Consider the following 144179-nt stretch of genomic DNA (forward strand, 5'->3'; position numbering starts at 1 on the left):
ATTAATCAACATGAGACCACTGTTACTCTCCAAATATTTGGGTGAAATTCTTTTGAAGTGTTGAAAAGACTAACTTTGTGGTAGATTACCATTATGTTTCATCTTCTGAAATTTAAACTTAGTTAATATCTTCTTGTAGTTTCGAAAAAGTTCTTCATAATTTTAAGCTTGTGATTATAGTGGGGTGAGGCCTTGAATTTTTTTTATTTTTACAGTGGTCACTGGACGACTTAAAAATCAATAAACTTTTATCTATTTTGCGGCAGAAAATAAAGGAAGGTTTATAGATTAAACTAAATTTAATTTAAGAATGCATTTACATTAATTTATTTGGACCTGTCTGTTTCATATGAAAGTATTTATTTTGTTTTGTTTTACGGGAGGTGTAATAAAGTTTATAATGGAAATGCGAACAATTCGGGGTTGATTTGTGGGTGGGGTGTTGATCGGAACCGATGGGTTCATGGTTAGCAAATAAATAATGAAAGACGAAAGATTAGTGTTTACTAAAAATTGTACTTATGGTGGAAACAACCAAGGATCACTGGTCGTTTTAATTAGGCCTACCCCCTAAAATGTGGCCGATATTATTTCATTAACGTGTGGTTAAAGTAAAACGTACTTGTAAAGCAATGGCTGATGATTTTATGATTGTTTTGTTTCGCTAAACGAAACAAGGTAGTATGTTCGGCACTGAACCAATCGTCGTCACTGCCTAAGGAATAACGTAGGCTAAAACCCGCACAAAACCCGTGCCGGATTTCACGAAAGCAGTGCTTAACTTACTTGAGCCACTGTCATACAATCTCTGTCCGTTTTACTCTGTCGATAGGCCTATAACGCTACGTTAATGTTGCGCAGCTGCGCCACTTCCTTAAGTTGCATTTCACGATAAAACTTGTCTTAGCTACGCAACGTTTTAATTAATGACAAACACCGCGAAGGAGGCTTATATCATTATTTCAACGACTGTTGCCTGAAGCCGCTAGAAAAAACTTCACAGCGGCCATTTTAAAACACGATCTTTTTTACACGGAAAACAACATACAAATGTTACACACAGTGAAGTTTCAACGGACGAAGGAATTGTCGGAATAAAATGGCCACTGATCTACGATTTTGTATAGGTAAGTTTGTGATTAACAGTATCAGACACTCGCTTTTCAGGTTGTTTGGAACAGAAAAAAGGTATAAAGATGTACAAACACTGACGTCGAAAAGACGTGTGGATGTTCAACAGTTTCAAAACCTTGTTTTACTGTGACCTTCGCTGGAAGGTTACGGATGTAACGTGCATAAACGTACATATTTTTGGGATTACTGAGTAGAAGAAGTGTACAAAATAGTAACCATGGAGGTAGATGAAATAAGGGATTCCGAACTACGGTCGTAGTGTCGGTGGTCCACATAATTGATAATTATATCTAATAATTATTAGCTAGCTCAAAATGGTACATTTTTTAAATTCGGCAGCTTCGTCAACTTTCCATGGTGATGGTACATTGAGCACAATTATTTCGACCATGGTAGAGGTTTTTCAAATAGCTTAACTGATGCTGCTGTCACAATTTGATTTCCCCCCTTTTACAATTTTCTTGAAACATGGTATATAAATCTACTTATTTTTCATTTTTTGTGAAGATGCTATGTTATTGAAATGGGGCTTTATGAAAAAAAAACGCTCTTTATTACCTTTTCATTATACTAAAGATATTATATATAATCATATAATTTAATCTTTATGTACAGACATATAATATGACGGTAATAATCTCTAACTGTTTTTACGGGGCTGGTATAATAACTATTAAAATATCTTGACCTGAAGGAATGGGCAACAAGTTTTAGGAACCTCATCCCCTGAATGAAATACTTAAACAAACTCACTTCCTACCAATTTATATTGAGGCTCTATATGTAGGCATAGTCACAAAATTGATGGTATAGATTAATTTGAAAGATTAACGATTTATAATGTCGGACACATTCAACATAACTATTTAACGTACGTCAGATAACATTACCTGTTGTACCATAATAACATCTTAACTATTAACTACAATTTAAATTTATATTTTCCAAATCAAGCTGAATTTCTAAATAAAATGTTGCTGCAAGTACGAAATGGGTGCACTTTAAACGAGTATTTTTAACGGTTAAGTTTTAATTGATGCCTTTTTGTTAGCAAAACAATTTTTCGTGTGTTGTATTTATTTTACTGGCAATTTGTCAAGTTTTTGGTTATTTTTGTTCTTCAAATAATCAAAGAAAAGTACTGTCGTATATAATGTAGGCTATAGCGCCTGGCTATGCAGTTAACCAACCCTGAAAGCTTACAGTAAATTTATGTCCAATAAATATACCACAATTTCATCCAATTAATGTTTAACAAACATATGTAAATTGTGGGTGTTTTCTCCCTCGGCCCATTGATTTCAACCATTGCAATGACATCTTTGTGCAACCATGTAAATTATACCGATTTTCCCGGGTGTCCAGTAGCCGATGCTGATTTGATACGTGGCTGGTTCCTTTGAGCGGCGCTTACCACTTGGCGGAAGTCAAATCTGAAAATAAACAACAGATCTCGATTATTAATTATTGACGATTCTTGTTGGATAGCATAAAGTGGTAGTCAGTCACTGTGATATCTCCATTAAATACACTATATATTGTGATACGTTACGCCGACTCAGGACACGACTGCCCTTATCGTGAATCCTATTAATCCTATCTTGAAGCGGAATATGTAGGCAGGTATGACATGCATGGAAAACCAGCCGACTCATATAAAAAAACTTAATCGAACGAGGCTCAGTGTCGGGTAAATCTATTGGTGGCGCACTATATTTTTATTCACCCAAATGTACTTGCCACACATAAAAAAAACCCAACACATTAACATCGTGATATTGACGGATTACACTTGCAAATATGTTGTTAACTAGTCCAACACTGTGATATCCATGAGCTTGTGCTGACATTAACATTAATACTGGAACTACTTTACCAACAATGCGTTCCCAGTCCGTTGCAGGTTTTCAAAGCCAAATTATACAACAACAAACTTTCATTTTTAACACCACTGTCATTCCATTGCGTTTAAACCAGCATCAAAGAGTCAAAAGTAATTTCATTTCGCCTCGCCAGTTAAGCATTCACTGGTCACATCATTCGATTTCATTGGGGCGAAATATTCATTCAATTTCGCAAAAAGTCAGCAGCAAGAGCTGGTCAACCACTCAATTTCATCAAAGGTAAATAGTTTTAGTAGTAAAATTCAACCTAATAATGTTCAAAATATTAATTTGTATGACTATAAATTAAACAGAATGACTGAAACAAATCTGAATGGGGAAAAAGGGAAATCATATGTGCACGAAAACGAAATTAAGTGCATTAATAGCTATAAACAAGATCTTAGTTTGAGTGGATAAGGGGAAATGCGTGATGTTGAATGCGTGTGGTAAGAAAATTGAATGAATTTTTGTTGAAATTGGCCGGGAAAATCTACAATGATATTTTCAATCCCAGTAATAGAGCTAACCTTGGGTTTGCTACACCATCCGCTGAGGGCGATACACCCTCATCTTGGTCAGCTTCTGTGTTGATGTCCATCTTCTGCATAATCAGACGCAAGATGTCAGACTGCTTTTCCAGTTGACTTGACAATGACGTCATCCTGGAAACGTGTGAAACATACCGAGTTTTTAAGACTGGTGTCACATTGGCCGTCAAGTTTAAATATTAATTAGCTTTTGACGTTATCAAATTTATTTGATCGGCAACGGAAGCTTTTTGAAAATCCCAAAACTAATAGTGTCACGTCAGTCCATTATAAAATAGTTCAAGGTCACACCGATCTGTAACAGACTATTTTTTGTTAACTGTGTGTTTGCACGAAACAATCAAGCATGGACTTGTCTGTTATAGATTTGGTGGAGACTTTTTTGTAGCCACCCGGACCAAATTAGTTGGCGGTACTGGTTTGTTCCCCAAAAGAACAGTATTTTACCAGTAGTTTCCAATACTTTTCACAGAGTACCCGAGATCTACCCGGTAATTCTTCTGACACCATCGTCCCCCAAAGCTCTCAATGCTGTTCAATTTGACTTACTTCTTCGTGATTGAGGTCATTTCTGTGTTCTTATTGTTGTTGTCCTTCTTGATTGGTAGTCCCTTGACACACGACATCATATGATCACCTGACTTACTTGTCTTATCACACTTGCCGTTTCGAACCTCCTTCCAAAGTTTTCTTGCCTGGATAAAAATCACAACGTATAATGATTCAAAACAGAGTGCAATTATTGATCTCAATGAAAGAGTTGATAAGCTTCGACCATGCAGCTTCGGAGATAAGAACATTGAAGCCGAAGCTGGTGTCATTGACGTCTTTGTACGCGATCGTCTGTTAATCTAGATTTTGAAACATTAGATGCTTGAAAATGCTCTATGTTATGCAAAAAGACAGCACCTTTTAAAGAAGATGGCCATAGTCATAATCTAAACCAAAACTCAGCTGAGTGATTAAGAGACTACTTGTATTGGTTGCCAAAATTTGAGCTCACTCTGCATGAAATTTTTATACAATGAACGGGATATGACTTTGATATAATTTAACTATTGGTTCAATGATATTGATTCAATCAATAGATGAATTACCGCAAACCATTCATCCCCCTATTGAAAATATATTGAAAATGCTTCAATATTCTATAGAAATGTACATCTGTATTATAACTGATTCTACTGCGAAATTTATATATAAATTGGATACCTAAAATATTGTATAAAGTTTAGCTCTGTATTTTTTTCTGTATAGTTGTGAATTATTTATTAACTTCAATTTTTTTTTTTGCCATGGCTTTTCTGCCCTCTCAGTATTTCTGTACCTAAGTGAATAATTGTTACGGGTTTAAATGTAAAAATTCCTTCGAAAAAAAAAAAAAAAGTTTAATTACTAATAGGAAAGTCATTCTTATTACTTACTTTGGATCGTTTAAGTTTGCATCTGATGTTAGAAAAGTTAACCACGTAGTCTTTGTTGACGTACTCCAGAATTCTGGCGGGAATCTTGCCTTCCATTTCCGTATAGAGCTCAACCTGCTTAGCAAGATTCTTCAGCTTAGCGTCTTGCTGGACACTTGCAATATCACCAACTGCTAGACCAATCTGGCGGGGTGCAAGTTGTTAAGGGATCGGGTGAATGTATGGTAGGCCTACATGTTTTTGTTTGGATTAGTTTTTTCATTTCTTTAGTTCTCATTATTTCAACATCTTAAAAAAAAGAAAAACATCAATATCAACCACAAGGAAACTGACTGGGTAAAAAAAAACGATTTTGGGATTGAATGAAGACACATTGACTTGAGTCGGATTCGAACCAACTGAGCTATCTAGCCCTATATTGGCGTCGTCCCTACTTTGTCAATATCTTTGTTCGGGTGCCAGTCAGAAGCCATACAACCGTTAACTGCCGTGTAGCCAGGGATCACACCCAAATTACGATACAACCTGGGAAACGGCAGCCAGGGGAATCACCTTGAGGGGATGCGATATTTTGTTTCAGATTTCAGCCACAGGTCAGTTTCCCTGTTTGTTTTTTTGTTTTGTTTTGTGTTGTTTTTTAATCAGGAATGTTTGACTTTCAGGCTTGTAAATTTTCCGATTTGTAGACCTAGCCTAGGGAATGTCAATATGTTTAGAAACAAATACTCTATTAAAGAAAGAAAGATAGCTCGTACAGGGATGAATTGCTTACCATTAGATTCATCAGAATGATAGTCAGGAATATGAGGAGCAAAGCGAGAAAGAAGTAGGTTGTCTCAGGGTACGGCATGGTTTGATCATCAGAGTCCATTGCTGGATAAACAAAAGAATTGATGAAGTCTATCTCTGCCAACGTCATCGCAAACACACGGAAAATAGAGATCGGTACCGACTCAAACGCTTTGTTTTCCTGCAAACAAAAAATGTATACAATGGAGTTTAGTTACAACAGTTCGTCTAAGGTCAAATATCATCTTAGACAGCTCCAACCTTCCCAATGCAATTTGAAGAGTTTTCGTATTGCTGCTCCACTGTTTCTTTTCTAAAGAATTCTAAAGTCTATCACACTACAGTCACCCACACTGGGAGTTTTGGAAAACCCCAACTTTAAAGGTTCAAATGTTATTGTATTTGGAGATCTTAGAAAGATTGGTTTAATGTTTCAGGCCTTGCATTTAAATGACTTCCAACTTCAAGCATTTAGGGAATGCCTGGCCCAAACAAAAAACCTATGTTAAAAACAAAAATAATGTTTTTGTTTCTTAAGAACAATATCTTAACTATTTCTCAGCGTTAATTATTAAACGCTCTTTGGGGGTCTTAGATGGTCCAAATGTTGCATCTGAAGACAATTGTTAAAATATTTTTTAGCATTAATAGGTATCTTTATGTTTTTTTTTATTTAGTCTGGTTCCTCTGAAGGTCACAATCTTTAAAGGAAAACGTTGCCTTGGATCGGTCGAGTTGGTCTTTGAAAAGCATTTGTAACCGTTTTTTATAAAACGCATATGGGTAGAAAGATGTTGTAAAAGTAGAATACAATGATCCACACAAACATGCCTCGAAATTGCACGGTTTTCCTTTTACCTCGTCGACTAACGCGGTCGGCCATTTATGGGAGTCAAATTTTTGACTCCCATAAATGGCCGACCGTGTTAGTTCGCACAGTAAAAGAAAACCACGCAATTTCGAGTGATACTTGTGTGGATCATTGTACTTTTAAAACATCTTTCCAACCATATGCATTTTTTTAAATGGTTTCAAACGCTTTTTATACTGCCAACTCGTCCAATCCAAGGCAACGTTTCCTTTAATGGTGATTAATTCTTACCTCATCCTTCAGCAAGACGAAGAAAGCCATTGCAAAGGCAATGATGAGACCTAAGAACACTGCCAGAACTTGTACCAGAGTAGTGAGTATGACTTGAAACATCACAACGTAGATACCAATCACTTCGATCCTTTAAACAAAAATTAGCAAACAAAAACTACTTAACCATAATAATAAAATATTATAAATTTATAGTTCTTTTAAAGCGCATTTAAAGGCACCTGGAAGTAAGATTTTTGTCTGTTAAACATAAGAGTATATATTTATTAACAATTAAAAAAAATGTTGAGTAATTGTTTGTCACGATTTATATGTTAAAAAAATTAATTATGTGCTTGGGGGTTGACTCCGCCTACCCCTTTTGTGACGTAGGAAAAGGAAGACTTTGCCTCGATGCGTAGATAAACACACGTGCAAAAGTACATGTAATTCTAAGACGTGAGTTTGTACGCTGCGAAAAAGGTTTTTTTCTGGCATTTTTTCCGGCAATGCCGACCAGGTGTATTGCTGCTGGATGCAGCAAAACAACTAAAGATGGGGTCAGTCTTCATCTATTTCCTGCAGATCCCAAGTATAGGCGGTTGTGGGCTGCGAAAGTCAGATTAACTAGAGCAAAGTGGTCCGGTCCGACGTCTTTTTCAGCGCTATGCAGCGAACACTTCGAGCCGTCGTGCTTCGAATCCGGGATACACCACTCATTTGACATGACGAGAAGAGCCATTCTTAAACACGACGCCGTCCCAACAGTTTTTCCAGCTAGTGGGAAATCGAAGAAGGTATCTGAAAGACGTGACGAACCCAGAGGAGCATTTGCTAAACGTGAAAAAATTCGGGTAAGTTTGAACTTTGAGGGTATGTTTTTAGCTTTTGCCAAGTGACACGAGATTTTTTTGGTACCGCATGCGATTCACCGTGAGTCCAGGCCTATGTGACCCCATTTGGTCACTAAAAAGTCGCATAGTTAAATAAAAATAGCAGCAATAGCTTTTGTAAAAACCACTAGGCGTTCAACATGTTCAAGTTTCAATGTACGTATGTGTGTAAAATCGTGTCTAAATTTGTTTTGATGTGCCATGTTCCCAGACGTAATGTACGGGGGACTGACTACAAATTTTCTCTTCAAATATCGCGCCTTGAATAACGTCACGAACAGCGCCCTCTCGGGTCGGGGCCTAGTCGTAAATTTGTAAATACAATCAAAACTAATATTTTTAAACCTTTGTTAACTTTTTATTCACATTCCTCTTGTAAAAACACATATTTTAGTGACAAAAGCTTTATTTAAAAAAAAATACCACTTCCAGGTGACTTTAACAATAACGCCTAAATGCTCTTTACATTAATAGTGCCCTGGTCATTGGCAAAGAACATTCCTCGAGTTCAAACTTTTCTCCCCTTGAAATGTACTGCGTATTAGATGGAATCTAAGAACCAAACGATACCCTTTAATATAATTCGTAGAATCAAACAATACCCTTCGATATCAATCATAGAACCAAATGAAACCCTCTGATATCAATCGTAGAACCAAACGATACCCTCTAATATCAATCGTAGAACCAAACAGAAACGGTAATAAAGTTCTTAATAATCAAATTCATAAATAACAATGATAGGACGAACATTACCTTTGTTCTAAGAGGAGCATAACAAACCAGCCTAGGAATGCGGCGAAAGCTCCACTCTGCCGTTGCATGTCACTCATGTCATTGAAATCACTACCCAGTAAAAATGGAATAACAAACAACAGAGTGGACGTGTACAAACCCCACTCCAGATAGTTGTTCCAGTCTATAAAGTACCTAAATCGCTTTAACAACAAAAGAAAAATAGAAAGCAAATAAATCTATACCAATCGCAGTAACTTTGGTTTTGTTTCAGATTATATTTTCCCAATAATCGTAATAATAATAATAATAAAAGTGTTGATGTTTTTGACCGAAAAGGTATTTATGAATGGGAATCAAAGTGTGTTGAATCGGTTTCAACTAGTGGTTTAAACCCGCCGAAGCCTGGTTCTTGATCATTTACCTCGACTTCGTCCCGGTAAAATTATCAAGAACCATGCCTCGTTGGGTTTAAACCACTAGTTGAAAACCTCTTCACCACACATTGATTCTCTTATTTAGCGCCATCTATCAAAAAAAGAAAGAAAAAAGGGAAAAAACATTATACAAAGAAAACATTATACAAAGAGTGCCTTATTTGGAAACAAATAGGGCCCAGGATGAAGCTGTGCGACTGCCGATTGGTAACTATAGTAATAAAAGGGAGACAGTTTTTTCTTTATTCACCAAAAATTGTTAAGATTCAGATTCATTCATTCATTCATTTTTATAAAAAAAAAAAAATACTGGCAGCACGAAGCTGAATAATGTGGCATTACAAGGAAAAAATATTGATAAAAATTGCACAGATAAAAGACATAAAATTGCACCACCACGGGGTACATTATAAAAAAATAGACTATGTTGCGCCTTGATTGCCGATAAACACTTCACATTAAATAATTGTAGGGTGCCTATCACACAACGTCAACAAATAGAGAGGAGTAGTAAATAAACCACCGTGGATCTGATTGGAGATATTGTAAATGATTTGTGATTGAACAAAAGAATTGACTAGAGCCTGATATTAACCCACGACTTCCGGTTTAACGTGCCGGCACTCTGAGCTATCTACAACCATGTAGTTGGGGGTCTCTCTGTTTTGTAAATACCTTTGTTCTGGAGGTCGTTGGTTCAAATCTCGCGTAACTATTGTTTTCCTTTGTTCAACCCCAAATCAAAAACAAAAGGAATCTACATACAGAAATTTATATATACCTCATGGCACATCTGCGCAAACTCTTTCAGGACGCTCAAAACGCAAAAGCCAGTCGCAATGTACACAGAAATCGTCATCATCTGTAAGAATAGATAAGTTAATTGCAGAATGTTAAGATCGTGTAAAACACTCCCTCTGTTAGGTCTGTCACTCTGCTTCTCGGTCAGAAAATGACGCAAAAACCATACTTCAGACATGCGTACTTGTAGGCACTGGACATGTTTGGTAAATTGTCAACTAGTATTCTCAGTTGATGTATCACAACACATAATAATGGTTTGGACCATAATGGTCCCGGAAGTTTGAAATACGCAATACTTACACATTCCATTGTCGGGTTGGGTTCATCAGTCGCCTCCATGGTAACATTACTCGTAGTCTCATTAGCATGTGTATTAGAGGAGCAGTTGATTGCAAGGAAGGTCAGGCATGCAAGGAAAGCTAAGTAGATGGTCGTACCTGTAAAGTGGATGAGCAGTCCGTAGGACTTCCTAATCAAGATGGAATCAGATGGCAATTGTGAGACTTTAAAACCATTCAACTATGGTTAAATGAGTAAATAATAGCAGGGTAGCACCACCAGGGCCCAATTTTATAACATAATAACAGGCATTTGCAGAGCAGTCTTACACAGGGTACCAGGGCGCTTTCGTAGAGCTACTAAAAGACACTGGACACTATTGGTAAATGTAAAAAACCAGTCTTCTCACTTGGTGTATCTCAACATATGCATGAAATAACAAACCTGTGAAAATTTGAACTCAATTGGTCGTCGAAGTTGCGAGATAATAATGAAAGAAAAAATACCTTGTCACACGAAGTTGTGTGCTTTCAGATGCTTGATTTCGAGACCTCAAATTCAAAATATGAGATCTCGAAATCAAGTTCGCGGACAATTACTTCTTCCTCGAAAACTACGTCACTTCAGAGGGAGGCGTTTCTCACAATGTTTTATATTACAACACCCCTTACCAATATTCTGCCTTTTCATTGGTTTAGAGCGCGTCACATGATATGTCTTAGTTTTGCTAGACGACGGCCGTGTGATAGCGCATCGGTTTGCCGTGCGCTAGTCCGAAAGACTAGCACACGGCGTGCAGTACCCAGACGTCCGTTGCGTGTACGAGGATCATAAATTATTAGTCTGTAACCATTTCGGATTACATGACACTACATGCAGAGCACAGTGAAAAGTTTTCGCAATCTGTATTCGCTTCGTCCGTGGATTGTAGCATTCAGGTCTGTAAAGTTTGTACAGTATTTAGAAATGTTTGGGGTGTTATAAAACAAATATTTGGCTGCTTTTACTCGTGCGATGGTTTAAACTATAGTCAGGCAGCTTATGACCATATTTGAGATGGATGTGGACGTTCCGGACAAAAGCACCAAATTTTGTCTACGTGTTCCTTAATACCTAAGCTTTGCATTTTTGATAGGAACCACCTCACCAAGACGTATTATGGCGGCCATCTTGGATTTTCAAGATGGCCGCCATTTAAAAACCTGTTTTTGCCAGTATCTCACCTCCTGAGTCACATAGGATCACAATTATGGTGTCTAGATATACATTTCCATGGTCAAGGAATACATCTTCACCACTTAGAAAAGCAAAAGTGCTTTATTTCTTTGTTATGGCGGCCATCTTGGATTTTTAAGACGGTCACCATATGAACAACCCATATTTGCCGGTATCTCGCCTCCAAAGTCACATAGAATCACAAATAGTGTGATCAAATATATAGTTCCATGGTCAATGGATCCAACTGTACAACTCAGAAGAGCAGCAGTGCCTTCTTTCTTTTATATAGCGGCCATCTTAGGTTTTCAAGATGGCCGCCATTTGAAGAAAACACATGTTTATCAATATCTCACCGTCTAAATCATTTATAATAACAATTATGGTGACCAAATATACATTTTCATGGTCAAGGAATCTAATTGTACCACTCAGAAGAGCAGCAGCGTCTTCTTTGTTTTGGATAGCGGCCATCTTGGGTTTTCAAGATGACCGCCATATGAAGAAAACATATATTTTATCAATATCGTACCTTCTAAATCACTTATAATCACAATTACAATTATGGTGACAAAATAATATACATTTTCATGGTCAAGGAGTCCAACTGTACCATTTAGAAGAGCAGCAGTGCTTTCCTTCTTTTATGTAGAGGCCATCTTGGGTTTTCAAGATGGCCGCCATCAGAAGACAAAAATGTATTTGCCAATATCTCACCTTCCAAGTCACTTAGAGTCACAATAATGGCTTCTTATATTATTGTTCTTGTCAAGGAATGCAACTGTACCACTTGGAAAAGCAGGGGCGTTTTTCATTTTATTCTGAGGCCATCGATCACTTTCAAGATGGCTGCCAAGAATAAACCCATTTAATATCTCACCTTCTTCGTTCGTTGATCAGGATCACAAATTTGCTATTTGACAACTTGGGTCATACTCCACCTAGTACAACTGCACTGTAATCAGCATGTTTCAATTTATTTGAGAGAACAGCAAAATGAAATGAAACTGCCTGTGACTTAATTACACGAACATCACCAGTTGTCAGACATCTCTGACCTTGTGCCAGCTGGGGCTGTTAAAGACACTGGACACCATTGATAATTGTCAAAGACCAGTATTCTCTCTTCCCAGCAACCATGTTCGCTGGCCAGATCTGGTCCAGACGTGGCAGGTGATACGATGGCATTGTCTGGGTCAGATAATAGTAGATCTGGGCCAGGTCTGACCACACAAGGTTGGATGATGTTAGAACTTGGCCAGGTCTGGCCACAACCAGGTTAGATGATGTCTGATTTTGGCAAGGTCTGGCAACACAGGTTAGATGATGCTAGATCTTGGCCAAGTCTGGCCTCACTAGGTATGATGTTAGATCTTGGCTAGGTCTGGCAACACAAGGTGAGCTGTTGTCTGATCTGTGCCAGGTCTGGCCACACACTAGGTTAGATGATGCTAGATCTGGGCCAAGTCTGGCCACACCTGATTACTTGCCAAGAATGTGAACATTTAGGCTAAATGTGGGTTCTGGCAAAGGCTTTATACTTCATCACACTAGTGCCATCTGCAAAGGGCTATAAGTAGCACAAAATACTGCCTTCCATACAGTTTAATGGGATGTTTAAACACATCTGCATTCCATGCCAAAGGCAATATATCAGCATGGGACATGTGCCTTAACCCATCTTGTAACTCCATCCTGTCCCAGAAATATGGTTGAGGCTCAATATTTTGAACATACAACTACGCAGTAGTTGAGCAAGAGGCTGTCCTCAACCAACGCCTTCTCGATGACTCTCATGATCGCCTTCCACGCATCCCGGTCCAGCATCAGCGTCCTTAACTCAGATGTTCTTTGCTATGTCCTTCTCCAGCTGATCTACAAATTACGTTAGTCTCCTCTTCCGGCCCCTTTCTCCTGTTTCCATCGATGGGTTCCCAAAGAACTAGCTAGCTCTGGATGTCTGACACAGAGGCCAGCTAGCCTCATTACTTCGTTCCCTGATCTTGACAGATACCATTAATTGAGACCTCACTCGTCTCATGCCATAAAGTGCCTTCCATGCCAAAACTCTCCTCACACTTAAACTACTTATTGTACAGTATGATAAGTCTAGTGACCTTAAACATGTAAATGAAACAAAAAGGGGTTGAGTCAGAAGACAGGCAATGGAGATCCCCAAATTGTAAGTTGTTGCAGCATGCAACACGAGTTGCCTAAAAGATTGGAGTGACAGCAGAGTGAAAAAACGCACACATTCCAATGATATCAATATAAACCACATTCCAATGATTGAGGATGGACTCTCGTTCGAAATATTGGCTGGAGTTCTGCAAGGCGACATGCTGGATCCATCTTTATTTATTATTGTACGCCCTGAGACAAGCCCTTAAAGAACACGAGGATCTAGGCTTCGCCATCACCCCAAGAAAGTCTAGAAGAATCGGCCCAGTGACCCACTCTGACCTAGACTTCGCAGATGCTATAGCCCTACTGTCTGACAACATCATAGAGGCTAATCAAGAGCTACTCAGCAGATTTGATTCGGAGTGTGAGAAGGTTGGTCCCAATCTCAATGCCAAGAAGACGGAGTATATGTGTACAACATTGGGGATCATGCTCCGCTAATGACCTTCGGAGGTTCATCACTTAAGGTGGACGACTTCAAGTACCTCGGCTCCAGGATGCAGAGCACAGAGAAAGACATAAGGTCCATAAGGCGCTTTCATGGAAAGCCCTCCATGACATGAAGAAGATCTGGACATCTCAACTTCCCAAAGGTTTAAAGCTGAGATTATTTCATGCTGCAATAGAAACCATCCTGCTGTATGGGTGTGAGTCTTGGACTCTCAACAAGGCGATGACCAAATCCACCAATGGCTGCTACACCACGATGCTACGGATGGCACTGAATGTCTCATGGAGGGATCACATCACCAACCTGGAGCTGGTCACTGTCTACGGCACCCAAAGCTACCAGCCAATAAAGTCATCGTGTGGGAGCCCACTCACGGCAGGTGCGGCCCCGGAAGACCCAACAAGACCATCCTAAAGACCTTGATTGAAGACGCAGGAGTAGTCAACAAGGAGGAGCTAATCAGCTGTATGCAGGATAGAGTTGTGTGGCGTGTCAGACATAGAGCCTGCTTGCGACAACTTGGGTCGACTGAGTGAGTGAGTCTCGATGACGACAGTCAATTTTTCATTCCTGTGTGGACTTTCATTCAACCTTAAAACTCCAAGATGGCCGCCATAAAAAAGAAAACATTGCTTCTGTTCTATTTGTATGCATTAGCCATGCAAATGTATGTATCAGACGTGACTTACAAGGTTAGATCTTGAAAACCCAAGATGGTTACTATAAAACAAAGAAGGCACTGCTGCTCTTCTGAGTGGTTCAATTAGATTCCTTGACCGTGAAAACATATATTTGGTCACCATAATTGTGATTATAAGTGATTAAGAAGGTGAGATATTGATAAAATATGTGTTTCCTTCATACGGCGGCCATCTTGAAAACCCAAGATGGCCGTAATATAAAAGAAAGAAGGCACTGCTGCTCTTCTGAGTGGTACAGTTGGATCCATTGACCATGGAAATATATATTTGGACACAATATTTTTGATTCTATGTGACTTTGATTGAAGACGCAGGAGTAGTCAACAAGGAGGAGCTAATCAGCTGTATGCAGGATAGAGTTGTGTGGCGTGTCAGACATAGAGCCTGCTTGCGACAACTTGGGTCGACTGAGTGAGTGAGTCTCGATGACGACAGTCAATTTTTCATTCCTGTGTGGACTTTCATTCAACCTTAAAACTCCAAGATGGCCGCCATAAAAAAGAAAACATTGCTTCTGTTCTATTTGTATGCATTAGCCATGCAAATGTATGTATCAGACGTGACTTACAAGGTTAGATCTTGAAAACCCAAGATGGTTACTATAAAACAAAGAAGGCACTGCTGCTCTTCTGAGTGGTTCAATTAGATTCCTTGACCGTGAAAACATATATTTGGTCACCATAATTGTGATTATAAGTGATTAAGAAGGTGAGATATTGATAAAATATGTGTTTCCTTCATACGGCGGCCATCTTGAAAACCCAAGATGGCCGTAATATAAAAGAAAGAAGGCACTGCTGCTCTTCTGAGTGGTACAGTTGGATCCATTGACCATGGAAATATATATTTGGACACAATATTTTTGATTCTATGTGACTTTGGAGGCGAGATACCGGCAAATATGGGTTTTTCATATGGTGACCGTCTTAAAAATCCAAGATGGCCGCCATAACAAAGAAATAAAGCACTTTTGCTTTTCTAAGTGGTGAAGATGTATTCCTTGACCATGGAAATGTATATCTAGACACCATAATTGTGATCCTAGGTGACTCAGGAGGTGAGATACTGGCAAAAACAGGTTTTTAAATGGCGGCCATCTTGGAAATCCAAGATGGCCGCCATAATACGTCTTGGTGAGGTGGTTCCTATCAAAAATGCAAAGCTTAGGTAATAAGGACCACGTGGAAAAAATTTGGTGCTTTTGTCCGGAACGTCCACATCCATTCGCTAAGCTGCCTGACTACTATTTCCCCTCGGGAAAATAGAACGCTCCGGGGATCACCTCGGGAGTCATAGTTTTACCCTTAGCACTCGAAGCAGTCAATATTTGTATACTATCAACAGCTCCCTATTACTCGTTACCAAAAAAGATTTTATTTTAATAATTATTTTGAGTAATTACCAATAGTGTCCACTGCCTCTTATTTATAACTATATTTATTTACTTGTAATCAATTGTCCTGTAATTTTGTTGTTGTACAAATATAATGGAAATAAAACAAACAAACACGATGATTGGCGGCAAATGCAAAATTGCAATTCACAGCTTAACGTATCTTTAACACACGTTTGGCCTTCTTGTTTTTGCATTACTCTTAGTTATACAGTGAGTGGATGGCCACGTCGCGATAGTAGAGCGACGGAGAACAACAACTTACGAAGATATAACAAATGTTGCTAATAATATCTTGTGGTTTTAACTATTAATTACCATTTGTGGTTGAGATACTCTAAGCAGACTGGGTGGGACAGTATACCCATTTGATCATGCTCAACCGCCATCTGCGTGTAAGAGAAACATTTGTATTTTATATCTTGAAGATGGTAATTGGTTTTTTTTTTTTGTCAAATAAAAGGCGAGTAAAACAAGATGGCTTAACAAGATAAATTCCGCACAGACGTATATGCGAAAGAGTTGTTAATGGTAGTTGAAAGGTGCTCTTAATATTGTAGACATTATATTCTTCTCCAGAAGACGATCAGAGCATACTGATCGCAACGTCGAGTTGAACCAATTCAGAACCACCCCAACTCATTAGAGATAGTCATTATATGATGTTATCGCAAACATTTCTATATTATATTATTCTGACCAAGTAAACATCACATATACAGGTTAATGACTATGATACACTTAAAGGAACACGTTGCCTTGGATCGGACGAGTTGGTCTATATAAAGTCTTTTTAAATGCATATGGTTGGAAAGATGTTTTAAAAGTAGAATACAATGATCCACACAAGTTTTCCTCGAAATTGCGTGGTTTTCCTTTTACTGTGCAAACTAACACGGTCGGCCATGTTGTCTCCCATAAATGGCCGACCGTGTTAGTCGACGAGGTAAAAGGAAAACCGTGCGATTTTGAGGCATGTTTGTGTGGATCATTGTATTCTACTTTTACAACATCTTTCTACTCATATGCAATTTATAACAAACGGTTACAAACGCTTTTCAAAGACCAACTCGACCGATCCAAGGCAACGTGTTCCTTTAACATTTTCTATTTATATAGAATAAAGAAATTTGTATTAATTTTAGAGAAATTAAGCAAGAAATGCACTGCTTTGCACAGTTTTTTTCAGCCCATGGTGAAAAACGGCTAATACGTATGGAAATGATATGCATATGGCCCCCTGACGTCTGGTGGCTATAGTCCCCATAGACCTTTTCGCAAATACTGGGGCGCGCGCGTAAAGCTTGGAATTAGGTGCATTGTGGTCTAGCTGGTATCCAAATTTGATCCATATCTATCCCACAATGCACCTCATTCAACAGTCTGCGCTTACGCATTGGTATTTGCGATAAGTTCTATAGCTTGACACGAAACACAAAGTACACACACTGCAGCCTAACGAGACAAACATGTTAAATACAGGAAACTTACATTAAGTGCACACAGTGGGTTGGTAGGGAAACCATCTTTCTTATTCTTTATGCGCTCTTCAAGGGGCAACTGCAGAAACTTGAATTCATACAGAACCTGTAAATGAAGATATATAAGCAAGTAGTTTTCTTTATGTTAGATCATGTAATAATTTGTTATTGGCACTGGACAATTTGGGACCGTAATTACTCAAAATAACTTTTAGCATAAAAAACTCAGCTGATGTCTCGAATTAAAGGCATCTAAAGTCACAAGGGTTTTTTTCACTCGCAACTTCGACGACCGAGTTCAAATTTTCAAGGGCTTGTTATTTTATGCATATGTTGAGATACACCACGTGAGCCAGTGCCTTTAATAATAATAATAATAATAATAATAATAATAATAATAATAATAATAAGACATTTGTAAAGCGCCTAATGCAAAAGCCTCTAAGCGCATTAAAGAAACAATAAAATAAACAATTAGAGAAAGATACAAGATACAAATAGGCAAATTACAAAAAAGAAGCTTTAAACAACTGAGTTTTCAACAAGGACTTAAAACATTGTAAAGTATTAGCTTGGCGAATATGCACAGGAAGACTATTCCAAAGAAACGGTGCGGCGTAAGAAAAAGATCTGTGGCCATAAAAAATGGAAGAAGCTCTAGTAGCAGAAAGCAATGACTGTTGAGATGATCGTAAAGTCCGAGTAGGGGAATAATGATGAACAAGTTCAGATAAATAAGCAGGAGATTGACATGTTTGAGCCTTGAAAGTTAACAGAAGAATTTTGTAAACTGTTCGGAACTTAACTGGGAGCCAATGCAATTGCATTAGTACAGGTGTAATATGGTGAGAACGAGGCAGACAAGAAACGAGGCGAGCAGCAGTGTTCTGTACACGTTGAATTTTAGCAAGATCTTTATCGGGGAGTCCATACAGAAGTGAATTGCAGGAATCAAGTCTAGTAGTGACGAAGGCATGAACAAGACGAAGAGTAGTTGCTTCATCCAGGTAGCGGCGAATTTGTGATATTTTCCTAATAGCCATGAGAGCTCCTTTGCAAACATTATCACAATGTCTACTCATACACAATGATGAATCCATAATAACACCGAGGTTACGGGCAAATTCAGATGGTTCAATGACAGACTGGGCAATTGGTATTGTTGGCGGCGAAATCTTTTTTGCGAAATGAGATCTCAAAACTAAAATCTCAGTTTTTGAGTCATTCAAAGCAAGTTTATTTGACAACGCCCAAGATTTGACATCTTGAATGCACACTTCAACTTTTGCAATGGCAGAAGCGCGATCAGCTGGATCAAATGTAATGTAAAGCTGGGTGTCGTCAGCGTAAGCAACACTAGAAATACCATGGGCAGCAATGAGGTCTTGCAAGGGTGCACTGAACAATATAAATTCAAGTGGCCCAGCTACAGAACCTTGTGGAACACCACACCAGAGATGATGGCGATCTGATTTAACATTGTTGATGAGAACATGCTGGGTTCTGTTGTTCAGATAAGAAGAGAACCAGTTAAGGGCAGTTCCAGTAATTCCATAGCGTGAAGATAAACGTTGGCTGAGATGCTCATGGACTACACACGATATTTTAGGTAAACCATGATCAGGTTTACAGTAGAGTATTTATGGTAACAAGAACAAAATCACTGTTCATATGATGTAACAACAGCGGGGTTCACATAAATTGTAATCATTTAAACCTTGCCTCCTTGAAAGTTATGATTTAAGTTTTGGGGTTAGCAAAATACTTGGACGGGGTTTGAACGTGCAACCTCTGGCTTAACGTGCCGGTGTGCTAGGGAAATATATCCGCCATATTTTATAAGAATGAATCTTCTTACCCAGTAGTCCGGGCTGGTAGGGGTATCGGCCGATGTGGTCACACTGCGATCCAACATTTTCTGCAAAACAATGTAAAAACTAATAAGCATTTGTTTTTTACTTTTTGAAGAAATTACATACGCATAATATACACTTTATTGTTATAAAAATTTGCATAACTCATAACAAAACATAGCTTACTTCAATATACATTGCACAACTTGTCGAGTGTACATGCTACGATAGTTCCAACTCATAGGGCATTCTTTTACAATAAACGATTCATTTTATTTATTTCCCATTCAACTCATTTCGACTATATCGAAAAAGGAAGGACAATTTGTTCTCTCATAAATGTGAATTCAAACTGCCACCAATGACCAATTCAGGAACAGTTCAGCTTTGCATTGATATATACCATATAAAAAGAGAGTATTAAACAATAACAAATATACTGGATTGAAAAAAGTTTCCTTACTTTTTGTTTACATAAGATGTGATACACGAAGAGTGGGCCTTGGACAATACTGTATACTGAAAGTGTCCAATGGCTTTAAGGCTGCAAACAGGAAAGACATTGACTTACCTTATAAACAAGCGGCATTTTACCAATGAGTTTGCGAAGTGCCTCTCGGTCTGATCTTACAAACATAGCAAATGCTTCCTCTCCTCTGAAACCAATCGAATGGATAAAAAGAGAACCAACAACGGTAAACTTCAAAACCTGAACATTATGTTACTGCGCGTTTAAAGGCTTTGCTGTAGTTGGACCTTTCAGTCCAATTGGTTGGTAAGTTGCTTGCAACAGCTGTTTTAGCTTCTCACTTAAAGGCAGTGGACACTATTGGTAATTGTCAAAGACTAGCCTTCACAGTTGGTGTATCTCAACATATGCATAAAATAACTACCCTGTGAAAATTTGAGCTCAATCGGTCATCAAAGTTGCGAGATAATAATGAAAGAAGAAAACACCCTTGTCACACGAAGTTGTGTGCGTTTGGATGGTTGATTTCGAGACCTCAAGTTCTAAACCTGAGGTCTCGAAATCAAATTCGTGGAAAACTACTTCTTTCTCGAAAACTATGGCACTTCAGAGGGAGCTGTTTCTCACGATGTTTTATACCACCAACCTCTCCCCATTACTCGTCACCAAGAAATGTTTTATGCTAATAATTATTTTGAGTGTCCACTGCCTTTAAATATAAATACAATTTGTTCCATGAGAAAAACACATTGAAGAAAATGTGAGGCAGATATATAGATCAAATGCACCATACACTATTAATTACTGTGGTGGTATCTTATCAACTGTATTTTCCATTTCTGCAAGTATCCATGCAGTTGGTGAGTGCTGTTAAATGGTTGGCATGCGTAGATCTGTAAGTACACATATCTCAGTACAGAGTTACATATAAAGACGCACCTAAACTAAACATCGGTATAAATCCATCACAAATTCTTGCTTCAATCTGCAGAGCAGAAGTTATTGCAGGCAAAACTTTGTCATAGACTGCAGTTATCTGTGGTTTCATCATCATAGCTTTATTCAAGTTCAGTTACATTATTCCAGAAAGAAAAGGGATATCAGTCAAACTAATAATTGTGTCATTCATTTTGGTTGTTACCGATTTTTACCGATGTGTGTTAGAACTATACGTTCAGTACTTACTCAAATTCTGTGAAAAAAAATCACAGGTGGGAGTCGAACCCATGACCTTTGCAGTTCTAGAGCAGTGTCAAACCAACTAATATATTGTGTCATTTTATATTTTACAGTTTACTAATTACGGATTCCCAGGAATTGACGCTGTAGTAGAATTTGTCAATCTATAGTTCTGCTCCAGAATATTTTATTGAGTATTTTGTACATTGACTGTTGAATTCTTTTTTGTAATAGTGATTAGGTATTCTTTTATACTGAGATATTTATTACCAGGTGCTTGGGGATAATCACATCTGTTTGATAACATGGTGGTTTTTAGAGGGATTAGGGTTTGTTTTTACCTTTCTACTTCACTGGTCTACTCCTGGTGTAGATTTTTGTGTTGTCCGAAGATTCAAAATAAATAAATATATAAACAAACAAATCAATAAAGAAGTAAATCAACTCTGTGATGCATCACAATATCCAACCTGTCATGTGATATAATAGCCATGGCAACGTCTTCATTATTACACCCTATCACGACCGACATGAGTCCCAGTTTGTCATTATTCAGAATAAGATCTGCTCCCGCTGTCAGCAAGAAGTCCACGGAGGATGGCTGGTTCTCTTTAGCCGCTAACTGCATTGCAGTGTCCTGAGTTAAATATAAGAAGACACATTTACAGGATTTGCTTATATCCCAAAAAAAATTAGAATTCATCTCAACACCAATCTTTCAGAGAGCTGCTATTGCCTGCAAATTCCTTTTATGTTGTTAACAACAATTTTGTTTTTAATATGAATGTGCAAACAAACCCTGGAAATCATCATATGAACTGGGTTTTTGTTATTGTTTCCTACTTACCCCATTGTCGTCTACTTGATCCAGTAGATATCTATGTGTATTTAGCAATGTCTGAACAGAGTCCAAGTAACCACCCATTGCAGCTAGATGCAATGGAGTACGGCCTTTATAATCCCTAACATAGTCACAAAGACACAAACCGTATAACGGTAAGAAATTTCAATGGTAAACTTAATTTATCTTGAAATGTCCTGTGCGAAAAGTTCATAAAATGAAGTAAAAAGACAACATGATTTCAATACTTAGTGTAGCAATGACTGTCTACACTTCCATAGAGAATGTTATTCATTTTAACACATTGGATGTACACCCACTTTGAGGGTTTGATACCTTTCTATGTTTTTATAGCTTGGTGTTCAGTCAAAAACATCGCTCTGCTTTTGCGGTTTGTAAACGCACAATTAGTAGAATTCTCCAATATGATTTGAGGCATTGCTTGGTGAGGTGTCAATATAAATTTGGTTTGCGGTAACACAATGTGTATATTATATTTGGTTAGCGGTAACACCGTGTGTGTATTATATTTGGTTAGCGGTAACACCATGTGTGTATTATATTTGGTTAGCGGTAACACCATGTGTGTATTATATTTGGTTAGCGGTAACACCATATGTGTATTATATTTGGTTTGCGGTAACACCATGTGTATATTATATTTGGTTAGCGGTACACCATGTGTATATTATATTTGGTTAGCGGTAACACCATGTGTGTATTATATTTGGTTAGCAGTAACAACATGTGTGTATTATATTTGGTTAGCGGTAACACCATGTGTGTATTATATTTGGTTTGCGGTAACACCATGTGTGTATTATATTTGGTTAGCGGTAACACCATGTGTGTATTATATTTGGTTAGCGGTAACACCATGTGTGTATTATATTTGGTTTGCGGTAACACCATATGTGTATTATATTTAGTTTGCGGTAACACCATGTGTGTATTATATTTGGTTTGCGGTAACACCATGTGTGTATTATATTTGGTTAGCGGTAACACCATGTGTGTATTATATTTGGTTAGCGGTAACACCATGTGTGTATTATATTTGGTTAGCGGTAACACCATATGTGTATTATATTTGGTTAGCGGTAACACCATGTGTGTATTATATTTGGTTAGCGGTAACACCATGTGTGTATTATATTTGGTTTGCGGTGACACCATGTGTGTATTATATTTGGTTAGCGGTAACACCATGTGTGTATTATATTTGGTTTGCGGTAACACCAGGTGTGATTTTATATCTGGTTAGCGGTAACACCATGTGTGTATTATATTTGGTTAGCGGTAACACCATGTGTGTATTATATTTGGTTTGCGGTAACGCCATGTGTGTATTATATTTGGTTAGCGGTAACACCATGTGTGTATTATATTTGGTTAGCGGTAACACCATGTGTGTATTATATTTTGTTTGCGGTAACACCATATGTGTATTATATTTGGTTTGCGGTAACACCATGTGTGTATTATATTTTATTAGCGGTAACACCATGTGTGTATTATATTTGGTTTGCGGTAACACCATGTGTGTATTATATTTGGTTAGCGGTAACACCATGTGTGTATTATATTTGGTTTGCGGTACTGCAGTCCCAGTCTATCTCTCATATTATTGTGGAAGGAAAGTTAGGCTGTATCCGAATTGGCGTCTACATCTACGGCTACGGCTGTTGCTAAGTGTGTTGCTATGGACGTATTTACCTCAACGCATGGTGACGCGGACAGTAGCTCTAACACTAACATCAAACTTGTTTTTTCGTGACTTGGGTGTAAAGAGACAAATTCACCCAAACCAAATAGTGTCCTTAGTATTGTGTCCACCATACCTCATAATGATTTTTATGCATGATGGCTTTAAGTTCTGTAAACCTTCTTACCGGTGAAGTAGAGCTCCTCGCAGTATCAGCATTGAAATGACCTTGCTGTGGCCGCTCAATGATGCGATGTGTAGAGCAGTCATACCTGCCCCATCAACATCATTGATAATGTTGGGTCCAATGGCGCTATCAAGTAACCGTCTACAGGAGTTATAACGCCCATACCTGGTCCGGTAAACGGAGGAAAAGTCAATAAAAAAGACCAGAGTGAAATCGAGAAACAACGAACAAGAAAAGCACATAGAAAAACAAATAACATTCTTTTTCGTGTGAATGTACGAGATTATGAAACTCAAAGTGGTCAATCTCCCAAGCGCACAGGTACCCTATGCGGTTCAGTTCCCGAATGCTGGAGATTGTGGGTTCGATTCCTACTAATCACACTTTACAAGAGACTTAGTGCTCGCTTGATCTTGACCTTAGCTCATACAATAATATTAATAATTGGCACTTTTATAGCGCCGGTATCCGCCGCAAGCGGCGCTCATGGCGCTGCTCTACAAAAGAACAACCAGCAAGCAATGAAAGAAGCACCGGCTTAGCCAATGGGAACATTCAGAAGACGAATACGGTATTAGTGTCCCAACTTTTTCTCTTTAAAACAGACCATCTATATTTAAGTAAAGTATTATATGTTGTGCATATACAATTAAATTCGTTTCATTTACATGTCTGCTTGTTGATTCGTTGGTTATGTGGTTTGGTATTCCAAACTACCTGAAAACTAACATATCTTTGTAATGTAGGGACTTGAAACACTATGTTGAGTTACACACCTCCTTACATTTTTGGTAGAATAAGTTTTATATGTCCAGTAGAACAAATGAAATGACAGATCTGCGTGTTTTTGTAAGGGTATAGGTAAGATATAATAATAATAAAATAATATAATAATATCGAAGTCTTATATAGCGCACGTATCTGCCAAACAAGGTACTCAAGGCGCTGAGTATAGACAAACTTTCAGAAAGAAAATGGAATCAGTGTTATTTTGAACGGGAACGTCAGCTAGAATTGGCAACTGCCAAGAGAGTTAATTGTGAGAATTAATAATAATAATAATAATAATTTACACTTTTATATAGCGCATTATATGAATTAACATCTCTGTGCGCTTTACAATACAACAAATTACAAACTGACCTTGCGGCAAAGTGTAATGGTGATTGTTTCTGGTTGTTCTTGAGATTGACGGTTGCTCCAAGTTCGATCAGGCTCTGCAGAGACTGGATGTTACCGTCCCGTGTGGCGTAGTGAATGGGCGTACATCCTGAAGAGTCTACGTTGTTCAAGAGAACGTGTATAGCCTGCATTGAGAAGTAAACATCAAGTTAGTTTAGGAGGTACAGCCATAATCTTCTACCACATTCAAGTAAATAAAACAGAGGCAGAAAGTTGGGGTTTTATCCAAGGGGTAACATTGCAGACAGATTTGGCTTCTTGCAGATGCAAACCCCCAGGGACCTGGCAGCCGATTTCACGAAACGCTAGGATTAATCCTAACTCGAGTTAGGACGAGTAAATCGCCGTAACTTAGGATGGGTTCAATGCGTCCTACGTATTTAGATACGGAACTGAAAGTCCTCAGATTAATCCTAAGTTTGGAAGAGTTTGGTGAAATCGACGGCAGAGATGGTTTAATTTAAGTAATGAACACATTTGAAAACGTTCAAGATGCATGCAGCATGAACGTGAAAATTCAATGGGAAACTTTTGGGACGCTTGGTGGCGACAGACTTACCAGGTAAATTCCATTGTTTTCAGTACTGTGCGCGCGCTCAGCAGAACTACGTAAACAATGGAAGTTTACCTGGTAAGTCTGCTGCCACCTAGAGTTCCAAAGTCTCCCATTGGGTGGATATAGCCGCGCAGTGTCTTGTTAACATGCCTTTTGTTACTAATGTCTACTTCTTTTTATCTTTCTTTGTATTCTTAAAGACGTACCTTTTCACTTGCCACCAATCCATATGCCTTGAGGTTCTTTCCACTTTGCACAGCCAGATGAAGAATATTCCTATTAGAGCAATCTAGAAGGTTACAGTCGGCACCGTACTTGCCGATTAACAGCTTGGCAGTATTGATACTACCCCGGGAAACAGCGCGGAGAAGCGGGCTGCAACCTGTCTTATCCACGCTGTCAACGTCGGCTCCCTGCATATAATTGAAACATTTCAAAATTGATGACTGATATCTTGTAACTTTCATTGAAAAACTTCATCGTTTATATCTTTCGTCATCTTTGTTACGTTCCCTGAGCAATTATGTATTCAAAGTATTTCCTGATGTACTCAAAATAATGATGTATTCGAGATATAGGTGTAGGCCCACCACCCATCTCGACAACTGTTTCTCGCAAGGCGTAAGATTGGGCATATTTGGTACTTAAAACCGGTATTCTCACTTGGTGTGTCCCAAAATATGCACAAAATAACAAATCTGTGAAATTGGGTCATCGAAGTTACAACAGAAGAATGAAAGAAAGGCTTCGGCCTTTTAATATTACAGCGGGAAAAAAACATCCTTCTCAAAAAATATAGGCTACTTTTTTTACTTCGAAGGGAGCCGTTTCTCATCAACAGCTCTCCGTTGCTCGTTACCAACACGTTTTTATGCTAACAAGTATTTTGGAATAGTTACCAATATAGGGTTCAGTGCCTTGATGCTCTACCCTGTCTGGCAACCATGCCCAGTGAGAGGGAGGCGAACACCCACATATCATGAATCAATTTCAAGAGACTCCTCACTCAGTTTGAGAGACGTGACATAAGCCATCGTGTATTTGATCTCGACCGTAAGTCGGAGTATGATGATATCGATTTTTCAACTTTCATGCAGTTCAAGAAACTGCTCCCATTGCTTCAAACAACTTGAGAAAGGAATCGAATCGCCGACTTTTGCCGATTGCTCTTACCTTTTCAATTAGGAAATCAGCAACGTCAACATGATCAAACATGGCCGCCCTGCGGATGATAAACAAAACATCGCTTTACTTATTTCTGCATAATAAAATCAACATCCATGCTCTGTGACGAATGGTTATGCTGTTTTTGAGGGGACGTCTTTACATATGTTTATGATGTATTTGAACTTGGCCAATCATAACCATACTTGCCAGTTTTAAATAACATTATTTTGGTCAAAAACTAGCTTTTTCTATACTCAGCCTACTAAAGAAGTGGGCTTTCCGATTCCCGTCTTCATTCGGCAATCATCTGTTTTTGGAATCACTATGGACTGTGCATGTTTTACGTGTATTTTAATATCTTTTGGAGTAAATTGCTTTGTAATTAAATGAGAGGAAAACAAAACATGCTCATTGCGCACGGTCACAAAATGGTTTATCTACATTAGAGTCTTAATTTTAGTTTGACCTTACACCGATGTTTGTTGGCACTGTATACTCAGTACAAAATGGTTTATCTACATTAGAGTCTTAATTTTAGTTTGACCTTACACCGATGTTTGTTGGCACTGTATACTCAGTACAAAATGGTTTATCTACATTAGAGTCTTAATTTTAGTTTGACCTTACACCGATGTTTGTTGGCACTGTATACTCAGTACAAAATGGTTTATCTACATTAGAGTCTTAATTTTAGTTTGACCTTACACCGATGTTTGTTGGCACTGTATACTCAGTACAAAATGGTTTATCTACATTAGAGTCTTAATTTTAGTTTGACCTTACACCGATGTTTGTTGGCACTGTATACTCAGTACAAAATGGTTTATCTACATTAGAGTCTTAATTTTAGTTTGACCTTACACCGATGTTTGTTGGCACTGTATACTCAGTACAAAATGGTTTATCTACATTAGAGTCTTAATTTTAGTTTGACCTTACACCGATGTTTGTTGGCACTGTATACTCAGTACAAAATGGTTTATCTACATTAGAGTCTTAATTTTAGTTTTACCTTACACCGATGTTTGTTGGCACTGTATACTCAGTACAAAATGGTTTATCTACATTAGAGTCTTAATTTTAGTTTGACCTTACACCGATGTTTGTTGGCACTGTATACTCAGTACTTTCTCGAGTTAAGTGAAAACAATTCACATGACAGGCTTAATACAATAGAGTAACCGTCCAACCAAATTATTTGAGACATCGTAATTTATTCGGGTCATCATAATTAATTGCATCATAATTAATTGGTTGCCCAAATTACGCAACAGGCCCGTGCCCTTTTCCCATGTCCCTTCATCGATCGCCATGACGGAATGCTGCTGTCATGGTTAATAACACACTTACCTGTGTAATGGCGTCATTAGTTCTACGTCACAGTTACTGAGTGTTGTATCACTGGCCGGTGGACTAAGAAGAAGTTTAACCAACGGGAGCGATCCTTGAGAGGCGGCGAGATGAAGGGGAGTCGAATCATCTTCCTATTGTGGATATACAAAAGAGAAATGCAACAGTTATTTTTGACAAACAAAAATTATACTGCCCACTGTAATGTAATGTTATTTTTGCTTTACTACGTAGTAAATGTAATTGTCAACATTTTTCATGGAAGTATGAAAATAAATGTGTAAATATTTAAGCATGCAATTTTAATACCAAATTTAAATAATAATTGATGAAAATTAACATGGTTATGACATATTTTTACCAAAAGGGTGGTGTTTTACTCAAAAATATCTGACTTGTTGTAACTTCTGCCATGACCACATGATAAATCGGATCCGTGCTGAAACAAGTAGTGTGCAATCATTGCTAATATAGGATCTACACGCACAGCAATTGTTATCAAAATCGGAAAACATGAGATAAAAGGTGCGTTGGTATGACATGGAATGACCCACATGCATTGCTTCTATGATCTTGACTTGAGTTACGTCACTGATTCTACTCGAGTCACATTGACACGGTTTGTGTCAAACCCGTTTCAAACGTCGCGCTCTTGCCGTGTCCAATCCAAATAATCCGATTTTGTCAGAGATTCGACAGGACATAAAAGGAGCACGACGTTTGAAACCACTTTTTCGAGGCTCTATAACTCGACAGGCCCCCGGCCGTGCTATACATCAAAGTTCTGCAGAAGCACGCCTTGGCTTCATATGTCGCGCTTCAGAAGTGTCGAATCGAATGAAATTCCTATCTGGGGATTGCAAATTCAGAAAACACTTGAGGAATGAAATCCAAACAATTACATACCCTTTTTATTGGAGGAATGAAATTCAAACAAACGCACACAAGTGTAAATACGCCTGAAACCGGTGGGCCTCCTACTGTCCCTCTTTTGTTTATACTTTTTTTGCAACAGCTCCCATTGGTTTCGTACATATTTTCCAACTTTGGACCTTTCCTGAACCGTGGACCCTGTTGTTCTCTTTTGTCATCGTTCCCGGTTTGAATGTGTGTACCTACTCACTCACACACAAACACGACAGGAGTACGACGTTTGAAACCATTTGGCAAATCAGCACGATCGAGGGATTGTCTTTGTAATCTTGTTTGAACAGCCTATATTTTCTCCGTTTATTTCATCTCCTGTTTTAATTTTTATTTATTTTTACAGTTTTTAAATGTGTACATGTTCAAATGTTGTTATTCAGCCTCTGGCCGCAAATACATTTTTAATTGTGAATAAACCATTTCAAATTAAATTTAAGTTCAACATTCCGTGCACTGCCGCGCTATTGCCGAGTTCAAATTATTTGAATTGGACACGGCATGAGCACGACATTTGAAACGGGGCCCGGGCCTTACGTACCTGCAATACATCTATAGGTGATCCAAACTCGATGCAGACACGTACAGCCTCCTCGCTACCACTATTTACGGCAGAATGCAGTGCAGTGTTGTTTTCTTTATCTTTCATCTTCAGTACAATATCCCTGGTATAACCAGCAGCTTCAGCTGAATTAAAGACACAACAGACATTCAAATTATAGTAGAATTGCATCCGGAGAGATAACAAAAACAATTATGTCATAGGTTTTCCCTATCTCAATGTGTTGTACTCTTAAAAGAGAACTATTTTAGGGGTTGACGAAGAATTGACTAGAGTGGGATTCGAACCAACTACCTCCGGATTAACGTGCCGGCGCTCTACCAACTGAGCTATGTAGCACTATGTTGGCGACGTCCCTATTTTGTCAATATCTTTGTGCATGTTTGGGGTGCCTGTGTTGCTTTGGATTGGGGTGGGTGATAATAGTGTCCACAATGGTGTTAAAGGAACACGTTGCACTTTGGGGCGTACAAAGCGTTTGCTATCAAAATTAACATGGTCGGAATTGTTTTTCTTCAAAATTAGAACATACTAATTCGTACAAATGTCCCTCAAAATTGTGTGGTTTTGTTCCTACTTCGTGAACTAACACGTTCACTATTTCGTAGAACCAAACAATTGACTCCACAAAGGTCGTTAATAATTGTACGATATTTGCTTGTCTCTCTAGCACAGCTTTTGTTTTTGTTTCACATATTAAAGACACTGGACACTATTGGTAATTGTCAAAGACCAGTATTCTCACTCGGTGTATCTCAACTACGCACAAAATAACAAACCTGTGAAATGTTGAGCTCAATTGGTCGTCGAAGTTGTCTGCTTTCAGATGCTTGATTTCGAGACCTCAAAGTCTAATTTTGAGGTCACGAAATCAAATTCAAATATATTTTAGTGGAAAAACTCTTTCTTTCTCAAAAAATACGTTACTTCAGAGGGAGCTGTTTCTAACGATGTTTTATACTATCAACAACTCTCCATTGCTTGTTATCAAGAAAGTGTTTATGCTAACAATTATTTTGAATAGTTACCAATAGTGTCCAGTGCCTTTAAGTGAAATTTTCGCAGTCATGGCTTGTTATAGATATGTCCATCACTACAATAATTGTTTGTTTTTTTGTAGAAAGAAATAGCACAAACAATGACCAAACATGTCTACTTTATATAAGCCATCATTAGTTAATGCTAGGATAACTTAATGAACTTTTAGCATCATTAATGCAAGAAGTGGGAAGTGTGTCAACTTCGTCTATTATTCATAACCAAATCACATCCGTGGGGATCGATATTGCAAACTAAACATTTTTATTCTAACTTCACATTTTGTGTTTGCTCTTCTTTGCTAGTGAGTGATCTGTGTTTACACACTGCGCTGTAAACCAAACACATCCATTAGTACGTAAAACGAAGGGAGGTCATTTAACACTTGGTAAAAACATAGCAGAGTATATATTTTAATTGTTATCTCAGATTTACGTCGGGTCACTTGTTATACTCAATCAGTATAGTGAGAGTGCGATCAAATTCGATCATTATTAAATTCTGTCATTTTATTATTTTAAAGAGACGATTGATACAGTGATCAGAAGAAATGAATTGAAGGTTTTACAATCTGCTTCCATTTTTAAAATATATTAAATCGTGGCGGTATCCGTATAGTTCGAACTACCTCTAGCTACAAGGCAGTCTCGCTCGGTGGTCTACATGGCAATCTCGCTGGTCTAATTGTTAAGACATTTGCTCTAGAATTGCTAACAGTGCTAACATATATCTGTATCTTTGTCCTGATGCAAATTTAGGATCACTATATTCCATATTCTTTTGTTTGTTTGTTTGTTTGTTTGTTTGTTGGGTTGTTTGTTTGTCTGTTTGGTTGTTTGTTTGTTTGTTTGTTTGTTGGGTTGGTTGTTTGTTTTTTTGTTTGTTTGTTTGTTTGTTTTTTGTCTCCAAATATCACAATAAATAATCATAAAACATACAAGAAAAAAGAACAACGAGTGATAAGAGGAGGGCACCAGGAACAAGCCTGGGCTTATACAGAGCCTGGACCCTTTATAATATAAATTAATTGCTTTTACTTTATAACAACAGCAATGTTGATTGATAAAATAAAAGTACAGTGAAAGGTATAATGCATACAGCCAAAAAATAGCACAAAACAATGTTGTTTGTAATTAAACTGTTTTTAACAATTTGTTTGCTATGCAGCCTTAAATACATATTGACAGTTGTCAACAAAAAGGAAAATTAACAATACCCGACCACGGCCATATTTCATCGAACTTCTTAAAAGCACAAAATAAAGTATGAAACGACTGTGCTTACCACTTATTACAGGTTACCAGCCCCCCCCCAAAATGTCATATTTATTGTTGTACGGTTGGCTACCTGCTAATTTGTGTTTAATAGTCACAACTGCATCATTTTCTGCTAAGCAGCTGTAGGAGATTGGGCTCTGAATCAAACCGAAAAGTCTATCTTGGATGAGGTCATCTTACTGATTTGCTAAGCAACGTAAAGCCATGACAACCATTACATTGATTTAGTAAACCTTGATATTATAATAGGTTAAAAGCACGACTCTCTTAGAAGCGAACGCAATAAAATGTGTGGTAATAAATTACGGTTTGTGACTGAAGGTCTTATACTCTGCTCTGTTCTGGGAGGAGGTGAAGTGCTTTTTTAACGAAGGGGAGCGATTCAATAATCTATCATTGACAAGGGAACGAATTAATGCACTAAACCTATTACAACACAGGTTTTGTCCAGGACGGGTAGGAAATTAGTCAAGGGATTCAGTCAGAGATTGATTTTAAACATCAAACAAGAAGGCGTGTAGTAAACGCGGCAATTGTACCATTAGTAATAATATTACGACAAAATGAGGTTTTCCTTGTGTTTGCATTCGTCTCCGGTGTCCATGGTAATAAAGAAAGTCCTTCGATTTTCTGAGTGAAGAATGAGTTTCAACAGGATATTAAAAAACTACAGGCTGCTGATCTACGGAAGCAGTTTATGACACGTAAATATATTTCGTTGACATGGGCGTAACCAATCTAACGGTTATATTGCAGCCGAACCTTAATTATCTTGGAGAAATTTAAACAATGCCGAAAAGCATCCGAAAATTTATGAGATTAAAGGCACTGTACACCTTTGGTAATTGTCAAAGACCAGTATTCCCACTTGGTGTATCCCTTGGAAATTGGACTCGGTTGGTCATCGAAGCTGCGAGAAAATGCTGGCAGAAAAAACTCCCTTGTTGCACAAGTTTGTGTGCTTTCAGATGCATAAATGAGGTTCCAGACCTGAAATATTTTAATATTTTAGTAAGAAATTACCTGTTTCTCAAAAAAACGTTACTTCAGAGGGAGTTGTTTATCACAATGTTTAAACACAGCTCGCAATGCTCGTTGTACCGAGTAAGTTTTTTATGCTGACAATTATTTTAAGAAAGTACCAAATAGTGTCCAGCGCCTTTTAGGATATGTTTTATTAAATTGGGACGATATTTTGTGATAAATAGAAAATCTCACCAATGCCTAAAAGGTTTAGTATTTAAAGGGGTCCCTCTGTTTCATCATTGTAGGAAGGCGCTAAATTCAGGAAGATGGGGGCGGGGTTTGTAGGAGGGGGCTAGGTGAAGTCATGCAGTGTTTTTTAAGGTTGGTTTCAAAAACAGTTCTGCATTCTTCTTGTTTACTCTTTCTCTCTCACACTCTCTCTTTCTCTTTAATTCTTTTCACATTTTGGTTTAGGCTGCGCATTTTCAGCTTGGCGTTAACAATTTATGTTTTGCATGGCATTTCGTAATATTTTTCAGTTAAGTTTCTGGTAATGGCTGTCAAAACACGACTCGTCTACATCCAATGCATGAAACCAGAGAGTTGGAAGGAAAGTGCCATTGAGTACATTGTTTTTTTATTGCCTAAAAATTGGTAACTGAAATCCGAAGATGGTCACACTGTACTGCCTTGGCAATAACATGTTTTTAAAAATGCAGCTTAAAGGCAGTGGGCACTATTGGTAATTGTCAAAGACAAGTCTTCACAGTTGGTGTATCTCAACATATGCATAAAATAACTAACCTGTGAAAATTGAAGCTCAATCGGTCATCGAAGTTGCGAGATAATAATGAAAGAAAAAAACACCCTTGTCACACGAAGTTGTGTGCGTTTAGATGGTTGATTTCGAGACCTCAAGTTCTAGAGGTCTCGAAATCAAATTCGTGGAAAATTACTTCTTTCTCGAAAACTATGGCACTTCAGAGGGAGCCGTTTCTCACATTGTTTTACACCATCAACCTCTCCCCATTACTCGTTACCAAGAAATATGTTATGCTAATAATTATTTTGAGTAATTACCAATAGTGTCCACTGCCTTTAATTTTCAATCCGGGATAAAAGTATTAGTTTTGTTGAACAATATTAGTACCATTTTGTTATGAAACCTAAATATTTCACATTTAATTGTAGATTTAACACCATTGGAGGTGGGTACTTTTTGTAACGCAAAAATACAATGTCCACAGATTTACATTAAACTTACATCGTTTGAAGATAATGATAGTAGAAAGCATACCTAAAAATATTAGTTGCTGAGGTGCTGTAGTTTTTTGAGAGAGAGAGATGAGTAAAACAATGTCATCGAAATACGTTTTTACATGCTAAAATAATTTGAGACGAAAATAATTTTCATGACTTTGTTTTACGGATTTCTCAAAAACTGCAGCACCTCAACAAGTAATATTCTTTCTGCAATCATAATGTTCAAACTGTGTAAGTTTAAAGAAAATTACAAAAAGTACCCATACCTTTTAAGTAACAGACACTGTACAATCATTGGACCCAATAACGCATTGCCTTGACATTGATTGTTTTAGTTTAATTTCAACGCATTAAGCATTTTTTGATGGAGTGTTCGGAGTGTTTACATTGTTTGGCAGCCTGGAAACCAAATCGCTGCTAAGCAATCAAATTTATACATTGATTTATAGATGAGTGACAGTGAAAAGCAGAACTCAATCAGTTAGCTCGGACGACCTATTCTCAGTTCTTTCTAAATTGGTTATTCATAATATGGGATATACTCGCGCCATACTTCAAAGCTGATTAAAAGTTCCCCACTTCTTGACAATGTCGGATACTGGTGATTGATGGTGAAGAAATAGACAACAAGTTGAGGTCACTGTATTTAAACCAAAATCGTAAAATTTACGGTCCTATACCTGGCACCCTAGCTGCCTGGTGAAGCACCGTAAGTTTTTCTGTTCAAGTTTTGTAAATTTTGCCTTGAAGAGGTAGTTTGCAAAACTTCCACAGTAAAATTTACGGTGCTTTACCCTGACAGCTAGGGTAGGGTGCCGGGTAAAGCACCGTCAAGTTTACGGGGTGTTTGTTTAGTGTAAATCAGTGTTATAAAAATTCTCTGGTCAGAACTGAGACAGATTATGGGTTCAAGTGGGCCTTACCCATTACTGGGTAAGCTTGACCCGGAACGCGGTTAAATATTTGACGTCAGTTTGATCCGGATTCTGCGTCAGTTTGATCCGGATTCTGCGTCAGTTTGATCCGGATTCTGCGTCAGTTTGATCCGGATTCTGCGTCAGTTTGATCCGGATTCTGCATCAGTTTGATCCGGATTCTGCGTCAGTTTGATCCGGATTCTGCGTCAGTTTGATCCGGATTCTGCGTCAGTTTGATCCGGATTATGCGTCAGTTTGACCCAATTGTGGGTTTTGACCCAGCTTCCGGGTCATACTGACCCAGCTTCCGGGTCATACTGACCCAGCTTCCGGGTCATACTGACCCAGCTTCCGGTTTGACCCATAAATCAGCCAGGCACGATAGGATCCGAAAGATTTTCGAGCGCATATGAATGCAATTACTATTGCTCGCAGGGCGGATGAAACAAAAGGCTTGCGTTTACAATTAAATTAAAACCTTACATTAGGGTTAAATACACTATTTTGTTGTGGGGAGGGGGGGTCAAGTATTTCCAAACAGTCTTTAGTTTGCAAAGTACACAGCATTTACCAGCCATTCGGCAGATGTCTGGGCAATATATCAGTCTTTGCGTTGTACTTACTATTGAGAGAAAAGCAACAGAATTGTAATATGTTTATGAATATAATAAGCACGGCATGATGACGCAGTATCAAATGCTTTCTCAAAAACAAAACAATAACAGTTTAATTAATTTGTTTAAAGTTTTCGACATGTGCTTTTATGGTCTAACACTCGAGAAATGTGTACGAGGGATCACTATTAACAATAAACTCAAGCAAGCATCACCATCGACCCATACCCCACGCATCACAAAGAACTCATTATCGTAAATGTAAGGCTTATTAATTGAACAAAAATCTACCTTCGGCTTAATGGCCAACCGGCCATCAGAAAACCACCAAGAGTGCATTATAGAGAGTGCAGTAACTGCAATGCTTTCTATTGTATATTATTAGCGTAATTTAGTTGACGGGGGGAAACCTGTAGCGTGGTTCATGTAAGAATCAATACCATTAATGGCTCTTCTTCTTAAGAACCAATCAACTCACTAAAACTCATGGGATAGTGGCATCATAGTTACAATTGAACAAAATTGTAAGATAGCACAACAAAAATTGAATTAAATTTTGCCCATAGCCATTTTGACTTGTGGTTCACTCATTGCTATGTATTATAGTGGTCGACATGTCGACAACACCCAACGTAAATATATCTCACAGATTGTTCTTTTCTGGCATCATTAATTTGGTAAGTTCGTCGCGTTGAACATGTGTGTCATTAAAATGGAAAATCTCTATTGAAGTGACATTTGTCAAGCTAAAAAGTTTGTTTGTTGGGGTGGGTTTTTTTTCTTCCTTTGTATTATCTGGTGTGCTGGTAAAGAGTGCTTGGAGGACTTATTTAGCATGCTTGCAATGTATCCCTGGTTCCCGTTGCATTGGTAATTGCGGTGTCTCTAGCTATGGTTAGAACCAGAACAAACTCAATCCAAACTATCTGTGTATACGTCATAGTGACGTGTATCTTTCTTACCTTGGTCTAAGAGTAGCTGCAGAACTTTCCTGGATGCGTGTGTGGCTGCACAGTGAATGACGTAGACGCCATTGTTGTCTCTGATGCAAAGACGCGCTTTGAATTTCAACTATAGTATTCACGAAATCAAAAGAATAGAAGGTTAATCTTCAACAAATTGTCAAAGTGTAGTATTGAATGCCTATAAATAAAATAGAAATTCTGTAATGTATTCAATGCAAATTTATTTTTCATGTTGATGTTTCAAACATACAGTTGAAACAAATAACAATGAGTATGAAGAGATGGATGCCACATAATTCTACAACAAAATGTAAAGAAAATATAGAGGGTAAATAACATGATAGCCAACATTTCCCTGTATTAATGAATCGAGAAAAACGAAATTAATGTTTAAACGAAAACGAAGTTGAATGCATTGATAGCTGAAAATTTGAATGGATTTAGGGAAATGCTTGAATTTGAAAGCGTGTTAACTAAATTGAATGAATATTTGCTGAAGTTGGCTTAGATAACCGATAAATAAACTTACCAGAATTTGAGCTGCCTCTAATGAATCAGAGAGAGCGCAATAGTGGAGTGGTGTCTGACCATATTCACCTGGTAAATTAACGTCGATTTTGTCATGGCTGCAAATGGCCTTCAAAAATTAAAACATAAAGATTTGTGTAAGTATTGCTTTATGAATTAACATCAGAAAGTGGCATGTCACAAAATAGTAAAGTGTTGTAGAGAGATTGTGGGTTCGAGCCCGTGCCAATCGGAACACCTCGAATGAATTCAGACATGGTCCCAAACAAGCAGAGATGACTGACATAAAAGTGGACCATATACATAACTGGTTAGCGCAGGTGGTACGACCACTCCTACAGCATTGGAGAAGAGGCGGGTTTGAGTCCGTTATGTATTTTGTACTCCGTTCGCTACGAATCCTCAGAGTGTGCGTCAGTCTTGCCCAATACCCAAGGTCTCTTCCGCAATGTCCCCTTATTAAGCCCGGTTTACCCCTTCCATGCGAATGCAAATGCGAGAAGAATTTTGACGTCGCAAATGTGCAACTGTGCTCAACTCCTGCAAAACACACGCTGCGAAAACAGCCATGTGACGTCATAATTTGCTTCGCACTCACGGGAAGTATGAACCAGGGTTTATTACAGACCTTTATTATGCTGCCTCCATCTTGGTCATGTTCCTCATCGTATTGGATTACAATAATGAATGCTAATAACCATTTTGCAAATTGGAACCAGGCTATTTTGTTATTCCAGCCTCGGTTTGGTAACATTGATATCAATGGAAGAAAATCAAGATGGCTGCACCATGACAAAGATCTAGTGGCCACCCCGACCTACCTCAACCATATCTGGTAGATTCAACTGGCAAGCCAAGTGTAATGGTGTCATCTTATGGTTGTTGAGTTCACTGAGGTCTGCACCGGCATAGACGAGGCAATGAAGGGCATCAGACGAGTTACCTCTCACTGCCCAGTGAAGTGGGGTGTCCCCGCTACTATCTTGAGCCTTAAAGTCTGGCAGAATATTATGAAGACAAAAATTAATCATACTATAAATTACTTTTGTCCGACTTGTATAAATAAAAGGCGTGACGTTCATACCAAGTCCAAGGTGACTAAAGACACTATAAATGCAAGTATCACTTTTTGTGCTTAGTAAACTTTCAATTAACATTATTAACTTATTTTAAAGAATGTTGCAACTGACTGTTAAGTAACTTTTTAAATACTGCTTGCGGAGACCATGTTTCACACGTTTTATGGGTATGTTTTTTAAACAAAGTTTAGCACGTAAATTTGACAAAACGGTGTTATGAAGAAGGGATTGCCCTTACAAACTGAATTTGGAGTTGTTTATGCAGTCGTATCAATGTATCAAATGGACGGGAAAACGCAACATGATAGCACATTCGGAGACAATCTCAACGGATGTTTCGGTTTTATTTTATAAACTAAAGTTCGATCCACTTGACTATGTACAATACCTTGAGGAATTCAGTAATGAAACACGGAAGTAATTACGGATGATATTAACACAATGGCATTCTTTATTATTATCGTTTATTTAATGTTTACTCTAAAATAACTTGCGATGAAACTGGTTTCCACAGCAATGGTGTTTAGACGAAGGAATTCTCGTCTGATCTTCAAGAGTTCCGGGCATGACTCCCGTCTCTATTTGACCTATGTACATTTCGGTTTGGAATTTTGTCTGGTTAATTTGGCAAAGGTATCATAAACGATGCAAAGTGTTCAAACTCAGCTGTTTATGTCCTGATGTTGTTTCACAGATTGATTCTTATGAAGTGCTCCAAGGTCAAATTCATTTTTGTGACGCACTTATTTTCCAATATAGATAGAGTCGTTAATGAAAGCCGAGTGAAAGGCTTTTTGAAACACAATATCATCCTCTACCCTCGCAGGTGCCCATTGATACGCCTGGGTCAGGACAAATAATATTAGTAAAGTATCTTGCTCAAGGGCACAAACTATCATGACCGGGGTTCGTACCCACACTCTGATGACTTAACCACAAGAACTTGAATTCGATTCCCTGACCCACTCGCCCATGACTCCCTTAAAATCCCTTAAACCTAATCTTCTTAAGAATCACAAAATTGTACTGATTGAAGTTTCTACACATTTAAAATATATAAATGGGGTCTGCTTACCTGCACCACAAATTAAGGCGTGCTCAAGAAGATCTTTTCTCCCTTTCATTGCAAGATAATGAGCCACACTAGCCCCCTTCTTATCAGTTTCATGGACACTATCTGAGACGGCACGTACTGTATCTATAAAGTCATCCAACGAGTAGCCCGCCAGTTCCTATACACAATGGAAAATTAAAAACAAATTATACAAACTTATTGAAATATTAAACTACTGTGTTTCAATGTATTGAAATCATTTGTGTAATTTGGTTTTCTGGGTATTTTATATTCGACGGGTTGGTTGTCACAATGGTCGATACAGAACTTATCCCGAACACAGTTCAAAAGAAATTGATTTCGATAAATCACAATCCATAAAATCAATGACGTAGCTAATGGGGGGGGATACGGGGGCGCGTGCACCTCCTTACTGCCCGTGTCCGGTTGCCCCCTCCCCCCATGTAAAAGTTTGACATACTTGATATTGAAGGTGACCAGAACAAGTCTAAACATTTCTCTCAGCGATTCATCAAAGCCTCATGTCACAGCCATGGGCTGTCTTGTCTTCATTTTTCGCAAAGCTGAACTAAAAGACAGAAGGGTTTGAGTGTATTTTATGGAATATGCTAAAAAAAACATCGCTAATTGTGATGAAGGAACATAAGTCTCTTTTATAAGATTGTTGAATTTATTGACTTTGTTCTATAATTGTTCGTCCACGTCGTCCATCTCCTTCATTGGTTTGATTAACAGGTTCATGTTTCACTAAAATCCAAGAAGCGAGCATTTTGCCACAAGAAGACCAATTCTACTCAAGAGACCAGCATGATTGTGTTTTTTTTTATTTTTATATTGGTGATACAATCAAATGACCAGCAGCATAAGCTGACGGGTCAAAGTACACTTAAACAAGCAACAATCATGTTTAAAAGGCATTAACGTGTAAAATGTACACAATTTAAAAACATTACATACAAAACTACATTAGAGCAATTATGGAATGAAAAATTACAAAACTCAATGGTTCAATGGCAAAAGGCAAGAACAGTGAAAATACCGTCAATCACAAGAAAAATAGGAGGGATTTTAAGCAAGCAAGTCAAGAACCCAGTGAGGATCGTTACTCAAACTACCTAAAGTTAGTACTGAGTTCTATTAGGGTTGAATAAAGTCAACACCCATTGCCTTCAGTTCTCTGCCGTGAAAACTCTGAACTCGAAGCTGTAGACTCAACTGGAAAAAGCTACTATTTTCAATGCCAATAAATGATTATCTCAAAACAAATACCGCTTTATACGTTAGACCTAGACGCCATGCCTGATATTTAAATTTCGGATTCTGAGGTTTGAAGTATGATATTAAGTCTTCTTCATAATATCAAATGAATCAGACATTATTTCAGGTTCTATTTTAAGTCATGTGCTAATCTCTCTGTGATCCAGTAAGTTGTTTCAGCAAAGCCTATAATGGTGGGGGGGGGGGGCTTCACTTGCTGAAAATCAGCAAATATTGTTCCCATAAATAAATCTGGTAAAAACTTATACCAATTTCTCTTTTTCTCAGACATAAAAGGTTTTTGAAAGTGTTCTTTCTGATCAGATTTTGTTTCACGTACGACCTGCACTTTCTGAGCAACAGACAGCACGTTATAGGGAGTATTCCACAAAGCCTTAAAATTACAGATGGCTGTAATGCCATTGGTAATACAGAAAGATAAATCATCGGGTGTTTGTTTACACTGATTTCTCGAAAGGCTTTGATCGAGAAATTGTGATTACCTGATGCATAAACGAAAAATAATATTTAAAAGAATCTTGTAATTATTAGTTTATGATTAATGGTCTTTTTAAAGGTTCCCAAAATGTCATTAAATGGAAAGGATTTAGCCGAAAGGAACTATAGGGTGAAATATCCCTTTAAAGTGGTGAATCCTCACTTGGGAGTATCCAAACGTATTTATGTTATTAACAAATTAAGGAATATATATATATTTTTTTAAACACCCTAGTTGTTTAGAATTGGGGGCTTTCAGTCGCTGAAAAAGGCTTCTCATATTCAAAATTGTTTGTGAAAAGTTAATACGATGGTCGTGCAACGAACTCTCAAATTTGCGTCGAATGAAATGAATCTGTATGATGAAGTCGCCACGGACAACTTACAACTGGGATCGAGACCTCCACCATCCCTATTTAGAATCGGCGAGAGAAAGCGACGCAGGGCATGAGTACCAAGGTCGCAAGCGATCGCACAACGATCACGAATTCACAAACTATTATGCAAAACCCGTCCCGCATCACACCATTGGATAAAGGTTGTTTGTTTATAATGGCGTCGGTGGAACAAATCGATGTTGCTGTTGCTATTTGACGTTGCTTTCGTCGAAGTTTTTTTGCAATGAGCGAGAAGCATCCGATCAAGAAAGCCTTGAATTTGGCTTTTCCATTTGTCTTTTCAGACAAAGTCGGGAGGCTAAGAAGTCGAATTATCTTAATCCTCAAAATGTTTAACCGAGCTTGTTCGCACACTTAACTTTTTGTTCGTTAAATAAAGATAGAAAATGTGCACAGCAGTATAATTTAAGAAAGAAAAAAAAACAGTTTGGAAACCATTTATGTAGCAGTTACCTTAATGATGTTGATTTGTTAATTAACAAACGCTGTGTCTGTGACAAATAAAAAGTGATTGAGTTTGTCGAATACAAGACCTGCAAATAGTTACTCAATATTTATCTGTTTTTCATTTGGTGTCTTTATATCCCCATGGTTGTTGCTGTGCACAATTTAACCAACTCCTTCTCAGAAGATTACCCATACAAAAATGCACAGAATGCACTACGAGAGCATCTTGATATATCAACATGTCGTGTAAGCGGCCCGAGCCTCTGCTAGAGCTTCGCGATGCCCACTTGTTTACGTTCTGGTTATTGTTGATGAATGACGTTTTCCTTATCACGAAAACAAAACATGAGAAAACTACAAATCGCTCAAAAAGATTTTGCTCAACACAGATAAATCATACAGCCGTGTATGGAACGCCAAAGAGGCATTTAATCATCGGTGATGGTCGTTTGCAACCGGTGATCAAATTTGTCATCGGTGGTGGTCCTATGCGATCGGTGATCAACTTTAGCAATCGGGGATAAAACACGATCGGTGGTCCATTTTAGCGATCGGTCATGCATATTCATGATCGGTGATGGTATAAGCGATCGGTCATGCATATTCATGACCGGTGATGGCTTTTTGCAATCGGTGGTCAACTTTAGTGATCGGTGATGGCTTTTTGCAATCGGTCAACTTTAGGGATCGGTGATGGCTTTTTGCAATTAGTCAACTTTAGTGATCGGTGATGGCTTTTTGCAATCGGTCAACTTTAGTGATCGGAGGTGGCTTTTTGCAATCAGTCAACTTTAGGGATCGGTGGTGGCTTTTTGCAATCGGTCAACTTTTGCAACCGGTGATGGGATTTTGGGAGATCCGAATTTTGCGCCCGGTCGGTGCAGGCCTACTTCAAAAACTATGATTGTGTAGATTGTGGATTTTAATTGTTGTTATTTTCTAGTTCACACCACCGTGGAGGAATAAATTACACTCACCAGCGGGTTGACTGACTTGCCAAACATTTTTAGAAGAGTACCATTTTCTAACTATGTAAGGGGGAACGCAACAAACATCAAATTAATCAGCTCTTTCTAAAAAATAATAATAATAATAATAACAAAGGGGTATGAGAGGGTGTGCAACCGGATATATGTCCCACAATTGGTTGTCGTCTTCCGGAAATGGTGTATGCCGGGGAAATACAAATAGTTATATTCAGTGAAGGGAAATGTTTTTGAACAAGAGTCTTTTAACCGATAGTTTTGTGTGTTAGGTGAAATCTGAAATCATACAAGTAGCCCCGTGTAAACAGAGCCGGAGGTGAGAACATTATGACCACACAAAAACCGTTTTTGATCGGAAAAACATAATTTTTATGTGCATCATATGAATGGTTTTTTTTAGGACAAGCACAGATATAGTAAAACCGGGACGCACTCAACACGTTTTATAAAAGGCTAGGTAAAGTATTATTCAAATATTTCCTTTTAAACGGAGAGGCATGTATTAATTGAATCCAAAGCGAAAAACGTACTGTATAAAGTTCTTAGGGGGGGCGCAAGGCGAAACAGGTGTTATAAAGTACTAAAGCGGAAATAATACAGGAGCGAGAAATTCTCAACCAAATCCAGTGTCAGGGAGGGTGGAGGTGTTTGGAAAAGGAAAACATGTTGTTGGTGTGGTCTCTCACTGTTGGAGTCATTGATGACGTAATAATAAAAAAAAACATTCACTTGACCAGTTTATCTCATAGTTTATCTCCCAATCATGGAGGAATGTCCCGATCAACACCCATCTCTGGACGTCCCCAGCAGGAGTCTTCCTGTGTCCATGTACTGTACTGTAGTATAGGTATCTTTAACCACCTGGCTGCATATCATTATAAAATTGTTAAACCGTACCACGTTTTAAAAAGAACCAAGCTTTAGTGCAGTGGCTATGGGAAACAATAAATTCACAATACCCAAAGGCGTGGGGACAACTTGAGTGACTGGTCTCACTTCATTGATCATCTGTATGTCTATATCTTCTAGAATTTGGAAATCTCCAGTTCAAATACTTATACAAAAACTAGTGATTTCCTTTTCCAAACTCAATCTGTAAATCTACCGTATCTAAAGTTTAAACTTCTCCTCTGAACAAAGCTAACTTCTCCTTTGAACAAAGGGGCAAAATTTAATTCCCTGAACTATATGCACACAAAGACACACCAACCATGGCCAAACAAAAGCGAATATGTGAGAAATCCGAGTAGGGTCACTTGTCAAACAAAATGAGAGTATTTTGTCACAATTTCATAGAGCAATCATGAAATTCAGAAAAATTATCGGTACAGACTCGTATTAGTTGTTCAAAAAACATTTTAAAATATTTGTATTCCCACACCATTTCTGGAGGACGACAACCAATTGGGACATGGATCCCCTTCCGCACCCTCTCCTACCCCGTTGTTATTTTACATTTTAGAAAGAGCTAGCTCGTTGGATGTTTGTTGCGTCCCCCTGACATAGTTATACAATGGGACTCTTCTATGAATGTATGGCAAGTCAGTCAAAGAAACTGGTGAGTGGCGTATCTGCAAACAAAGGTTTTGAAATAGGCTTGCACCGGACGCAAAATACCATCACCGATTATTATTTGCCTCTTTGGCGTGGCGCCAACGCCAAAGAGGCAAATAATCATCGGTGATACTTGGCGTAAAATGTGTCACTGACCTCATTACTATAATATGCGATGAGTTCCCACGGTCAACTCATTACCATATTGCCCGCGAAAGACGAGACATGTTTACATCACACCACCACCACGGACGCTCAGTGAGCATGATAGGGTCCAAAGGTTGTGATAAGAGAAGTGCATGATTGGACGTCAAAATGAATAATTCATTTACTTCACATCCTGTGTTGATGTCTGACGAAAGATATACATATTCATGAGCTGCATACTAGCATATCAAAGAGCCCCTCCCCCTTAATTTCCTCGTGTGAAAAGGCCTAAAGATACCCTAACCCACACCCTCTCCTACCGATTTGTTATTATTATTTTTTTTTTAGAAAGAGCTAATTAATTTGACAACAATTAATATCCACAATCTACACAATCATCGGTTTTGAAGTAGGCCTGCACCGACCGGACGCAAAATTCGGATATCCCAAAATTCCACCATCGATCCCTTAAGTTGACCGATTGCAAAAAGCCATCACACTAAAGTTGACCGATTGCAAAAAGCCATCACCGGTCATGAATATGCATGACCGATCACTAATACCATCACCGATCATGAATATGCATGACCGATCGCTAAAATGGACCACCGATCGTGTTTTATCACCGATTGCTAAAGTTGATCACCGATCGCATAGGACCACCACCGATGACAAATTTGATCACCGGTTCAAACGACCATCACCGATGATTAAATGTCTCTTTGGCGTTCCATAGCCGTGATGTAAAAGAGATCATTGTCATTAAAACAATCATCTTAGCTCCGGTTTCAAGGCCCTTAGAAATCGCGCGATTTACTCCAGATCAATGGTCTACATTTTGGTTGATTAAAAAGTCCCGTCGTATTATATGGACCTCATCTATGAACCTTGATTAGTTTTATGCACACATCGTTTTTAACTAAGGCGCTGGTCACGTTTAGCGATGTTGTCAACGACCGGTATTCTCACTTGGTGTATTTTAACATTTACTTTGAACATTTTGGCTCATTGGTCATCGAAGTTGCAAATAATAAAAGGGACAAAAACATGGTGCACAAAATAAGTGTGCTTTCAGATGCCTTAAAAAGGCTTCAGGCCTGAAGTCTTTTATAGGATTTAATCATTCGAGTGAAAAATGAATTATCTATTTCTAAAAATCTATGCTACTTCAGAGGGAGCTGTTTCTCACAATGTTTTATACGATCAACAGTTCTCCATTGCTTGTTACCAAATTTTGTATGCAAATTATATTGTGAGTGTTTACCAAACGTGTCCAGTGCTAATTACTGCTTTGGCCGATATTAACATGACGGGCCTACAAAATGACAAAATAACTCATGTGGGATTCCCTCTGTGACTCATTTGTTTAATTTATTATGATATTCTTTCACGAACCAAGATAAATCGTCCATTCACATTTTGCATTAATGTTTTTCTCTTCATTTAAAGGAACACGTTGCCTTGGATCGGTCAAGTTGGTCTTTGGAAAGCATTTGTAACCGTTTTTTATAAAATGCATATGGGTAGAAAGATGTTGTTATGATCCACACAAACATGCCACGAAATTGCACGGTTTTCCTTTTAACTCGTCGACTAACACGGTCGGCCATTTATGGCAGCCAAATTTTTGACTCACATAAATGGCCGACCGTGTTAGTTCGCACAGTAAAAGAAAACCACACAATTTCAAGGCAAACTTGTGTGGATCATTGTATTCTACTTTTTAAATATCTTTCCAACCAAATGCATTTTATAACAAAAGGGTTACAAACGCTTTTTATAGACCAACTCGTCCGATCCAAGGCAACGTGTTCCTTTAAGCTTACATACAAAAAGTAGCAAAATCATTGATTAACACTTGAAGTAAAAAAATTTTGTTTTAAACAATGGAAACTGAAATTGGGTTGAAAAAAAGACATATAATTATTTACTTCAGCAGGATTTTAACCTACGACCTCCGGATAAACGTTCAGGCGCTCTAACAATCGAGCCATGTCAAACGTTTCTAAATAATACTATACCGAATACAGGTACTGGCATAACAAATGGGACCGCCAGCATTAAGGATAGTTGGCTCAGTTGTTGTAGCGCCGACACGTTATCCGGAGATTGCAGGTTCCAAACCCGCTATAGTCAAAGGTTATGCGTTCAAACAAAATATCACATAATTTGACCGATTTGTAATACAATTAAAACTATTGGCTTTACATTTCATGAACAATGCATTGTTAATTTTAGAGTGTCAAGTTTAGGATTCATCCCTGTTATGAATCTGTCGATAAACAAACAATCAAGTATTTGTAAGTTTTATTATCGTTGCCATCATGTATCTCTTTCAACAGGGACTGTTTCTTTACGTATAGTATCTTGACAGCCATTCCGGTTTTTTAGTAAATTTCTACGGTTTTGGTCACTGTAAAAAGACAATCATACCACAGTTTGAACTATGAAGTGGGTACTTAGTATTCAGCCACTCCCAGTACAGTAATGATAGATAAACAATTTTATTAAAAGTAAATAATTATATTAAAAGTAAATAATTATATTAAAAGTACTGTATAGTTATTGTTTTAAGTTTAAGAGAGTAATTAACTGTGTACTTACAGCAGGATGGGGTGTGCCGTCGGTGCTCAATCCCAATGGGCTCCTTGTACCGCGGAAACTTCCATCAAGCCAGCCGCTTCCCTTACTCAAATTCGTCCTCAGCGTAGCATTCGAAGATCCGATGGAACTAATGGATGTATTATGTTTATCGAGAGAAATATTCTCATCAACACTGATCTTGGCGACCTTCGTCCATCTCTTCTTCGTACTTTTCATTTTTAGCGCGTCCACGGTACACCCTGCCGTCAGATATCGCGCAACGACCGCACAGCAACTTCCAAATCACGCTCCGTTTTTTTGTTACTGACAAATTAATCTTTGACTTTGCTGACTCGTGTAGAATGCTTCTACTGGTGATCTACTGCTTGTTTAAATACTGTTGAGGTTCTCCATTACTCAGCGTGGTGACATGACTTTGCGTTTTCGCTCTTAATTGGTCGACGGCATTAGCTTAGCTTTTAGCGTAAGCATCCGGCATGTATTGCTAATGGGTTGTTATCGGTATATCTGAAACACATTTTGTATTCCACTTGAAAGTTAACTCTTAAGGGTCTCATCTACGCTTAAAGTTTCCAGCGCACCGGAAGATGGTGTACCATTAGGCATCTTTGTATAGCAGCAAACAAAAACCTTAAAAGGTTTTTAATTGCTGCTCAAAAACATAATTTTAGCAATAAATAAATTTAGACCATAGTAGGTTTTTTATGTGGATTTCCTAAGTGTATTCTCAACTCAATCTCAATGTATAAGAAAAACATTGTTGATGCATTATATTCAAGTCAATTAACTCATCTGAAACATACTCATGTGATCCAAGTAAATGTAAAATAGCGATATTATTATTATTTGTTTGGCGGTTTCACATGTAAATACGCAATTACAAACAATTTATACGAATAGAATACCACTCTTAAAAAAAAATATGATACGAACAACTGAAGGTCTGACAACACTTAATGTTTATTTTACTCTTTAAATTACGCGAGAAAAAATATCACAGTAAATCAAGATTAACTGTCCTTGGCAATCGGTCCTGCAAGCTGGCGAATATTGTTTTCAATTAAGTTTAAGGAAATTAATATGTTAAATCGAAATATAACGAAGGCGCAATTTCACATTGCTTATTTTATTTGATATAGTGATATTGGAAGCAGAAAATGAAAAAACTTTAGTTTTCAGATCTGGGAGGAAACCCTTCTAAATAAGGTATGTGAGGGCACATCGCTTTGATGACAGTTTTTAAAACTTTTGCCTTACTCTGGACGGCCCCTGCTAACAAAAAATGATGTCCGGCGATTTTAAACAAACAAAAATAATAAATAGGGTACTGGAAACCCAGTTGATTCGAATTGGAATTCTCAGAGTTGACAGATAAAGAAAGAAATAAGCTGACACACAGAAAATGTCATGTTGATGGAGAATGCACACGCCACTTCTAAACCAAGTTTTCTACAATGACATGCCTCCATGTAAACTGATTCAGTTACCGTGGTTACTGAAGACGCACCGTGGTTTGACCGTGGAGGTGATTGATTTTTGCTCCCGGCAAACATGACATAACGTGGGAAGGTAACCAGACTGGAAACTAACATAAGTTCTCAACCTAATCTTCCCGGGAAAGCACCAGCTGCCCGTGAACCAAGCCAACATGCCAAACAATATCGAGAAAGGAAAAAAATGCAAATTATTATTGATTCAAAGTGGGTACAAATATCAACGGATTGCCTGATTAGGTGTTTGGCTTCCTTTAGAAGACATACTTAGAACCGATTGGTAAACACTTTCATGAATAATTAAAGATTTCAGTCTTTGCTTTCTCACAAGGCGAGAAGAGCTGCACGTGCCCCGGGCGCGGATTTGGAAGAGTAAAGTCGAAGTTTTGTTGTTGTTTATTTTGTATTGATGTTTTTTAAGAGGTGGGAGCATGTGGGCCACGCCTCAGGGCCACGAACCCTAATTACGCCACAGCTTCAGTTTGATGGTCGATATCCAGCACGAAAAACATACATACATATCCTAAAATAAGTCTCATTGTCCTATGAACGTTTTACCAGAGGCTGCCCTGGTACAGGTATCCGTCAATAGACTGTTTCAAAGAAAGTGGGGACGTATACTTCTGACGTCACGATGGAGTCAGTTGGTGTATGATCAGTGTGGAACGGTATTTATGGGAACTTGTCTTTATGACCGTAAAGAAGTTAATTATTTAACGAACTGTCCCAAAAAAATTACGAAATGGTGTCACAGGCGTATGCTATTGATAATTGTCAAAGACCAGTCTTTTAACTTGGTGTATCTCAACATATGCATAAAATAACCAACCTGTGAAAATTTGAACTCAATTGGTCGTCGAAGTTAATAATGACATAAAAAAACACCATTGTCACACGAAGTTGTGTGCTTTCAGATGCTTGATTTTCGAGACCTCAAAATCTAATTCTGAGGTCTCGAAATCAAATTCGTGGAAAATTACTTCTTTCTCGAAAACTTCGTTACTTCAGAGGGAACCGTTTCTCACAATGTTTTATACTACCAATAGCTCCATTTACTCGTTACCAAGTAAGGATTTATGCTTAAAAATATTTTGATTAATTACCAATAGTGTCCAGTGCCTTTTAGTTTGGAATAAGTCTAGTCTTATTATGATTTAAGCCAATGACCCAAATGGTCGCAATTTGACTAATCAGCTGAAATTTTCTGTTGTCTTTCTTACAACAAATCACTCAAGGCTCCTCAACCAAGTGTGTATTCTCCATGGGCTGCATATTCCAAAGGGAGCTGAGAAAGACTACACGAAAGTTTTTGGCCCGATGATCAGGGCACTAATGTAAAGCGCATTACATTGGTAATACCCCGTTCATGCACCCATAAGCACTTTTCACACTAATACAGAGCCATTTCCCAAGAAATAAACTTCCGGGAAAATCCCTGGAGTTTTTAACCCCACCACCACCCCAGCAACCGTTCTCACTATCCCAATTTGGTCACTCCTGTGAGTACTATTTCCACGCAGGCAGTCAGCCAAGTTTTAGAAAACTTTCCCGTTTCTTGTATGCCCATCTAGCTGTTTTTGGACTTCATCGTCGGCCCAAAATGCAACTAGTTTCAAAATTTCACCATCACTCCATCGGTTACTTCTACACACCGTAAGAAGTTGAACTAAAATATTTACCGTTAGGTGGCAGACAACAATGTCGATCGAAGAACTCAACTGACTCTGTACAACACAAGTACACCAACGGTCAAGTAAACAAGATATACCATACACACATGGCGTGTGTACGAGAAGGAAGCTTGTTCACGCCAACTATATTCCTAATCCATTCACGTGGTCTATTTTTTTAAATCCTATATTTATTTGTAAACTACAGGTGTAATTCACTTTTATTTTCGTTCCTAAATGTAAACACTTTCAGAAGGAGAAAACAAAAAAGGGCTATTGTTACCGCGCGAATTATTTGGCGCGCTATTTTTGACGTCTGTGACCTTTCGAGATGAATGACGTCTCAACACAGTGGAAGCAAAAGGTGGGGTAAGTTAGACCCGCTTTCGTTCTCACTAGCTGCTTTTCCCGGGAAAAACGTTTTTCCCCGGGGTTAACTCTTTTACCCCTACTCTGAGCAGGGTTAATAATTTCCCGGGAATCAGCTATTTCCCGGGAAATTGTTTGTAGTGTGAACAGATCGACCAAAAGTTCCCGGTAATTTCCCGGGAAATACCTATATAGTGTGAAAAGGGCTTGACGCCGCTTCTACGATGGAAAAATGGCCGAGATCGTGACCAATCGCGGACCAATAGTGTGCCAAACGGGGTCGGATCTCCATGAGCGTGGTTTGGTCGGGGTGGGATCTCTTAGGTCGGGAAGCTGCAAGCTCTCCCCACGCTTATTTTGAACATGTTCAAAATAAGCGTAGCCGGGTCGTGACAAACAAAAAGCGGGGTAAAGTCATAGTGGGAACGCCATTATCGTACAAGCAGCGTGGTAGCATCGTGGTGAGATCTCTGTGGTTGTAATTAAAACGCAGCACCGTCGGCAACCATTTCGAAGTAGAAAACCGCTTGGTCGGCATTGCTCTTGGTATTATCATCAGTAATCGTAGTGGCAGCGGGTCGGAACACTTTTTTACGTAGAAGCAGTCAAGTTGGGCGGAGTCTTCAATTTTCCAAATTGTTCGGTTTTGACGGCGATCATACCCCGACTTGATATTTTTTTTTTAGATCGGGGTGATTGGCATGATCTTTTTAAGGTCAAAGTGCAAAGTGAACGGGGTAATAGACATCGCCACAAGTCGTACTAGAAGCGTACTCGAAGCGTAATTATGATCAGCACCAGCGTAGTGGTATCGTCCTACAGTCTTCTAGGTTTGTGTAACAATGTAGTATGATCATGTACATCGCAGCGGCCATGTATAGAAACGACTGCTTTGTCGGCATTTGTTTAAAGGCAGTGGACACTATTGGTAATTACTCAAAATAACTATCATCATAAAACCTTACTTGATTACGAGTAATGGGGAGACGTTGATGGTATAAAACATTGTGAGAAACAGCTCCCTCTGAAGTGACGTACTTTTCGAGAAAGAAGTAATTTTCCACGAATTTGATTTCGAAACCTCAAGTTTAGAATTTGTGGTCTCGAAATCAAGCATTAGAAAGCACACAACTTCGTGACACAAGGGGTTTTTTCTTTCATAATTATCTCGCAACTTCAATGACCGATTGTGCTAAAATTTTCACAGGTTTGTTATTTTATGCGTATGTTGATATACAGCAACTGTGAAGACTAGTCTTTAACAATTACCAATAGTTACCACTGTCTTTAAGTGTAACCTTAGTGGCATCAAGTCAGCAACGCTTTTGACGTAGAAGCATCGCAGTACAGTCGTGATTTAGTCTTTAAAGGCAGTGGACACTATTGGTAATTGTCAAAGACTAGCCTTCACAGTTGGTGTACCTCAACATATGCATAAAATAACAAACCTGTGAAAATTTGAGCTCAACCGGTCATCGCAGTTGCGAGATAGGAATGAAAGAAAAAACACCCTTGTCACACGAAGTTGTGTGCGTTTAGATGGTTGATTTCGAGACCTCAAGTTCTAAACTTGAGGTCTTGAAATCAAATTCGTGGAAAATTACTTCTTTCTCGAAAACTATGGCACTTCAGAGGGAGCCGTTTCTCACAATGTTTTATACCATCAACCTCTCCCCATTACTCGTCACCAAATAAGGTTTTATGCTGATAGTTATTTTGAGTAATTACCAATAGTGTCCACTGCCTTTAAAAAAGAAATGGCAAAATTGATGGATTTTGACGGCGATTATGCCCCGATTCGATATTTGTTCAGATCAGTGTGATCGGCATGATCTTCGTTAGGTCGTAGCGCTGTGCACGGGGTATTACCAAGTGAACAGTGACTTGCAAAGTCCTTCTCATCAACTTCCGTGCATTAAAGTTCTCCTCACCTAAAAACATCACTTCTCTCCATAAGCCATCTCGCTCAGGTCTCCGCTCTTCCAGAGATTTTTCTCTAGCAGTCCCGAAATAAAAAAAGATCATGGGGTGACCGAGCATTTGCCGCAGCCCTTCAAACTTCCCAACTTAGTGAAGACATTTCTGATAGATGAATAGTTTCAAGACCAAATTGAAAACACGCCTAAAGACACGCCATTTTAAAGAAGTTTTCGACCCGTTAGCGCATTGAGCACCCCTTTGGTGGATATGTTTTGGCGCATCATAAATGTCTTGATTATTATTTATTATAATGGGGGTTTTTATTTTAAAAAAAACCTTGGTGTCCTGGGCCAGCTGAAGGGCCCCGAAAATACTCTCAGCGTTCTCAGCCATTGTGATTAATCTTTTTGAACAAGTTAGTGTGTGTCCGCCATCCCCTAATTCTTTTGTGAGATTTCGCCTAACATTGCAAAGTGACGGCTACAAATAAAAGAACATTACAGAACTTGTTAGAAAAAAACTCAGATTGACATAAATGTTACACTGTCAAATAGTAGAAAACATCCCTTAAAATATTTCTGTCTGAAATGTTATATTTTTTTATGGGAAATAAACAAAGCAAATTTCTCGTTTGGAGTTTATCACTCAGTGAGCGGTTTTATTCAGTTTTTTTTAAAATCGATTTCAAGCACAATGTGTAATCGGGTTTCGCTCTTTTCCCGTGAACCAGTTGGCTGATCGATCTCAAACTTCTACAGGTTTGTCAGTTTATGTATAATGGTGGATTACATATGCATAAAGTGCTTACACTGCCAGCATCAGTATAGTTAGCAAATACTAATCGACTGCCACCAGGAACACGTTGTCACCTACTCCTGGGAATGAAACAGGGTTGCGGCCCCTGTCACAGTTCGTATAAGGATGTAGGCATGGGTAGCATCAACTGCAGGAGCCTGGCTGGTAGAGCAGAATGCACTACCTTCCAAACAGGTGGCAATACGAGGATTCGAACCCATACCCTGATACTGACAACGCCGAGCTGTTTGGTCATGTGAACTAGACCGCTCGGCCATACTTTGGTGTAAACATGGTCAGGTTCACAGTGACATTGTCTCAAACAACAATGTTTCCGTCCATAGTCCAAAGCAAAATCTGTGTTTTATATATCAAATGATTATTATAACTAATTGGGGATCCCCAGACTGCCGCTTCCAAGGTTGTATCATAATTGGGTGTGATCCCTGGCTATACTGTAGTTTACGGTGGTATGGCTTCTGACTGGCGTCACCCCGAACAAAGATATTGACGAATTTAGTCCGCCAACATAGGGCTAGATAGCTCAGTTGTAAGAGCGCCGGCACGTCAATCCGGAGGTCGTTGGTTCGAGTCTCACTCCAGAACATTTTGTCTTTGTTCAACCCCAAATCATTTGTCATTGTCCAACGGAAGATACACACCAAAAGAAGCAAAAACCCTTAACCAATTTTGGCTAACAGGCCCGTCAAACAAGTTTTTCCATCCCCGTTGCTCATACATTCGGTATAAAAGTACCTGCATTTTTATGACACAAACGGCTTTCAATTAATTAAACCCAGTCAGTGTGTTTATACTTAAAATCATTCAATTAGTGCATTAGCCTTGAAACTGCATTTTACTGGCAAGGTGAAATTTCGTAACTTCCTTGAATTGATCATTGTAGACCAATGACAGGGCAGTTTGTTGCATATTTTTGGGATGGTCGTTAACGACTGCTCCCTAATTGGATGTGACCAACAAGTCTGCTGATTCACTGCTACTGTTTACATTTCATCAGACAATCTTATAATATGTTGAGTGAACCTTGAAAGGACGCTTCTATGTAAATACATTTTAAAAGTAAACAGACCTGGAAGAATTAATTATATTTATGGTTTCCGCGTGATATTGATCGACGGAAAGACATACCATTCCCTTGTTAATGTAAAATCAATCTTGCATACCTTTTTAATGGTAATTATTGATTTTGACACCTTAAATTATCTTCTTGACTGTTGTTAAAACATTTCCTTTCTCCATGGTTTGGTAGTATGATAAATAAATTTAACAAATTGAGAGAACTTTGTGAAGAATTGTAACGAATAATGACTCTCCTTTAAAATGACATTAGAAACCATAACATTATTTCGACTTGATTACTCTGCTTTTGCAACGTCATATCGTCATTATTGAGTTGTTTAAGCTATGACGGTACGAGGTGTAATTAACAGTGGTGTTATTTACTGCCAGTGCCTTGTTGTGTAATGAGAACTCCACACTCGGTGTTTAAACACACTGGACACTATTGGTAATTGTCAAAGACCAGTCTTCTCACTTGGTGTATCTCAACATATGAATAAAATAGTAAACCTGTGTTTAAATTTGAGTTCGATTGGTTGTTGGAGTTGCGACATAACTATGAAAGAAAAAACACCCTTGTCACGCGAAGTTGTGTGCTTTCAGATGCTTGATTTCTAAATCTGAGGTCTCGAAATCAAACTCGTAGAAAATGTCTTCTTTCTCAAAAACTACGTCACTTCACAGGGAGCCGTTTCTCAGAGTGTTTTATACATCCCCATTACTCGTTCCCAATTAAGGTTTAATGCTAATAATTATTTTGAGTAATTACCAATAGTGTCCACTGCCTTTAACAGTGGTGTTATTTACTGCCAGTGCGTTGTTGTGTTATAAGAACTTTACACTCAGTGATTAAGAAACAAAAGGTAACGTCGATACCATCGCAATTAGCTTCTGTTGGTCGTTATTTTCTCATTATGGGTTTGGTTGGGTTGGGTTGGGTTGGGTTGGGTTGGGTTGGGTTGGGTTGGGTTGGGTTGGGTTGGGTTGGGTTGGGTTGGGTTGGGTTGGGTTGGGTTGGGTTGGGTTGGGTTGGGTTGGGTTGGGTTGGGTTGGGTTGGGTTGGGTTGGGTTGGGTTGGGTTGGGTTGGGTTGGGTTGGGTTGGGTTGGGTTGGGTTGGGTTGGGTTGGGTTGGGTTGGATTGGATTGGATTGGATTGGATTGGATTGAATTGAATTGAATTGAATTGAATTGAATTGAATTGAATTGAATTCAATTCAATTCAATTGAATTGAATTAAAATGGTTTATTGATAAAAATGTCATCACACCCAGAGGCCGATGTAGTTTCAATAATTTGTTTATGTATGTTTGGTTTGCGGTAACACCATGTGTGTATCTATACTTGCCAGGTAGAGTTGTTCTTAGAGAACTGTCTTGCTTTATTCTCAGTTCTGAAATGAACTTTCCTGCTTTTTAACTATTACCAGGACGGATGGTATAGAAAATAGACTGGAGTATTACTTTAGCTAATAGGATCGTAATTAACTGAATTCTGAATTGGTCTCAACGTTTCGACTAACTTGCTCTAGTCATCGTCAGGAGACCTTGCAAGTAGATACACACATGGTGTTACCGCAAACCGAATATACACATACCTCACCATGCAATGCCTCAAATCCTATATAATAGTTTCTTACTTCTGAATTTGTCATAACTATCGATTTAAAAGTAGACCTCAACCTCAAGGTTTGAAAAACTAACAACATTTCTGCAGTTGACGGCTTGCGTCTCAATGACAAAACATTTGCGTCATTTGTTGGATATTGCTTTGTTTTACCTCCTTGCTGCAACAAAGCAGCAATACAAGACAGAGCTCGTGCACATAATGACGTACATGAGTGGCGACGTCACGAGGCTTTATTCGAATCTTTCTGAAAAGCACCGTAGATTGGTCCCCAAAATGATTGTTTCTTACACACTTAAAATCAGTTTAATCTCATGCGAACTTAATTTACTTATTGTTTAAAAACATCTGAATGAATCTCAGCAAAGATCTGTTGCCGGTCTCCTTCAAGTAGGTTTTTATGCCGTGTTTGAAATGAGATTTCGGTTACGGCCTCGACTGCCACGACAACGTTGGATAATGGGACAGTTTCCTGTGTTGCAGACATAGCCACTGACAAAAGCTATCAAGTCGGACACGGTCTAAGTTCTTTGTGAAATAGACCATGAGCCGCTTCTACAAATCAATTAAAGGCACTGGACACTATTGGTAATTACTCAAAATAACTGTTAACATAACATCTTGGTAACTATAGCAATGGAGAGCTGTTGATAGTATAAAACATTGTGAGAAAGGTTCCCTCTAAAGTCACGTAGATTTTAGAAAGAGGTAACTTCTCACTCAAATATACTTCACATCTGAAGTCTATTGCATCTTAAATCACAGAAAATTGTGCAACAAGGATGTTTTTCTTTCATAAGTCTCTTTAGTGCAACTTTGGTAATGACCACTCTGAGCCCCAATTTTCACAGATTTGTTTATGCATAAAATTGTTTGATACACCAAGTGTGAATATTGGTCTTACAAGGTTGTCCAGTGCCTTTATGATTCATCTATCATACCCTTCAGAGCCAGGGGCCTATTTCAATACTTTTTGATTGCAAAGAAGCGTTATGAAAGCAATTATTGTGGTCTAAGATGGATTCATGGAGGGTTTGATGAATCGATAATGGGAATGATTCAATAATGCACTCCCGATTTCACAAGCGGATTGCTTTCATAGGCCCTTTCCGAAACCACGGCTTCGGCTTTGGATTCAGCTCATGCTAGCTTGGCCCTGAGATGTTTTGACAATATTGCGCGTAGGGCCAACTTTTTTGGGCTTCAGTAACGAGAAAGGACGGAACTTAAAGCCGAATCCAATGAGCCGAAGCCGTGGTTTCGAAAAGGGCCATAGAAGTGGTGCGCGCTGATGCGCGGCAGGTGGAGCATTATAAATTGTTGCAATTACTTGATTGTGCAATTATTGTGCAGAGGAAAATTTGCAAGTGGTTATCTCTCTTTTGTATTTTTTTAACTAGATCTTAAGACCCAGCTCTGGTGGGCTGTAATTCTTTTTTCGATAAATATATGTTACTAGAAGCGTACTCGAAGCGTAATTATGATCAGCACCAGCGTAGTGGTATCGTCCTACAGTCTTCTAGGTTTGTGTAACAACGTAGTATGATCATGTACATCGCAGCGGCCATGTATAGAAACGACTGCTTTGTCGGCATTTGTTTAAAGGCAGTGGACACTATTGGTAATTACTCAAAATAACTATCATCATAAAACCTTACTTGATTACGAGTAATGGGGAGACGTTGCTGGTATAAAACATTGTGAGAAACAGCTCCCTCTGAAGTGACGTACTTTTCGAGAAAGAAGTAATTTTCCATGAATTTGATTTCGAAACCTCAAGTTTAGAATTTTGTGGTCTCGAAATCAAGCATCAGAAAGTGTAACCTTAGTGGCATCAAGTCAGCAACGCTTTTGACGTAGAAGCATCGCAGTACAGTCGTGATTTAGTCTTTAAAGGCAGTGGACACTATTGGTAATTGTCAAAGACTAGCCTTCACAGTTGGTGTACCTCAACATATGCATAAAATAACAAACCTGTGAAAATTTGAGGTCAACCGGTCATCGAAGTTGCGAGATAGGAATGAAAGAAAAAACACCCTTGTCACACGAAGTTGTGTGCGTTTAGATGGTTGATTTCGAGACCTCAAGTTCTAAACTTGGGGTCTTGAAATCAAATTCGTGGAAAATTACTTCTTTCTCGAAAACTATGGCACTTCAGAGGGAGCCGTTTCTCACAATGTTTTATACCATCAACCTCTCCCCATTACTCGTCACCAAATAAGGTTTTATGCTAATAGTTATTTTGAGTAATTACCAATAGTGTCCACTGCCTTTAAAAAAGAAATGGCAAAATTGATGGATTTTGACGGCGATTATGCCCCGATTCGATATTTGTTCAGATCGGTGTGATCGGCATGCTCTTCGTTAGGTCGTAGCGCTGTGCACGGGGTATTACCAAGTGAACAGTGACTTGCAAAGTCCTTCTCATCAACTTCCGTGCATTAAAGTTCTCCTCACCTAAAAACATCACTTCTCTCATCAACGTCCATAAGCCATCTCGCTCAGGTCTCCGCTCTTCCAGAGATTTTTCTCTAGCAGTCCCGAAATCAAAAAAGATCATGGGGTGACCGAGCATTTGCCGCAGCCCTTCAACTTCCCAACTTAGTGAAGACATTTCTGATAGATGAATAGTTTCAAGACCAAATTGAAAACACGCCTAAAGACACGCCATTTTAAAAAAGTTTTCGACCCGTTAGCGCATTGAGCACCCCATTGGTGGATATGTTTTGGCGCATCATAAATGTCTTGATTATTATTTATTATAATGGGGGGTTTTTATTTTAAAAAAACCTTGGTGTCCTGGGCCCGCTGAAGGGCCCCGAAAATACTCTCAGCGTTCTCAGCCATTGTGATTAATCTTTTTGAACAAGTTAGTGTGTGTCCGCCATCCCCTAATTCTTTTGTGAGATTTCGCCTAACATTGCAAAGTGACGGCTACAAATAAAAGAACATTACAGAACTTGTTAGAAAAAAACTCAGATTGACATAAATGTTACACTGTCAAAATAGTAGAAAACATCCCTTAAAATATTTCTGTCTGAATTGTTATATTTTTTGATGGGAAATAAACAAAGCAAATGATTATTATAACTAATTGGGGATCCCCAGACTGCCGCTTCCAAGGTTGTATCATAATTGGGTGTGATCCCTGGCTATACTGTAGTTTACGGTGGTATGGCTTCTGACTGGCGTCACCCCGAACAAAGATATTGACGAATTTAGTCCGCCAACATAGGGCTAGATAGCTCAGTTGTAAGAGCGCCGGCACGTCAATCCGGAGGTCGTTGGTTCTAGTCTCACTCCAGAACATTTTGTCTTTGTTCAACCCCAAATCATTTGTCATTGTCTAACGGAAGATACACACCAAAAGAAGCAAAAACCCTTAACCAATTTTGGCTAACAGGCCCGTCAAACAAGTTTTTCCATCCCCGTTGCTCATACATTCGGTATAAAAGTACCTGCATTTTTATGACACAAGCGGCTTTCAATTAATTAAACCCAGTCAGTGTGTTTATACTTAAAATCATTCAATTAGTGCATTAGCCTTGAAACTGCATTTTACTGGCAAGGTGAAATTTCGTAACTTCCTTGAATTGATCATTGTAGACCAATGACAGGGCAGTTTGTTGCATATTTTTGGGATGGTCGTTAACGACTGCTCCCTAATGGGAGACTTTTTGTAAGCTCTGCCACTAGAGGGCAGCAGACCTACCAGGTAAGGGTGCACAACTCCTATAGCAAACAATGGTAAATGCTAAAAATTCAAAAATACTCAAAAAATATTTAGAAGTCTCTCAGCCTCTTGAAAATTAAATCAGATACATTGTCATACAACTAAACTTCAGATTTCTTCTCAATTTTTGGTAGGTCAGCATTTTGGATTTTTGCTAATTACCCTAGAAGAAACACTCCCAAAAACTCATGCACACCGCTTGTTATCCTTGGGGAACTCGTGTCCAGTACGTCCTGTTCCAGAACAGTTTGGTTTATGCTGGCAATGTGTTATGAAAAACAAAATACAGTTTGGCTAAATCTAAAATACAAAATCAAAAACACGCAAAACACAAGGTATTTGCTATCAGTGACCGTCACTCATGCTTCTCCTAGTCCTAAGTTGTTGACATTACCTGGTGAAGAGCGCCCTCTCTTGGTGATTGGCAGATAGTATAAAGTTTCCCATTGGATGTGACCAACAAGTCTGCTGATTCACTGCTACTGTTTACATTTCATCAGACAATCTTATAATAATGTTGAGTGAACCTTGAAAGGACGCTTCTATGTAAATACATTTTAAAAGTAAACAGACCTGGTTGTTGGAGTTGCGACATAACTATGAAAGAAAAAACACCCTTGTCACGCGAAGTTGTGTGCTTTCAGATGCTGGATTTCGCGACTTCAAGTTCTAAATCTGAGGTCTCGAAATCTTCTTTCTCAAAAACTACGTCGTGAATAGTGTCCACTGCCTTTAACAGTGGTGTTATTTACTGCCAGTGCGTTGTTGTGTTATGGGTTGGGTTGGGTTGGGTTGGGTTGGGTTGGGTTGGGTTGGGTTGGATTGGATTGGATTGGATTGATTGGATTGGATTGAATTGAATTGAATTGAATTGAATTGAATTGAATTGAATGGAATTGAATTGAATTGAATTAAAATGGTTTATTGATAAAAATTTCATCACACCCAGAGGCCGATGTAGTTTCAATAATTTGTTTATGTATGTTTGGTTTGCGGTAACACCATGTGTGTATCTATACTTGCCAGGTAGAGTTGTTCTTAGAGAACTGTCTTGCTTTATTCTCAGTTCTGAAAGGAACTGTCCTGCTTTTTAACTATTACCAGGACGGATGGTATAGAAAATAGACTGGACTACTACTTTAGCTAATAGGATCGTAATTAACTGAATTCTGAATTGGTCTCAACGTTTCGACTAACTTGCTCTAGTCATCGTCAGGAGACCTTGCAAGTAGATACACACATGGTGTTACCGCAAACCGAATATACACATACCTCACCATGCAATGCCTCAAATCCTATATAATAATTTGTTACTTCTGAATTTGTCATAACTATCGATTTAAAAGTAGACCTCAACCTCAAGGTTTGAAAAACTAACAACATTTCTGCAGTTGACGGCTTGCGTCTCAATGACAAAACATTTGCGTCATTTGTTGGATATTGCTTTGTTTTACCTCCTTGCTGCAACAAAGCAGCAATACAAGACAGAGCTCGTGCACATAATGACGTACATGAGTGGCGACGTCACGAGGCTTTATTCGAATCTTTCTGAAAAGCACCGTAGATTGGTCCCCAAAATGATTGTTTCTTACACACTTAAAATCAGTTTAATCTCATGCGAACTTAATTTACTTATTGTTTAAAAACATCCGAATGAATCTCAGCAAAGATCTGTTGCCGGTCTCCTTCAAGTAGGTCTTTATGCCGTGTTTGAAATGAGATTTCGGTTACGGCCTCGACTGCCACGACAACGTTGGATAATGGGACAATTTCCTGTGTTGCAGACATAGCCACTGACAAAAGCTATCAAGTCGGACACGGTCTAAGTGCTTTGTGAAATAGACCATGAGCCGCTTCTACAAATCAATTAAAGGCACTGGACACAATTGGTAATAAATCAAAATAACTGTTAACATAACATCTTGGTAACTAGCAATGGAGAGCTGTTGATAGTATAAAACATTGTGAGAAAGGTTCCCTCTAAAGTCACGTAGATTTTAGAAAGAGGTAACTTCTCACTCAAATATACTTCAGGTCTGAAGTCTATTGCATCTGAAATCACAGAAAATTGTGCAACAAGGATGTTTTTCTTTCATAAGTCTCTTTATCAATATAAACCACAAAGGAAACTGACTGGGTAAATTTGTAAATGATTTTTGGCCAATATAGGGCTAGATAGCTCAGTTGGTAGAGCGCCGGCACGTTAATCCGGAGGTCGTTGGTTCGAATCCCACTCTAGTCAATTCTTTGTTCAACCCCAAAAATAATTCTCTTTAGTGCAACTTTGATAATGACCACTCTGAGCCCCAATTTTCACAGATTTGTTTATGCATAAAATTGTTTGATACACCAAGTGTGAATATTGGTCTTACAAGGTTGTCCAGTGCCTTTATGATTCATCTATCATACCCTTCAGAGCCAGGGGCCTATTTCAATACTTTTTGATTGCAAAGAAGCGTTATGAAAGCAATTATTGTGGTCTAAGATGGATTCATGGAGGGTTTGATGAATCGATAATGGGAATGATTCAATAATGCACTCCCGATTTCACAAGCGGATTGCTTTCATAGACCCTTTCCGAAACCACGGCTTCGGCTTTGGATTCAGCTCATGCTAGCTTGGCCCTGAGATGTTTTGACAATATTGCGCGTAGGGCCTATTTTTTTGCATAAGCGCTCAGGGCTTCAGTAACGAGAAAGGACGGAACTTAAAGCCGAATCCAATGAGCCGAAGCCGTGGTTTCGAAAAGGGCCATAGAAGTGGTGCGCGCTGATGCGCGGCAGGTGGAGCATTATAAATTGTTGCAATTACTTGATTGTGCAATTATTGTGCAGAGTAATGTAAGTGGTTATCTCTCTTTTGTATTTTTTTAACTAGATCTTAAGACCCAGTTCTGGTGCGCTGTAATTCTTTTTTCGATAAATATATGTTAATTATCGGTCCTACAAACTTCGTAACTGGGTCTTGTATCGAGATTAACTCCCAGATCACGAACTGTCTCGGTCACGCAACTCTTGACCTCCACTCACACTATGAAGATTGTTGATCCACACCAAAGATTATAGAGCGCCGAAGGCGCAAGATGCGGAACTGAAGCTTTATCTATTGTTGGAACGTGAAATACGCATGGACGCCATTTCAGCAAGTGATATTTTGTTTTCCATTGATAGAAACGGTCATTATCTGCACTAATCTGCACTAATCTATTGTTGTATCAAAAGAGTTACTTGCCGAAATGGCGTCCAGTGTGATTTCACATTTCAGCCCGAGTTCCGCATCTTGCGCCTACGGCGCTCTATAATCTTACGCGCTCTATTATCTTTGATCCACACACCCAAGGATCTGGGTCGATGAGTATAGAAACACTTTTTCCATTGAATTTTGGGAAGTTGTTGCTGGTCAACCATGACTGTATCTTAGGCATACAGTCCTGCGTTCGCTGACCGAACCTTCCTCAAGTTTGGATAAATTATGCGAATCGAACAGAATAGATTTATTGATTATTTTTAGGCCTCCAGTACTGAAATAATTTCCCAAAAGTTGTTTTTTCCAGTTGGTGTCATTCGAACACTTGGTGGCGCTCTACAGACTCGACGTTAAAAATATACTGCTGAATTATTCATTTTAACCTGGATAATGGCGGATGTTGGTAGGCGAAGATATTTGAGAAGTGCCAAGAGACGATCAGATGCTATCCATTTTCTGGCCAATATCTCTCTTGACGGTGGTGAATTCACTCCCGTGAAACTAGAGGGCAAGCATGACAGCCAAGGGGAGAGAAAAACCGGCAAAAGGTCTGCCGAAAAACACTCTTCGGAACCCAATCTCGACGCGCAAGATGTACGTACCGAGATTGACTTTTCGGCCAGCGAGGTGGCGATGAGCACCGGGGGCACAGAGGTGGCGATTACCCCCGACGTTCGAGTGAGAACACGGTCAAACTCCAAGGCGTCTTTAAGTATGTCGGGCAGCACAAGACTCAACAAGTCAATGTCTGCTAAAGGGTCGCCACTTTTGGTGGGTAAATTCGATCCAGCATCAAGACCACGGTTAGTCTTAATTGAATTGTTTTGTTTTTATTTAGTTTTTTAATATAATTACTATTGTAATATTAATAATTAAAATAATAACGTATCGAATTCGAACGCCGAGAGAACGGGCAGGTTTGCTTTTGTGTGTTTTCTTCTGAATCGTAGGGCGTAGTGATTTCGTAAATGAATAAAAAGGTTTTAATGGATTATGCTAGTGGGTATATTTGACTCAGGCTCACCTAAGACTACTTCTAGAAACTATAATAAGGCTCCCCTGTGAGCCTTATACTAGGGGTACAATATTTTGGGCCTCCTTAACGCTATACACTTTTAAAGTCAGCATTGATAGGTGAAAGTTTTACGACCGTTGGCCAGCAATAACTGAAGTTTCTTTTGTACTACACGACAAAAACTATACATTCATTTGCTTGTATTTCCTTTTTGTTGAGTGACATTAAAAAACATCGTCAAAAAATGCAATTTTCTGCTCGGTACTCACTGTTGTTTTTTTGCCGCATCGCATGATTTTGACTTTTCAATATGCTCAATGCTTTATCTTTTGGCCACTCGATCACCAAGCGCTGTACACCAGCCTTCCTCGCCGAACTGCCGAGGCCACGACTGAGTTGGACTAAACCCTTTTGTAGAAGGGGTGTTACAAACCCGTGCGGCACTGCATGCGCTGTTTGTTTACAATAATACCCAGGGCTGTATGCTTCATTTTTGAAAGAGCAAGGACACCAAGGCATTTTCTTCTTGGTAAAGGGCACCCTATGATGAAATTGCAAACTTGTACTGGAGAATTTCCAGGGGACACGGAGGCAATCGCCTTCGTTGCCTCCGTGTATCAGGCCTGAATACCCGCCGTTCACGCATAAAGCGCCCACGCACTGCCGCACGGGTTTGTAACAACCCTCTCACAGAATGGTTAAGTCCTACTCGGCCGTGGCTCGGCAATTCGTCTATCTACATGTAGTACGTAGTAGGCTGCTTATGAGAAGTCAAAAAACGTGCGATGCGGCAGAAAAACAACAGTGAATACCGAGCAGAAAATTGCATTTTTTTACGATGTTTTCTAATTTCACTCAACAAAAAGGAAATACAAGCATTATGAATATATTGAGTATGTGGGGAAAGTTTTGGTAGCGTAGTACAAAAGAAACTTCAGTTATTGCTGGCTAACAGTCGTAAAACTTTCACCTATCAACGATGATTTTAAAAACGTACAGCGTTAGAAGGCCCAAAATATTAGACCCCTAAAAGGCTCACAGGGGAGCCTTATGTGCTGTTTCTAGAAGTAACCTAAGACAGTCATAACGTAGCAGTGACTGACTGGACAGTGTTTACTGTAACTGCCAGCCCAGTAACACTGGTGGAAAAGTTGCTGTATGGCGCCATCACTTTTTCATTCGATATGAAATAATAATATAGTATCTAATTAATCTCAACGAAATATCCCTTTTTGTATAAATGAGTAAAAAGTGGTGGCGCCATACGGAAATTTATCCACACTGGTGATACTGACACTGACAGGCCTAAACAAAATAAAAAATTAAAAAAGAGTTGCGTGTTTATTTTGTGTTTTATCTTTTTAATGTTTGCTGAAATTCATTCAACTTATTCAGCTCTTGACATGGATACATTCCTCCGAACTAGAAAGAGACTACTATGAACAGACATTTTGACTCGATAGAAAACCTTAAATGCCTCGCCCGAGTCTGTCCCATGGTTCTGTTCATACTCAGATTAGAAATAATATAATGACAAGTTTTTCAAAAACTCTCTCAATACACAGTGCGCGCTGATATAGAATGCAGAGTAAAAGAACGCATGTTTCAACTTTCAAGAGCATGGTCCCTTATTTAGGGGGCCTATGTAAAAAAAAAAAATTAGCCAACCATGTGTAGGTGTTTGCAGTGTTTCAAGAACATTGTATCTTAATTATGGTGTGATTAAATGTTCAAAACTTGATTCTTCTTACCAATAGCTGTCTGGAATTAACCTCTAAACTAATGCTTGATTGAAAACTGACAGTCTGTTTTATTTCATAAAGCAACACTTCTCAACATCAAGCTAACAACTTTAGACACAATAATTGTTTTTCAAGTTTTTAACACTGCAAAAAAAACCAGTTTGCTTTGCCTCTCAGTGCTCAGACCCAGGTTACATCTGCTGCTGACCTCGCCAAACGCCGCCCCTATCACGGGCTGGCAAACGATTCTCCCAACATTGAGGGCGCTGTTTACAAGTCTCATCTTCACCACCATCGCCATCACTCTGCTTTTCCACATACTGTGTTTAGTGCCCAGACCCTGGTCACTGATACCGACACAGTCATCAGTTCACCCAAGGAGAGGTTGCAATGTCTTAGTGCACATATCATACACGTGCAATCATTACCGCCACCTGCCCACAAGCCAAGCAGGTAGACATTGCAAACTTACTGACTGATTTAATAATGCACCTTGGAGGTCTGTGAAATTCAGACCCACTGGTTTGCTGTGCCACACTTGCACTTTGTTTCACACAGGGCACCCTGCATGTTGCAATCAATCTTACACACAGCATGTTTTGTTTTGCTAAGCAGTAAGCACCGACATTGAACATCACACAATGCTATGTTGTACAATGTAGAATTTGTGAGTGATTTCCGTTGTTCATAGATAGCGGCATAAAATGTATCAGTTGCTACTTAATATTCACCAAATATTTCTGGATAACATTATTCCCTGCGTACACTGGTTTACAAGATGTACTTAATGATTACTGGTTAATGCTGTCAAACATTCTCTCTGCCATTGAACTAAGCCTGGAATGGAAGCTAATTTGTGTGGCCCATGCCAGAAGACATTGCTGTAAATTTTTGCAGGAATCATAAAATAAACACAAATGACAAAATAGGTCACACATTGGGAACAAGGTCAACAAAGGTTAACTATGCACCATCTATCCACCATCAACATTAACCCATCATCTTTCTTTTCTCTGTCTGGCCAATTTTGCTGATTTTGTACACAACTTATGTGGAGTACCCCTGTCTTTATTATTCCTTGTGGGTTCCTTTTGTTTTCCCTTGTTTGATTTGTTCTTGATCTCCATGAGGTACCGAAAATGAGCAATAATCATAGCCAAAGCTTTTGCCCTATTTGTTTTCAAACAAGAAGGGCCCAATTTTATGGCTATGCTTACCATAAAGAATCAGTGCTCATGGAAGCATGTATGATTCATTTTTGAAAAGGGCAAGGGCGCCAAGGCATTTTCTCTTTGGTAAACAGCACCCTATGAAGAAATTGTAAATTTTATACTCGGAGTATTTCAAGGGCACCAAGGCAATGACAAGGGGGCACGGAGGCAATCGCCTTTGTTGCCTCCGTAAAATATCAGGCCTACAGCTAGTGCTAAAAGTTGGCGCTACACAGTAAAGGGGAGGATGGTGTAGAATTCGGTGGTAGGCAGAGCCATAAAATTTTGCCCCCCCCCCCACCCCCTACCTGTGAAATACCCATTCACTCCTCCGCTCCTTGTAATAATTGTTCCTTTTTACGCAATGCAGGGATGTAAGGCCGCAATGTCACTTATCAGATGCTCTCCTCCTTTTTGTTGCTTTTCTTGTACCATTGAAACTGAAAACAAAAATATACAGGGTTTTATGTTCTAGGTCGTTTTGATTTTCATTTCGCAGTGGATAAAAGTTCTGTGTTCCAAATTAATTCATTCATTTTGCAAGATGAAACAATAAACTACAATCACGTTTAAAGGCAGTGGACACTATTGGTTATTAGGCAAAATAATTATTAGCATAAAACCTTACTTGGTAACGGGCAATGGGGAGTGGTTGATAGTATAAAACATTGTGAGAAACAGCTGAAGTAACATAGTTTTCAAAAAGAGAAGTAGTTTTCCACGAATTTGATTTTGAGACCTCGGATTTAGAATTTGAGGTCTCGAAATCAAGCATGTGAAAGCACACAACTTCGTGTGATAAGGGTGTGTTTTTTTCTTTCATTATTATCTCCCAACTTCGACGACCAATTGAGCTCAATTTTTCACAGGTTTGTTATTTTATGCATGTTGAGATACACCAAGTGAGAAGACTGGTCTTTGACATTCCCTGTCTTTAAAACTTTCAAGGAGACGTGTTGTGCATAAATGTACGCATTCTGTTTAAGCGGTCTGTATTTGTTTTACTTTGTGTATGCTATGTAATGTTTTGTGGGCGAGATTGCATAGATGCATTATCGTAGAGGCAATTTGATTTATTGCAACATTTCATTGGTAGATTAGAAGTATATTTATACAGCCTTGTTTTAAGATACTTAGAGTTTCCACACTCTGACCAGTGGTTGTCGATCAAGTCGGGTAACAAAATCTTGTTTCAATAGAATTAAATTGAGCAGTATGTAGATATTTTGTTTAAGAAAGATGCTCACATTATGAAAAAGTATGCAATACACAATGTACTTTCCCAATATATTTTGTTTGATTTTCGGGGCTAGCTTGAGATGAGGATGTTTTCCTAGTGATTGGAGTTGTTTTCTTTGTTACACTTTTTTTTTTTTTGGGGGGGGGAGCTGCATCTAAATTTGAAATTTAGTTAAATAAAAAGCTTTTAAGTCAAAAATTTAAACATGAAATCGTGTTCTCTATAAACTACATTCCTAAAAGCTATGAAAATTGTAAAGCCAGGATAATTTGTACTAACCTTGTGTATAGGCCTACATGTTACTCATGTAAGTGATGTTTGAAGCTTTGCATGGTGTGAAGAATAAGAATTAACTATAAATAATATGAGTCAAATTGCTGGGTCAACCATGTTTAAAATCTCTTTTGTTGGAGTTTGGGTTTTGAAAATAGCCGGTTTGGTCTCGACGTTTCAAACAGTATATTCTGCTCGCTTGTCATAATGTTCAACGTAATGTTGGTAAGTCATACGTGTACATGTCAATCATCGTTTTCAACTGAAGCTACACGTATACACATTTTATTTTAATCAATTTGTTCCGGCGATAGTTTCAATGTTCAGGGTTTGATTTTGTATTCCTGGGCCCAGTTTTCATCAGATGATAGTTTCAATGTTCAGGGTTTGATTTTGTATTCCTGGTCCCAGTTTTCATCAGATGATAGTTTCAATGTTCAGGGTTTGATTTTGTATTCCTTGGCCCAGTTTTCATCAGATGATAGTTTCAATGTTCAGGGTTTGATTTTGTATTCCTTGGCCCAGTTTTTATCAGATGATAGTTTCAATGTTCAGGGTTTGATTTTGTATTCCTTGGCCCAGTTTTCATAGAGCTACTGAATCAGAAAATAATAAACCTTCAATTGTCTTGCCTTAGGCATACCAGGAGTAAGCAGTTTTGCCAACATGTACACTATGAATGCAGTAACCTATATTTACATGTAATTTTAACTTGATTGTGTTTTAGAGTGCTTCTGGTCTCCCCCCGCAAGGTTCCATTTGCGCTGTTTTCAGTCTTGCCGTATAGTAGACGCAGTCAGCATGGTCTTCTAAGGTAAACTTCTCATTGTTTAACATTAATTTGTTTTGCATTGGGAATAGAACCATTGCATCACTTTTGCATTGACTTTCATCAAAGATGGTGGCAGCAGGTACTGCAATTATTTAGTAGATGTTACATGTAGTTGCTGTATAATAAGCATACAGTGCTTTTTACATCGATGTGTATTAAAATACACATCGATGTAAAAAAAAAACGAATTATTTTGTCAATAACATTGATTTTAGAGAAAGCAACTGATTAGATGTTTTTAACACACAACTGATATCACTAGATGGGTAATTTTTCTCCAAGGCTCTCACGCACATACATTTGTAAGATACAATGATATTATCAATCTCTACATTGACACAACAATTACTGCTTTAAAATACCATAAAGATGCCCCAAAAGCAAAGCCTGAGGAAACTTGTAACTAAGGTTTCTTTCTGCGAGTCAGAAACATCACAAGAGCAAAATTGCTTCACCTCAAAGCATCACTGTGAGGCAGCTTTTAAAAAAAAGAAAAAGAAAGATTCAGGCAAAGTAGCTGTTTGAATGTTTTCTGCACGTACACGTACAGGTCAATTGGCTAAAAAATGACTAACATTTACAAACACTTCAATTATTTCTCTCTAGAAATGACTCTGATGGTGTTACGTCAGGCCGGACCAGGAAAAGTTCAGGGAATAGAGGAATTGGTTCTGAATCCTACCTCCCTACCTTTGGTGGTGGGGAACTGGGTGAAGGAAAGGTATGTAAACTTGTTATTGTAGAACCCAGTGATTGACTGCAAAGAAGGGAGGGAGGGGGGTTACTGAAATTTTATTAAACAAATTTGTTTATGACAGATTGTCTCATATCACAAGTACATGGTTGGCCACTTCAAGGTGAGGTCTTAAAAATTAAATGATATGGGTTACCGATATGAGTCGCCAGGGGCACCTTTCCACCTACTCCTGGGGCAAAAACAGGGTTACCCCCTTCACAGTCTGTAAGGATGTAGGCATGGGTAATCCACTAGGAGCCACCTACTCCTGGGGCTGGAACAGGGTTACCCCATTCACATTCTGTTAGGATGTAGGCATGGGTATTATCCACTAGGAGCCACCTACTCCTGGGGCTGAAACAGGGTTACCCCCTTCACATTCTGTTAGGATGTAGGCATGGGTATCATCCATTAGAAGCCTGGTTTGTAGAGCAGAATGCACTACCTTCCCTTATTTGTGATGGAGCAATTGAGACTAAGTGCCTTGATCAAGAGCACAAGTGTCATGTTGGAGATAAGAACCCAGACCCAGCTGCTGACAAAACCAGAGCTTTTGTCTGGTGAACCAGACAACTTTGCCATGACACACCATGTCTTGCTACATGTACCTTTGCTGAAGTGGAGGTGCCCTAGTATCTCCACAACCTAAAGCCAGTACATACATCTAAAGGTACCTGCGGCTTGAATTTCAGGACACTGCACAAGACCACTAAAGAGCTCTGTACTTTACTTGGACCACAACTGTTCTTTATGAAACAAAAGGGAGTTTCTTTACTGCACCTGACTTATCATCCACCATCCAGGGTAATCTATTTCTAAGCGCGCAAGGACCCTGCCGGTTTTAAATGGCCGTTAAAGAACTCCTTGCTACCCTTTTATTCCCTTTTTATAAGGTGCTACATAAACCAGCCTCTCTCTTTGTTCAAGCGCATTGAGCATCTATATGAGCTATGTAAGACTTTGCTAGTATTGTTATGACATGTAAGACTGCTGAGCTGAAGGCAGCGTTTCGGTGGATAGTTTGAGCATAAATCGCTGAGGATGGATTGTTGTTCATGGTCTTATTTCTCTGTACCTGTTTGTCAATGCTATTTACAGGAAACATCGTTTAGTCATCTCTTGATACCAACGAGGGAGCAAGCTGCGTATCGAAGACAGCAAAGTCTAGATATCCTGAATTCTCCTCACTCTCCAGCAGTTAGGAAGATCCCTGGCCATCCTCTTGGCATACAGTGGGATAGAGGTAAAACACCCAGTACCCAGCCACAATCACCACCACCATCTCAATCACCACAACCCCAATCACCACCACCCTAATCAAAACCACCCAATCTTTCACCATCCCAATCACTCCAATCACCACAACCAGAACCACCATCAGAACCCTAATTATCACCTCGCCAGTCACAATCACCTCAGTCTTCTTGGGACATGCCGGGAGTGGTGTGGTTGGGTGAGTACACACAGACCAGGTCCGTTTGTAGCACGTTCATCCCGTTCGCAGACAGACCCAACTCATTACCAGAATTTAAGCTAACTAGGGTCACTTATAGACATCTGGCCAAAGCTATTACAATCTAGCCAGTCCAAACCCTCTTACAATATTTTAGGACGGGTTTGAAGGTTTTGAGAACGAGGTGTGTGTAAAATATTCAAATACATGTATTTAATTTTACTGCCAGATTGAATCAAATGTTGTAATCCATTTCAGACAATTAAATAATGCTCCTTGGTGATTATTGGTGTCCATAATCTAATTCTGTGTATTTGTTTATAACAGGTGACTCTGAGCTATCTCTCTTAGACCACACACCCAGTATCCTTCCATATGACCCTATGGAGTTAGATAATCCAGAACTACATACAGGCAAACATAGAAAGGTCATGACATTTACCTCATATATGGTGAGTAATAACCCTAGGAAACTATAGGTGCGTTCGTTTAGCTTCCCTGGGTCTACCCCGCGGTGCTCACTCGGGTGAGCCCCTGACAAGAGCTAAACGATTGACCACTCACCGCTCTCGTAGTGACATCGTTAGATGGTTGATTTCGAGATCTCAAATTCTAAATCTGAGGTTTCTAAATCAAATTCGTGGGAAATTACTTCTTTCTCGAAAACTATGTCACTTCAGAGGGAGCCGTTTCTCACAATGTTTTATACTATCAACCTCTCCCCATTACTCGTTACCAAGTAAGGTTTTATGCTAATAATTATTTTGAGTAATCACCAATAGTGTCCACTGCCTTTAAATTTGCATCCAGATGCAAATTTAACTTCTTTATCCCCGATGCAAATTTAACATCTATTCTATCGTTGCGGTACCCGCTGCCAAAACATAGGATACAAACAGCCTCTAGCTACTGGGCAATCTTGGTAGTCTAATTGGTAAGACACTGGGGGGTCTAGAAGGGTAGTGGGTTCGAATCCAACCCGAGTAACATGCCTGTGATATTTGTTCACAGGACTCAGGAAAGTACTGAGTACACGGTGCTAACACACATCAGCCTTTGAAACTACTCCTAGGGTTTCTACCTGGAAGTGTACAGTAACAAATTGTTGCTGTTGGGGTATCCATGGTGTTGTGTACACCCGAAGGGCCATTTGCACCTGTTTCCTCAAACCCAGGGCGATTTCTTCTAATTGTACAAGGTGCTGGGAAAATGGACCAATGGTGGGTTTTAACAAGGTGATGCATCTCCACAGGGAAACATCACTCATGTTACCCTGATACGCTGTGCATTAAATTCATATTGCGCATCCTTAAAAATAAATGTACACGCTGAACGATGCACATCCTGGATAGCACATTGTGCAATACGCGTGTATTTTCATTGTTTACGCTTTGCACACTACTTTTTGCACACAATGCATTATTTGTTACAGTTGCAACCCTTATGGGGTCTGTTCCAATTCATGAATATAATACAATACAATACAATTATTTTGGATTTGTTTTCATTGATTTTGAAGGTTTCTGTCTTGGATTACACTAAACCCTCTGAGCTCAAGAAGGACATCAACCAGAAGTTCAAAGAACGTTTCCCAAGTATAGACTTGTCTCTAAGCAAGCTTAGAAGGTATTTAAATTTTTCTTATTCAAAGTTGAATTCTTCATTTCGTCTGTAGACAACATTGTTCCGTAGTTCAGAAAATGCCATTTAGTAGTTTTAAACCACCAAATAATAAGGCTCTGTGAATAACTACAGCTGAAGCACAAAAAGTAGCTAAGCTCAGACAATATTTACTGGATAACCAACCTCAATGCCATGTGATGAAATCGTGGTGACTACTCCCTTGGTCAAATCTGCTCTGAGAGCAAAAGTGTTAAGCTTGTAAGCACAAAAACTTGCTAAGCACAGAATAGTATTGCTTAGCAGGAACAGTTTACCAGCCAAAGTTACATTGAGTTTGCGTTGTTTTGGCTGGTGCCCCACTAAATTTTTGCTTAGCAAAGGAATTAGTCAAGCAGTATTTTATGCTTAACAGCTTTATGAAATTGGGCCCTGATAGCAGTGTGTTATCATCTGGTACGGCCATCTTGCTGTCCTCTAATTAAACTCATTCTAAAGGCCAAGTCACACTGCAGCGATATGAAAACGATTACGTTTTCGTTCTGGTAGTCTGGTTCTTTTATGAACCGAGAGTAAGTTTGCTTGAAGACAAAAATCCTTGATTCTGATCTGTCAACTCCTATCTCCGTATTGTAAGCTAAATATACGCAAAAGGTACAGGTCTCAGAGATGCCAAGTCCAGAGGCCAGCTATGCGTGAGATTTTTCAAAGCTCAACCCCCCAAGAATTTTTTTTCTCCAGTTTTAGAAGGCCTTTCCAAATCGCGGCCCAACTTTTTATCTATTTTTTTTATAAAATAAAATAAAAATTAAATAAAATAAAATAAAAATGCATCAAAAACCTCTTCAGCATAATTAAAACTCACATGAGGTACACAGGAGATGTTGATGGTTAATGTGGAGGTACAATTGTGTCAGATTATTTTCTTCCAAACTTAAAAAAGATCTACTAAAAATGATGTCCAAAATTCTCCACTCACTTCTTCTGCCTGTTGTGTCTTCGCTAGTGGAGCGCATTTAACGAATTTGCTAAACGAATCGGGAAAAACACAAGCGTTTTGCGCTCTGCCGAATTTTAGCTGAACCTGCTGGAAGAGCAAAAGCGTGCGCAATCTGCAAACTTGCGCTCTGTTTGTACAAAGTTTGCACACAAATGATGATTCTGATAAACTGCGTGCAATCTGAAGATTGTGCAAACATTGTAGATTGCGGTTTTTTGTACACACGAGCGCGATTTGGCAATGCATGTCGTTAATTTTTATTTTTCCCGGTCTGGCCCCAATGCGTGAGAAAATGAGTGCTGTGCGTGTGAGCATGAGACAGAGCCCAAATGCGTGAGTCTCACGCCTAATGCGTGAGACTTGGTAGGTTTGAGGTCTTCCAACACCACGTATTGCGTTAATCTACGCTACAAGTTACCTTGAGATAAATTCATTATCACACACAGGCTTGCAGAATGTAAAATATAGCATGTCAGCATCCAATGTCCAACTTGGCCTTTGACCGTGTTGGACATAGGGCAACTTTTTCGAACTCCACTCAGGCTTTTGTGATATCGTATAGGGAACTGCCAAGGATGACCACACCATGATGCTAGTCTATTTTCTGAAATGAAAAAGTACATGCACTTATCAAATGAAATACTCTGTTTCTCTAGCGATAATTTGTATACTACTGATGGTTTTCTCTGTTTGTTTTCCCTCAGCATTAAGAAGGAGATGAGAAAGATAGCTGTTGATGAATGCAATATGGAGCTGATCACACTGGCTCATGCCTATGTCTACTTTGAGAAACTAGTCCTCTATGGAAAGATTAATAAAGAAAACAGAAAACTGTGTGCAGGTGAGTTTGATACTCAGCATTTAACTTAACAATATGACTGGGCGACTAGTGAAATTTACTACTCGACTAGTCGCGCCTCAAGTAGTTGCAACCTCAACACTAGATGCGACTAATTTTAAATTCCCAAGATGCATTGCGGCATAATGTTTGTGGCAGGTGCAATAGTAAAGTTCTTGCTGAAAGAATTGAAGGATTGTGTCACTGATATCTGATTGTGGTTCATAAGTAGATATAGATGTTGTCATGAATAGTTGTGAGCGACACAATTGGTTCACCAAACAGATAGTCGCGACTATTTTTATAGTAGTCGTGGTGGCACGATTAACCGAGTAGTTGAAAAACAGTAGTCGCGACTTGACTAAGCAATCAAAACTTGCGACTATGACACTGGTCACCCAGGTTTACTTAACAAGCCTAATAGGAAATCTCTGTATGAGCTGTAAATACACTGCTATGTTAAATCCTAGCTATTGGTTAAATAGTTTAACTACCAGAGTGAACCATATGCCCTATGACAGTTCAGTCTCCCTTCTTGAAAGACAAATAGACTGAAAAACAGTTCCTGTGTGTCTCTATAATTTGAAGTCCTAATAATTGTAACAATTCTAATACTAATAACCTTTATAAGTGCTCTTATTTAAGCTCTGTTCTTTTGAGCAGCAAGTATAATTGTCCTGTGGTTGCAAACAGTTAAATCAATAAAAATTAAATAAATTTAACTTGACCAGGAGACGTACTTGAAGAAAAGACATTAAACAATTTGTGATTTAAATATAAAAATGTGTTGTACAATGACTTGCTTGGTTGTGTAAATTAGTGTATCACGCATACAAATTTTTCTCCAGGCAGATTTGCTGGACAATCAGATAGCAGTTAAGAAATTGCTAAAACCAGCATTTATTTAATGAATTGATCTATCTTCCCCTTAGGTGCGTGTCTGACTTTAGCTGCCAAATTGAATGACAACAAAGGTGCAGACTTGCAGAATCTCATTAAGGTATAGTTAAATGTCCCAGATCCCATTCCATAGATCGCTTATAATGGCTTTTGTGGCCGAGCTGATAAGAGATTAGACTGGAGCTCTGGTGTTTCTGTTCAGCAGAGTGTGGGTTCGAGTCCTGGTGGTGGCACTTTTGTCCTTAAGCAAGACCTTTTAACAACTATAGAGGGATTGCAATACTCGTCACCAGCACGTGCATGTGTGTAGAGCTACCATTGGCCGAGAGCCACGCGCGGCGCGTACATGCGTGCACTTTTCCATTGTTTTACATCAAAGATCTATTGCTGCATCCTCTGGATGGGACGTAAAGCATACGGTGTAGGTCCCATGTCTTGTTTAATGAACATTAAAGAACAAAGTCCAACATGTCCAAAAGAGAAGGGATTCGTCCCAGGGTTTGCTTGCGCCAAAGCACCTTGTAATTCGTAGCATGGTACAACGCTTTTATACTTCATAACTCTAGCTCCACAATATCTTGCAGAATAATAGTATACAAATATTGACTGCTTCGATTGTTATTGTTAAAACTATGTATCCCCGGAGTGCTCTATTTTCTCAAGGCGCAGCCGAGGGAAAACGGAACGGTCTGGGGATCAACAAGGAAGTCAGAGGTTTAACCATAGCACGAGTAAAAGCAGACAATATTTGTTTGATAACACCCCAACAGACTATTTATCATCCTCGTGCATGTAATGTTGGTACACACATGTCAGATACACAGACGCCTCCTGATTTGGTTAGAGGTGGGTAAAAAGACGTCTGGCCACCGCGCACGCCATGTAATAGTCTTTACTAGTGTGCATGGCAAACATCTATCACACGGCCACCAGGTTTCTAGTAAAACTAAGACATATCATGCAATGCGCTCTAAACCAATGAAAAGGCAGAATTGTTGTAAGGGGTGTTATAATGAATGTTGAAGCACCTTGAGCATCATTTAGTGATGGATGGTTTGCTTTTTAAGAAGCCAGGTAGCATTGGGGTGCTTGGAAATTCAAGAATTCTCGTGAAATTTGGATCATTCATTTTGCTACTGATAGAACACGCCTAAACTGAACACTCGACCATTAGAACACTCTGCTCACAACGGACTTTCATCTATGTTGCTTCCTAAATAAGGAAAAACCTCCAGTATCCATTAGAAATTGTAACTCTTTGCCATTTTTCAACAAAGCTCCTAAAACTTATCTGTACCAATGTAACATGTTGTAGTATAGTTCCGTTGGTTTTCTCACTTTATAGCACTATGATCTTGATGAAAAGGCGCTTCATAAATAATGTGTTGTATATGTGTATTGAAAATCAGCTGGGTTTGAAAACTATCTTTGATTTTGCTCCTGCAGGAGATTGAGGATACATTCCGAGAGAACCGCAAGGAGTTTCTTCAGCTGGAGTTTCCCATCTTAGTGGCATTGGAGTTTAGTTTACACCTACCAGAGAATATTGTTCTTCCTCACTACAGACGAATCTCTCAGATGACGTGACCCAGGTTCACTGCCCTTCTTGAGTCCACAAAGGGTAACGCTACAATTAACACACATGTAAACAAAGGCATGATATTCTTCCTACTTTAGTCAGATTTTAAGAAAAAAGATTATCATCAGAAATCATTAATATTTTTGCCATATCTTTTTGTTTATGTGCCATTTTATTCCGATGGTTGTTTTTTTTTTCATTGAAAAAATAAGCTATGATGTTCACAATGTGTACACACAATTATACCTGTAGACTATGGGTTATAACATGTGCCACCCTGAAATGCTCTAACACCAAACATATCACAGCCCTATTAGTAAGTCAGGCCCTTGTACTCCCTAAACATTTGCTTTGAAAAGGACAAATATCATGGCAGTAGAACCAAATTTCTTCTTTCTTTTGTTTACCCTCCTAGTCCTCTTTATTTTAGTTTGATGCTGACAGCATTTCATGTATTCCTGACTCATATATAAAGACCACTTCATATATTTATACAACTATTCTATGATTATGAGCTCATTGTTGCAGAGGATAATCACAATGTGAAAGCTTGACTATTCCATTTCAGGAGCAAGGGAGGCCAGATTTCACAGAGTGATTATATTCTGCAACAATTCATGACTAAAATGCATTCCAGATACTATGTTTTATATCTCACAGAAAGATCTTTGTCAGAATTTTTCTTAAGTCAAAGGTGCATATGGAGGTCGGTCTCTGGCGTTATTCATGAGCCTCAATGTGTGGTGTCAGATGTTCAGGCTACCTTAACAACAATTGTTGTTGTAGCTGTAGCCACCAATGTGAGACTTTGGGGACTCTAGGTGGCAGCAGACTTTTACCAGGTAAAATTCATTGTTCTCGGTAATGTGCGCGTGTACAGAACAACGTAAACAATGGAAAATTACCTGGGAAGTCTGCTGCCACCTAACGTTTCAAAATCTCCCATTCAGATACAGCCTAATTATATTATGGACATGATTTGATCAGCCAGTCCATATCCGTAGAGCTCGTTCATTGATGTCACATATAGCTATGTATAGCATGCCATTCTTAAAGTTAAATAGTATGTACATGAAAAAATGCTTGCTGCACGTTATACACAGGGACAATGACTCCCAAAAGTGCAACCCATAACTTTTTAAAGAGTGTTGTTGGGTAGAAATACATAAGCTTAGTGGTACTTTCCAATAACAATCAGCAAAACGCAAACTTGACTCTTCCTTAGCTTTGTCTACATAGTCTCAAATATTCAGGCAAAAATAAAAACACTTTATTAATATTTACTAATCATCTAATGATTATCGAAATACTTGGTTATTATTATAGAGTTAAGCATGAGCATTCAATGATATGTAAATTTGGTGCAGTTGTCGTTATGAAATGCATGGTCAGAAAAATCCTATGTATTATTATGATGTAAGATTATAACAAGAACCATGCAGTGTGCAATATGTAAAAAAGCTAGCTAATACTCAACAGGACGGTCCAGCAACTATGTTTTTGAAAGGATTTATTCATTCCGCTCATGGAGCAACATACTTTGTTTTAAAAGTATAAACCTATTCAGATTCCTTTGTGATCTAATATTATAAACTACTAGAAACCTGGTATTAAGCGCTATATAAATGCATATTATTATTATTATTATTATTATTATTATTATTATTATTATTATTATTATTATTATTATTATTATTATTGTTATTACTACAATAGACCTTGATTATGGTGTGGTCACTCCATTCCAACTCATTGTAACCAAACTAAGGCTGGACGAATAAATAGTCTGGCGCCATGCGCAATGAATGTTAGCATTCATTACTGTTAGTGGAAAGAGGGAACATGACCAAGATGGTGACAGCATGATGAAGGTCTATTGATTGACCATTTAGTTCAGAGGGAGTCAGCATAGAGGATTGTCAATGCATGACGTACATGTTAAGTGCTGATACAAACAATTCATTTAAAATTAATAGCCATTAATTTTACAAACACACCCGTTTCGAAACTCTTCTAGAACATTGCTAAAATTTGTAAAATTTAATGCTTTTATGAACTCTGTGAAAAGACTTCTTTGAGGTGAATTCTTGGTGGTTTATTGTTTTTTTTTTTGAACGATCTGTCTGTCAAAGGAACTCGGCAAACTCCCACAAGGGATATAAACACCAAGTTGGCAACAGCCGATCTGTCTCATACAAACATTGGTTTAGCATTCATGATTATGAATAGCACAAATCAAGAAAATGTGATTTAGTAACTAGACGACAATACATGTATTTGTTCTAGTCATTGTGAAATCAGTGGGTAGTTTAGTAGGATTCAAACCCACAACCATGACAACCCTGTGATTGCAAGTCTTGCAGTCTAACCATAGTGACCACGTATTGTAATAATTGTAATTTACCTGGAAGAAATTAAACTCATGTATCCATGCCCTTATAAACTTTCCTTATTCCCGTTTCCCCCAGCAGAATAAGTGAAATTAAGCTTGTTAAATAGTTGTTCAAGTTTTTGAAAGAAATTACATGCAGTTTGTTTCACCAATATTGTGAAAAAAAATTTGTTGTTCAGGGGGTACATTTGTTTTAAATCTTACACTTGGATTTCATGTAACTTAATAATTGATGATGTCATCATGACTGAAGTTTTTACCAGTATCCTTCTAATGGCAAATTTGCAGCCTGATTTAAAACAAATTACTTTGAAAACAACTACATGTAGTTCCAAATTCTGGGCCAAATACTTGAATCCCCCCCCCCTCCCCCCATGTATAGTATTGTCATAGTGTTTAAGGCACTGGCAGTTTATATAATATGTACTTTGACCGTTTCAACATCATCCTCTTTAAGAAAGTTTCATGAAACTTAGACAACTTAAATGAATAAAGGCGTACACTTCAAAATCCCAATGCTGTACAGTCATTTTATAGTGTGGTTCTTGAATACTAAAATATGGATAACATAATGTACAAATCACCAACAAAGAACATTCCTTTATAATCTGTTTCTTAATCTAGAATTGGTAAGATTATAATCCATGAACAAAAATCTTTCTCATGAAGACCAATAAATACATCAGTGTATGGGTAAAATATATATATATATATAATATTTGATTGTTTGATTTCAGAATCAGTCAAAAGGCATAAAACATATGCTGCCCCTTTTCAGCTTTGTAGTTATTTTTGTTGTTGTAACTTCAACTTTTTGTTTCTCTTCCAGCAATTAGTTTACATCTTATCTATTAGTTGAAGGTTGTAGTTGTACTTTTTATGTATCCAAGTTGACAATATTTTAATAGTTATAATTTCAGCTTCTTTATACAATCCTTTGAGTATGATCTATTTGATATGTTATTGTTGAACACAATGATTTTCTTTGTTTTGTTTTATAAAATGTATTAATTGTTTTGGAGTATTTATACAGTTTCCCAAAGTGTTCATATTTTGTGAGTATGTAGAAGCTTCTGTTATGCAGTCTTCCATGAAGCCCCATCCCTTAATTTGAATATTGCCAAAGACTATTATTTCAACGATATATGTTTTCTGGTTGAAATGTATATCTGACTTCTCCTCTTTTCGGTGGAAGCTTATTTCAGTACAGTATTACAACTCTCATTTTAAAGTAAAAGATTAAAAAAAGTTATATATTAAAGTATGTTCATGACAGAATATGTAAGACGTTGTAAATGATGGTTTATAGTATTGTTTATTCATGGTTAAATTTGAAATGTTTTCAGATAAGTTCTGATGAGCATATGCTTTTCTTCTCAGCTCAGCTTTGCTTGATGCTCTTCTCAATGTACTTCTCTACTGTATTTACATTTCTAAAGTCCAAGCTGAAGATAAGTCTTAATTGACGAAGCAATAATAAAAGGGTAACTGATTTAATGGTTTTGTATGCTATTTTAATTGACCTTACTTTAATAATAATAATGATAAATCTGCTCTTAAAATAGACAATGCTCACATTTTAGAAAATGAGCAGATCTCCGTGTTCCAATGAAAGAGGGGTAACTTATCAATTTCGTATTTGCTGTAATTGATATGAGCAAGGTGTACCGAATTGAAAACTGTGGAATATGTTTCCTCAACTTCGATAAATCGGACTTTATACCCTGGTTTATAAATGAGCCATTAGAATTAGCTCCAAGAAATCTATACATATGAATGCCATGATGAAGCTGTATTATATATAGGTATTGGTAAAAGGCAGTAAATAAAATGCAGATAAGCTGAAAACCAATTTGCTTATTTCAGTATTATTCGTTTATTGTGTTATTCCTTAAACCTTTCGTACAAACAATCAACTATCACGTGCCTTTTTATTTAAATTTTGTTTTCATGAAAATAAAGTATTGTTTATTTTATCTTTTACAGAAAAACAAACAAAAAATTATTGGGAATGTAAAATTCATCCATAAATAACATTGAATTAAAATCAATTTAACATAACTAACAAAGAAAATCAGACAATAAGTACCAAAGGAGAAAAGCGGCTGCCAATGAGACCTTCCTGCTCTGCATAATCTCGCATTATATGAGCACCGATATCATTTTGACTGGTATAAGCTTTTTTTAAAGATTGGTGTCATTTCTTGAAACACCTCTTGTAATGCTGGGTGAACATGCAAATCGCATTCTACCAGCCCAAACATCGATCCCTCAGCAATGAAATGCTTTCAGATGCTTGTTTTCGAGACCTCAATTAATTCTGAATCCGAGGTCTCGAAATCAACTTCTTTCTCAAAAACTACTTTACTTCAGAGGAAGCCGTTTCTCAAAATGTTGTATACTATCAACCTCTCTCCATTACTCGTTACCAAGTAAGGTTTTATGCTAATAATTATTTTGAACAATATTACCAATAGTGTCTATTGCCTTTAAGTATTTTCTCAAATCCAAGTTTCCCTTCTTTTCTGTTTCCCATTGGCATTTAGTTATCTCAATAAGGTTATATCCCTGGTCCTTGATTTAAGATTTTTTTGTTGTCTCATTTTGCAGCTGTAAATAGCTCTTTTGTTTCATCTCATTATAATCTGTTTTGTTGAGGAAGCAGTTGTGTCTATGCCAGAAGCAACGATGAAATTGGAAGACGGTTCGAGTCTGTTGACCAAAACCGTCCATGTGAATGTTTCCTGCCCCTACTCGTTTTTCTTTTCAATTGAATTGTGTAGGTTAAACTATTTCTGTGACGTCACTCTAATGTAGAAAGTAGGTTATTTTTACGAATTTTAACTCTGTCAAAGACTAGCCTTCACAGTTGGTGTATCTCATATGCATAAAATAACTAACCTGTGAAAATTTGAGCTCAATCGGTCATCAAAGTTGCGAGATAATAATGAAAGAAGAAAACACCCTTGTCACACAAAGTTGTGTGCGTTTATATACTCAAGTTCTACATCTGAGGTCTCGAAATCAAATTCGTTAAAAATTGCTTCTCTCTCGAAAACTATGGCACTTCAGAGGGAGCCGTTTCTCACAATGTTTTATACCATCAACCTCTCCCCATTACTCGTCACCAAGAAAGGTTTTATGCTAATAATTATTTTGAGTGTCCACTGCATTTAAGTGTAGATTCGTAACATAATCTACAGTATTCATTACAATTCAACTTTAAAATTGACTGTACCTGAAAGGTATGATGAAGTGCAACAAAACATTGGCTAGCTGAATATATTTTTCAATTTTCAAAAACCTTTTTTCCAGTTTAAAAAAATCACTTTAGTAACGCAATTTGTTGTTATAGCTGAGCAAGCTGACGTTGTACTCGATTATTTTGCAACCGCAAAAGAATGTCTGTACAGTTGTACATGTTGTAAAGTATGTATAATTTGACCAACCGTCCTTAGACTCACTAGTTTTGTTACTAATGAGAAACCCAATTCGTTGAAACTGTGTGAAATAGTTAAGTCAGAGAAATAAAGTGGCGTGCCGGGCCCCCACTGCAGCCGGGCGAGAGCCCCGCAGCCTTCCTCGGCCGTACTTTAATAACGGACCGGGTCTTCACGTAACTCTCGTGGGGGACGGAGCGCCGCTGGCTCCCACGAGCCACCTAGATTCGTGAATACAATGTACTCGCCTTCGCGAAGCTTTGGCGTGTACATTCTATTCACGAATCTACACTTTATCGTCCTTTCTCCTTAACATAATGACCTTTATCCCATAGTTTTGACTCTGTGTCAGCTCTAAGTTTTCCTCGGCTTTTCGTCTAACAAAGGCACCAGTTGGAATATTTTGTATATTATCGCCCACAAATATTAGGCATTGGCATCAAAGCCAATTACCTTTTTTGCATATTTGTCGCCCCCACTTACATGTATATAATTTTTTTGTTTTTTTCATGATACCTATGAAAAACTAAGGGCCACCAAAGATATTCTTGTTCATCAGATAGTACAAATCTCTGTTTTTGCTGTCAATGAGGGGAAAATGTGTGTCGTCAGATAAAGTCAGAAATAAGTAGCGCAGTGAAAGACCAGGTATGGCGCAGTTAAACATTATCCATGCTGCGCTGTTCGTGTAACCCAAACAAGTTGGCAACGGCGCTCAAAAATGGAACCACGTCCAAACTACTGTACCGAACCACAAAGCACTACCTGGATCGCATCCTCTTCATTGATCCTTGGATTAAGAGCTTCGGCACCCTGGACCATTCGAAAATCGTAAGTGTCTTGTAATGTTCGACCACTTAGATGGTGCGTTACAGAAACCCACTTGTCTTCGGGGGCATCTAGCAATTCGACTGGGTCCTCCTGAAGAGGATGGACTCGTGGCTGATCCATGACGGGGTGTTCCAAAGGTTCTGTGGGAGCGATCTCATCAGCAGGGCACAATTTCATAGAGCTGCTTAAGCACACAATTTTGCTTAAGCAAAAAATTCATTGCTAAGTAAAATCAGATTACCGGCCAAGACTCCACTCAATTGTTATGCTAAGTAAACAACAGCTAAATACTAGTCATAAGCAATGTATATGGCATGAAATTTTGGCCAGTAACATGTGTAAAATAAGCGAGCTATTTTCGTGCTTAAGCACATTTTTTGCTTAAGCAGCTCTATGAAATTGGCCCCTGGTTGGTGGTCGGGTGTGGGAGGAATGACTCCATAATCATCATCTTACTGGCCGTTTTATGAAGGTTTTTCTACACGGTTGTCATGACATCGGGTAAAAGTCTTTGGACAGATGGGGCACTTGTACGTGTGTTTGGCTGGTGGTAGCGGTGTGTGTGGACGCCATCACCTCATCCGGCACCACGATGGGTAGTGGTTTTTGTGGGCCGGCCGGCTGATCTGGTATTGACCTTCAAGTGTCGCGTTTAAGTGTCCAATATTGTGTTTGAAGGTTTTGTCGCATGGCGATGATGCGTGACATCGACGTGTTGCGACATTGCTGAATTATTACTGAAGCTATAGTTGAAAAGTGACAGCATAACTTTTCTTCTTGTGGCGCTTCAAGTTGTCCTTTCAAGTGAAGGTTTTGAAACAACCCTAGCACGAAACAATTTTCGGTCACAACAACTACCGGGATTACAGGGACGGAGTAGTTTCGGGGCTCGTGCAGTTGCAACTGGTTGGGCATTGACGTCCTCATCTTCATCCGTATCATGCTAATCAGAAAAGAAAAATAATTAAAGATATATTAATGGTAATACACAAACAAGATGCACACGCTTGAACCAAGATTTAATAGATAAATCTTGAGTATTGTTTTGCTTTCTTTCCGGCTAAACTCAACTGTGTACATGTATAAGGTGTATACTCACCCTTGATGTTCGAGAGGCATCACATCCGATGTTATATCGAATTTAGTCGCGAATGCAAATCGAAATCAGTCGAACCATTCATTGCCAGTTTGCATTCATAATGCTGCAGCTAGTGTTATTTGCGATTGTGAAGATTGTGAAGTCCAAATACTTTGTTTAGTTTGCCCTGCTGATATTGGATGGGGAAATCGAACGGATGCTCCACAGGGGTGGGGGCAAATGCCTTTAGCGTCAATTGGCTTTTGTTCATCTTCAGCGATTGGGAATGATCTTTAGTGGCATCTATTTTAATTGTGTCGCCTGTTTGTGTTGTATTGGCACATTGTCCTGGTCTTGAAAGGTTAGCGTTGATGGCTTCGTGCTTTGTTGTGAGGCGGGAATTTTCAATTATGTCGTCTGGGGCTGGATGGAGGTTTGCCAAATTAATTGAATTCTGTCGGAATTTGCGGCCAGTTCGTTGATAGCCCAGTTGGAAAAGTTTCCGTATCACGCCAACACTTTTCATTCGATGTGAAATATTAAGTATCTAATTTACCGTAATGAGATATCCCTTTTTGTAAAAAAAGAAAATGAGTGAAAAAGTGGTGGCGTCATAAAGAAAGTTATCCGCCCAGTTATTGCTTGTGTGTTTGGCTGCAATATTTGTTTAACCAAGTTAACCTATAGGGTCCAGTTCTTGTGAGTGTTTTGGGTGCGTTTCCTGATCGGCGCCTAGAAAGATTCATGCGGTTTATAGTTTGAAGGTCGGGTCATTAAAGTCACAATAACGGACCCCTTTTTTAGCCCGGGGTTGTTTATTTGCTATTATTCTGTATAATTACAAAACTACCATTTAAATTTGAGGTTAATAATGTTACATATTTATTGTTATACTAACGAAGATTTGCCTCACCTCCGAGTGTGGTAATCCAGTGGGGTGGCTTGGGGGCCAGGAGTGCGAAACACGTCCGGCGGCATTTGAGGCTGGATGAAGACTACCGGCCACAGCAGACACGCTTGGGTGGTTTTGGCAATGCACCTTAAAAAAGTAAACACAATCACTACTACACACCCCTTTCCTATATTTTTGGCAAGGAGGGATGTACAATTACACTAAACAATTTTTTTTAAATCAGTCCCGAATAAAAACATCTTTAATGTTCTTCCCAGCCAAACCTTTTAATTTCTTATGAAGTTCTCAATATAAATATATTTAAAAACAAAAGTTTACATACGCAGTTTTCCTTTTTCAAAATGTCCACAGATTTACATTAAACTTACAGGGTTTGAAGATAATGATAGTGGAAAGCTTCCCTTCAAATATTACTAACTAAGGTCGTGTAGTTTTTGAAAAATGAGTAAAACAAGTCACAAAATAGTTTTGGTCTCATGAGACCTAAATTATTTTAGCATGTAAAATCCCCTTAACCAGTTATGATATTATACCAAAACCATAGCATAACTGGTTAATACGTTTTTACATGCTAAAACTGAGACGAAAATTATTACTTTTACTCATTTCTCAAAAACTACAGCACCTCAGTAAGTAAAATTTCAAGGGAAGCTTTCTACTATCATAATCTTCAAACTGTGTAAGTTTAATGTATATCTGTGGACATTGTGTTTTTTGTTATGTAACCCGGAAAAAGGGTACACTTAGAAAATGAATGAATAAAGCTAAATAAAAATGCTAACTATGGGGGCACTCGCTTGAACAAATGAGAAAAACCAAGATCGGATAGGGCTAAGACGCGAGGAGATGCAAAAAAATAGGAACAGTGACTCAAAGTGTAGGTTTCTCAACAAAAACAACTAAAAATAGCTTTATTGACTATAAATCAATCAACAAAAGCAGTATTAAACAATAAAAACCTCTAGACCAAACTCAGGATCTAAACTTTCTTCCTTATAAACCTTAAATTAAACCTGTCAAACCTAAACCAAGATATTAAACTGAGACTCAAAAACCAAAACTAAAATACAAAACACAGTTAAACCCGATTAAAACTAAAACTGCAACACAGTTAAACCCGATTAAAACTAAAACACAGTGCCAAAGAAAAGTTACAAATAAAAATCAAAATGGCGTTAGGATACCTGTGTAAATAAAACAACAAGAAATACATTTGATTAAAATACAGTTCTATCAATTAGGAAGAAACACATGGTCTTTAAAAATGCAATCCAATGTTTAAGAAAAGTAACTTCCAAGACAGAATCTCAACAAAATATAACTTTAGAAAATGAACTTGCAAAGAATCACAGGAATATTACAATTTGTCAAAATATTTATACAATAACAAATGAAAGTATATGCTTACCGAGTCCAAAACAGCAGAAAATACTTGAAGATGGCAAATTAATCGTAGAAGTTAAAACTTGTGATGAGAGAACACATAAGTGTGCAGTGTTCCTCTTTCGCTGCCAGGCTGCTAGTGCTATCTGATTATAATTATATACAATGCACTGGATGGGTGACTACACTACCAAAGGATTAAGAAACTGTTTACCAACATGTAACAAAAGACTTCTAAGAAATAACAACCTACATGTACAGGGGTGCAATAAAACAGCTGAAGGGACAATGTAAACAGGAAAAGCAATTAACTAGAACCTGGAATTAACTAACTTGAATAATAATACAATGAATTTTCTACCCCTACTACAGTTACATGAATTAAAACAAAAACAAAATCGATTCGAAAACCATTTTTGCCGCATATTATTGGACCCCCTCAAAAAAATGTTTGTGTATTTTTTTCAATATTAAGCACAATTCACCATACTTTAATTTGTTTATTCACATCCTTCAACTATTATTACAATACATAAATTTTCACCATCTCGTGTCCGGAGTCCCCCACCCCGACCTCCAACTCAAACGTATTGTGTACATTCTAATGTGATAATAATAGTTCTGCAGAGACGGTTAGCGATCAAATTGTGCCAGGTGGCACACTTTGTGATATTATTATGATTGAAAAAAATGTGCTGGAAAGAAGAAAGTCCGACTCATATGAGTCGACTGAGTAAAGTTTAACGTTTCTGCTAGCGCTAGCAGATCAATTTGGTATGAAAAGCCAAATGCATCAATGCACACGCAACTGTTTTTGCTAAATCGTTTATGGTGTTTTTAATCACTTCCATGGACAAATTATACTTTATTTGACAAAAAAGTACTATATTATATCTAACTAATTATTTAAAATTTGCATGATGTACTTTTTCGATTGTTTTACATGCCATTGCCTGTGTTATAAACTTCTTGATTGAGCAATGAAAACTGGATAATTTAAGGGCTCTCCATATTTAAAGACACTCGCACAATTACTGTAGGTGTGTTTGTGGGTGCGGCAATTTTGTATGCTGTTCATGTTTGCCGTCTTCTGTTTTGAACAACTAACCATCATTGTGAGTATGAAACCAAATTTAAGACTTGAATGAATGTGAGATACGGTTTTAGTCTTGTGATTGTTGCTGAAGTACGGTACTTCTCTGAACTAATCTGTGGTTTCGTACGTGATCTGCTGCTGCCGAACGAGTTTGTCATCAACACACACTCACACTGCATACGTGTACAGACTACAGTCAGTGGAGGTCCAATTGGCAAAGGGTTACAAAGTCAGCGTAGCTCACGTGTGATTATACTGCTGATAATACATGTAATAGTGACTGATAGTGATACTGAACTACTTTGTCACTGGGGGTAGCATGTAGAGTAGGGTGTGTTACTTCTTGCATGGCTTCTTGTTTCGAAGTCCCTTGTTAAGCGATAACTTAAAAGGCAGTGGACACTATTGGTAATTACTCAAAATAATTATCATCATAAAACCTCGCTTGGAAAAGTTTCCGTATGGCGCCACCACTTTTTCATTCGATATAAAATAATATAGGAACTTACTTACCTGATTGATATATCTCTTTTTTTTTTTAAAAATGAGTGAAAAAGTGGTGGCGCCATACGGAAAGTTATTTCGAGACCTCAAGTTAACTTGAGGTCTTGAAATCAAGCATCTGAAAGCACACAACTTGTGTGACAAGGGTGTTTTTTCTTTCATAGTTATCTCGCAAATCCGACGACCAATCAAGCTCAAATTTTCACAGGTTTGTTATTTTATGCATATGTTGAGATACAGCAAGTGAGGAGACTGGTCTTTGACAATAACCAATAGTGTCCACTGTCTTTAACCCTCCTGTTTCCTTTTTTTCTTCAAAATATGTCATTATCTGTCACATATTTAATATACGGCCGATAATGACAAATTTTTAATAAAAAAATTAGAAAAAATGAGTACAGCATCGCAACTACAGATTGGGATCGCAGTATTAACACGGGGAACCAGTCCCAACTATGGCTGGGACGCTTGTCAAGTTGGGAGAACCCAAATTCCAGAAAGCACAGGGCGGCAAGTGCTAGGGCGATCCTAGCCCCATAAATCGGTCCAATCCACTCCGTATCCTACGTATGAAGAATAGTTCCCAGACGCATTTCCATATGTTTGTACACAAAGCACGGATCAGGGTTGGTTTTTTCCCAGGACGAACGTTTGCAGAAAATTCTCCATGTTTGTCCCTGGGAAACAAATTCTATGCATTAATTGACTGAGTAGTGAGGTTTTGTTTTTTCCAGTTTACCATAGATACCATAAACTTCTGTGTAATCATCACCATACACCCAGACATTACAAATCTTGTTGATTTTTTGCCCTGTTATTTTCAGGAAAAACAGAAATAGCATACGTGGTTTTGTTTTAGATTTGTAGTATTCTTTTTTAACATGGGAAACATTGAGCAATTTCTACTTGGTACCACACTTTTTCTTTGACCATCTTGTTGCAGCAAAGGTTGGTCAAATATTTTTGTTGCCGCTGCTATGGGCATTTTGGTACAAGACGATTGCAACGACAGTGCATCAATCTGACTAAGGCCCTATTTTGGAAAAAATAATGTCACCCATGGGTATGTTTGTCAGTTTACTCATCAAAAAGGTACTAGGGACACATAATATGAACGGTTACTCATATTGTTTTTAATTTTGCAGGAAACCTTTTTGCTGCTACTACTAGACTAGAATAAACAAGAGAGGAGGAACAGTGCAAGAGAGACTTCAATATGGCTGGAAAAGGGTAAATCATTCCAAATTATAAAGCAACTCATTGAGTCTTACAACTCAAACCAGCAGATTCCCTTTAATAAGTTTTAACAGATCCCAGTTCTCATCTTTAAATCATGTACTTTAACAAAACAGAGAGCACAGAAAACAAGTAAAGGCAAAAGCAAAGGAAGGTTGTCAATAGGGAAGGTTGTGAAGCAAACGAAAGGGTAATCAACACTGTTACCTGCAATTCCATATTGATTAACAGAATCACTATCCTGCATCTTTCTTTTTGAAAATGAAACATAAACCACCTGGTTTTTTAAAATGTACTTGGACATGTGGATGTCAATTATGTGAATTTGTTGTGTATTGTACAGGAATGCGAATGGATGAGGGTAATTGTTGAATATTTCGTGCAGGATCGTGCAGTAATCCAGAGCTATTTTTCTCCTTGTAGACAACCCCCGTTTAGACCAAACCGAGACCTTTCCACCATCTGCCAGAAATTATGGAACAGTGATGAGAATTATCTGACCCCTGGTGTAGACTACAAGATTGACCCTCAGGGATATACGTTCTACAGTAACATGGGCCAAACAGATCGAGCCAAGAAACCACTGTTTGAGTGGGTGACAGAGGAGGCATTGGAGAAACCAACATACCAGTGTAAGATGGCAAACTTTCAAACCTGGAATTTTATCTTTGGAAAGGGAAGGCCATTTTCATTTTGAAATGGGCACTTCCATTGGAAACCTTAAAGTCTACGGGAAACTTTTGAAGGGGCACCAAGGCCAATACCAATGCAATGGCGGCCATGGCCTTTGTGGCCTCCAGGCCAATACCAATGCAACGGAGGCCATGGCCTTAGGGCCTCCAGGCCAATACCAATGCAACGGAGGCCATGGCCTTAGGGCCTCCAGGCCAATACCAATGCAACGGAGGCCATGGCCTTTGTGGCCTCCAGGCCAATACCAATGCAATGGCGGCCATGGCCTTTGTGGCCTCCAGGCCAATACCAATGCAACGGAGGCCATGGCCTTTGTGGCCTCCAGGCCAATACCAATGCAACGGAGGCCATGGCCTTTGTGGCCTCCAGGCCAATACCAATGCAACGGAGGCCATGGCCTTTGTGGCCTCCAGGCCAATACCAATGCAACGGAGGCCATGGCCTTTGTGGCCTCCAGGCCAATACCAATGCAACGGAGGCCATGGCCTTTGTGGCCTCCAGGCCAATACCAATGCAACGGAGGCCATGGCCTTTGTGGCCTCCAGGCCAATACCAATGCAACGGAGGCCATGGCCTTTGTGGCCTCCAGGCCAATACCAATGCAACGGAGGCCATGGCCTTTGTGGCCTCCAGGCCAATACCAATGCAACGGAGGCCATGGCCTTTGTGGCCTCCAGGCCAATACCAATGCAACGGAGGCCATGGCCTTTGTGGCCTCCAGGCCAATACCAATGCAACGGAGGCCATGGCCTTTGTGGCCTCCAGGCCAATACCAATGCAACGGAGGCCATGGCCTTAGGGCCTCCAGGCCAATACCAATGCAACGGAGGCCATGGCCTTAGGGCCTCCAGGCCAATACCAATGCAACGGAGGCCATGGCCTTTGTGGCCTCCAGGCCAATACCAATGCAACGGAGGCCATGGCCTTAGGGCCTCCAGGCCTGAACTTTTATCTAACATTTGGCCCCCAAAATGCATGTACATGCATGAGTTGGACAAACTGGAAGAGTATTTGCTGATGTACAAAACTTCTTTTTTTTTTCAATTTTTGTTTTAAAGTTTATATTTGTATGAAGCCAATAGACTGTTTGCTTTGAATGCTCTTGTGGCTTTTGTATTACATACGGCGGATGCACATTTTGTACATGCAGTAAACTGATAACTTGTTTGTGTTGTTTGTAGTGATTACATAAACCATTTGGTTTTGACCTCGATTTGTTTACACTGGACTAAAGGCACCAGACCAGTGGTTTAAGCCCCGAGCTAGTAAACTTGTAACCGCACAAGTCTGGCAGTCAATTGAATACTACACCTTACTGTGTGATATCTTAAACAGAAAAGATGAAGTTCACTTGGTGACTTTGTGTCTGGTAAATAGAGAGGGCCTACAATTTTGTTGATTATCAATCATTTTTACCCACAAGACAAATGAGACAAATCTTCAAACAAAAACAGTTTACATATGTCATGTTTGAATGTAAAGTATCTGGAAAAATCTTGCTCATTAAGGTTCTGCAGCAGTTTGCGTCATAAACGTTGCGCAAGTGGACTTACGCAGTTGCGTAAAGTTTCGTGAAATCGGGGGCTGGTCGTGTAAAATAAAATTCGGGCTGGTAAACATTTTTAGCTACAAACTGTGCGGTCTTGTGGAATTTTACCCCAAATTTGAGCCCTGAACCACTAGGATCCTCGAGGGTTAGAAATGCTCAAAAATACATGTCTTGAAACTTAAAGCATTCGTGAATATAGGTTGCCATTATGTATGGAAATTTGATCTGAATGTTTGTTTTCATCTCACAGGTTTCAAAGCACTCCTTGATAATTACGAGTCAGCGACAGGTACTTCTGAAGTAGTGACGCCTCAAGAGGTTGCTGAGAATAAAAGATTTCTGAATGAAATCATGAAGACAAAGGTAAGCTTAAGTAATTTGTAGTATACTACCCATAAAGCATGCAATCATCACACATCAGCCAAACAGTTGGACATTTCCCTGGTGCAAAAAATGGCACTGCTGCTGTATAATTAAAGAGGGTTTATTTATTACATACTAGTCAAGCACCAAAGCAAGCAATCTACAGGACTGTGTCTGGTTTTAAATTCCACCAATGCTCACTACCAAGGTATGCAAAGGTACCTTTGAGGGTAGATATTGTTTTTGGGCTCAGGTGTCACGACTGGGACTCGAACCCACACTCTGCTGATTAGAAACACCTGAGCTTGAATCCGGTGCGCTTAACCGCTGGGCCAATTAGAGCTTTGATACTTGGTTAAAATGGCCAATAGACCTTATGCATTAACATCATCCAGCCGCCACCTTAGAGATAAAACGATGACAAAACAATGCACAGTGCAAAGGTTTGGCCAACCACCAGCCTCTAGTTGACCCCTGCCCTTCTGATATGACATCATGTGCATAAGGTCTACAAAGGCCTAGCTTCGTTGTGAACAACCAAAATCTGAGTTTCTGATTCTTGGTTTTATTTAGTTGCATTTTCTCTTTTGAAACTTCCTCAATCAGGTCATGAAGGAGGCCCATCGTTATCTTCTAAAGAAGTTGCCGGCAAAAATCCCATCCGATGAACTTGAATTTAAGAAGTTACTCTACAAAGTGTGGTTTGACCTATATCCTAGAACAGCTGGAATGGGTGGACAGTAAGTATGGACAAAGAGAAAGAGGTTGGCATTGTATAGACCTTCATCACGCTGTCACCATCTTGGGCATATTCCCTGTTTCCATAACAGTAATGAATGCTAACATTCATTGCTCAAACATGGCACCAGACTATTATTTCGTCCAGCCTCAATTTGGTTACAATTAGTTGGAATGGAGTAAAATCAAGATGGTCACTCTGTTATAAAGGTCTATTATGTTCAGTAGTAGGACAGACTTTTGTTTTCAACGAACAGGTATTAAAGGAAAGGTAGACGGTTGGTAATCACTCTTGAACTTAATGGCAATAAAAACTTACTTAGAAGTACAGCAGCTTTTCATAGTACATGTATAAAAAAAAACTTGAGAATTCTTTCAGTTCGAAGTAATGTGGTTATGGAAAAACTTATCAGTTTTGATCCCCCAAAATTTGAGTCTGAGAAATGTTACTGTCAGATACATTTCTCTGATTGTGTATTCCAATTCTGGATTGTTCTTCCTACGTGGGCATAACCGCTCCTGAAAGGCTATTCATTGATATCTCAACAAAGCTATCGCCTTTTGAAATGAAATAATCACAGGTTAGTTTTATTGTATAATCTACATTTATATAGATTTAAACCAACCAAGGTATTCATTCCAAAAACCAAAGGTATACTTTACATTCAACTCAAAATGCTCAATGCATCCAACTAATAACTATGTAGACTTTTGAAATTTGTTGAAGGCAGTTGAGAATAGAGACCTTTGTTTTATCTTTTAGTACTTGGCACTATAAAGAATCTTTAGCTTGAGGTTTTTCACATTGAATTATGTTTAACCATTGTTGAAGTCTCTACACAGCCTCTTTCACACGAGCGAGTTAGCAAGGGTACCTTGCTAAATTGTAGCATGGTTGTACAATGTTACAAAATGTACCTCGTGTGAAAGGACAATACCTTTGTACTGTCCAGTGTCCCTTGTAAAATCTTGTCATGAAAACACTTTAAGTTGTACACTGTTCTTATTTTGTTTCTTTCAAACAACCTCTTTTTTGTCTACTTGTTTTGTTTAACAATAGGCCAGGAGATTCATCTGGTTTTGAGCATGTTTTTGTTGGCGAGACCAAAAACAAACAAGTGAGTGGATTCCACAATTGGATCCAGTTTTACCTGCAGGAGAAGGCAGGTCATATTGACTACAAAGGCTGGCTCCCACCCAAAGGAAAGGTAAGTGAGTTTACCTGGCATGAAATGCTTCAGATCAAGAAGAAAAATCACAACTTGAAAATAGTATCACAAATGCAGTCATTCATAAGCCTGGTTTATCAGTTATGTATACTTCTCTCAAGTTTTACCCTTTTATTTCACGGTTGGACTAGTTTAGGTCTTTGTTAGTGCTTAAAGGCACTGGACACTATTGGTAATTACTCAAAATAATTGTTAGCATAAAAACTTACTTGGTAAAAGCGAGCAATGCATTTGGATTGAAATTGAGACCTCGGGTCTCGAATTCAAGCATCTGAAAGCACACAACTTAAGTGCGACAAAGGTTATCCTCTCGCAAATTCGACGACCAATTGATTTAAAATTTTCACAGGTTTGTTACTTTATGCTCATTTGGAGATACACTAAGTGAGAAGACTGGTTATTGACAATTACCAAATGTGTCCAGATCCTTCAAAGGTATATGGGCATACTTTGGCAAGTACTCCTAAAAATGAATCACCATAAATACTTGCTCCATGGTGAGAAGCACTGCAGCTGTTGATTGTATACAAGTATTGACTGCTATGGTTAAAACTATGACGCAAGAACGGATTCAAGAATCTGCTGTTGCTTCTGGGTATAGTACATTGGTTGCCAGGCCCTGCAGGGGTAGCTCATTGGTTGTTAATGGTAGTACACATACATGTACCTTGTTTGCTGTGATTGCATGTCACGTACAAGCAGCCTTCCTAATCAAATAAGACATACCATGTGACGCGCTCTAAACCAATCAAAAGGCAGAATCTTTGTAAGGGATATTATCATATTTATAATTTATAAAAATGAACATAGCTGTGACAAAAAAACAATCTATAACCTAACCCTAGCAAGCACTGTTGCTTACAATTTTCTGTCAAATGTCAATTCGAGACTCACTTTTGAGTGACTTGTTACTACTCCTTGTCCTAACAGCGAGCCAAGAGAGGAGAATCTCATGAGAACAAACGATTGATGAGTCTTCAGTTTGAGTGGAAAGGTGTCGTCAAGCCAGCTGGCAGCTCCTTTATTGGTGTTAGTCCAGAATTTGAGGTAAGAATATAACATTTATATTTTTTTATTTCTTATGTTTTAAAAGAAAAACATAAGGGTCAGTAAAAAACTTACTAAAGTAAATCGAAGTGAAATCCTGCTAGTTTATTGTCAACCATGTACAATGTAGCTACATAATGAGGGACTGTTAATGAGGGACGCTAGGTGGCAGGTGACTTACCAGGTTAAATCCATTGTTCTTGGTGCAGACCAACCTAAACAATGGAAACATACCTGGTTTGTCTGCTGCCACCTAGTGTTCCAAAGTCTCCCATTCCAGTTCCATATAAATGACAAATGATGGCATTTGGTATAGACCGTTGACATTGCTAGTGTCTGAAAGTTAACCAACCCTTCTTGGATCAGCTCAACAGCTTGTATCAGCTTTACGTCCTTCGGATGGGACGTAAAGCCGTTGGTCCCGTGTGTTGTGTTATGCACGTAAAGGATCCAAGTTACACTTAATGCTATGAGAAGGAGTTCACCCCAGTGTGCCTGGCAGTGGCTGCTGAATGCACTGTTGCACCTATAATTGGGTCTCGGAATTCATCACTGCAATAACCTTTTTTTCTGAAAAGATATATATATTAAGCGCCTTGAATGCCTTGTTGGTAGATATATATGCACTATATAAGAGTTTGATATTATAATTATTATTAACATTAAACCTACCATGTGTTGTGTTTTCTGATCCTTGATTTACAGGTAGCGTTGTACACAGTGCTATACTTTGTCGGTGGTAAAAGCAACATGGTTGAGATTGACGAGTATGATTTGGAGGTGACGGTTCATAAATTCTCAAGGAAACCACTAGATCTTCTAAGTAGCTGCTATCCTACTATTATTAACACAGAATAGAGCTGTATCCCACATAATAATCAGTGCCAAGTCAAAATTAAGAGGTGTCTTCAAATTACTACAGCAACGCATTTATTCTCTCCCTGAATTATGAGTCAAGGGGTTAATAATATAAAACTTGCATCCAATACAATTTTAGGAGGCGCTCTTTTCTAAACTGAAATTCCTATTTAAATCTTATGACAGGCTGTAGCACATCTGAACTCTACTATTTGAATTGTTATCAAAGCTATCTATGGGTGACGGGATTCATTTGATATAAATGTGTTGTTAATAGACAGCCTTGATTTGGTACTCAAAGCCTTTATATTTCTATATTATTCTTGAGCCTTTATTAGCTTTCAATATAATTCTGCAACCTTTTATAAGGTTTCTATATAGCTCTGAAGCCTTTTAGATTTCTATACAATTCCGAAGGAAAAAAAGTGTCAAGAAGGAAGAATAACCCTGACAATTTGTTCATCTGAGAATCACTTCTTAAATGCATTTATCAGAAGTTAAGTTTAACATTGTTTTACTTGATCATTATATTGCAGCAAATTTGCTAATTGAATAACTTGGTTCATCATTCAAACAAGTATTCAGAAAGTGGAAGTATTATATTGCTTTCTTAGGGATGTGAGCATTGATTAATGCTTACCGGTAGCAGAACCTCACAGGTTTGTTTACTATCTAGTAATAAAACCACTACAGTAAATCTTCTAATTTTGGGTTGAAAAAAAGACAAATTGACTAGAGGAGGACATAAACCTACAGCTTCCGGATGAAAGTGCCGGCGTCCCCACATAGCATATCCCTGGCTACAATTGGCTTCTGAATGGCATTCCTGAACAAAGATTTTGACAAAATAGGGACCAACATCGGGGCTAGATAGCTCAGTTGGTAGAGTCTAGATAGCTCAGTTGGTAGAGCGCAGGCAGTTAATGCATAGGTCGCAGAATTAAGTCCCACTCTAGACAATTCTTCTTTGTTCAACCATTAGATTTGTTTATTGATAAATTTCTTTGAAATGCACTCCAAAAACCAGCAATGATTCACCATCTTTTTGTAACTTAATGCAACTTTTTCCAGCTCCTTTTGTAATTCAGATCAGGTCAGAATTGAAATTTTGTATGAACCTTTATACACTTTGTTAAAATTTTCTGTGGATTGTAGATTAAGAACTAATAACTATATTTTTGTATATAATCACATGTATTTCTATGGGAAAATTGGGATCAACATTTAACAATTTTATCTTTTTGGGCTATATGGTGTAATAAGGTACATTAAGTGTATGCCTTGGTGGGTTGGTGGGTAAGTTAACTATAATAAAGACATTAAATGAAACACCAAAAGTTTGTTCAAGAACTGTTCAGAGAAAGCTTTAACATAACAGACACCAGAGATTTGAAGCATCCTGTTTTCAATAAAAATGTCTTCTGTAATGCTTATCATTTTTGTTTTTTAAAGGAAATGATAGAACATTTCAGCAGACAATTTGTATCCTCATAGGGGGATTTTAAATTGATTACAACTCATATACATGGCTGTTTCATGCAGATTAAAACTATGATATCGTCAACATCAAGTTGGTATACTGATTACAAACAGCATCTGTGCAATGTTTTGACATAATAATACATGTAACGGCTCTTTTATGCTGCTTTGTCATACCAGACAATGTCCTTTAAGGAACTAATCTAAAGAAGGGCTAATTATAATATAATTTTAGCTTAAAATCTTACTCGCTATGCTAAGCAAAGCTTTCTATACTATACTACGCATACATGTATTTTAGAGAGAAAAGGTGTTTGAAATTTGCTCTTGTTTAATTGATGAACTGTTAACTGGAATGGAGTTTTGGTGATATGGAAACGTAAATTTTAATTAAATTAAACAAACACTTGTTGCCTACTTGTGTATAAATCTATCACGTTTATTGAGCTAAAATAACTAACTATATTATTTGATTTAATGGGTATTTTTAAGTGAAGGTTTGTTGTGTACATCATTGTATCATTACAATTTAAAATTTAGCCTAGATTAATATCGGAAGTTGCCAACCACCCTCATGTGATAAACTTGTGTCAAACAATTTATAGGGTGGCCCTTTATAGAGTATTGAATTGTGCTAGAAAGAATGCCAACTCAAAAGAGCTTCATCCATTGTCAGTCGGACATGGCTTAAATAAATGAGATAACATAATAAGTAAGAAAGGGAATTTTATTTGTCCTAATGTTTAAAAAAAATGTAGAAACTTGGCTAGAGTAGCTCATTTTTGCAACTTCAAAAGTTGTGGTCTGTACTGGGATGTGATTTTTTTTAGCTGCAGTTTACTGGACACTTTTGGTAATAGTCAGAGACCAGTCTTCTCACTAAGTGTACCTAAACATATGCAAAAAATATAAGAAACCTGTGAACATTTGAACTCAATTGGTCGTCAAAGTTGCGAGATAGTAATTGAAGAAAAAAAAACCCTTGTCACACGAAGTTGTGTGCTTTCAGATGCTTGACTTCGGGACCTCAAACCTAATGTTGAGGTCTCGAAATCAAATTCGTGGGAAAACTAATTCTTTTTCGAAAACTTCAGAGGGAGCCGTTTCATTTAGACTATCAACAGCTCTCTTCATTGCTCGTTACCAAATAAGTTTTTGTATTAACAATTATTTTGAGTAAAGGGTGTTTTTTTTTCTTTCATTTTATCTCGCAACTTCGACGACCAATTGAGTTCAAATTTTCACGGGTTTGTTATTTCATGCATATTGTTGAGATACACCAAGTGAGAGGACTGGTCTGTGACAATTACCAATAATGCCAGTGTCTTTAAAATTGAAATGACTGAATCACTTATTTCAGTGAAGTTCTAAGGGTGTGTTTCTTTTCATATGGAAACCTAACCAATTGAGATTTCCGATAACAAGGAAGGATTAACATACACCAGCCCCTCAAATACAACCAATGGATTAATAGCACCTTTTTTCTTTTCTTACAGATAGAAAGATAAAAACATGTTTAAGTTTCTTACGTGTAATGACGAATCCCAAGTGATTACAACGTCATGTACATACAAAGAGAAAATCTCTCCTGAGATGTGGTCCAATACTTCTTGAAAGGACACTTGCCATTGACTATATTCTTCCGTCTTTGTTACATCCTTCCGTCTTTGTTACAAAGTTCAAACAACAGGGTTTGAAGCAATAAAATAATCAATTTGTGACTTTAAGATGGGTGTCAATTGTACTGTGTGTTGGTATATCTTTGATTATAAAAACTTACTAAAGGCTGGCTCTCACCATGATCACACTATGATTCAGAGGGGTACGGCAAGCTACTATGAAATGAATTTGCCGCCAACCATCTGTTTTGCCGTCAATTGTCGCTGACGAATCCGCTAGCGCCCGCAGACGGTCGAAATTATCAGTCGCGTCCGTCGGCAAATTTTCAACATGTTTAAAAATTTGTGACGGCAAAAAGAAAACCGTTGTGATTTCGTTTGAGAACGCAACCCTCATTCCTTGACGCATACGGCCGAAATCATCGCTTGGCGTTTCCATGCCGTGGGATTCCGTCTCTTGTCGTTTTGAGGGCGTCACCATTTCCTCGGTTAGTCGTGGAATCTATCTGAGTGGAAGACAACGTTGTGAAGGAGTGGGAACGCAAAACTCAACTATGTATACGAACTGCACACACAACAGAGGTTTTGTCGGCAAATGAGTCACGTCTTCGTCGCCGTAACCCACCGTCAGCCGACTGATCTCGTTCCTTGTTGTCGGGCTTCGTCAAGGACACCGATCGTCACTCGCCGCCGCACAGAAAACGTCCGATCTTGCTCGCTTATAGAACCAGTTCCCTACCGCCGCCGTTCGATCGTCCCTTGCCATCATGGTATTGTCGCTGAAGGACGTTCCCGCCGTCAGCGAACTTTAGGTTTCCCCTTTTTGCATTCGCTTTGCCGCCAACGTTTTGGGATTTTCACGTTGCGTCACCTTCCGTAGGGTTTGCCGCTACTATTATGTGAGCCAGTCTTTACGGAGCTCTTGTAGGCCTCAGCGAGGGGAACAGTCCAGCCTCCATGTGCAGAGGAATACACACACTTCTAGGCAATCTAGATATAGTCTATTATAAAAACAGGGCTCATGGTGCCCATCTAACATATAACAACATACCGGCCATATCTTCTCAATTTTAGTAAACATTTTGTAACGAAAATAACAAACCTGTGAAAATGTCAGCTCAATCGGTCATCGAACCTGCGAGATAATAATGAAAGAAAAAACACCCTTGTCACACAAAATTGTGTGCATTTAGATGGTTGATTTCGAGACCTCAAGTTCTAAACCTGAGGTCTCGAAATCAAATTCGTCGAAAATTACTTCTTTCTCGAAAACTATGGCACTTCAGAGGGAGCGGTTTCTTACAATGTTTTATACCATCAACCTCTCCCCATTACTCGTCACCAAGAAAGGTTTTATGCTAACAAATATTTTGAGTAATTACCATTAGTGTCCACTGCCTTAAAAAAATAAAATTGTTGGAGGACTTCCTGAATAATATCAATAAATTTATTGGAAACATTTATGGTACATCCAAAGAGGGGACAGTACAGTGTGATCACACTGAAGTTTTGGCGTGTTGAAGAGGTGAAAAAAACACAAAAATACTTGCGTTTGGATCTGGTTGATTCCATGGTTCATACTTTAAAAGCTTATAGGTGGGTAAAGTTGACGTTTCACATTCAAGCTTGGTGTAAAATACACTTGAAAGCTGTGGTGTCACAGGGACATTTTTCCCTCATAATTATTGGAAATTAACGTGGGCTGAAGGAGGATTTTGTACGGAAGTAGTTTGTACACAGAACCTCCTGCCACACCGGATCTCGATCCCGGACGGACAAAATAATGAAAGATTCATTTCTGGTAGGGGAAGAAAATTATATGATGGCCTTATATGATGAAAAATTCATCCTACCACTGGGGGAATAAGACTTGTTACTTTGCTTCTTCAAATTTTACAAGGAGGCACGTGCTCCCCCCCCCCCCCTAAGCTGCACCGCCTCCCTCCTCGGGGATCCTGATGTTGATGAATGAGAGTACCGTGACTGGTTTAAAATACTCGAAAAATAATAAAAAATTATGCTATACTTATTTTCAGTTCAGTCAAGATCATCTGACAAAACGGGCGATCAAAACAAAAAAATCTGTGATAAACATTATTCCTTGCTCTGTGATAAAACAAAAGTGATTGCCGGCCAAAAAGGCAACATGGTAACCGGCCGTAGAGGGCACTTTTCAGTGAACAAGTTAGTGCAGTGTCCTTGCTCAGTCCATGCTCAGTCCATAGAGAGCAAGGGAAAGCTCTATGCTCAGTTCTTCGTTTGTATGATTATGGTGTTTTATACAATACACATTATTGTTGACACCAGCCCAAACTAAAAACAATACAATTTGTAGCAGTGCAATATAATTCATGACACTTTTGTGTGCAAGTGTAGAGAACTAAATAAAAGTATGTGATAGCATAAAGAGCTCTATTATGGTGTGTAGCATCAGATAATGTGTATTTCAAAAGTGTAGTTGGTGTTTTTTCGTACAAGTCGATCTGCAATTCATACATCTATTTATTGTTTATTATTAATTCCATTTGTTTGTGAGATTGAATGATTTGAATAAAATGTAGAAAAATTTCAAATAATTTCAGGAAGTCAATGGAGATTACAATTTTAGAACTTTACACCAACTACACGGTTGAAATCCCAATTGTCAGAGGAGCCGTGGAATTCATAACCCAAAGTTGAATGTCAATGGGTCATTGTCAGTCAGGTTTAGGGAACTAAAATGGTTGCAAATACGGGAAATTTATATGCTTTTTAATTAATTTCCATAACTCAAAAACACACGATGGCCAACATGGATATCCGGCCTGGCCGAAACACGAATGTGCGTGTGAATATGATGGAAGGTGTAGGAGCGAGAGTTGTCCGTGGGCCCGACTGGAAATGGGGCAAACAGGACGGCGGCGAGGGGCATGTTGGTACCGTGAGAAGCTTCGAATCACCGGAGGAGGTTGTTGTTGTATGGGACAATGGAACAGCAGCTAACTATCGCTGTGCTGGGGCTTATGATCTCAGGATTATCGACAGTGCTCCAACAGGTTTGTGTTATAAAACACACTGAACGATTTTCCTCAAAAATTATCGTTTTGCTTCTCAAATACTAAACTAGTTTAGCTTTCACCATGCTTTCACTGTGTGCACACAACTTGTTTCATTTATTCAAAGGTTGCTGGACGAAATCATTCCCAGAAACACCTCACTCAGCAGAACAGTTTGGAAGAAAAAAATACATTAAATAATTTCATAAATAATAAAGTTCCCTCTGCTGGTAAACACAGTTTCTCATCATCTTCCTATACTGTGCAGAAACCTCCTCTGGAGTATACTCGCACGTTGAGGTGCAAACTAGCAGGTGCAGACATAAACTCAAGGCATAAAAAGATACACATACTGTGCAAGTAAAAGCATTTAAGCATTTTGTGTGGTGCTGTTGTAGTGCTAACACTAACAGACAACTCGTCCGTCAGACAACTCATCCGTCAGACAACTCGACCGTTCGGACAACTCGACTGTTCGGACAACTCGACATTTCAGACAACTCGACTTTGAGACAACTTGACGGATGGCCTAGAAAATACCACTACCCCATCCCGGGGGACGCCCATGTGCTAAGTCAGTACATGTAGTAGGAGTAAATTGACCCACGGTGGGTCAATTGAATTGAATTGGTTCTGAGAAAAAAACATTAGTTTTTAAAAACAACTCCGGAGTTGTAATTACCATGACCACTGGTTCTTTGTAGAGCCACTCAACAGATATAAAGAGAGTTATTAATTACAAGGTGTCTCTGCAATAACTGTTTACATGTTTTCAACTTTTTATTCTTTAATCTCCTATAGTTGGCTGGCTCTTTTGCTTTTTGATTGGCAATGTAATTTAAAAAAAACAAGTGTGATGTGACCTACATATTTCTACTGAAAGATACTTTTATTCATCTACCAACAGATGAAACTTATGTTTGAACCATCTGACGATTGTTTACACAAAATCAAGGAAGAGAAGGAGTTCGAACGAAGGGACTTCAAAAGCTGAACCCGTGGTACTGTGGTCGTTTAACGACACCTCGTAATCACCCACATACCTTAAATACAAACAATGGGTGACCTGGCGTCTGTGAGTTTGTGCGTGCGCACTTGGTTCTTCACACTATGGTGTCGTATGTCGAATGGATATATAATAAAGAAAAAACTACTTTTTTGAGACCTGATAAAAAATTGTGTATGCTTTCGCCCACCAAAACGAAAAACACAATTAAAAATAAACCACCCTTGTGATCTTATACCCAAATTTTGATCCACCGCTAGTGACAGGAAAGTTGCAAAAAACGTAAAAATATGCTATGATATTTCCATGAAAACACCACAAACGGTAAGTGGAGAAGTCAATCACAACTCACCTTCTACAACTCCGTTTTTGTGTGAAAAAAAAGAAAAGAACCGGGAAAAAACAATGCAATCTTTACTACCGTGTGCGCATCCATAAAAGACAAAACACACTGCGCATGCGAAAACTTTGTATTTTCGCAATTCTTGTCTCCAATGATTCATCTTTACAGCAGGCAACATGTAGCAGAGTGGCGGTAACACTCCTTCTGTACAAAGAGATCTAATCCTGCTCGTTAATCGGCCGTATGGAGGTCTCCTATCTTTTCCCACTGGTCAGACAGGGGCGTTGTCAGGGTTTTCTTTTGTTAGTCTCGCCGTTCGAACTCCTTCCCTTCGTTCCTCGATGCTTGAACTAGGAAACAGAAAATTTTCTTTTCAACATTTTCTATTTTTTATAAACAGCTCATAATTAGAAAATGAAAGTAATATTTTGGGTTATTGTTAACTATTCCCACAGGTGTTAAGCATGATGGTACGATGTGTGATACATGTCGTATGCAACCAATCTATGGCATTCGCTGGAAATGTGCCGAGTGTCAGAACTATGACCTCTGCACAGCCTGTTACCATGGCGACAAGCATCATCTCAGACATCGATTTTACCGCATTAATACTTCATCAAGTGATAGGTTGGTATGATAGACTCTTAAATGCTTGATGCTCAAGGCCATAGTCAGTCTTGAACATTTGCTTCAACAAATCAAATCATAAGAATTTGTTTTCACTGTATGAAGAAATAACTTTAAAGAACTTGTTTAGTGTGTCTATTGTGTTTGACAAATATTTGTTTTTCAAACCTCTTTTAACCAGAGGAACAGTGGAGTTCCAACTCCCATTGGAAGCTCTAGATTTAAAGTGGCTGAATTAAAAGCCTTGAAGTTTAAATTACACAATGTTTGCATTACCTACTGGGCCCATGATTCCATTTCCTTCCATGTGAAGCAATGGGGACCCCCAAAATGTTTGAATACAGATGAGACTTGTATGGTCTACAGTACACTTCTAGGGTGTTTGGGCACCATACCAAATGAAGTAATGTGTTTGTTACTTTGCCCAGTTTCGCATCCCACATCCATGCAACACCAAGACAAAAAAAGGTGTTTTTTAGGGAAAACCTGAGGGAGTATACTGCGCGCTGTGCCTTATAGCTCAGTTGGTAGAGCATCTGCCCGGAGTGTCGGGTTGTGGGTTCAAATCCCAATGAGGACCATCGTCTCATCCCATGTATGGTCTACACTGTATAAAGTGCCCTACAATCATACATCACAGATAATACAACTACTAATGAGTAATTCTTCAATGGGAAAGTATGGATACACAAGTACATGTACCTGGGAACTAACTTGACCAACTCCAGCAGCTTCCACAAAATGTATAAGTAGTTTTTAAACCAAATGCTTGCTAACTTGCCACACTTGTTTCCCCCACAGGTTTGCCCTGGAGCCTAGGCGTAAAAGTAAAAAGATTATGGCTAGGGGAATCTTTCCGGGTGCCAGGGTGGTCCGAGGGGTAGATTGGGAGTGGGAAGACCAGGATGGTGGTAGCAGTCGCCGAGGGAAGGTCACTGAGATACAAGATTGGAGTTCAACAAGTCCACGCAGTGCTGCGTATGTCCTTTGGGACAACGGAGCTAAGAATCTGTATCGTGTTGGATATGAAGGAATGGTAAGATTGTTTTTTTGTGTTCCCATTCATGCCATTGGAACTTTTTATATTAGAGTATCGCAACTTTTCTGTAGAATGACAAAATTTAAATCTAATGGGAAGGCACGGTAAACTGACCTCCCTGTCAACCTACCGTGACCTTGATGTAAAACTAACGGGCCAAAAGAGGTCATGGAAGACTTCTGTGCAGCCACGGTAACTTAACAGAGCCGCTAGAAAGTCCAATGGGAACAGCTCCGTGCTGTAAACCTACCGGGATCACGCAGGAAGAATAATCCGAAATTGAAATTCAAAATCTGAGAAGTATTTATGCATGAAATGTTCCTCAGATTTATATTTTATTTGAATCCTTTCTCTTAAACCAAATTCCTTAGAAGGGAGTCATTCTTGAAATTTTATAAAAATTTATCATCAACAGCTGCAGTTATTCTCACCAAGTAAGTTTTTATGGTCATCACTTTTTAGAGTTACCAACACCAAATTGACCAAAGATACGACACCCTCCCTTTAAAACACAAGTTGTTTTCAAAAACACATCATCGATTTATATATCAATGTAATATCAAAATTTAGATTGTAGTGTTAAATCAATGTGTTTATCTGGAATCTAGAGTATACAAACAAGCTTAATGTTGAAAGAATGGGATAGTGTATTATCCTGTAACAATAATAACAGTTATGGTTTATAGAGAATTGAAGTTTTATTGTTTGTTTCTTTCAGTCTGATTTGAAGGTAGTTAGTGATGCAAAGGGAGGAACATTCTACCGAGATCATCTGCCCTGCCTTGGTAGGTCAATTCTGTATTCTTTCCCTGTATTAACATTTGGTGTGTCATGGCTGAGTTGGGCTCGAGCGCATGTGTTTTTGATCAGCATTTCACTGTACAAATATTTTTTTTTTTTACAAGTGACAATAAAACATTATTCATTCATTTAGCAGAGTGTGGGTACGAGTCCTGGTCGAGGGGCTGCGTCACAATCAGCAGCTACTGCAAGAAACAGCTTCTTTAAGGACACAAATGTCAAGACCAGGACTTGAACCCACACTCAGCTGACTGGAACCTCCAGAGCTAGAGACCAGTGTGCTTGACTGCTCAGCCACGACATGCTACAAAATGAACAAAGAATATCAATACATGACACATACTTCCATTCAAATTTATTGCATTAACCATCTAGAAAACTGTATTGTGCTTTAACATCCAAAAAAGCCGCACAAAATTTTGCCTCACATCAGATTGCTGCATGTATCAATTGGCTAGGTTCTATCAAATATTTATTTTGGTTTGACCCATATACCGATGTGTGTTAGTACTGTATACCCAGTACTTTATCGAAGCCACGACCCTTGCAATTCTAGAGCAGTGTCTTACCAACTAGACTACCGAGGTTGCCCGGTAGCTAGAGGCAGCCTGAATCCTATGTTTTGGCAGGGGGTACCGCAATGATATAAGAGATGCTAAATTTGTATTGGGGATAAAGAATATTAATTTAACATCTCTAATATCGTTGTGGTACCCCCTGCCAAAACATAGGATTTGAACTGCCTCTAGCTACTGGGCAACCTTGGTAGTCTAGTTGGTAAGACACTGCTCTAGAAATGCAAGGGTCGTGGGTTCGAATCCAACCCAAGTAACACGCCTGTGATATTTTTTCACTGGACTCGGGGAAAGTACTGAGTATACAGTGCTAACACACATCGGTGTATGGGTAAAACCAAAATTAATATTCTTTATCCACGATGCAAATTTAACATCTCTTCTATCAAATACTTCTTTTCCCCTATGGACAGGATGCCAGTTCATTGCAGGTTACTCTCGAGCTCTTGCTGGTACCCATTTGTACCCCTGGGTGGACAGAAGCAATTATGATTAAGTGCCTTGCTCAAGTGTTGCGACTGACCAGGCCAGGTTTCAAACCCACATTCTGTAAACAACTTGGGTCCACCGCCCTAGACAGCTCAGCCACGACATCCCAAAATGTACTTCTCAAAAATCCAAAGCTTTAAAGGCACTGGACACCCCTGTTTCTCACAATGTTTTATACTATCAACAGCTCTCCATTGCTCATTACCAAGTAGGTTTTTAAGCTAATAATTATTTTGAGTAATTACCAATAGTGTCCAGTGTCTTTAAAGAAACTTGTTTGATTAGAGTACAACTTTTAACCTTGACATTTTCTGGATGCCATTACTTTCAGGTGAGCAAGGACCAGGAAGTCGAGGTGTCCATGGTTTATATGCCCTTGGGGATCAGGTGAACGTAGATCTAGACCTAGAGATTGTACAGAGTCTTCAACATGGACATGGAGGATGGACTGATGGCATGTTTGAGGTAACCATGGTAAAACTCAACCCCAATCCTCTAAGATCAGGCTTTGATTTCATGAAGATGTTTACCTGTATGCAGGTTTTCTGTTGCTAACTTTAGTATAGAAATTTGCTTAAGTACAGGGCCCAATGTCATGGCTGTGCTTACCACGGTGTTCTGTGCTTATGGCCCATGAACTACAGTACCTGATTTACATGTCACTGTAAGTGCAGAATGCTACGGTAGGCCATGAAATTGAACCGAGGTGTATTTAGAGAAACGTAGAGAAAATTTGATGGCACCCTTAAACAATGGATATGTGTTGTTGCATCTCTCATCTGCTTACAAGAACCATAAGAAAGCAGTCTGACTTTCCTTCACTTGTGGTTAGCAGTAAATCAATGATTGGACCAACTGTTTGCAAACGGCATTGAGCATATAGCGCACCATCCTACATGTCCTGGAAGTAAAGGACTGAAAGGAAAACCAGAAATAAATGTAAATAATGGTCCTTTTGCCTAATTGATATTCTTGATTAATTCTTTATCCTTGTAGACCCTTGGAGCAACCGGCACTGTGGTGGGGATAGATGAAGACCATGACGTAGTGGTGTCTTACCCTAGTGGTAATAGGTGAATATCAATAATTTATGAGGTTTTCTACTTGACATGCTTAAAGCCAAAAGCTGGGTTTAAGTACTGTAGACTGTCAAATAAAAGCAGAATTAGTAAACAGAGATGTTTGCTTTCTTATCCTTGCTTCATAAAATTGCTTCATAAAATTCCTTGATGAAGGCAAGGATAAGAAAGAAAACATCTCTCCTATCTGTAGAGTTTGTAACACAGAAGAAGAGACTGTACTGATTATCAGCAAATGTAATAGAGACTGGTCTTGTGCCGCAGTAAGCAAGCCCATGGTTTCCTTCTTCAGCCCCCCACCCCATTCTTCACTAGTTCCAGTACTTATTCCAGCTCACCATTTCTTCTATGGATCTCTGGAAATGACCTAAGAGAACTGTTGTTTTTTGCTATCCTCAGGTGGCTGTAAAACCTTGCCTTATTAGTATTATTTTGTTCTGATAGTTACATCAAAGAGTCCTTGCGACCTTATGTCTCAACTATATATGACCTGTGGGTCTAAAGAAAATGGTTAGTTAGGGAGAACCCAATTAGATAGGAACTGAAAAGCCAATCCGCACGCAAGGCTCTATGAGGCAGGCGGTTTGTACACAATACTACAATACATAATGGGTACATGCATTCCAAATTCTCCACACACAGGCAGGACTCCGCATAATGTAAAAAAACCCACCAATATCTGCACACTCTCCCTGCAGGGAGTCTACACGTAGGTTCTTTTATTTGACACTGTGCCTCATAGAAAGCTTTGTTTTTGACTTTCCTTCAGGTGGACATTTAACCCTGCCGTGTTGACCAAAGTGAATACAGCCAGCTCAGTATCAGGGTCAGCTAGTGGAGACACACCTACCCCTTCCCAGTTCCAAGTGGGAGATCTAGTCCAGATTTGTAGTGATCTGGAACGTATCAAGGCACTCCAACGTGGTCATGGAGAATGGGCTGAAGCTATGTTGCCGGTAAATAAGAGTTAACAGCAGAAGTATAACCTTTTGTCAAAGCCTTCGTGGCTTGGACAGCTTTGTAGAGCCGCGATCCAAAGTGACTGGAAGGGGAGACCAGGCATGCTAGTGGTGAAGCTACAGGTTTTTTATATCTTGATTAGCAAAATTCAAAACCAATCAGAAGCATTGGGGGTCAGCGGGTAAGCATACAAATTATGCACACTGCCTGGGAAAACAACATTCATCCACCCTGGATTCATTTACAAAACGTTTTGGGAATGATGTTTTCTCGTCTGTTTGCATGTATGCTACCTTTTTCCAGATTATGTCCAAATTTGATTCTCTATTCTCTTATATATTTCCCATGTTGTCTGAACTTATTTTTTTCTAGTATTTTGCTAAACAAATGGACTATTACATGTATATAGAGAAAGTCCGCGGTTTGATTGGATAATCATTCAGCACTTTACTTATTTGCATACAAGTTAAAAATAATTTATCATTCATACTTAAAGACACTAGACACTATTAGTAATTGTCAAAGACTGGTCTTCACAGTTGCTGTATCTCAACATATGCATAAAATAACAAACCTGTGAACATTTGAGCTCAAGTGAGAAATTGCGAGATAATAAAGAAAGAAATAAAAACACCCTTGTCACACGAAGTTGTGTGCTTTCAGATGGTTGATTTCAAGACCTCAAATTCTAAATCTGAGGTCTCAAAATCAAATTTGTGGAAAATTACTTCTTTCTTGAAAACTACATTACTTCAGAAGGAACCGTTTCTCACAATGTTTTATACTATCAACCTCTCCCCATTACTCGTAACTAAGGTTTTATGATAACAATTATTTTGAGTAATTACCAATAGTGTTCACTGCCTTTAATGAATAATTAAATAAAAAAATGCAAAGCAAGTTGGAAAAGGATATCGGGCTTTGCCACCTGTGCGCATTTTCTCTTGTTCCAGTCATTCCGCTATTAACAAGCTGTCTAAGCCACGAACGCCTTGACAAAAGGCTAACGCCTCAATGACTAAACCACCAGGTTTTGAATTTGATATTCTAAGCCTATCTGCAATGACACCTCATTCAGAGCAATTATAGTTTGGGGTAATAAATGCTAAAACCTATTGCAACAGAAATGCTTGATTTTTCAAGCTACGGTACAGAATTGGTTATGCGTACATTATTTGTATGAATCCAAAATGACAACTGTAACTACTGTTGTGCTTACCTTCTTTGAATCAACATAAGATTCAACATTGGTAATGATGGCAAACTGATTTTTACATGCTTGCACTTATTATTTAATTAAATTAAGCGTAGCATTGGTTTTGGTACATGCTGTCTCTCTTTATTACTAATTATGGTCTTAAATGAAATCTTTATGGTAGTAATAGAGTTTTTAAAACCAAACTTTCAACACAAGCTTCCAGTTGTGTGATAATGTGTGCGTCATGGTTCAATGGTCAAACAATGTGGGCACCAGACTGTTTATGTTCAAAGAACTTGGGGTTGAAATGATACAAATTTGAACTGAATTTCTTGTTTATCTGTTTACAGACATTGGGTAAGATCGGCCGTGTGCAGCAGATTTACCATGACAACGATCTGAAGGTAGAGGTGTGTGGTACGTCCTGGACATACAATCCCACTGCTGTCACTAAAGTAGCATCAGACAGTGGTGGACTAGGCAACTCATCAGGTATTTGAAACTTTGCATGGTGAAAATACAAAATAGTAAAGGTTTGAAACTTTGCATGGTGAAAATACAAAATAGTAAAGGTTTGAAACTTTGCATGGTGAAAATACAAAATAGTAAAGGTTTGCAACTTTGCATGGTGAAAATACAAAATAGTAAAGGTTTGCAACTTTGCATGGTGAAAATACAAAATAGTAAAGGTTTGCAACTTTGCATGGTGAAAATACAAAATAGTAAAGGTTTGAAACTTTGCATGGTGAAAATACAAAATAGTAAAGGTTTGCAACTTTGCATGGTGAAAATACAAAATAGTAAAGGTTTGCAACTTTGCATGGTGAAAATACAAAATAGTAAAGGTTTGAAACTTTGCATGGTGAAAATACAAAATAGTAAAGGTTTGAAACTTTGCATGGTGAAAATACAAAATAGTAAAGGTTTGCAACTTTGCATGGTGAAAATACAAAATAGTAAAGGTTTGCAACTTTGCATGGTGAAAATACAAAATAGTAAAGGTTTGCAACTTTGCATGGTGAAAATACAAAATAGTAAAGGTTTGAAACTTTGCATGGTGAAAATACAAAATAGTAAAGGTTTGCAACTTTGCATGGTGAAAATACAAAATAGTAAAGGTTTGCAACTTTGCATGGTGAAAATACAAAATAGTAAAGGTTTGAAACTTTGCATGGTGAAAATACAAAATAGTAAAGGTTTGCAACTTTGCATGGTGAAAATACAAAATAGTAAAGGTTTGAAACTTTGCATGGTGAAAATACAAAGTAGTAAAGGTTTGCGTTAACCAGGGATACCAGTTTTCCGGCTATTGCCGGAATTCCGGCTTTTTCAAATTTTCCCCGATGTTTCATCTGGCTGGAGGAAAATATAAAGGGAAAACATTTTTTTTTCCGGCGCTCCGTTTTTCATCTGGCCGGAGAAAATATAAGTTTTGAAAAAGATTTCCGGCGCTCCGTACTTCATCTGGCCAGAGAAAATATTATGTTGCTGCCGTCAACTCGCTGTCAACTAGCCAACTCAACCACATCCAAGATGGCAGGTATGAACTAGTCTTGACCTAACGCCTCAGCGATCAACTAGCATAAATTGCAGTACATACTACACATGCAGTACCAATTATTCACGGCTTGTGGCAAGACTATTCCAAATGCAGGAAAGCGTCTCTGTTGTCCATTTTGTACAAACCTGTGAAAAGAAAGATGGCGACCGACAGCTTTGTAGCGTAGAGATATTTTTTTTCACGATCTAAAAACAAAATTCTTACAATCGAAATGTAGCCTAAAACTTTTCAAATTCTCTTTTAGCCTATACTGTATAGTTTTATGCATCTTTTGTGGATTTTAAATTTATTTTGGAGGAGTTAACGGCGAGTTGGCGGCACCAAGCTAGTTGACGGTGAGTTGAATTGAACCCTCCCAATAATGTGCATTGCTGACACCATGGAGGCCATGCTGACACCGATCGAAAAATTTAAATGCAAAATAAGTTTTTTATTCAACCGATCCTCACATTAATGCGAACCCATCAACATCAGAACATGGTTAAACAAAAAATACTATAACGGCAGAAATAAGAGGTTTTTTTAATGTTTTGAAATTTGTGATATTATACAAACGGAAAATTCAAGACTAAAATCAGACTATGCCTGCCTTTTTGACAAGGGGGGGGGGGGGATGGTCAGAGTTTTCTTTTTCTTTGTTTTATTAAAAAAAGGTGCTGTTATGTTTTTTTATAGTATTTTTGTCTGGGGGGGGGGGCGGTGACCCCTTTTCTTTCAAAAAGATTTTCAGGCTCTGAAGGCAAGAGCCACTGGCATCCCTGGGTAACACAATGTAATGATAATCTCTAAATGAGTTGGGGTGGTTCTGAAAACCAACTGTTCTTTTCAGAACCACCCCAACTCAATTAGAGATTTTCATTACATAGTGTTACCGTAAGTCTTACTATATCATCAGGTATTTCTCTAGCTCACACTGTCAACTACAGAGGGCACTATTCTCTCCCTCTGTATTTGGGTTTTGTTTGGATAGTGTAGTGTCTAATGCTCAAAGTGGAAGTCAGATAAAACATATAGTTAAAAGTGAAGCATCTTGCTCAAGGAGTCAAGTGTCATGACCAGGACTCGAACCCACACTCCGATGACTTAACCACCAGAACTTGAATTTGATGCTCTAAACTACTTTGCCATAACGCCCTACAAATCGATGAATGCATTTGTTTTTCTGTGAAGCAATGTTGTATTGCCCTACTATGGTGTTGTACTCTATAACCAATGGTGTATGCAGACCACAAAATAACCCACAGCAATTGCCATGGTTTCATTTAATTTTATTTGTTCTGCTGGTGGAGCAAAAGACTCTCGGAAAAGCAAACTTATTCACTGTACTAGCCAATAGCCAATGGAGAGAAGACAAGGAAGGAAGTTTCAGTTTGAGATGTTGAAGGAAAAACCCTAGAGGAATATTCCAGAGAAAATCCATGCAGTTAGGTAGGGATTGAAAACCCAATCGCATAGTGCCCTTGTTGGGATTCAAACCAAAGGTCCCACAGAGGTGGAAGGGATTGAAAACCCAATTCGCATAGTGCCCTTGTTGGGATTCAAACCAAAGGTCCCACAGAGGTGGAAGGGATTGAAAACCCAATTCGCATAGTGCCCTTGTTGGGATTCAAACCAAAGGTCCCACAGAGGTGGAAGGGATTGAAAACCCAATTCGCATAGTGCCCTTGTTGGGATTCAAACCAAAGGTCCCACAGAGGTGGAAGGGATTGAAAACCCAATTCGCATAGTGCCCTTGTTGGGATTCAAACCAAAGGTCCCACAGAGGTGGAAGGGATTGAAAACCCAATTCGCATAGTGCCCTTGTTGGGATTCAAACCAAAGGTCCCACAGAGGTGGAAGGGATTGAAAACCCAATTCGCATAGTGCCCTTGTTGGGATTCAAACCAAAGGTCCCACAGAGGTGGAAGGGATTGAAAACCCAATTCGCATAGTGCCCTTGTTGGGATTCAAACCAAAGGTCCCACAGAGGTGGAAGGGGATGATGAAAGATACCAATACACCAACCCAACCGCTGTGAAACACTTTGATCTTATTAAAGCTGCTATATTAATTTCATTATTATTTTTATATTTTGTATATAATATTTTTAGAGAGGTTATCAGCTCTTCTGAAGAAACTATTTGAGACCCATATTACAGGAGACATCAATGAGGAGTTAGTTAAAGCAGCAGCAAATGGAGATGGAGTCAAATCTGAAGAGATCCTGGCAAGACCAGACGCTAATGTAAGTGCTTTGCCAACAACATTCACAGCCATAACTTTCATTTACTTTTGTATTTTATTGGCATAAAATGTGTTACACACAACTAACAATTTTAATTAAAATACTGTATAAAGGCCGAGTTACACTGTAACAAAAACAATAACGATCATGACGCAAAGAGAACACATTCTAATAGCGCATTGTCTTTCAGGCATGCAACTCTTCCGCCTTTCCGCGGAATTCCGCGTTTTAAAAAAAAAGATTAGCGCTAAGAAAAACATTCCGCGGTTAGCGCGATCTTAAGACAATTTACAACAATGCATTTTAACGCATGGTCTGGCCTCTGCCGCGGCACGCAATCCATTCTACTGCATGGTCAATCTAAAGCCCACAGCAAGCAATGCATACGTTTACACACTGCGTGCGGTAATTAATAATAGCCGTGTGTACTGTCGAAAAATCTGGAACAGTGGAACGCACCCCGTGGCGCAGGCGAGTTTGTGCTAAACCAAGTTATTATACAGCCTTGAAATGAGTCTAAGGTCATGTCTTCGTCTGGTCCCGCTATTTTGCAATAGTATACACATATTGTACATGTATGTATGTGTGTGTGAGTTAGTTACCAAACGTGCATGTATACTGCGAGTCTCACATTGCGCTACGAAACAGTCGCATCTTCAAACGTCCGTCAAAATGACATCCAAAAGAAACCGTCCGGAAAGTGGACAAGCCAGGAATGGCATATTGTGTGATGTGCAAGACGGCAAGCGGGAACAAGTGGCTCTCACCGAACATTGTAAGGCGGCAAAGCATCGGGAGTTGATTAAGTTGAGGAAAGCTAACTATTGTTTCCCAGGTAGTTATGAAATTTTCATAAAATTATTATTCCCCCCCCAAAAAAAATAAAAAATAAAAAATAAATCTGATTTTTTTTTTTTTTTTTTTTTGGGGGGGGGAATAATAATTTTATGCAAATTTCATAATTACCTGGGAAACAATAGTTAGTTTTCCTCAACTTAATCAACTCCCGATGCTTTGCCACCTTAGAATTACGGTGCAACACTTCACTTTGTCTTTGGCATACATGCTAAGATTGATCCTAAGAGCATAAAAAACCTCAACACTTTTTAGGGTACCATTGTGGGTCTCGAAAAGTTTCCTCTTTTTTTTTCATCGGGCAGTTGCATGCCTGGTCTTTGCGTCGTGATTGTTATCGTTTTCGTTATCACTGCAGTGTGACTCAGCCTTAATAGATTTGTATATATTCAAGCTATTCACTTTAAAAATAGAAAACAAATAGATAATAATAATAACATCACTAACTAGTTCTTATATGTCTCATTTTACAAAACATCAATGTGCTTTTACTCTTGCCTTGTCAGTTCAGGAAATCTTTTAACTAATCAGATAAGAAGAATCTATATTATTAGGTATATAAAGGAAATATTGATTGCTTAATATTCGGGGCACAGTTAAAATGATATGCCCTTTGTGATGTAAACCCATGACTATGCTCTAAGCTTCGACATCACCTAGGGCCTATATTTTTAACCGCACCCCTCATAGCAGTCAATATTTATGTCTGGCTAATGTTAAGGGCGAGCCCTGACAATACAGTGAGCCGCTAAGTGTTTGCTTTGAAGAAGGATCCTAGTGACTTGGGAACACTTAATGCCTCTAAGGCGACGCTGGGAGAGGGAAGGCATCATCTAGCCTAGCCTACAGGCATTCTGCTTTTTAACCGCACTCCACTGTATATATTTTTCACATGAGAATCTTTTTATTTTTTATACAATAAAGATATTTTGTTGGAATTCGCTGGGTAATGATGCAAGGCTTGTAGATACTCTTTTTGTTTTGACAAAGAGCTTAATATGAAGTGTTTTGTTAATTCGGCAATTCGACTGCCATCCTTAAACAAAAACATTCTCTCCTGGGTGACTCAACTGCACTGTATTGTGAATAACACAAATTTATAACATTTTAGGAAATAAATACCTGATCCCCAAAATATGGTTTCTGACCTCAGTTTACTGTTAGAAAAAAAGAATAAAACAATATATCTGAAATATTGTTTTATTTATTCACTGTGTCTCTCCTGACAAGAACAAAACAATTATTTTTGATGACCAGTCACAGGTTCCATAGTTGTAACACAGTCCCTGATTTATGACATTTTTGTCGTCCCTTTACCCAAACATTCAAATATATTGTTTTTTTTTAACATGGTCAAATTAAAAAGCATTTACAGTAACAACTCGTTAGTAATAGAAATTTGTTAGTTGTTATTTGAAGAGCCATAGATCACTGGAATAGCCTCTTGTTTCCGGTCTATCTCCAGTAGGAGGTATGTCAGAAAGCCCAATTAAAGAGGATGCTAACGGGTCACAGTTTTCTTCCTGAAGACACTCTACTTGTCCCAGACTCGACCCCAATTTTTCAACTGGTTTGTTGATAGACGTCTTCAATTTCATTACTGTCTTCTTCTGTTTTGTCAACCCTTTTTTGAGCCAGCCGTGCTATTCCTGTTTTGATGACAGTGGAAGTTTATATTTGTTTAAATTGCATAAATATAACATGTACATGTACAGTTGTGTAGGTCTTCATACACTGTTCAGCCATCCTTGAGAGGTTGGCCTACCATTATAAAATATCTCTTTTGAGAGTTGTGATTGAACTAAAAGTTTGTTTGTTATGATTGTTTGTTTGTTTGTTTTATTTCCATTTGTACAACAACACAATTACAGGACTAATGGTTACAAGTAAATAAATAAAGATACAAAAACTAAGTTAGTACAAATGGGGGCTGCAACCAAAGGAGTTGTAACCCTCCTGTATTGGAGCACCCAAACTGCTGTAAAATAGATGCTTTACTGGTTCAAGAAATTACAAAGAAAGTTAAAGTATCCCTAAAAAACGCACATATTTAGAGAATAACGCATAAATAATTAAAGTATGAACTTAAAAAATTGTTCACACAGTTGATTTGTTTTTGTGTCCTGCTCTTAAAGACATGCAGGTGATGGTGAAACGATGCTTAGTTTTGATCAGTTTAGTCTATCTTCTTTGAGCATAAATGAGTTGATCAATATTAATAGTCATAAAATGTATGTACATCAAGCAATCATATTTTAAAGGCAGAATTGGTCGTCAGTTTTGTTTAAGTTTAATTTGAAAGTCATAGATTATAAAGTTTATACTGTACTAATTTTTAGAGAAAATTTTCTGTTTGCCATTCTGTCATTATCATTAAAATAGCATTTGAGGTCTGCAAAAATTAACAATTATTATTATTTTCATTGCCTCTATCAAAATAAGACTGATATGAACATCCACAAAATCTCTAACAAAACATAAACCTCTTTTATTGTTTTTATTTTAAAAATGCAATTTGAAATTTCAAGTTGTATGGTGTGTTGTCTTTTTCAAGATGCTTGCTTGTTATTGTATGAACACTTTGTAAAGTTTCAAATGTTACTTGGTGCTCAAATGCTCAAGTTCAAATTTAGTATGTCAGAATCATCTCTGCAACTGACGCTTGTTGATATGTCGGGCGTGTTGTGGCCAAGTGGATGAGCACCGGACTCAAGCTCTAATGTTTCTGTTCAGCAGAGAGTGGGTTCCAGGCCCGGTCATGAAACTTGTGTCCTCAAGCAAGACACTAAACCATTTTTGCTGTGTCCTTCAGATGGTCCTGTGTGTTGTGTAGAGAAGGGTCTTGCCCCTGTGTTCCTGGTCTGATCGGCAGCATATTGCACCTAATCACCTTGTGATCATAAAGGTCTTATACATAAGTACGTATGTCAAAGACTAGCTCCACATACCTTGCAAGAAACAAATACTGAGTGCTTTGATACACTCATAAAGCGCTATATGAGAACCTATATAAGGTATTTTTACTTGTCGTTACAACCAAAGTTAAGTTTTAGTTTTACTATTTAAGCGGATGGCAAGTTCTTGCAGAGTAAATGAACCAATGATTTACAGTAGAAGACTAATTATTGCTTTACCACTTGTATTTATCTGTCAACAGGTCAATGTACAGTTCGCTGGTCACACTGCATTACAAGCAGCTAGTCAGAATGGCCACACTGATGTCATTAAAGTACTGATTAGGCACAGTGTAGATGTGGAGATGGAGGTCAGTTATATGTAGTTCAACTCAATGCCTTTCTTTTAAAGTCACTGGACACTTTTGGTAATTGTCAAAGACCAGTTTTCTCACTTGGAGTGTCTCAACATACATAAAATGAAAAACTTGTTAAAAAATTTAGTTTACTTGGTCGTCGAAGTTGCAAGATAATAATTAAAAGAAAAAATACCTTGTCACACAAAATTGTGGGCTTTCAGATTCTTGATTTCGAAACCTCAAAATCTAATTCTGAGGTCTCGAAATCAAATTCGTGGAACATTACTTCTTTCTTGAAAACTACGTCACTTCAGAGAGAGCCATTTCTCACAATGTTTTATACTCAATACCAAGTAAGGTTTTATGCTAATAAATATTTTGAGTAATTACCGATAGTGTCCACTGCAAGGATGTCCACTGTAATAAAGATGTGGTATGGTACCTTTTATTTAAATAGTTGTCTATTAAAAGTACAACGCACATTGGAGAGTGATTAATCAAAACCTTATTACCTGGGGTTGTAATTATATAAAAAAACAATCTTTTGAAACAAGGAAATGACTTTCCCTTGAAACAGCATATTGTTTTGCATGCGCTACATCTAATATTGTTTTATTACCTAGCGCATGTCATATTGTTATTATAAAAGTGACCTTGAGAATTTTGGGGGATATCGTAGGAGGCAAGATATTACACTGTTTACATAATAAGTATAGACTTTCACAATTATTTCAACTTTAAAGCAGTACTGTTAAAACAAGACCAAAACAAGTTTGGATTTGTTTTTCCTTATCTTAAACCAAAGTTTGTAGAACTTATGCCTTGCCGTATATACTGTATGGTTTTTTACTGTATGGTTTTGTACTGTATGGTTTTGTACTGTATAGTTTTGTACTGTATGGTTTTGTACTGTATGGTTTTGTACTGTATGGTTTTGTACTGTATGGTTTTGTACTGTATGGTTTTGTACTGTATGGTTTTGTACTGTATGGTTTTGTACTGTATGGTTTTGTTTTCTTCCAATTGTACATATTTTCTTCATCTCTTTCTTTTTCTTTCTATAATTCCAATCTGACTTCCCTGTTTGTTCAGGACAAGGATGGAGACCGTGCAATCCATCATGCAGCATTCGGTGATGAGCCTGCCGTCATTGAGCTACTTCATCGTGATAACGCTGACCTGAACGCTCGCAACAAACGGAGGCAGACCGCCATTCACATCGGGGTCAACAAAGGTCACTATGGCGTAGTCAAGACATTACTGGAATTGGGTTGCCATCCAAGCTTACAGGTACATCCTAAGAAACTCTATGTCTCTGTTCATGTCTTATATCTCATCCTTAGCTGCACATGGCAACTTTGCTGGTAGTGATGCCATCAAGACATCACTAGAACTAGGTTGCACAATACAGGTACATCCTAAGAAACTCTATGTCTCTGTTCATGTCTTATATCTCATCCTTAGCTGCACATGGCAACTTTGCTGGTAGTGATGCCATCAAGACATCACTAGAACTAGGTTGCACAATACAGGTACATGTACATCCTAAGAAACTCTATGTCTCTGTTCATGTCTTATATCTCATCCTTAGCTGCACATGGCAACTTTGCTGGTAGTGATGCCATCAAGACATCACTAGAACTAGGTTGCCAAATACAGGTACATCCTAAGAAACTCTATTTCTCTGTTCATGTCTTATATCTCATCCTTAGCTGCACATGGCAACTTTGCTGGTAGTGATGCCATCAAGACGTCACTAGAACTAGGTTGCCAAATGCAGGTACACCCTAAAACTCGCCTTCCATAAGCTCAGTGTCTTAGCCAGGAATTTGGAAAGTGGGAGTGCAAACTGAAAAAGTGGGAGTGCAACCTAAAATCACTACAAAAAGCACACAACACGAGCGCGCAGCGCCAAATCTGTCTACCCCCCGTAGAAATTATATAATAATGCCGTACAAGTTTACTGTCAACAAAACATTTTTGGGCATGTTTTACTCTTGATACAAATTTTTGCTTAAAGACTAAAAAAAATGAAGAGGTATTGAAGAAATTAAGAGTTATCATCTACTAATTCAATCTACGAATTTTCAATTCATTCTTGTTCATTCGATTTCCGAACTATAGGCCCAAGGTCAAGAAACTGATAATAGTTTTTGTATTTATTTTAAACAAATCAATCAATTAATTAAATGTAAAATAATGATTCACACAAGTATTTGCAACCAATCAAAATGTCAAGAGTGATTTACATGTACCATAATTGTTTGCTTAATTTAAACTGACTGATCATGGTAATTAATATTTTCCTTAGTATTTGTTTAGGTTTCATAACATTTAAGCCTTCTAGGTTGTTTAATTGTTGAAACTGGGTCAAAGGCAATTTGTAAACAGTCTGCAGAGAATAAAGAACAAACAGTTACGAAAGACAGTGCCATTTAAGTAGTTCCACTGGGCAGAAAAACGTACCATGCATTGAAAAATAAATTTGGGAGGTCTACAGCAAAACCGACTTGAGATTTGTAAAGAAACAAGAACCAGTTTTTGAACCTTTCGAGCGGAAAATAAACATCGTTTTGTCAACTGCATTAACACACAAGAGAAGCATACATTGAAATCCAGAAAAGTCTCGATGTTTCAAACAAACTCTACAACAAACAAACGATGTGCCCTTGAATTTCTAGAAGGAAAAAAGATCGTCATGTTTGCCACCGTCGAGTTGGGAAAAACTGCGGAACCAATCCACAAAGCAACTGCAGAACGTATGCGGTAAAAGGTGCACTGCGCCGCGTGTCACTCAGTTACCGATACTGACGTCATAGTAGAAAAATCCAGAGCGCGATGGTTTGTAGGATCGTGGAGATGAGATTGGTACCTAAAATAATCTGAATGAAAACGCGCGTGTGAATTCGCCTCTATCATACCACGCGTGCATGGAGTTCATGCTGCCTGCTGATGACGGTCGATGACGACGACTGACCATTAATACGAAGTCTGCGTGTCTCGCTTGCGTTGTGTAATTTGCACGTGCGTTGTGTACATGTAATGTGTGGTTTGTGTTGTGCATTGTGTTTTGTGTGGTCTAAATGTGGTCAGCGTTTTCGAGGCAACTTCGAGTGATTGTTTTATGGTTGCGTCGTTAAATTTTGATTCAAAAAGGAGAAGGAAATCTGGTAAAACCAAATCTAATTTTACTCACTGCTGTTTTTAAACTGTTCAACAACAACAAAATAATAAAAGAAGTTCAGTAATTTCCACTGAAATTATTAGACAGCACGGCTTCAACCAAGCCGTGCATCAAAATTTTGCCCGTGTTTTCAGCCCAACTGGCCGTTGTAACACGGCGTGCACGGCTCGCTAGCTAACACGTTGTATAAGCTATTCCTTAAGCCTGATCCTAATCTTCGCTCCTTTAATCCCTGTGGTGTAGCAACAACAAAAGATGGGTTAGATAAATGTGTATTTGAATTGAATAGATTACCCATCTTCCTTTTTTCATTCCTCGGTTGTTATCATTACCCAGATCCGTTACAGTTGAAGACAAGACGCTAAACAAGCTCAATCTTACGTGTTTGCCCTAAGAACATCAGCCCCCTCATTCCATTCCCTTATTGAACCCCTTACCTCGACCTACATGGCAAAGTTAACCTAACTAATGTATGCTGATGAAATTTGTGTAACTTCTGAAATATACCTCAAGTATGAGACTGTATTATATTTCCCCCTGCCAAACACTACACATTTCTTTTACAATCTGGTTTGATGTCAAAAGTAGTACAGTTTACATTGACTGTAAACACTTCAAAGGATATGATGGCACCACAAAAAAATTTAACAAAACTTCTTATGTTAGTTAACTTGAGCTGGTATTTTTTGTCAATAGACTGTGCAAGTCTCGCGCGCACCGGAGCGAGAAAACACGACAACTGAAGAACTTTATTTTTTTGTGAATCAAATCTTTGCTTTAATTTGTTCTTAATGCCGAATTTAGACAACAAAAATACCCATTATAGCTTGTTTAAATAAGTTTTAGCTTTTTAAACAAATACACAATTATCGGTTAAAGTCTATGTATAGACAGAAGTAAAACTCTGGGACAAGGATGTTCGTTTGATTTTAAATGTTTTGAAACCCCTTTTGTAAATCTACGCCCGAATGTGAAACTACTAAAAGCTGGTTTATACGCGGACGCACGATGGTCGCAAGGGCGTTAGATAAACGCGTGACGCATTTTAAAGAGGAAGCCGACGCCCAAGAGACCAATGAAAAGGCTTTCCACCCCGCGCAGCCAAAACAAGCGTCTGCGTAAGTTTCTTGATTGGAGATGGGCACAAATTCTTAATTTTTTCCAACTAACCTGACCTGAGGTCAAGTTTAAATATCGGTTTTTCTTCGTTATTATGTTGACTTTATTTTTACTTTTATATATGTTGTTAATTAGTATTACATTTTTAACAACATATATCATTTTTATGGTCATAAACTACATTAGACTAAAGTAATGGACGAAACAAAATCTCCCCAACGTAAAACTCCATAAGGTTATTTATTTAAAAAGTTATTTTAAACCAATCTTTACGTGTGTCAAGGCTGAGCGGATAAGAGCACCAGACACAAGCTTCTGGTAAGCAAAATAGGCGTTTGAGTCCCTGTCAGTCGTTAAGCAAGACGCTTAACACATATAACAATATTTATACAAGTTAATGAACATGGAAAATGTGCCATTTGTGTGTCTGACATAGTTCTTCCAATTAAGAATGTTTGAGTATGGAATCAGGCTGTCTGCTGTTCTCACCCATACGATCTTGCTTTGCTGAGATGTAGAACAAAGAATCATTCTAACAGCTTTATTCCACGTACTGCATCTCTTTGGAACTCCTTGCATGTTTTCTTCTATCCTACAATCTAGACTGTTTTAAGAGGAATATCAATTCCTACCTTCAGCTCATCTGATTTATTTTCATCTTTAATATTTTTCTTCTTGTAGCCCCTTACCAGTAGTGGCTTTTGGGGCAACCTTGCATAAATTATTTTCAAAAAACGCCAGGAAGTCGGAGGTCAGGATACTGCTGGATGTTTGTCGGTTGTCGATACTTACATGTAGATGTATCTCATCAATATTTAGTTTATTCTGGTGCTGTACGTTATCAAGGACTCACTAAGAATGTCATCTGAATAAAATAAGCCAGTCAGTTGACCCAGTCATGAGGATGTGTAAATAGTGGTTATCATATCTATGGACATGGTGTATGGCAGATGCTGCTGACAGGCAAAGTGTATAAGAAAGTGTATGCGCTATATAAGAGATGTTAGTGTTGTTTAAGTAAATAAGAGGAGCATAGCTTTGTGTAGTTGATTATGGACCAATCTCACAGAGCTGCTCAAGCACACAAATTATGGCCATCGTATTGGCTAAAATACCATGTCATGTGTGCTGTAAGTGACTCGTTAGTGCACAGAATTTCCCTGTTTATTTGGGGTTTTTTTTTGTTTTATTTTGGGGGGGGGGGTCGTTCTTCTTCTTTGTCACCCGGTTCCTAAACGATTTCCATCCAGGAGCACTAATGTTTCTGTTATTTATTAACCCAAAGTACACCATTGCAAGTAATGTACTGGACAAGCTCAGACTTGTCATGAAATGTCATCCCATTGCCTTTAGACATTTTAAAAACTGATGCGCTGCCAATAGAGGGAGGAAAGACATACATGTGTACTGTACCTCACAGGGGTTTCACTTCTTCATACTGAATGTAGAAAAATAAATATACAAAAAAAATGCCCCCATGATGAAGGAAGATGTCTTTTTATTGCTGTGGGGCCTTTGTATACTAAAGGCACTATACGCTATTCGTAATTACTCAAATTAATTGTTAACATAAAAACTTACTTGGTAACGAGCAATGGAGAGCTGTTGATAGTATAAAACATTGTGAGAAAAAGCTCCCTCTGAAGTACTGTAGTTTTTGAGAAAGAAGTAATTTCTCACTCAAATTAGAAAAGACTTCGGCTGAAGCCTTTTATGATGCATCTGAAAGCACACAAAGTAATGCAACATTGGTGTTTTTTCTTTCATTATTCTCTTGCAAATTCTATGACCAATTGAGCCCAAATTTACACAGGTTTGTTATTTTATGCATATGTTGGGATACACCAAGTGAGAACACTGGTCTTTGACAATATTACCAAACGTTAAACTAAGGTTGAGAATTTGTCAAAGTCGATTTGTACCTCAAAAAAGTCCCTCTTTATAAATTTTCAATTTATTATATTTGTAGGAATCTTGGTATCAAAATGAGATTTTATTTATTATATTTTTAAACAGTCATGTAAAATACAAACCTTGCCCCTCTTTTTATAAAGGTCAAAAGGGAAGTTTATACTTCAATGTTTTGTAAGAAATTCCCAAAGTGTGTACCAATGTGACAAATCCCCATCCAATTACTTTGGGTAATGGGAGAAGAAGCCCAAGAAACATGGGTGCCATCAGAGTTAATTAACCAAAGCAATCTGGCCGCACTCTTCCAAAAGCCCAGAGCGTGACATGTGTCACTAATCGCCGCCAGGTCTGTTTAACCCTTCACTGCCAGTGTTACCACCAATTGGGTTGATTTTGTGGTTAATTACAAGATGAATTCCTGTTTCAGAATTCCCCAAATGGTTTGCAGGGAGCTTTCCTCTCCCATAACGCTTGCAACTTCGCTGTTTTTTGCGCAGGCCATTTAAAGCCCTGGCTAATAAGGTCCGACACGAAGCATTCGGTGTTGGCGGTCCTGGGTCGGTGTGTTATACTTTGATGGGATGGGTGTCCACCTCTGATATCATTACCAGTGTGTGGAATGTTTCCATGGCTGGCATTTTACCATGAACTCAGTGCCTATAGACAGGTGCTTGCCCAGTTGCTTGCCAACGGCTTCGTTATATTAATTAACCATCCGATACTCTGCACCTAGCTAAGCAGCTACTGTTACTCTGTACAGATTGTGCTTAGCTAACATTCTATTACTAACCACGTCTGTAATTTCGCTGACGCCATGGCTTTTGTTGCACCTGATTGCTGCCTTGGTGCCTCTTCAAAAGATTTAACTTTAAGATTTTCCAAAGAATTCATATTTTTGAAAGTCGCGTCGCACCTACATATATGAAATTCTAAAGCTAGTAATGATATATACATGTAGCATTCACCATCATAAGATTTTGCCCAGATCAGTACTGAACTGAATTCACACCTCAATTCAGTTTTTGAGTGAACATGAAGCAAATAACACGTTTTTTTCTAAAATTAACATCTGACAATATCAGACCTAAACACAAAGGACTACAGGCCTGGAATGACATACATGCAGAGGCCATGGAACCAATGTCTTCTGTTGCCCTAGTCTTGGCCTTGCCAATTGAAGTGCCAAATGGAATATGAAAAAGGCCTTGCCCACTCAAAGAGGAAATTAAAAGCCTTGAGCTATGGTTAAGTTTTGTTTGCAATTTATTTGGTATTGAAATTGTTGAGGTTTTTTTAAGAGAAAAGGTTAATTGATGTTGCACATTTTGAGTGGCTAGCAGGTTCATGTACAAACTGTTGTGGCTTTTCTGAATGGAAAGTGGTTTGTTTGTGATGGACCTTGTGACTGCCATATGAAGTCTTGTTCCTTGACTGCAAATGTAATATTGTTTTATAATTCGTCATTACTTATTTCCTATCATCAGCAAATCAGTACCCAAATCAGTACCCAAAATTGCCTTCCACTTTGTCACCTTCAAATAGCAGATATTGAAGACATCCAACATAAAAGTAGGATAAAAACCAAGACCAATATAGATATTGCCAGAACCCATCCAGTCTTGTGGTGATCTTTGGCTTTGATCCGAGGTAGGATTTGAACCACAGTCCCCAGAAGTGTTCTGCTCAGCAAGACTGCCCTCAGTCAACTCCTAACCCCATCTGTACTTTTTGTCATAACCTGTTGGAAAGGGTATGTAGCTGCATGTTTGTAACGTGTCATCCAGAGTCCATACTAAATGTAGGTTACATGTACATGAACATTGTACATGACGTCATTCTACACAGCAGACTTAAAGGCACTGAACACTATTGAGAATTACTCAAAATAATTGTTAGCATAAAACCTTACTTGTTAACTCGCAATGTATAGCTGTTGATAGTATAAAACATTGTGAGAAACGGCTCCCTCTGAAGTAACATAGTTTTCGAGAAAGAAGTAATTTTCCATGAACTTGATTTTGAGACCTTAGAATTAGGTTGAGAGGTCCAGAAATCAAGCATCTGAAAGCACACAACTTTGTGTGAAAAGGGTGTTTTTTCTTCCATTATTATCTCGCAACTTCGACGACCAATTGAACTCAAATTTTCACAGGTTTGTTATTTTATGCATGTTGAGATACACCAAGTGAGAAGACTGGTCTTTGACAATTACCAATAGTGTCCAGTGTCTTTTACCCCATCTGTACTTTTTCTCCTAACCTGGTGGAAATGAAGTTACATGTACTTTATGTACACATGTTATGTGACGTGTCATCCAGAGTCCATATTAAATGTAGGTTACATGTAGATGACGTCATTCTACGCAGCAAAAATAAACTTAAGCAGCTTAAATTACTTCAGATGATCTTTCTTAACGTGCTGAACTTTCTCTGTGCACATTGGTACCCATTAGTCGGTATTAATACCAATTATCTTTAATATACCTCCACTGTATCATTAATGGGTTTTTAATTGAATCTTGAAATCATCCAATTAAGGATTAATTGTGATCGCAGTGGGGCGTGGCTGAAATGTTATCTACTCCAGGTAGGACAGGACAATATGTTGAGCGTGCCATGTTATCTCTAGGTTCAATCGACTTCAAAAAACATATTTCTTATAGCAGATTTATTAAGTAAGCAAAATAAATGCAAAGCACCAGTCACAGTAGTTTCACCTGTGAATTCCATGGAATGCTGGCTGGTTACCTATTTCTGCTAATCAACATTTTCTGTGCTAATCAAATTTGCGTGCTTATCAGCTAAAGAAATGTAAGGTAATGTGATCCACATTGAGTTAATTGGTTTTGTGAAATGAAACACACACTGTACATGTATGGGATGTTCGGTAGGAAATGGAACACACACACCCAAGATAACAATATAATTGGGAAGTTCAGAGCCTGACAGCGCTCCCCAGGTTTTCTTTTCAAACTTTCTGCCAGCAGTGTCTCAGTACCATGTACAGGTTTTGCTTTTGATGTTGTTTCAGTTCTGATACATTCTTATGCAGGTGTGATGTTTACCGAATTATGCCAGTCAATATGTGTTTTATAACACAGCTCGGTCTTAAAATGTCAAACAAGAACAGAAAAAGGAATTTTGTAGTTTGTTCACGGTTCAAGTCAAGAGAGGGCGCTGTTACCGCGGGCACTATTTGCAAAGACTAGTGCCCGCTCTGGTACTATTCCCGCAAAACACGCGCACGCGATCACTAGCCTATATTAGTTCATCCCACGTGACCGTGTTTCAGCCAACCAGAATACAGAAAAAGCAAGAGGTGTGATATAAAACTTTATAATTTGGTCATAACCCTTAACTGATCTGAATCAAGCACTCGCCATACTCGGTATTTTTCTCAGTTCAGGCAAATCAAATATTAAAAAGTAGAAACCAGTCACTGTTATATCACAGTTGAATAATAGTTATGATTTGTATGTGAATTTAGAAATCTTGTACTACATGTACATGGCGCTGAACAGATGCTTGTATCATAGCCAAATAGTTCACACCTAAACTTGTGTTCTGTATTCCTCTCCATTTAAACCACAACAGAAATGATATTGTTTATTTATAGGCAGCAAGCTGAGGATGATTTGTGGTGGCTATGTTTGAGATGTAATGCAACCCGTTGGCATAAAGTCATGACATTTCACTTGGCGGTTACACGTAGTGAACTCAGCATGCTCCCCATGTTATCGGCAATCAGACCCCATAATGTGACCAAGCTTATCCAGGGTAACATGCTTTATGGTCACATTAAACATCCTTTTACCTCCCATTCTCAGTGTGTGACCTTACTGTTGTATAACAGAGCGGGCAGACACATCTTTTCTTGGATGGCTATTTGATGAGTAACAGACCTCCAGCTGTACACTGAATCCGTATCTGGTACCCTGACAAACCAATCATTTAACCTCAACACTCTGAAGAAGGGTACTAGTCTTCCCAAACGATCACTAGCCATCTTCCAACAAAAAAACAATATCTGGTTCTTGCGTACACTGACAACCAATTACAAAAGCTACACATTCTAAAAATAGGCACAAGTTTTTTCCAAGATGACCAGTTGTATCCCACTTGCAACAATCAATCAGTACTCGGTACCCTGACATCCAATTACAAAAGTTACAAACTGAGAGAGGGCACCAGTCTTCCCAGATAATCAGCACCCCACTACCAAAAACGAAATACTGTCAGGAACCCTTGAAAACCAGTTTCAAAAACTATAAATACAATGTAGTTCGAGCAGACACCAGGCTTTGCAGATAATCAGTGGCCTACTTTAACAATAAGTCAATATCTGGTACTCTGAAAACCAATTTAAAAAGCTGCAAATGCAGAGAGTAGGCAGACAGTCTTTTCAGCCAATCAGTCACCACTTCAAACAATAAATCAATATCTGGTTCCCTGACAACCAATTTAAGAAGCTACAAATATTGGAGAAAGATGACAGTTTTTCCAGCTGATTAGTTGCTCACTAATAACACAATAAATCTGTAAGGTACGGTACCCTTGTCAATTGATCACAAAAAACAAGCCTGAGGGAAATCCACTGTCTTTCTGGACAATTTCCTGCATCCCCCTTAGAACAATTGTAATGGCACCAGTCTATTTTGATTCATTCAAACATTTGTATGAGAGAACCAAAGCTGTATTTTCCGTGAGCCAATGTAAACAATTCCCTCGTAGTTTATTCTAACATACATTAATAGAGATTGATGTTTTGTGAACTCAAATATAGGATGTTGGGTTTGGGTTGTGAAGTTTTTTTGCGACAATGAAGATTATTCCTGGAAGGGCAAAATATTTTGGTTGAATAAAGGGCACCTAATTATAATATCAGAAAGTCAAATACATTGTAGGGATGCCTTGAAAGGGCACCATGGCCAAAGATCATTTTGACCAAATCTTGGCAAGCACATAAATGTTACCTGCCAAAATGCTAAATAATGTGAGTTGGTTGTGACAGGTGGTGCCTCGCTAACTTCTGCTCTGCATACACAGTCAACCCGCAGGTCACTAAATTTCGTTCCTTTAATCTGCAAATTATTCATCGTTTGTCGTGCGTGACCTCTGTGTGAATATTTAATTAGTCAAAAAGGCTTCTGGAATTCGGTAATTTTCGGCCTTTTCTGATAAATTTCAACCAAAATAATGTCCCAGTAAATTGAAACGAAGAGCATATCTGTCGTTATGTATGAAAAAATCGGTGCAACTCAAATTTTAAAAAGAGAAAATTGTACGTAAAAAATGGCTTCAAAAAGAAAGAAAACAAGTCACAAAAACACGGAAAATTTTCCCGTTATGAATGTCGGCAAAAGTCCCCAATTAGTATATATGGATAGAATATTTCATATTCTTCCCGGAAATGTTAAAAGCCAGACCGGATCATAGCTAGTCCAGTCAGGATACAACGATTTCCACCTGTAGTCCAAAACTCCCGTTACGAAAAGTTCAATAATTAAACAGCATTGTTTTCCTGCACGGTGAATGGCTGACGATGACATCATCGATTGATGTGGCAGCTCGCTGTTTTTTTTGGGTATGGTGCCCCGACCCCCAAGCCAGCGTTAGTCAATAACAAAAGACCCTGTCTACAATGAGCTGTATGAGCTGAATCTGGGGGGTTAGCTCATGCTAGCCAGGGTCTTTTGTTAAGAGCTTCCTCCTGCATCTTCTAACCATAAGAGCTGCTTCCTCTTCTTACCATGAGAGCTGCTCCTTCTCTAACCATCTGAGCTGTTCTTTCTCTAACCATATGAGCTGCCTCCTCTTCTACACATGAGAGCTGCCCATCTTTTAGCCGTAAGAGTTGTCTGCTCATCGAACTATGAAAGATGCTTCCCCCTCTAACCATCAGAGCTGCTTCCTCTTCTTACCATGAGAGCTGCTCCTTCTCTAACCATCTGAGCTGTTCTTTCTCTAACCATATGAGCTGCCTCCTCTTCTACACATGAGAGCTGCCCATCTTTTAGCCGTAAGAGTTGTCTGCTCATCGAACTATGAAAGATGCTTCCCCCTCTAACCATCAGAGCTGCTTCCTCTTCTTACCATGAGAGCTGCTCCTTCTCTAACCATATGAGCTGCCTCCTCTTTTAACCATGAGAGCTGCCCATCGTCTAGCCATAAGATTTGTCTACTCATCTAACTATGAAAGATGCTTCCTCCTCTAACCATAAGAGCTGCTTCCTCTTCTTACCATGAGAGCTGCTCCTTCTCTAACCATATGAGCTGCTCTTTCTCTAACCATATGAGCTGCCTCCTCTTCTACACATGAGAGCTGCCCATCTTTTAGCTGAAGAGTTGTCTGCTCATCGAACTATGAAAGATGCTTCCCCCTCTAACCATCAGAGCTGCTTCCTCTTCTTACCATAGAGCTGCTCCTTCTCTAATCATTTGAGCTGCTCTTTCTCTAACCTTATGAGCTGCCTCCTCTTCTACACATGAGAGCTGCCCATCTTTTAGTCATAAGAGTTGTCTGGTCATCGAACTATGAAAGATGCTTCCCCCTCTAACCATAAGAGCTACTTCTTGTTCTAACCATGAGAGCTAGCCCTACTCTAACTATAAGAGCTTCCTCCTCCATCCTCTAACCATAAGAGCTGCTTCCTTTTCTAACCATGAGAGCTGCTCCTACTCTAACTATAAGAGCTTCCTCCTCCATCCTCTAACCATAAGAGCTACTTCTTGTTCTAACCATGAGAGCTGCCCCTACTCCAACTATAAGAGCTTTCTCCTCCATCCTCTAACCATAAGAGCTACTTCTTGTTCTAACCATGAGAGCTGCCCCTACTCTAACTATAAGAGCTTCCTCCTGCATCCTCTAACCATATGATCTGCTTCCTTTTCTAACCATGAGAGCTGCTCCTTCTCTAACTATAAGAGCTTTCTCCTCCATCCTCTAACCATATGATCTGCTTCCTTTTCTAACCATGAGAGCTGCTCCTTCTCTAACTATAAGAGCTTTCTCCTCCATCCTCTAACCATATGATCTGCTTCCTTTTCTAACCATGAGAGCTGCCCCTACTCTAACTATAAGAGCTTCCTCCTCCATCCTCTAACCATATGATCTGCTTCCTTTTTTAACCATGAGAGCTGCTCCTTCTCTAACTATAAGAGCTTCCTCCTCCATCCTCTAACCATATGATCTGCTTCCTTTTTTAACCATGAGAGCTACCCCTACTCTAACTATAAGAGCTTCCTCCTCCATCCTCTAACCATAAGAGCTACTTCTTGTTCTAACCATGAGAGCTGCCCCTACTCTAACTATAAGAGCTTCCTCCTCCATCCTCTAACCATATGATCTGCTTCCTCTTCTAACCATGAGAGCTGCTCCTTCTCTAACTATAAGAGCTTCCTCCTCCATCCTCTAACCATATGATCTGCTTCCTTTTCTAACCATGAGAGCTGCTCCTTCTCTAACTATAAGAGCTTTCTCCTCCATCCTCTAACCATATGATCTGCTTCCTTTTCTAACCATGAGAGCTGCTCCTTCTCTAACTATAAGAGCTTTCTCCTGCATCCTCTAACCATAAGAGCTACTTCTTGTTCTAACCATGAGAGCTGCTCCTTCTCTAACTATAAGAGCTTTCTCCTCCATCCTCTAACCATATGATCTGCTTCCTTTTCTAACCATGAGAGCTGCTCCTTCTCTAACTATAAGAGCTTCCTCCTCCATCCTCTAACCATATGATCTGCTTCCTTTTCTAACCATGAGAGCTACCCCTACTCTAACTATAAGAGCTTCCTCCTCCATCCTCTAACCATATGATCTGCTTCCTTTTCTAACCATGAGAGCTGCCCCTACTCCAACTATAAGAGCTTTCTCCTCCATCCTCTAACCATATGATCTGCTTTCTTTTCTAACCATGAGAGCTACCCCTACTCTAACTATAAGAGCTTCCTCCTGCATCCTCTAACCATAAGATCTGCTTCCTCTTCTAACCATGAGAGTTGCCCCTCCTCTAACAGGGCTCGAATTTGGTGAAAAAATCCACAAGACCGCAGGGCTTGTTGCTCAGAATTTTTACTGGATTGGAAGATTTTTTACAAGAACAAAATTTTATTAGGAAAAAAAAAAGTTAACACGGTAGAACAGTAGGCCTTTTTCATCCCTTTTTGCTGTGAAACCCAATCAATAAAGTTCCATATACCTACTTCACGTCATTCTCGCTGCCTCAAAAAAAAAGTCCGATTTGACAGGCAAATCACCAACAAAACACTGCAATTTGCAGCATTCATAAAAAGATAGTCATATAAAGATTGACCAAAAATGTGACAGCAGTAGTCAGAAGCTCATCACTGTTGGTAGCCATACTTAGCAAGACGTTTGGCAACAAGACCTTACTTTTAATCCATGCAACACAGGGATATGTGGTATTGCAACCAGACCTTCTTAATGCAAATTCAACACTCCTTTGTAAGGTATCAGACTTTACACATGGTCAGTGGTAAACAAACATCGCTGTACTAAGGTGTGCCGCCGCACCGGGTACCAACACATCACTCCCTCGTCCCCGCTCGCTCACTCCCCGGGTGCATAAACATAAATGGTTTAAGACTAGATGTACAAGGTGTGGGCATGAGTAAACTGAATGGAAAACTTGTATGCAGCCTGATGCACGTGAAAAAAGGACGGATTGATGTGCCGCAGGCGTGCTCAGAACACTGATTTGACGACAAGTAAAACAACAACTTTTATTTTAAATGAGATTGAAATACATTTTTTAATGAAAGATAATATATTTCATATAATTATTTGTAATAGTAACTATATTAGTATGCATAAAAAAAACACAAGACCGCCGGACTTGTTCGGCATAAAGTTTACTGGACCGAAGCAAAAATCACTGGCCTCGGGCCTGCGGTCCAGCGTGAAATTCGAGCCCTGACTCTAGCCATAAGAGTTGTCTACTCATCTAACCATAAGATCTGCTTCCTTTTCTAACCATGAGAGCTGCCCCTACTCTAACTATAAGAGCTTCCTCCTCCATCCTCTAACCATAAGATCTGCTTCCTTTTCTAACCATGAGAGCTGCCCCTACTCTAACTATAAGAGCTTCCTCCTCCATCCTCTAACCATAAGAGCTACTTCTTGTTCTAACCATGAGAGCTGCTCCTTCTCTAACTATAAGAGCTTCCTCCTCCATCCTCTAACCATATGATCTGCTTCCTTTTCTAACCATAAGAGCTGCCCTTCCTCTTACCATGAGCGTTTCCTCTTACCAAGACTGCCTGTTCAACGAAGCCACGAAACCATGACCAAAGGAAATCCGTAAAATAAGACCTTATGCATGTGATAAAATTTGAGTAGGTCGTCCTTGCCTAGGGGACAAAAGACAGAAAGATTGTTGGCTTATTCTGTGTGCCACGCCTATGTGCGATTCCATTGTTTCATCATCGGTTTATCTCTGAGATGGAGGCTGGATGATGTCAATGCATTGGTCTATTGCCTTCATACGCACATCCCGCCAAAGTATCTTCCCATACCATGATGTGTGTTGACATGGCTATCGCCAAACACGCCCAGAAACTTGATTGACAGTTGCTAGGACCACCACTGTGTGTATAAAGTTTTGCCTGTTATCAGGTTATTGCGTCCTCCGAAGTGAACTGGTTAGATTATGTGCATAGTTGTGCGAGGGTTAGAAAGTTACTTTGAGTTTATCCCCATCTTGATGTGTGATGATTCAGTATCGGACTTATGCGGAAGAAATCCACAGGCTGGGATTCAAACCCATGACCCTCGCAATTAAGAGGACATGTCTAAACCGCTAGAACACTGAGCATGTCCAATCCTATTCATAAACAATATACATAGGGCCTAATTGACATAATCATGTAATTGTAACATTTGGGTTCATTGGTTCCAGTGGACTTTTTCCAAAATGATTTTAAATACACAAATTAAATGTGCTCAGCAAACAGCGATGTAAGGGGGAGAAATGTGTCTTAATGTCAGGGTTGATTGTTCACATTGTCTTTATTTCCATTTCATTTTTTTAATGACTACAAAATGTTATGTTTCTATGAGGTTCATAAGTACATGTGTGTACATCATGCATGCCATGGTGTCGTCTGCTCATTTGTCTTCCTTCATAATTAACTCTATAAAAGGAAAATGGCAAAAACCTGCATTAAAGTTACAATTGATTATTTCCCAGATATCGTATTAACTAACTGTTAGCAATTTGTTGAGTTAAATCTCTTGTAGATGATGAAAACCCTGGTTGGTTGCTCCTCCAAAGAGGCCCCAGCGTGACCTTTTCTTGTCTGGGTCATGGCTCGTCCGCCCGGCCCTCAGTAGCCCGAGACGTTACATCAGCTGGTATCACTACTGTAATAGCTAAGAATATGATATGTTGATGTTACGACGCATCATGCCTTGTTAGCCCAGAGCGTCAGTGACACTTTGGAATGGCAGTACCTCTGATGATCTCGAACAGGCATTGAAGAATTCCGCACATAACAGATTCCTGGGCTGGATATGTATTTCCAAAAGCACTTTTGAAAGTGTATAGAGTTGATACTGAATCAAGTTAATATTTCTGCTTGTGCACTTTAACTCGACTTGAATTCGGAGCTAAAGAACTATATACACCATCATTTGAACATACCCTAGGCCAAATAAATTGATGAAACTAAGCATACTAAGCATAAGCAATGCTAAGCACTGAAATATTTGGATATGCTGGACCTTGACCAATATTTATAAAGATTTTAATGTACTCTAAGTAAGCGTGTTAATCACATGCTGTTTTGACTGGTAATGCTGTGGTTTTTTTAAGGCTTTTTCTGTGCTGAACAAATTTTGTTGTGCTTAACCAGGGTCCATGAAATTGAACCTATAGTTCCTAACCTGTGACACTTTGTATTCCTGATGATTATTCATAGGATTCACACTGGCTACTGATCACTGGGCTACATGTACATGTAGCACGCAAGTCTATGATCTCTGCCGTCATTTCACAAAACTCTTCCTAACTTAAGACTAGTCTTAGGCCTTATGGTGAGTCCCAACCCTGTACTGTAGCATACAGACCTTAAGATTAATCCTAAGTTAGGACGAGTTACTCGTCCTAACTCGAGATAAGACGAATCCTAACTTTTTGTGAAATCGACCCCTGCTCTACTTTGTCACTACTTAAATCACTACTTTGAATCTCACTTGATACCTCCAGAGTAATTCTTTTTCCAGTACTCATTTAACACTGCGTATTCAGTGAAAGTTTGTTTCCTTTGCCAGAGCTGCGTCACTTAGTTACAATTTAATTTGAGCAAAAGACTTAAAATATATTTCATAGCAATTTTGTTGGACAGAATTTACAAGCAATATCAGATAAAAAGCACTTGACATGTAAAATGTAAAATGTTTCTGCTAAAAGATTTGACTTTACTTTATTTATAAGCTTCAACAGCATTTTGAAATTTGAAAATAAAATGAGAATTTTTGAACTCTGTAAGTTGGGTCTTCAACAAAACAGCACACGTCCATGGCCCAGTTTCGAAGAGCTGATCAGCAAACATTAGCAAAGAACAAGTCCATGAGTGACATTACTTCTCAACTGGTAACTCACTTCTCTATTTAGCAAAAAGTTATGTGTTTAGCGAATGTGTTTACTTATATTTGTATGTTCGTATTCCCATGCACCCATTACTGCATTCGTGAACTAAATGCCCTAAATTGCTAACCCATATTAAGCAGCACCATGAACTCCATGTTTGTCCTGGTCATGTGTCAATCCATTTAAGTTGATCTGGTCTCCTACATGTACCTGCCATGACTCGTGTTTGGGGCCCAGACTCGTCTCCCAACCAGGAATAGTTGACTCTGGTGTAAGGATTAATAAGGTCAGGATACCAATACTTGATGGTGTCATCTTGCATGCAAACTACATTCCCAGATTATCAAGGGGGCTGTGGATCTATTTAATGCTTAGAGAGATTAAAGGACATGATCCAGGGGAACAGGCTGGTGAGTGGCAAGTGAGGTGTCCTGGACCCCTGCTACAAGGTCACTATGTGTCTCTCTCTTTAAGATGACCTACGTTGTAAGACCTGCCCCCGATTTCACGAAGCGCTGCGACGCGTCGCAAGTGCAAGTTGCGACCGGTTACACGTCGTAAGTTGCGAGGCGTATGAAATCGATTTCATCAAAGTTACGATGAGTAACCCCATAGGGTCGTCGTAAGAATGCTATGTTTCATTTGTTTACGCACAAAATGCATGAAAGGACATAACAATTACCACACGTAACTTCCGTGAACCAATCGGGAAGACACTAGACAACAAAATGGAAATTTACCCTCCCCCCCCCCCCAAAAAAAGGACGGGTATAAGAAAAGAAAACAAACACACGCATAACAAACGAACACACACAAACTAAAACAACTAAACAAATAAACAATTATAACCCCCCCAAAAAAAAAAATAAAAAAAAAAATACCTAAACACTAGTCCGAAACGGTGTAGTGTCTGCCATCTTGAATGAACTATAATACACGACTGTTTCATGACCAAGTTGTACACAACATAAAACAGCCGCAGAACTTTAGCAGTTCATCCTCGTCCAAAGGGTTGTTTTTATTAAGAGTGAAAATAGTTTGTATTGCGACTCGTCGCGTTTACGACGTGTTTGGTGAAATGTATTGTGGAACTCGTCGCAGCCGCGACGTGTCTTAGGTCTGCGACGCATCGCAAACCCTACGATGCGTCGCTACTTGCGATGAGTTTCGTGAAATCGGGGGCTGGATTCCAGAATGATGATTTAGAACAGCTAAGCAAAATTAGCAGGATATACCAGTCATATACATACTGTAGATACATGTACATTACGCATTTTGGTTGTTCAACTATCTGTACTAAGCAAAATACTGCAATGCTTAGCAAATTGGATGAGTTACATGCTGTAAAGTTTATGCTGTAAATTTGTGCTCCAGTTTTAAACCCACCACTACTTGTCTTGTAGCCTATCTTTGCTAAAAGGTCTAGTACACTGAATGCAAGCTCAGCAGAATGTGGGTTCGAATCCTGGTTGTGACACTTGTGCCCGTTAACAAGGCACTTAACTATAATTGCTTTGTTGAAAGTTGGGAAGGTTGTCCATTCTGCTCTACCAGTCAGGCTCCTAGTGGATGATACCCATGCCTACATCCTTATGGACTGTGAAGGGGGGGGGGGTAACCCTGTTTCAGTCCCCAGGAGTAGCTGGCAACATTTAATGTTGGGTCTTTTGTATGTAGCGTTAAAAAACATTAAGTAACAACTATGAGCTTCTTTGAGTTTCAGAGTAAGACCTTTTTGTAGATTTGATTGGAGTATGGGGTTAAAAATTATTATGTGTTTTTGTACATATAACCCACTACTTTGAAACCATATTCTTTTAAATGGAGCCATAATGGCTCCGGCTTTTAAAGACAGTGGACACTATTGGTAACTGTCAAAGACCATTCTTCTCACTTGGTGTATCTCAACATATGCATAAAAAACAAACCTGTGAAAATTTTAGCTCAATTGGTCGTTGAAGTTGCGAGATAATAATGAAAGAAAAAACACCCTTGTCACACAAAGTTGGGTGCTTTCAGATGCTTGATTTCGAGACCTCAAATTTTAAATATGAGGTCTCAAAATCAAATTCGTGGAAAATTACTTCTTTCTCGAAAACTATGTCACTTCAGAGGGAGCCGTTTCTCACAATGTTTTATACTACCAATCTCTCCCCATTACTCGTTACCAAGTAAGTTTTTATGCTAATAATTATTTTGAGTAATTACCAATAGTGTCCACTGCCTTTAAGAGTAAACATTCCAGCGTTATCAGAAAGGATACCCCAGAGTGCTTCCTGCACAATTAAACATGCAATTCTTGCGTGTATTCAAACATTGGGACTTGCAAGTCTAATTGCAAGCATTGCAAGTTTAATTGTTTCTTGATGCGTTAAGGCAATATTCGTTGGACCAAAAGTGGTCTTAAATGTTTGAATATGTGCGAGACTTACACGGTTTATTAGTCGAGTTAAATTCAAAATGTAACCTTCTTTTGGAACAAATAAAGCAAAAGGAATAGAGCGTCTGTGATTGGGTTGTTTTTGTTTTTATGAACTTATTAAGTACATTGTATGCAGCCAGATGTACTGAAGGTCAAAGATCAAAGTTTTGACATGAAATCATTCAGGGAACGTGCAACAATACAGAATCATTGAACTTAATATCCTCAAAAGTGTCTTCTTATATTTATTGTTTCAATTTGATAATATTCCATTCTTTTGTCTCATTAAGTTCTCATCAGGATTTCAGGCTTTCTAAGAGGAATAGCTGTCTCGGCATAGAAGCCATGATGGGTTTCTTCTATGCTAATGCATGTAACCAAAGTGAGACTGGAAGGACAGGAACAGTGTGAAGCCCGGTTCATACATGTGACTGCGAAAGTGCCCACGAATAAGCAACAAATAATTCTCATTAGTTGAAATGTGCTCAACTCCTGCAAAACATTCGCAACGAAAACAGCCATGTGACATAAAAATTCACTTTGCACTCCCATCCGCAGGAAGTATGAACCGGGCATAATGAAGATCTATCCTTGGTATTTTTTTATTGATATTTGTCTTTGATTCCATTTCAGGATTCAGAAGGGGACACAGCACTTCACGATGCGATCAGCAAAAAGAGAGATGACATCCTATCACTGCTACTGGACAACAATGCCGACATCTGCGTTACAAACAACAATGGCTTCAACGCTCTGCACCATGCAGCGCTGCGTGGCAACCCCAGGTATGTGCTGTTTTGTTTTATTCAATTTAAGTTGTTGTTATTACGTTCCCCAGCCTCGTCCTATCTGTGTTATATTACACAGCTGCTGAGCTCAACCAATGTCGTCACTTCTACAGCGTCGTCACTTAGATTGGCAGGCTACCAGCATGTCATTCTAGGGGTATTTGCCTGTTGCGTGCCTGAGCTGTTTTTAAGACCCTGCAGGCTACGCAGGAGAGCAGTGTTTTTAAAAACACCCGCTAGGGAAAGACAAGTTACTTTCTATTTCAGTGACAAGCCGACTGTGGCACATCCGCACATCCACAGAGTTCGGACCTTTGCTTATATGAGTTCATTTATCTGCTTAGCAGGAGAATATTGACGCTTAATTAAGTAGAAAAATGCTGACCGTACGTCAGCATCATTTCATTGATACGCAAAGATATTTGTAAGGACTGGAACTTCCCTGCTTACTGGAAAACAGAAATGTACCATGTGCAAAGTCATTTGCAAACTGTGTACGCTGTTGTAAAAAGGAATGTTTTTCAACTGGGTGTCTGAATTGGCAGACCCTGTCGTTTAAATTTTGGGTCATTCTTAGGCAATGAACCCCCCCCCCCAACAATTGTTTCATTTCTATCCAGAAACCAGTGGTATTGAGCATTCTGCAAAATTATTTTGTCTGAAATGCCCACCGTTGATTAGGAATCAATAACAGTTTGGCAAAATTTTGAGTCTCCAAATATCTCACCTCATGGCAAGTTTCAGGGATTCAGGTTTCTGTGGTGTTTGGTTGTGAAGAACTGCTGCAGCCGCAGATGCGGTTGGTACCTTTTGTTACCTCGCTAAACAGGGAGGGATTCAACATTCTTGTGTAAATATTGTGACAGTTTTTTGCTCTTTTTTCAACAAGTAGACACTGTATTCAGTTGAAACTTTCACATATGACTTTTCTTGTATCTTTAATGACAAATTGGCCTATAAATCAGCACTTGGTTGAACAAAACAGTCTATAATCCTCGTAGCCTTTAATGCCTCATTTATCTGATGTAGTAGTTGTTGTTGTTGTTGATTTGTTTTGTTTTCTGGTAGGGTTTAGAAACCATAAAGCATTATTGAAATTCTACATACATAATAATAATAATATTAAAAATAATAATCAAAGTCTTATATAGCGCCGGTATCCGCCAATGCAGGCACTCATGGCGCTTGCTCAAAAAATCTGCACCCTAGTCAGCTTAGCTCCAGGTACATGAAGAAGAAATCCAACTATAGTTAAGGGTTGTTGAAGGATAGAGAATATCAATTCAGTTGCTGTAGATCTTGTAATTACTTTATACTAATGATAACGAATCCCACATTAAAACAATTATCATTCCTTCACCAAGCAGTCAACCCTTGGTCTATGCATGACGACAAACGTTCAAACAAACTGAATGAATAGTTATGCCATCTACAGAGGACATCAATGTATTACATGTACTTGAACTTGAAGTGAGCCCTCAATTGGGGAATTGAGGCCAGGGCTGTTTTTAGTGCTGTTTTTTAGCTGCTCATTTTGTAAGCATGGTTGTTGTTAGCCAGAACGTCTGACGTCTTTCCTCGAGGCTCGTGAATAACGCCAGAGATCGGGCTCACAAAATTGCAAAACCGGCGTGTAGTTTGACCTCTGACCTCTGTTGTTTCACATATAGATACGCAGTCAAATTCCATTGCGGACTTGAGAGCAGTGACTATTTGGGCATGTATTTCACTGCACGTGCATTGTATCCAATGGGAATCACTGGATCTAGCGGCCGCGACCTGTCTTTATAAAGACAGGGGCCCAGTCTAGGTTGTTGTAGAATTCTACATGTACCTGCATCAGGATCTTGGAGGGGCACAGCAATGTCCCCCCTTTATTTAAAGTGCCACTTAAATGTGATAAATGTTAGTTTTATTGAAACTTTGCTGTGGGTACCCTGAGGTTAATTCCAGGCTGGCTTCATTGTATATGTAACAAATTGGTTGACAAACTTCTGAAGAAGAAACGAATGTGTGACATAACTCTGGTTCAATATTGTCTCATATGTGAAGTATGTAAATTATTTTATTGATGAACCTCGGATAAACTGACTTGAAAGGAGTACATCGTTTAAACATTATTTTAATTAGACACAAATCCTATTTTGATGACAGATCTACAGGAAAACTTCTTTAAATAGCAAATGTGTATGAAATGATATTACTAAAAGCTATCATACATGAATACTTTATAATCTGAAAGCTTACATGTAAAAAAATTATACCAATGCCCTGAGAAATATTTTCAAATAAACTCAAAATCCCTGCCAAAACATTTAACCTTTATCTCAGGTTTTTTCTTTTCTAAAATATAAAGTAAAACAAGACAATTTCACATATTGGATGTAGATGTGTGGGCACAAAAGGGCCTATGTGGGGTATTTTAAACAATGGAACAAAAAAACAAAAAAATTGTCTTTGTTCATTTTGGACCCCACTAAGGAACTCTTTAGGATTCTTTAGGTTTATTTTGAAACCTGCAAAAAATTGTTAATGGCCGGATGTTTTGATCCTCGCAAAGTCTTTCTTGAAGGCTAAATGACAACACAACACACATCAACAGGTATACAAGTGTAAACAAACTAATAACAGTGGGCGCTGTTCAATTTGATGATGATGATGCTACTTGTTGAAGAGGTCACACTCAATTTCTTGCAGAGATAAAAGCTTCAAGAAATACAACAAATGACAGCATAACACAATGGTCTGTGTACATGGTGTAGGATACTCTTAAAAACTGCACAGTATTTTTGGTAAAACTTCCAGTTAACATTGTCGATTTTATTCAGATTTCGTAAATAACCTTTTAATGATATTGTGTATTAAAAGTATTGAAAGAGTTGCAACTGTCAATCATAAAATTAGATTTAATATTTCCTCTCTTCAAATCCTAGAGATCATAATGAGGCCTAGAAAGGGGGGGAAATTTTCAGCTTGTCATGAGGATTTTCAGTTTTTAGGACTTACTTTTTACAAGAGATACATGTATGAAAGCTACCTGCATAGTAATAAAGCTGTCTGACTGCAGAGATAACGTTCTTGGCTTGACTCTGGGGCATGACAACATACGCATTGAATCCCACAGTTGGTTTCCAGCTCAATAAAGTAAAATTATAAAGAATGAAAAGAGAAACTCACTTTGCCAAGTCATAAAAATAGCCCTGACTACGTATTGAAGACTCGGCTGTGTACTGGCTCCCTTACCAGTATTACACAAAGAGAATGCAGTGAAGACTTGACTAGAATAGGCCGAACACGAGACGAAAACACTAGCTGAATTATCAGTTTAGAGATTAGACTGGCACGGGGGACATGTTATTGACAATCGACGGCTTTGAAAATGATCTAAACGAAGTCCGAAATCAGACACTGGGATATAGAATTTGGGATGAATGCCACAACCCCGGAAGTCATTATCTCTTTAGTAACTGACCGACTCATACATCATTGTATATTTCATAGCTCTGTCGTTCTTCTTCACCAATGAATGTGTATTACACATTATTCAAGATATCCAAATATTCTGAGCAATTGCCATCCGGCTAGCAAAATATGTGAATTACAACATATGTACCTTAAAGTCACATTTTCAAACTAAATTCTGGGGAGGTGAAAGCTTTTTTTGTTTTTTACATAATTGTATGGTGTTACTCTTTTAAGCCATTGGACACTTTCGGTAAACAGTATTGTCCAAGTCCCACACTTCGTGTATCACAACTTATATATAAAATAACAAACCTGTGAAAATTTAGGCTCAATCGGTCATGGGAGTCGGGAGGAAATAACGGGAAAACCCACCCTTGTTTCCGCACGTTTCGCCGTGTCATGACATGTGTTTAAAATAAATCCGTAATTCTCGCTATCATATATTGATATTGTTTTAATGTTTTCTCAAAAAGTAAAGTATTTCATGGAATAATATTTCTGTAAACCCTGTAAATTATTTGTAAATCTGTGAACTTTTTTTTTTTTTTTTATATACCGAAAGTGTCCAATGGCTTTAAGATAATTATTTCCTACGTAAGCAGTGCATACAATATATTTTGATAATGTTAAGTAATGAATACAGGGAACCAACAAGTACATTGGTTAAGCTTTCTTAAAGTATAATACTCAATTACATGAATTTGGATGAATACAACATCCAATGTGTTGAAACTTAATAGCTGTTTCTTTCCAGGGATCATATTGTTGTTTAGTCCATGTGTTGTCTAGTTTAGACATAA

At 38.6% G+C, this 144179-nt stretch overlaps 4 protein-coding genes across 5 annotated transcripts; 3 read left to right on the top strand and 1 right to left on the bottom strand.

The window, feature by feature from the left end:
* Positions 1-1782: 1782 nt before the first annotated feature.
* On the bottom strand, positions 1783-47239 carry LOC117304788 (transient receptor potential cation channel subfamily A member 1-like). The gene is made up of 26 exons (XM_033789397.1): positions 47024-47239; positions 39133-39289; positions 37800-37975; positions 36980-37087; positions 36448-36556; positions 29390-29535; positions 27925-28058; positions 26581-26629; positions 25614-25820; positions 24813-24976; positions 23670-23834; positions 21784-21898; positions 21407-21573; positions 19860-19944; positions 19294-19353; positions 17446-17541; positions 16273-16343; positions 10032-10200; positions 9709-9789; positions 8512-8693; positions 6884-7013; positions 5765-5962; positions 4993-5175; positions 4118-4263; positions 3548-3682; positions 1783-2567 (listed from the first exon to the last, which is right to left on the bottom strand). The coding sequence occupies exons 1-26, from the start codon at positions 47237-47239 to the stop codon at positions 2474-2476; spliced, it is 3543 nt and encodes a 1180-aa protein (XP_033645288.1). The 3' UTR covers positions 1783-2473.
* A 16104-nt stretch (positions 47240-63343) lies between these two features.
* Positions 63344-78168, top strand: LOC117304790 (CDK5 and ABL1 enzyme substrate 1-like). 2 transcript variants are annotated; one of them, XM_033789399.1, is made up of 10 exons: positions 63344-63756; positions 65888-66163; positions 69162-69248; positions 69873-69987; positions 71101-71245; positions 71783-71907; positions 72975-73081; positions 74780-74916; positions 75846-75913; positions 77260-78168. In XM_033789399.1, the coding sequence occupies exons 1-10, from the start codon at positions 63344-63346 to the stop codon at positions 77398-77400; spliced, it is 1614 nt and encodes a 537-aa protein (XP_033645290.1). In that variant the 3' UTR covers positions 77401-78168. The 2 variants fall into 2 exon arrangements, with proteins under 2 accessions (XP_033645290.1, XP_033645292.1); XM_033789401.1 differs by lacking the exon at positions 65888-66163.
* A 10309-nt stretch (positions 78169-88477) lies between these two features.
* On the top strand, positions 88478-98937 carry LOC117304604 (poly(U)-specific endoribonuclease-B-like). The gene is made up of 8 exons (XM_033789146.1): positions 88478-88544; positions 90175-90259; positions 90689-90897; positions 92758-92870; positions 93477-93610; positions 94669-94816; positions 95768-95884; positions 96590-98937. The coding sequence occupies exons 2-8, from the start codon at positions 90246-90248 to the stop codon at positions 96740-96742; spliced, it is 888 nt and encodes a 295-aa protein (XP_033645037.1). The 5' UTR covers positions 88478-88544; positions 90175-90245; the 3' UTR covers positions 96743-98937.
* A 3577-nt stretch (positions 98938-102514) lies between these two features.
* On the top strand, positions 102515-140040 carry LOC117304789 (E3 ubiquitin-protein ligase MIB1-like). The gene is made up of 13 exons (XM_033789398.1): positions 102515-102875; positions 104680-104851; positions 105653-105887; positions 106609-106675; positions 108087-108220; positions 108752-108828; positions 109604-109790; positions 111343-111484; positions 114644-114777; positions 118790-118897; positions 119978-120175; positions 139760-139911; positions 139965-140040. Exons 1-13 carry the CDS (start codon positions 102623-102625, stop codon positions 140038-140040), a joined length of 1935 nt encoding a protein of 644 aa, XP_033645289.1. The 5' UTR covers positions 102515-102622.
* Positions 140041-144179: the final 4139 nt, after the last annotated feature.

Source organism: Asterias rubens, chromosome 21 (genome assembly GCF_902459465.1).
Source record: "Asterias rubens chromosome 21, eAstRub1.3, whole genome shotgun sequence".
Classification (NCBI taxonomy): Eukaryota; Metazoa; Echinodermata; class Asteroidea; order Forcipulatida; family Asteriidae; genus Asterias; species Asterias rubens.

What these genes read in the sequence shown, in the direction of transcription:
- LOC117304604 (XM_033789146.1), top strand. An exon ending in ACAGCTGGAATGGGTGGACA is followed by an intron (nt 93,611 to 94,668) that starts GTAAGTATGGAC and finishes GTTTAACAATAG; the next exon opens with GCCAGGAGATTCATCTGGTT. An exon ending in GTGTTAGTCCAGAATTTGAG is followed by an intron (nt 95,885 to 96,589) that starts GTAAGAATATAA and finishes CTTGATTTACAG; the next exon opens with GTAGCGTTGTACACAGTGCT.
- LOC117304788 (XM_033789397.1), bottom strand. Translation starts at nt 47,239, where the DNA reads ATGAAAAGTACGAAGAAGAGATGGACGAAGGTCGCCAAGATCAGTGTT. An exon ending in ATCAAGTAGACGACAATGGG is followed by an intron (nt 21,574 to 21,783) that starts GTAAGTAGGAAA and finishes TATTTAACTCAG; the next exon opens with GACACTGCAATGCAGTTAGC. An exon ending in AAATGCCGCTTGTTTATAAG is followed by an intron (nt 19,354 to 19,859) that starts GTAAGTCAATGT and finishes ATTGTTTTGCAG; the next exon opens with AAAATGTTGGATCGCAGTGT.
- LOC117304790 (XM_033789399.1), top strand. Translation starts at nt 63,344, where the DNA reads ATGGCGGATGTTGGTAGGCGAAGATATTTGAGAAGTGCCAAGAGACGA. An exon ending in CCTGCCCACAAGCCAAGCAG is followed by an intron (nt 66,164 to 69,161) that starts GTAGACATTGCA and finishes ATTGTGTTTTAG; the next exon opens with AGTGCTTCTGGTCTCCCCCC. An exon ending in AGTCAGCATGGTCTTCTAAG is followed by an intron (nt 69,249 to 69,872) that starts GTAAACTTCTCA and finishes ATTTCTCTCTAG; the next exon opens with AAATGACTCTGATGGTGTTA.
- LOC117304789 (XM_033789398.1), top strand. Translation starts at nt 102,623, where the DNA reads ATGGCCAACATGGATATCCGGCCTGGCCGAAACACGAATGTGCGTGTG. An exon ending in GGACTGATGGCATGTTTGAG is followed by an intron (nt 108,221 to 108,751) that starts GTAACCATGGTA and finishes TTATCCTTGTAG; the next exon opens with ACCCTTGGAGCAACCGGCAC. An exon ending in TCTTACCCTAGTGGTAATAG is followed by an intron (nt 108,829 to 109,603) that starts GTGAATATCAAT and finishes ACTTTCCTTCAG; the next exon opens with GTGGACATTTAACCCTGCCG.